At 45.7% G+C, this 143,111-nt stretch overlaps 2 protein-coding genes and 1 long non-coding RNA gene across 6 annotated transcripts; 1 reads left to right on the forward strand and 2 right to left on the reverse strand.

The window, feature by feature from the left end:
• Window positions 1-14,010: 14,010 nt before the first annotated feature.
• On the reverse strand, window positions 14,011-26,119 carry LOC121141301. The gene is made up of 3 exons (XR_005878177.1): window positions 25,908-26,119; window positions 17,108-19,093; window positions 14,011-14,132 (listed from the first exon to the last, which is right to left on the reverse strand). It is a non-coding gene; the product is annotated as an uncharacterized LOC121141301 (long non-coding RNA).
• Adam19 (ADAM metallopeptidase domain 19) lies at window positions 17,584-100,351 on the forward strand. 3 transcript variants are annotated; one of them, XM_005071903.4, is made up of 23 exons: window positions 17,584-17,716; window positions 21,567-21,652; window positions 25,788-25,858; window positions 51,849-51,927; window positions 57,604-57,680; window positions 66,765-66,957; window positions 67,597-67,662; window positions 72,083-72,154; window positions 74,802-74,968; window positions 76,586-76,670; window positions 77,956-78,095; window positions 80,897-81,074; window positions 82,446-82,535; window positions 85,631-85,826; window positions 87,651-87,759; window positions 89,357-89,570; window positions 90,224-90,301; window positions 90,410-90,518; window positions 91,794-91,932; window positions 92,611-92,695; window positions 92,962-93,186; window positions 96,001-96,153; window positions 96,619-100,351. In XM_005071903.4, exons 1-23 carry the CDS (start codon window positions 17,620-17,622, stop codon window positions 96,670-96,672), a joined length of 2,763 nt encoding a protein of 920 aa, XP_005071960.1. In that variant the 5' UTR covers window positions 17,584-17,619; the 3' UTR covers window positions 96,673-100,351. The 3 variants fall into 3 exon arrangements, 2 of the variants coding, with proteins under 2 accessions (XP_005071960.1, XP_021083947.1); XR_005878176.1 differs by lacking the exons at window positions 91,794-91,932; window positions 96,619-100,351 and having other exon boundaries at window positions 96,001-96,135; XM_021228288.2 differs by lacking the exons at window positions 17,584-17,716; window positions 21,567-21,652; window positions 25,788-25,858; ... (7 more) ...; window positions 77,956-78,095; window positions 80,897-81,074 and adding an exon at window positions 81,949-82,315.
• Nipal4 (NIPA like domain containing 4) lies at window positions 99,725-118,044 on the reverse strand. Of its 2 annotated transcripts, none has more exons than XM_005071902.4 (6): window positions 117,753-118,044; window positions 112,488-112,727; window positions 109,422-109,478; window positions 107,310-107,400; window positions 104,138-104,298; window positions 99,725-103,669 (listed from the first exon to the last, which is right to left on the reverse strand). In XM_005071902.4, the coding sequence occupies exons 1-6, from the start codon at window positions 117,793-117,795 to the stop codon at window positions 103,041-103,043; spliced, it is 1,221 nt and encodes a 406-aa protein (XP_005071959.1). In that variant the 5' UTR covers window positions 117,796-118,044; the 3' UTR covers window positions 99,725-103,040. The 2 variants fall into 2 exon arrangements, with proteins under 2 accessions (XP_005071959.1, XP_040604424.1); XM_040748490.1 differs by lacking the exon at window positions 117,753-118,044 and adding an exon at window positions 114,399-114,544.
• Window positions 118,045-143,111: the final 25,067 nt, after the last annotated feature.

Raw genomic sequence — 143,111 nt, forward strand, 5'->3', positions numbered from 1 at the left:
CATCATTGAAACTCAGACTGTCTTTTGCTATTGTTTGTCTTAGTTTCAGACAGATTCTCTTCTGATGTAGTGTCAAGAAGAACACTGCTAACCAAAAACTTACAAACCTAGCATTTGAGGTTGGGACATGATGGCTCAGTGGGTGAGAAAACTTGCTTCACCAGCATGAGAAACTGCCGTCAAATCCCCAGAACCCACATAAAAAGCTGGGTGTGGTGGCACAAGCACCTATAACCCTAGTGCTATGTGAGTGGGGTCAGGGCAGAGACAGGATGTTGTGGGGCTTGTTGGCTGTCAGCCTAACTCCAGGTTCAGTGAGAAACTATGCTTCAAGGTAAGAAGGTGGAAAGTAAACACAGCAGGACACTCAGTTTTTCCCCTGGCATTCATATATACATATACATGTATATATACATCCCATACATTTAACACATGCACACACACGCATACACACACATCCACACACAAATATCCACATAAAAATACACTCACATTCAATATTGCCAACATTCCAGGAGATAAGATGCTTACTGGTCCAGCTTGGGGGTAGCGTTCCCATCACCAAGACAAGCCCAGAGTGTAAGATGCAACTCTAGATCCAGGCCTTGGTTCCTTAACTATCTCTAAGCAGAAAGTTGGGTTGCGGAGAAGGATCCATTGGATTCATATCATGGGAGAAGATGTGAATAGGTACAATGCTATTTAGGTTGACTCATTTCTAAGCTTTACTCCTCAGTATCTACTCAGCTAGCTGCATGGCGGCAGTTCTCACTGAGTGTTTGCAGCCACCAACTGAAAACCAGGCAACTAAAAAAAAATGAACCAAGAATTGAACTATTTCCCACAAGTGCCGTCTGAAATTGAGTGCTTCCTTCAATGTTAACTGTCATTTTTAATGGGTGGAAAGCACATCAGGGTTAGGCTTTCCCTGTACACACACACCTTCACCCTTTGCAGCTTATGTGGGCATTATTATATGGAAGTCTGATAAATGGGTAGAGTTCATATATAATGGTTTCCTTTTCCCCATCATTCTCCTAAAAGAGGTCCCCTTCAGCAGTTTTCCAGATTTGTTCAAAGCTCACTTCCTATCCCCTACCACCCACATAGTCTTCCCGTTTTATCCTCTTCCTCCACTTCGGCCAGATGAACCACAGTTAGCTGAGTAACAAACAGAAGTCTCCACATCAGCATGCAGGGCCCTTCAGACTCATCTCACTGGTGGCCTCCGTGGTGACTGCTTTGCAGACTCATCACTTTGGATTTCCAATTTGGCTTCCGTTCCAGTGTTCGTCCATGACCCCAGGGGAAGTTAATTTCCTCTTTCTGGACTTTGGTGGACATAGTAATAAAAAGAAGTAATTATCCTGTTTGCAGAAAATGACAATTTTTGAATACTTCTTAAATCTGGTCCTGGAATTACACGTACACACATCCTCCATCGTGGTCTGCTTGTAAGAAGGTCACCTTCAAACACAGGTCCAGAGATTGGGAGTCCTGAATCAAAATGAAAACTCAGGACCTGTTGTCCTTGGATTTTTAAGAACTGGAGCCAGTGAGAGGTACTTAGAGTGGGGATGGGTAAGGGCTCTTGCTACTGAGCCCAAGGACCTGTGTTCAGTCTCCCTGAGCCCATCTGGTGCAACAGAGGAGTCAACTCCCTCAGGTTGTGCCCTGTTCTCCATGCACAGGCAGGGGTTTGTGCAGGACTCCCCTTACACACCCACACATGCATTTTTAAAAACCACATAGATGACTGTAAGAGAGAATAAAAATGACCAAGAAATTGGAGATGGGGTGAATGTAATCAAAGTACATTATATAAATATATGACAGTCTCAAAGAATTAATACATATGCTTGCTTAAAAACCGAATTATGATGACAATAGAGTATAAAACCAAGTGTCACTGAGGGTAGAATCCTGTCTAACTGCCTAGGTTATGCTTTTGGGCGACTGAATTAACCATGTAGGATGTGGAAATGGGAATTAACCAGCTGTCTCCATCATCCTTTGCAGAACTGTAAGAATCAAGTGCCCACAAAAGCAATGAGTGATGTGGTGTAGAGTAATGGTGTCTGTGACACAATTGCAGGCAAGTGTCCCACCTAAAAGGAAAAACTAGACCTGAGCCAGGCCAGTTATCACTAGAGGAGAATTCAGGCCTACTTCTACTGGATCTACTAATTTTTAAAATTATTTTTATTATTTTATTATGTGAATGGGTATTTTGCCTTCATGTTTGCCTATGCACCATGTGGCCTATAGAAGGCAGAAGAGAGATTCCCTGGGACTAGAATTACAGATGTTTGTATAACCATTGGGTGCTAGGAATTAAACCCGGGTCCTTTGGAAGAGCAGCCAGTGCTCTTAATCACTGAGCCATCTTTCCAGTTCCAGATCTAATAATTTTTAAGAGAGGCAAAAATCAGGCTTTTAAAAAGAACTCTGACGCAAAGGGGTCAAGATCATGATGGTGAAACCCACAAAGACAGCTGACCGGATAAGGGGGAGCTCTTGAATCCCAGACTGATGGCTGAGAGGCCAACAGGAGACTGATCCAGACTCCATGAATGTAGTACCAGGGAGGAGGCCACAGAAATCACTGGGGCCTTGGGTGGTAGATCAGTGTTCACCATGGTTTATGAATGAGCTTTGGGAGCCCATTCCAAATAGAGGGATGCTCTCTCAGCCTGGACACATGGGGAAGGGCCTAGATTCTGCCCAGTATGAAATGACAGACGTTAGAGATCCCCCCAAGGATCCTCCTTGGGGAATGATGTGGGGATTGGGTGGGGGACTGGAGGGCTGGTGGAGGGACAAGGGAGGAGGGCTGGGAGAGGGAGCTAGGACTGACATGTGAAACATTTACATTTCTAATTTAAATAAAAACATATTTTGAGGAAAAAAAAGAACTCTGACTTTTAACTCTTGGTGACTGTTAATAAATCAACTTGAACATAAAGCAAAAGGATGCATGCGATCCTTCTCAGTGGCATCCCGTCTAAGAAAAGAGATTCAAGTGTAGTGTTCACCAAGTCATAGCATCAGCACCAGCTGCCAATGCATTTGTTAGCATCTCTTCCTTGCAGGTGAAGTCTAACCCTCTGCAGGAGAAAGCTTTCCCAGTGATTTTGATTTAAGCTTAAGTTTGAGAGCCACCATCTGTTGTACTAGCTTTTCCCAGAGGGACATTGACAAACGTCCACTTCCCCCACATAGGACACTGATGGCAGAACAAAGCAAGATTCCACCAAAGTCCAACTTTGTGGACCAATGAGTTTATTGTCGTTCCTTCCAGAGTGTGGGTGAGGGATTACACTGCAGGAGGGAAGGTGGCCCCCAAACAGCTGCGGCACCCCCAAATCCCACCTCATCATAGAGGACAACTTAATGGAAGTTATAGTAATAAATTCCCATCTCAGTTGACCTCCTACTTGCTACATACTCTAGCATCTCCCCAAATAACAATGATCAATAATAAACATAAGCTGAGCAGCCTTGTAGTCCCCAGAGTCAGACAGCACTCTGGACAGGAAAGAGCGTGTTTGCAGGTGATGTTTCAGTGTACCCTTCTTGTCTAGTCGTAGCATAATCATCTCATCTCTAGCTTGGAGTAGAGATGACATTGGCCTCATAACCCAATGACATCAAATTGAACAGTAGTATGGAGATAGCCACATATAGGACATGGAGCTATTGACACCCCTTGTTGACAGAAGCACAGGACCCTTACTTGGGGTTCTAACCATTTCTCTCTTCACCTACCCTCCCCCCACCCTCTGCACCCCCTCCTTTCCTTACACAGTGCATTGTTTCTTAAGCTCAATGGTTGGTTGGTGTTTGTGTTGCAGGACACATGGGTTAACAAGAAGATGAATCTTGGGTGCTGGGATTTTGTTTGTCTGTTTGTTTGTTTTTGTTTTTTGAGACAGGGTTTCTCTGTATAACCCTGGCCATTCTGGAAGTCACTTTGTAGACCAGGCTGGCCTGGAACTCACAAAGATTTACCTGCCTCTGCCTCCCAAGTGCTGGGATTAAAGGCGTGTGCCCCCACCACATGGCTGGTCCCGGGATTTTTAACCTTGCTTAAGGGTTTTCTGACAATATATTGGTAGACATCATTTATTTTATTTTATTTTTTATTTTTTGGTTTTTCGAGACAGGGTTTCTCTGTATTGTTTTGGAGGCTGTCCTGGAACAGCCCAGGCTGGCCTCAAACTCATAGAGATCTGCCTGCCTCTGCCTCCTGAGTGCTGGGATTAAAGGCACCACCAATGCTCAGCTAGACTTCGTTTCTTTAGAGAAACTGAAAAGCTTTTGGATCCTGCTAGCTCTTATGGATCCAAACCACTAAAAACCAGTAGTATCTGTCAATCCAGGAACATCCCCCTCCCCCTCCCTCCTCCTCCCCCTCCCTCCCCAACGCCCTCCCTCTCCCTCAATACCCAAGTTGAAAACAGCCAAACTGGCGCCCACAATGCATCCTGAACAAACCTGTGCTTCCTCTAGCCACTTCTTCCTAGTCTATATGAGTGGTTTTCAATCTGTGGGTCATGACCCCTTTGGCAAACCTCTATCTCCAAAAATATTTACACTACAATTCATAACGGTAGCAAAATTACAGTTATGAAGTAGCAATGAAAACAAGTTTATAGTTGTGGGCTATCACAATATGAGGATCACAGCATTAAGACTGAGAACCACTGATCTCTATCAAGAACGCCTACAAGCCAGGGGTCTGGGTATGGGAGGGGAGGAGTGCTTTTATCCCAGCACTCGGGAGACAGAGGCAGAAGGATCTTCCAGGTCAAGGCCAGCCTGGTCTACAGATCGAGTTCCAGGACAGCCTCCAAAGCTACAGAGAAACCCTGTCTCAATGCCCTTCCCCCAAAAAAGTAAAAGGTTGAGGTCATCTGAAGATTTTTAGTAGGACTAGGGATGGGGTGGGGGGAGGCCTGAGGAGGGCAACTGCCAGCTTCAGAAGGGAAACAGCTGCCGGAAGCTGGCTCCTGAAATCCATTTTACATCATTGTCTGCTAACTTCCTGCCTCCAGGCTGGCATGCAAGAGTTTAGGAGTGGCCACGTTGACCTAATAAGTGACCAGCTTACTCAGGAACTCTTCTTCTGTCAATGAGAGCAGTGACAAACCATAGATTCACCAAGAAACAGGCAGATCTGATACACAGCGTCCCAATGTACTGGAGGAGAGATCTAGAGCAAGAGCTGGGGTTGGAGAATATGGACTGTAACTGATGAGTTCTGAGCTCTGCAGGTTATCTGTGAGAGCTGACAATTCCATGAGGGCCCAGGTCTTAGAGAGTCCCACACACCTGTGACCCTTACCTTCTAGGACTCCACAGTGAATGTCAGAGAAAATCCTCTTGCATCTTGGAAGGAGGAAAAGAACCAATTTTGGAATAGGCCCAAATATTTTGTAACGAGGGCTGCCCCCAGGAGAAATTACTATACCAGGGACTAACATGCCAGGGTGTTAGCCTAACCTATCCTACGTGAAAACAGGAGACATGAGTTCTTGTTCCCTCTTGCCGTACACACAGGTGAAGGGAAATACACAGCCCCAGACCCCTGTATCCATCCTGTCCTACCCACAGGTGAACCATGCTGGGAAGCACTGGCAAAGGTCACAGCCCAAGGGCACAGGCATCCATGAGACGGAGACCTGGAACAACAGAGTGCTTCCTGCCTGGCATCTCAGTATGACACGACTAAAGGTCTACTCATGGTATCCCCTCTGCTTAGCGCATCATGTCCTCCTTTCAGTAAGCAACTCAAGGTCAGGTGTGTTGGAGCACATATATGATGCTCACATGAGAGGGATGAAGATCAGGGGTTTAAGATCATCGGTGACTGTACATCAGCTTTGAGGCCAGTGGGGGGCTACATGGGACCTATCTCAAAAAAGTAAATAAATGAAATAAAAATATACTAAGGCAGAAAACACAGTCTGAAGAGACTAAACTCAAATAAGATAGGGATTTGAGTTTTTCCTATCAGAATCACAAAAATCTATTACAATGATAATGGGTTTAAGATAGACCATGTAAATGTAAATATAGAAATCCAAAAGAAATGCTGGAGATAAGAAAACTTCCACCAGCAGAGCTTGTTAACAGACCAGATGCAGTTGTGGGAAGACTCTCTCAGCCTCCTGATCTAACGACAGAAAGTTCCAGATGGGGCAAGGATGTGGCTCAGCTGATTCAGTGATTACCCGGTACGCACCACATAAACTGGGTGGGGTGGTTCACACCTGTAACCCCAGCGCTCAGGAAACAGAGGCAGGAGGATAAGGTCAAAGTCATCCTCAAATGACTGAGACCAGTGGCGGCCAGTGATAGACAGAACTCCAAAGCAGTACTGGAGAACTGTGGGACAGTGATAAAGGAGTAAATCAATGACTGAGGAGTGCGGGAAGAAAGGGGGAACTAAGGAAATATTTAAAGCCATGATGATGGGCAGTGTTCCACAAATGATGGCAGACAATAAACTACAGATCCAGGGAGCTCAGAGAATACCAAGAATGATACAAGCAGAAACAAAACCCAAACCACAGGGACTGTCTTCAGGGCTAGTAGCTCTGTGGTAGAGTTCCTGCCTAGCATGCCAAAGGTTGGGTCTTAGCTACCACATAGAAGAAAGGCATGGCAGTCAATTTCAGTTTACAGAACATTTCAATTCATTCTAAAAATTATACTCAAGTTTACAACATTCAAGTTTTGTTAAACCACTCAAAGAAAAAAGGTTTTGTTTTGTTTTGTTTTGCTTTGTTTTGTTTTTAATTTTTCCAGGGTTTCTCTGTGTAGCTCTGACTGTCCTATAGACCAGGCTGGTTTCAAGCTCAGAAATTCATCTGTTGGGATTAAAAGCATGTGCTAGCACACCTGGCAAGAAAAAATATTTAAAGAAGCCAGGTTTTTTTGGGGGGGGGAACGCAGGGGGCAGAGTAGAAAATGACGTCACTTTACTTAGAGAAAAGCAAAGAACAGCAGACAACTCCTCCTCAGAAACCAGTCAAGTTTCATAATAGTTGAGTGTACTATTTAAAGTGTTGAGAGAAAAATCCCAAGTTCTATAATTATTCTTCCGAAGTGAAGAGCAAATACTCTGGGGGTTGGTGTTGTGGCTCAGTGGTCACACACCTGTAATCCCAGCAGTTGGCACCAGTACTTCCTCAAAGAAAGACGAAGCAAATTCATTGCCAGTAGACCTGTTACCTGGGTTTTTAGGGTAATCTGGACCCTGACAACTCTAAAGAGCTAGGTCTTGCCACCTGTTCACAACAGGCTATTTAAAGAGACAAGTGGAGAAAGGAAATTCATGAAAAAAAAAGTTTCCAAGTTGGGAAATGGAACAAATAAAGAGGTCCAGGGCCGTCCTCATTGATAAGAGACCTTAGGTTTAAATAGAGGGCAAGGGGTGTGCCTCTCTAAGCAGCCCTTGCCCAGGGACAGTCTCCCCCGTTGCTGACCCATCACTGTCTAGAATCCAGTCTCCCCTGCTTGTCTGACAAGTAGTGAGAACTGCATGAAATCTCTTCCTAGGGGCCAGGTTCCTCCTCTGCCTGACACTGGGGCTTCAGTCCTTCCTTTCTCCCAGCCTTCCATTCCTGGGGAAATTCCAATTTCTTGGGAACCATTGTCTCAATAGTTGATAGCCAACAGTAGAGGCATAAGCGTCTGTCTTTGGAATATCTTCTCCCTTGACAGAAAATTTACAGACCTGCCTTCTAAGAAATGCTTGAAAGCCTATTACTACTACTACTACTACTACTACTACTACTACTACTACTACTACTACTACTACTACTACTGTTGCTGCTGCTGAAGGGACTCTAGTTAGCCCAAACATGGCAAACACAGCTCTGGCAGGCTTTGCCCTTCTCCTCCATTCCCTCTGCCTTGCTAAAAACCATTAGATTACATTCCTGAAGCTAGCCACCAAGGTCTTCCTGAGACTGACTACCAAGGTCCAGTTATCCGTGTACTAACGTCCACAATCAGAAGACCCCTTGGCTCACCTAATTTACCTGCCCAACTAAAGTTAAACACCTCACCCTAACACAGGGTTCCCATTTTACCTTGGGCGACTTCTGTTCCCTCTCTATCCAGATCAGTCCTTCTTTGTCCTCCCTCCAGGTCATATACTCCCCTCCCACGCTTCCTTGTTCCCTTCCCTTCTCCTAGTTCTGTATCTCCTATCTATGTCCCCATATTTCCTGCCCTCTGTCCCTATGGAGCAAACAAATTTCCTTTGTGCTGAGAACTTGGTCTTGGGGGTCCTGACCTGATACAGTTCCCTTTCAACTACTATTACTACTATTGTGGGAGGGGTCGTGTACACCACAGCACTTGTGTGGTGGTTGGGGATAGCATTGTAGAGTTAGTTCCAGGGATTGAAGTCAGCTTGTTTGCTTGCATGGCAAACACCTTATCCTGCTGAGAGCTATCTCACCAGACCCAATCTGGTTTAAAAAAGTTTATCAGAGAAAATAAAAATTATACACTTAGGAAATTCATATCCACGTAAAAATAAGGTAGAATCAGAGGGTAAGTAAATGAGATTAAAATAAATAAAAACCTTAAATCTGCTTATTCTTATTTTATGTGTATGAGTGTTTGCCTATGTGTGTGCATGTTCACTATTTGCAGTCAATACTTGCAAAGGCTAGAAGAAGGAATCATAATCCCATGGAGCTTGAGTGACAGACAATTGTGAGCTATCACATGAGGGCTGGGAGGCTGAACCTGAATCCTCTGTAAGAACAGCAAGTACTTTTAACTACTAAGTCATCTCTTCTGTCCACCTACTAAGTCATCTCATTGAGGCCAGGACTAAGGCGCCTCTCCATCCCCCATACCCCTGTGTCTAGGCTGGGCATGGTATCTCTCCATATAGAATGGGCTCCACTAAGTCAGTTTGTGCATTAGTGTTAGATCTTGGACCCACTACCAGTGGCCTCATATACTGTCCCAGTTACATCATTGTCACCTATATTAAGGGACTCTAGTTTGGTCTTATACAGGTTCTCTATTTGTCAGACCTGAGTCAGTGATCTTTCATTAGCTCAGGGTAGCTGATTCTGTGGATTTCCCCATCATTGCCTTGACTCTTTTGTTTGTATTTTCACTCTTCAATTGTATTCCAGGAGCTTGGCACAATGGTAAGTTGTGGATTTCTGCATCTGTTTCCATCTGTTTCTAGAAGAGGGTTCAAGCTTCTCTGGGGTTGTGAATTGTAGGCTGGGTATCTTTTGCTTTATGTCTGGTATCCACTTATGAGTGATTACATACTATATTTGTCTTTCTGGTTTTGGGTTACTGAGTAGTACTCCATTGTGTAAATGTACTACATTTTCTTTATCCATTCTTCAGAACAGGACCGTTTGTCAACATAACCCCTTGCAGCGGCCCTGCTCTTGCCACCACTGCTTTGACTTTGGCACCTCTCCTTTGGCGCCGTAGTGCAGATAAAGTCTGACTATAGCAAACCTGAATAATTAAAAAAAATCAGTAACTACATGGACTAGAACTGCCTTCTTGTTGCAGGCAGGATTTAGTGGCCCCCAGGAGGGAAGAGGTCCCAGAATTCAACTGGACCTTTAATGTCAAAGAAAAAAAGATCTATGGGCCAGCAGTTCCTCTGTAAGACACTGAGAGGGCAAACTGTAGGGGTTGAGGGAGAGCTGTGGAACAATCTTTTTGTATACTACGACTATGTATTCTCTCTAATGAAGAGCTAATGAAGAGCTGACTGGTCTATAGCTGGGCAGGAGGAGGTTAGGCGGGAGAGTCAGACAAAGAGGATGCTGGGAGGAAGAAGGGTGGACTCATGGGAATTAGAGGAGTGGCCAGCTAGATGCAGAGGGAGCAGGAGATGAATGTGTCAGGTTAATGTCAGTACCGCCATGTGGCAGAGCATGGATCAGGAATATGGGTTAATTTAAAATGTAAGAGCAGTTAGTAATAAGCCTAAGCTATTGGCTGAGCATTTATAATTAATATTAAGACTCTGTGTGGAAGGAGGCTGATAAGTCAGAAAAACTCTAACTACAAGGGAGAGAAAGAGGGCAGTAGTGGATAGATTGTGGGGACAAGGATATAGGCTGTGTGTGTGTGTGTGTGTGTGTGTGTGTGTGTGTGTGTGTGTGTGTAGAGGCAGTCTTGGAGGCAGGCAACCTCTGAGGAAGTTTGCTAGGGACAGGGCTCATCTGTTGAATGGAAATCTGAGAGAAAGTCTGGAAAATTCAGTTTAGAAGTAGAGCTAAAAAAATATCCCGATATAGCAGGGTGGTCATGGTGAAGCACACCTTTAACCCCAACACTTGGGAGGCAGAGGCAGCTGGATCTCTGTGAGCTCAAGGCCAGCCTGGTCTACAGAGTGAGTTCCAGGACAGCCAGGGCTACACTGAGAAACCTTGTTTCAGAAAAAAAAAATCCTGATATCTAAAACAAAAGGAACAAAGGGAAGGACATTAGTGAATGTGTTGGGACTGTCAGCTCCCCAGAAATGACACAGAAACTTACTAGTTATAAAACCTGATAGCTTAGGTTGTTACTAACTACCTCTTACAAAGTAACCCATTTTTGTCTCATGCTTTTTTTGTTTGTTTGTTTTTTTTGGTTTTTCCAGACAGAGTTTCTCTATGGCTTTGGAGGCTGTCTTGGAACTAGCTCCTGCAGATCAGGCTGGTTTTGAACTCACAGAGATCCGCCTGCCTCTGCCTCCCGAGTGCTGGGATTAAAGGCGTGCGCCACTGCCTCCCGGCTCTGTCTCATGGCTTTATTACCTTTACTCTTTGTACTGTCCATGCTGCTTCAGTCTTTCTTCTTCCCAGAGTTCTTCCTTTGCCCTGAAGTTCCACTTATACCTCCTGGCTAACTGTTGGCCTTGCAGCTCTTTATTATACCACTGGCAGCAATACTTTTTCACACAGTGTACAGGAATACTCCAAAACCCTTCAAGACGGAAACCTGGGACCATTTGTAATTTCATTGGAGGAATTTTGTCGAAGTCTCACAAGATTGTAAGTCCAACATTCCAAATTTACAACGGCAGTTTTTGTTGTTCAGGGCATATTAGGGACAGATCAGAGTCCAATTTTCAGGCCAATTGTTTAAATTTTTTGGAGGCAGGCCAAAAACCTCTCTTTTGGGATATAGTGCTATTGCCCATGTTGTAACTTTTAGATGGGTTGAGGCTAGCTTCTTACCTTGAAGTGTCCCTTGAAAAGTTTCTGAGAGTTTCTCAAAGGAGCTATCAGGAGGAGCGACAGACCCCTGGGATCTGAAATGAAGCTCAAGTCCCAGAACAGCACTGAGCCTCGATGGGTCCTTGTCTATTTCTGTGTCAGCAGGGAGAATAGCCCATGTGGTGTGTGATTCTGGAAACAGCCAAGATGTCCCTCTCAAGTGCCAGGGGTTGGGTTAGAACAGTGGTTCTCTACCTTCCCAATGTGGCAATCCTTTAATACAGTTCTCATGTTGTGATCACCCCAACCATAAAATTACTTTTATTACTACTTCATAATTGTAATTTTGCTACTGTTATGCTTCATAATATTAATATCTGTGTTTTCTAATGGTCTTAGGCGACCCTGGTGAAAGGGTCATTTGACCCCCTAGAGGGATCACAACCCACAAGTTGAGAACCACTGGGTTAGAAGATAAGAAAAAGGGTGGGTTTACCATTTATGCAAATAACAGAGGGTAAAGGTCTCTCAGAAAGATGGGAAAGTCAGGAAACAGGGGTTGGAGAAAGACAACTGGCCAGACTGGATGTTCTGGGAAACCCTTTGTGGGTTTCAGCACCAATTAATGTGAGAATCTGAGTTTATTGGATGCAATAAAGGATGAGCATTCTGGTCAACCTCAACAGGCAGCACACTTTTATTGGTCTGAGAGGCTGGCAAGTGCCCACCCCTGCAGCCTGGTATGGGAGGGTACAGGAGCATGCACCATGCAGGGTTTGAGAATCCTAGTCAAGGGTAGGATAGAAACTCTTTTGGTGAGGTTTTTGAAATCAGGGTGAGAGATTAATAAGATTGCAGGACAGCCCAGGAAGCATTAGCAACACCTACTCAGAGAGGCATGACCTCCCAGCCTTAGCTTAGGTGCCATGACAACCATGTGAATAAGACACGTACATCACCCTCCTTTGTAGATGAGGCAGCAGAGACACAGTTGGCTTCTCAGCCTAAGGCCACACAGCTTTTGTAGAGAAGGGATTCAATCCCTGGCAGGATGGCTTCTAATAATATGGTCTTTGAACCATAGTAGTACAATATCATTGGAGAAAAACAGGGATTGAGTGGCTGGAACTAGTTGGTCTACCCAGGATCAGTTTTCCCAACACGAGCATGAGAGAGTCAGCCATTCAGAGAAAGATGACGTGTGCAAAATTGCTGAAGACAGAGAGAAGCTGTGCATGCTGTGTAACTTGGAAAGTGGATGGAGAAAAGAGAACGAGGAGTCTGAGGTCATCCTTGGCTACATGGAGAATTTGAGGCTAGCCTGGCCTATGTGAGACCCTGTCCCCAAACAAGAACAAAAATCAAATGACAACTGAGAGATTAACCCTTTTCTTTCTTGTGTTTCTTTATATATTTACAACCTACCTATTCCCTAATCACTAAAGTTGTATTATTCAGGGAGGAGAAGAAGGACACACACACACACACACACACACACACACACACACACACACACACGGGGGCTGGGGGAGAGGGAGAGGGAGAGAGGGGAGAGGGAGAGAGGGAGAGAGAGAGAGAGAGAGAGAGAGAGAGAGAGAGAGAGAGAGAGAGAGAGAGAGAGAGAGAATGAGAGGTTAAAAGTCCAGAACAGAAGGTCCCACACTCTCTCCACATAGATGTGACTGCACTAACATCTCAGCACACTTCTTTCCAGGCTTTTAAAAAATGTCTTTCTTTTGTGTAGCTGAGGTTCTGCTTGCCTGTAATTTTGAATCTTGCATTTCCCTGAACATTAGAGCACAAACTCTTGACATTTTAAGCAACTGTATAAAAATCCATCATATGGAAATTATGTAATTTATGGCCAAGTCCTCCACAGTTGGATCTTTAAGTTGCTTCCAATATTTTTTGCTATTATAAATAACCCACTATGGGCATTTCAGCCCATAAATTTGTAAGTGAACCATAGAGTATATTGCTTTCAGGATAATTTCCCAGAAATATAATTACTAAGTTAAGTTTTACATGGGAAAGTGGTGTTTCTGATAAATAGCGCATACTTTCTTTTTTAAGATACAGATATCCAATTTTTAATTGTATTTTTTATGTGCATGAGATGTTTTGCCTGCATGCATATATGCATGTGTATCACTTACAGAAGCCAGAAGACAGTATAGGATCCCTTAGAATTGGAGTTGCAGACAATTGTGAGACATCATGAAGGGTGCCGGTAACCAAACCCAGGTCCTCTGCAAAACACTGAGTGTTCTTAACCTGTTTACCATCTCTCCAGCCCCAACACATACGTTCTTCACTAATAAATGGTAAGACTTTCAGGCTCAGAAGTTGCAAGTTGGCTTGTTCCTGTGTCAGCGTGGCACAGGGTGGCTCTAAACAACCTCACTTCTGGCTCCAAGGTTGTACATTGACCACTGCACCTTCTCTTATGAGCTACTTTTAAATTTAGTTCTTCTTTGTGAACTATTATGGTTCAAACATTTTTTAAATGAACAATTGATGTGTGTGCATGGTGGATACAGTGGTGTCTGTGGTACTATCATTTTGTTTATTTGTTTACTTATCTTCTAGTGTCTGTGTGTGTGTGTGTGCACATGCCCATGTGCCGACCAGAGGAGGGGGTCAACCATCTTCCTCTATTCCTTTAAACAGGATTTCTCACTGAACTGTGACTGTGCTGGCTAGTTAGTGAGCTTCAGGGGCCTACCCTGTCCCCACACTCCCCCCAACCCGAGCGCTGGGGTTACAGGCACGTGCAGGAATGCAGACTTTTTTTTTTAAGATTTATTTTCATTTATGTATTTGTTTTTGCGTGAGAAAATGGCAAGAATGTGCAGGTGCTCATGGAGGCCAGAAGAGGGCGTCAGATCCCCTGGAACTGGAGCCACAGACAGCACAAGCCTGTAGAACACAGAAATTCAACTCTGAAGAGCAACAAGGGTTCTTAACTATCAGACAGTCCTTCCAGTTCTCATGCCCAGGGACTTGAACTCGGGTCTTCATGCACACAGAGCAAGGGCTTTCCCCCACTTAGCCACTTCGCCAGCCCCTTAGTATACTTGTTCTGTTTTTCTGTTTTTTAAAAAGTTTTCGTAAGAAAGAGTTAAGGGGAAAACTAGGGATGGAGTTTAGCTGGTAGAGTGCTTGCCTGGCATACATAAAGGCCCCCAATGCTAAATGAACCCAGCAGTGGTGTTTACATGCCTATGATTACAGCACTTTTCAGGCACATGGCTGAGGATCGGAAGTTTACGACCATCTTAAGCAAGTCTGAGGCCAGCCTGGGCTAATGAGACCCTGCTTCAGGAAAAAAAAGTTTTCCTTTCTAGGAACGCTAGAATACTATGTATTTCTCCATATGTCTCATCTACTTTTTTGTATTTCTCAATACATTTAGTTGTATTTTTCTAAAAAAAAAACCCTCTTATTTTGTAAATGCTTTTTTTTTTCTTTTTTGCTTAATCATTTATTTTATGGACCTCAGAAACCACAGGGAAAGTTCTTCAGGGAAACTCTGAGGTCTGTCTTGTGACTCAAATTCTTTAATTTATGCTGCGTCCAACACACTGTGGGGAGAACTGCCTTCGATGTTGCAAAGGGAGAGAAAAAAATGACCTCACACTGTTCTAGGCTTCAGTCTTCCAAGCATGTATAATATGATCTTGGTTGACTTGGTATCAGTTACTATGTGAACCTGCCTCCTTGGCCAGTTCCTCATTGCCTCTTCCTCTCAACTTTTAATTCTTTTTTAAAATTATTTGTTTTTATTTTATGTGCATTGGTGTTTTGTCGGGGGTGTTGGGTTCCCTGGAATTGGAATTACAGACAGCTGAGAACTGCCACGTGGGCCCTGGGAATTGAACCTGGGTCCTCTGAAAAAGCAGTCAGTGCTCTCAACCACTGAGTCATCTCTCCAGCCCTCAATTTTCAATTCTTAGGAAATGACATTTTAAAAATTTATTATTCTCTCTGTGTGTGTATGCACATATGCCCGAGTGTATAAAGGACAACTCGACAGAGTTAGTTTTCTTCTTTTACCACGTGGATCCTGAATATCAAACTCAGATTGTCAGGCTTGGAGGTCAGTGCCTTAATCCACTGCACCATCTTGGCAGCCCCTCCTACTTTAAGTACCTAAGGGTACCTGCTCACTAAATATGCAGCAAATCAGCGTCAGCAAGTGGGATTTTCCCTATGTACGACAAGACTCTTCTAGTAAGACAAGAGAAGTCAGAGTGTCCTCCCCACTCCCATGAACGGGGGTGGGGGTGGGGGGAAGGATGAGGACATAACACAGAACATTGAGAGAAGGTGGCCATTTGCAGGCTGGCGACATCTTGCCAGAAAGCAGCCTCCATGGCACTCTGGTCAAGACAGTAAATTGTGCTACACAGGGCACCAAACAGCTAGCTATTCAATCTGTTATTTTGGGATAGCACTCTTACCGAAACAGTGCAGTTTTTGGAACTTCCTGTGACACTGTGAGGTGACTTTGGGGCTGGGGAATGGGTAGAGGCAGCAGAGCTCTGAGGAGCATGTTTGTAAAGCGCCAAGAATGCCTTGAAGAAGGCACAAATGCAGATGTCAGGTGATTCCACTAAGAGCTCAGTCAGAAAAGAGTGAGTTGAAAGACTCAGTCCCAGAGACTGCTTCTATCCGTGGCTCTCAACTTGGGGGCCGAATGACCCTATCACAGGGGTTGCATATCAGATATCCTGCATGTCAGATATTTACATCATGATTCATAACAGTATTGGTTAGGAAGTAGCAATGAAATAATTTTATGGTTGGGGTCACCACAACATGGGGAACTTGTGTTAAAGGGCTGCAGCATCAGGAAGGTTGAGGACCACTGTCTTATAATAGGAAATACAGAAATATGAATACTAGAGGTGATTTAAGGGTTTTAGGATGGGTCATGCCTGTAATCCCAGGACTCACTTGTCTAAGGAGTTTGGGGAAAGGAACTGACAAGTGTGGGCACCACACTCATCTTCCAGAGCACCCCTTGAAAGTCTGCTAAGCAATCTTACACAGACCACTTGTGCCTGTGGCTGTGTCTGTTCTTCAGATGAGGCATGTTCCATCAGGTGTTGTTAATAGTGTAGATGTGAACCGGAATGGAAGGCCTGACTTTAGCTGTGTGACCTTGGACCAAAGTCTCACTTTTCTGCAGGTTTGCTCCCCCACCCCACATTTAAAAGCAGAGATAATGCCAATACCTACCCCCTCCGTATGATGTATGATCAGGCTAATTATCATTGTTATTCTAGATAGTGTCTCAATAGTCCAGGTTGGCCTCGAACTCACCACATAGCAAAGGATAACCTTGAACTTTTGACGCTCAGGCTTCCACCACTAAGTGCTAGGATTTCAGGGGCACCACACTACTGGAATTATGAGGAACTGAGGGTGGAACCCAGGGCTTCTCCAGCGCTAGACAAACACTACCTCTAAGACACATTCCCAGTTCACAGCGGACTCATTTAAAGATCGTGTTGCTGAAGCTCTACTACCTAGGGAATGTCAATAAAAGGAAGTCCCAAGTGTTTGCTACAGTAACTTCTTTAGTGATAGTCATTATTTGCGGGTTTGATCTTCCATTCCATCCCAAACCCTAAACCCACACCGTTCCAAATGCTCCCTCTTGCTCCCCACCGTGCAGCCCCTGGCTTCCCTCCTCCAAGACAGTGTTGTCTAGGCTGTTTCTTAGGCCTGGTGTTCGGTTTCTGCTCTTCAGGAGCACAGATGTCCTGTCCTCTGGGATGCAGGATCCGAAACCACCCCTCCTCTTTACCCCTCCCCCCAATCAGAAGGAATGGACTAAAGGCCCAGATTGGAGTCCTGATAAGAAAACAACTCTTTTTAGCACTTACTTCTTTGCCTTGGAATTAACTCTTTCAGAGCCTGCCTCCAAGATTGGTCAACCCTGGTGACAGCGTTGGAAGGAGTAGCTTCAGTCACCTTAAGCACTTAACACAAAGCAGGACAGAGTAAACTAGTCTCGGTGCAGCTGAAGGGTCTGGATTAACCCTTTCAACTCCAGCCCTGTGTTCTCTCCAGGCCTCAAGCTTGGTGGATTTACTCCAGGATTCTGGCCATCCCTTCCCCAGGGTGCCCTTCACCTGAATCAGCGGGGCTCCCAGTAAGCTTCTGTCCCTCTCGCCTCCCACTTCTGTCCCTCCAGCCACCACCCCCAACCCTCGTGTGGCGCCTCCCCTCCTCCATCTCCAGGCTGAGCCCTGAGGGGCTGGGGGCGGAGCGTCTGGGCAGCGGACTTGGAGGCTTTTAGGCCAGCGGTTGCTTGAAAAGCGCCGCCACCGCTAGGCCCGGGACAGGCAATGGCAGGGGACGCGTAATCGCGGACAGTGAGAGGGCCACTGCTATCATGCCCGGGCGCGCGGGCGCCGCCCGGTTCTGCTTGCTGGCTCTCGCTCTGCAGCTACACTGGCCGCTGGCGGCGTGCGAGCCGGGATGGACCACAAGTAAGTGGCAGCGCATAGCAGGGTCGTGGGGTGGCTGGGGTATGTGGCCTGGGGGTCTGGGAGTTGCTCTTGCAGGCCTGGAGCTCCGTGACCGCTATCCCTGCGAGCTCTGCCACTCCCCGGGGCGTGAGTGCCGCCACCCCCAAACCTAGGAGTCCAGGCTTTGTTCTCATGCGGTGAGCCACGGGAGGTCGTGGATCTATCTGATGTGTGCACCGAGCAGTCAGAAAGCAGTGGGTCCTCTCGCTGCTTGCCTTCCTCTCTTCATCTCCTTCTTCTGTTTTCCTACTTTGGGCTTCTCTTTCCGCTGCTCTCCCGGTTTTTGCTCTGTTTTCTCAGGGTTGCTCATCTCCGCTCCGCCTCTCTCTCTCATGGCTATTTTGCCCTCTCGCAACCCCGGAGCATCCCCAGAGGAGCACCCCAAGCATCCTATGCACAATCGGTGGGGGAGCCACTCCCTGGGATCTTGCTGGGGGTCAAGTCAAATGCATGCTAGTTGGGCAGAAAATCAAAGGCTTCCAAGAGATTAGGGTAAGGTGGTTTACTGTGTGTCTCTGGCTGTACACTTCGCATCCCCACATTGGCAGTGACCCTACTCCAAGACCATTAAAGGGCCACGCACACCCATCATGAAGATTGTAAGCTGAAGTTCACTACCGAGAAAGTAGATATGTATAGGTATGCCCCTCATTGAAGACCCCCTGACACTGGAAACAAGATCTCTCTTTCCATTTCAACCAATGCCCGCTTTCTTTTGGCCTCAGTTTCCCCGTCTGTGAAAAAAGGGGGATGGGCTCTGCGCTTCCAGTTTGGAAGCTGGAAAAATGTCTGTTTCTCACAACTGTTTCCCCAGACACCGCTCCCTCCCGGGTCCCATCGCTCAGAGGCTCTCCTAGAATTTTGCGGAAGAGAGGGTCCCGAAGGGGCAATGCTTGGCTTCTGTCATTCTGATCCCGGAGAGCTTTAGCTCTGTAGCAGCTGGAGGGCTGGGCTGACTCCAGAGCGATGCTTACTGTACCAACTGTCAGCGTTTTTAAATCAAGCTAGCTGCGCCCGGGTACCGGTTGGACAGGCCACATGTCCCAGGCACGGAGAGCCTGACCCAAGGGTCCGCCCCACCCAGACCTGGTGCTCCAGTCCGCAGACGAAACCTGTTTTTCAAAGCTCTTATACCAAAAGGGAAACTGAGGCACAAGGGGCTTCACAGAGAAAGGAGAAGGGTCTTCCTTTCGTTGGAGCTTGGGGTTCCTTGAGGAAGAGGGAGCCAGGTACCCTTAGTCTGATTTTTCCATCCTAACACGTAAGCAGAAGGGAAAGGAAATCGAGCTTCATTGGATCTTGAGTCCCAGAGACCACTCAGGCACAGTCGCTGTAGACCTGGGAAGAAATAAAAATCTACGAGTAGTAAAATGACTTACGATCCCCGAACGAGCAGTTGCTGTTAATATTTTGCTTTCCCACTTCTTCCTATGACTATATACAGATGAATTGGGAAACGTACCACATACACACTTTAAAGGTACTTCCCAAACCATGACATCTTCCAAAACTATGATTTTAATGACTGTAAATTCTACCAAGAGACCGCAGAAATATAATTTCCCCCCAAAGTTAAACTCCTGGCTCTCGTACAAATGCAACAGAGATTTTTCTCCCCGTAGGACTTGGTCTGTGAGGTGGCAGAAGAGGTGGATTAAAGCTGGTTAAAAATCATTAGCTGAGCCCTAGTGATAAGGGGACTGATGTAGTGCAGTCCGAGGCTGAGACAGAGAATCACGTAATTGTTACTTATCTCTCCGCTATCCTGAAGGCACCTGCATCTTTGTTCAGCATAGGTGCACAGTTAATGATAGACTTCGCCGAGCACAGACCTTCCTTCCATAAAAAGCAAATGAAGCCATAGATAACCTTCTCTTAGGCAAGTCGCCCATCCTTTTGTTAGACAATGCTTCAGATCTGGTGCTGGAAAGATGATCCCACGTGCGTCTTCTTGCCTTATGTCCAAGCTGTGAGCCATTCTTTGCACGCTGTGTTGTGTTCTTAAACTGTACTCTTTGTTTAGACTTGACATTGTGTTTAGTACTTTTCATGATCCTGAGATCTTTAGACATTGTTCTAGACACCACACCGCTCCTTTTGTTTAAGAGTCAAGATTTATCAGTCACTATAGCAGGGGCTATGCCCGACTTGTTCTACCATGAACACTAAGCACCAAGCATAGTGGCATAGGGTTAATAACTCAGGATATACAGAATAAATATGTGAATGTATCATCCCTTCTGAAGTGGAAGCAACAAGTTCTTTGGATATATTTTGATTACAAATATATCACATTAGTCATTTGACAAGAAATTTAATCAATGATAATCCCACCACTCCATCCACCTTTAAAGGTTCTTCCCTGAGACAGGATGCTGTGTAGCCCTAGGAGGTCTTCAAACTCATAGCCAAGGGTGGTCTCTTGCTGGGATTACAGATGTGTGCCATAATGTCCAGCACAGTCATCTTTTATATCATTCATGTGATTGATGTGCTTGGACTAGCAGGAACAGAACATTGGTGTGCTCAGCTGCATCCCTGGGAGACTTTGCGTTTACCTCCTTTCAGAGACTTCACTTGCTTAGGATCCAGGAAATTCTCCATTTTAAAAAAGATGATCTGTAACTAGTGTTGATGTCTCCCATTCTTGAACATGGCTCTCGTGTGGTTCCCGCCTCTTTTCTTGGGAATTCACTGGCTACCTCCAAGGGTGGTGAGGAGAAGGGAGAAATGTGTGTGAGAAGATTTGGAGACAGGGACATGAAATGAATCCAACTGTGAACTTGCCAGTAAGATGGTTAAGGTTCATGATTTGCAAATTAACACTAATGGTTTGCAGGCTGGGTGGGGGTGGGGGGTGTCACATCACATTTTCTCACCTGTGACCCTGTAAGACCTCCCAGGGAGGTGACCATCACCTCCAAAGAGAAATAATTAAAGCTCAGTGGTAACCAGTGTGAGCCTTCTGATTCCACCCGGAATTTCCACCCGGAATTTCACCACTCATTACTCTCCAGGAAGTGGCTCCTGTGTTTCTCCAGAGTTGCCGCCTGCCTTCCTGCTTCTCCTCTATCCCTGTTCCCCTCCTCCACTCCCCACCCAGAGTCATCTTTGAAAGCAAAACAAAACTAATAGGGATCCTATTGCTCTTGTATTTGAAGACACCCAGAACTTTCTGAGTCTATTTATAATCATATCCAGACCCTCTTCATGCCTTTGTATCATTACACGAACAGCTGTCTTGCTTAGCACATTTCTTACCGACTTCCATTGATTTACTAGAGTATCTCCCCTGCATACATACTTACCAATGTCCCCTGACTTATAGGCTATATCCCCTTCCTCCTTGCTCCCTTTCATGACCAAGGCCATTTCTGCACTTGCTACTCTTTGCTCTTCCCCTGTTTTTTTTTTTTCTTTGTTTTTGTTTTTTACACATCTGTCTTCCTTTGGCTCCTGATGTCTCAATTAAACACCACCAGTACTGGCCATCCTGTTTAAAACAGGCCCCCTGCTAGGTGTCCCTTTATCCTGTGTGGCATGATATTATTTTTTCTCTAAGGCAATTACCATCACCTGAGAATGTCAGTTCATTTCCTGTCTCTTGGCAGATCTTGTTTGCCTTGTCTTTATCACTTTGTCACCAAGATGCAGTTGAGCCCAGCAGGTCTTCTGATACCCTTGGGCTGAGCACTTTTCAGGCAGCAATGATTGCCTCCCAAGAGGTCTGGAGCAGTGTGCCTGCCTGCTCCTGAGTGCCTGGGGTGTGGAGGTCTGGGATTCTCAGGGCTGTGCTGTCTTGTGTTGGCAGGAGGAAGTGAAGAAGGCAGCCCCCAGCTACAGCATGAACTCATAATACCTCAGTGGTGGACTTCTGAAAGCCCCGGGAAAGGACAGGTAAGCCTCCCAAGCCCTTCTGTTGGAGAAGCAGGAGTGAAGACTTGCTGAGGCATGGGACCACAAGCATCACCCCAGCTTCTGCTTCTGGTCCTAACCTTTCACTGTGTTAGTTTGGGACTTTCCTTCACTGTATGACACACTTGTAGACCATTCCTCAGCCCTTTTAGTTGAGGAAATGAAAATCCACAGTAATGGTGACACAGACTGGGGCTGGAGAGATGGCTCAGCCGCTAAAAGCATTTTCTGTCCTTGCAGGGGACAGGGGTGGGTCACAGCCATCTGTAACTCCAATTCAAGAAGACCCAAAGGTATCAGGTCTCTGAGAGGGTACCCGCCATGCACATGGTGCTCATACACATATGCAGGGAAAACAGTCATGTACAAACACACACACACACACACACACACACACACACACACACACACACACACAACCTTAAAACATACCGACACAGATTAAGTGCCAATGTGATTTTGTCACAGATCTTGACTGGAACTTTTGTTTTGTTTCTTTTTGTCTTTTTGTTGTCTGAGGAGAGATCTTCTGTAGCCCAGGTTACCTTCTAACTCATGATGTAGCTGAGAATGACTTCCCCTGGTTCTAGGATTATAGGCATATACCAGAGTGCCACCATGCCTTGCCCAGTTCTCTTTTGAGACGGTCTCAGTGGTAGTTGCAGTTTACAACCTGTAATTCCCTGCCTTCCCACCTCTATTTCTCCAATGCTGAGATTACAGACATGTGCCACTGTACTCAGCTAATTTAGTAAGAGTCAGGATAGGGAGCTCAGATTAGGTTATATATCTTTAAAAGGAATCCTGCAGGCTCCTTGAGCCAGAACACTAGCAAAATTCACAGGTGTTATCAAGGCAATTGGAATACGGTTAAGAACAGCGTCCTTGGCTCTGTTCAGATGACGAGTTAGGAATGACAAGAAAGGGAACTCTGTTGCGTGACAGTAGCCTGTTCCAGGGCCTTCTGCTTTACAGATGACTTGCACTTCCTCATTTGTAAAATCAGTTTTAGTGGGAATAAAGAGGAACAGAGGTATGGAAAAGGGCTGACTTTCTCTTTTTTGGTAGGGTCTCGATACATGCCCTACTCTGGCCCTCCTGCTTCATCTTCCCAGTGCAAGGATTATGTGGATAGACTACCATGCCCGGTTTGAAGGATTGGTTTCTGTGATCTCTGAGGGGGCCAAATGGCCTGTAATTCATTGGGCAACAGATAGGAACCAGATTAAAGCTGGGGGAAGAAGTGTCAGGAAAGACTTCAGACAATTGTGGCCTTGGAATCTGGAAAGATAAACAGATGAGAAACGCCCAGAATTCCTTAAGGTACTGCAGAGTCACACAGACATTTCCCCAGTCATGTCTCTGGCTTGAGTACAGTTAGGGGACTTACAGAGAAATTTCAGGGCAATAAAAGAAGGAAACATTTTTACCCTAAAAGCAAAGAAAAAAAATGCCTGAACTCATTCCATCCTAAAGTAGGAAAGGCTGAAAATAACCCCCGGAAACATTAGACAAATTACTAAATAGCCATCCTCGGGCAGATTATTCTTTTTAAATTTAAGGTTTTGAATATTTCACCCCTCACCATTATTGCCGAAGAATGGATATGATACTTTTTATAGAGGCTCCTTTGTTCCCTCCAGATGTTGGATCCTGGGCATCCTCAGGAAGGGCCTGAGAAACAAAGTGGAGGACCAGATCCTGTCTTTGTTCCCAGCCATTGTCTGCCCAGAGGGTGGCTCATTGTGTTCTGCAGGGGTAGTCAGCCCAGTGCCTGGCACCATAAATATTTGTTGAATAAGAGAGAGAGTGTGTGGGTTAGTTCACTATGACTCTTACTTGCATTTGAGGAATTCGCTGTCTTATTAGACATCACTTAAATGCTGCCCTGATCCAGATGTTTTAGGATGATGCATATGCACAGGATAGGCCTCTCAGATGGCATGGGGTTGGAGGTCTGTTTAATTTTGCCCTAAACAGAAAGGACGTTGGGTCTTTCTTTAGGGAAATACAAGCAGTGGGCACCTTCCAAGGCTTCCCAGGAGCAGTGATAATGTCCCTTATTCAGGCAGTTTTGGAATTCCAGGAGGAAGGCAGTCTGTAGTAGAGCTGGATGGGCAAGCTTCACAGAGCCGTGAAATGCGACTTCATTGTTTTGCTTGAACTGTTCCCTGGAAACAGGGAACATCTGATTTTCAGTCTCCTGTCTGAGTACCCTCCAGAAACAGAGAAGTATTTTTGGATTACCTACATAAAAATAAATATTAGTTCTCATGTGGCAGGTTGTGTCTCTGTGTGGGGCACATGGCACTGCTTGCACTGTGCCAACATTCTGTTTTTCTGTGGACTGTCACATGAGTGTCTGCCCCTTGGGTAAGGACTTGCTAGAGTTCTGTTGTCATGTATTCAAATGCCTACTGGGGCTGTGTGTTCTTGATTCTCAGTGCGACTGGCTAGGGCTCTTACTCCAGAAGTCCCCAGGGCAAATGGGCAGCAATCACAGTGGGCATTGGCCATGTGCTGAGTCGGCACCTCAGAATCTGGGAAGGGAGTCTCTAGTGAAAGTGCCTGGGCACTCATCTGTCTCCCTGCTTCCTGCCCTCATACCCTTCATAAGATGAGGCAACAGAATTAATTAGGTATTGCACAAGGTACTTGATCATCAGAGGCCTTGGTGATATTCAAGTCCGAAGCCCAGACCCCAGCTGGAAACGTGAGGAGCAGGAATTAAGAAAGGGACTGTGACTGGGCTGTGGATGTGACTCAGTTTGTAGCATGTTTGCTTGAGGTCCTGGGTTTCATCCCTAACACACACGTGTACACACACACACACACACACACACACACACACACACACACACACACACACACACACGAATGAATGTACACATGCACTCATGCCCTTGAATACAGTACACATGTACACAGCAAGGAAAAGAAAAAGAAAAAGCAAGTAGTGTCATTGGTTCCTGTCTGACAGTCTTATGCTGCTAAGTTAAGCCTTTAAAAACTTTTAGTCCATATTGTCAAATTACTTTCCAGACAGTTGGACTAAGTTCACATTCTCAGTTATTGGATTTGAGAGTGTCCATTGGGATTTACAGTTTTAAATGGTCTTTGTCCCTTTTTGATTTTGTGTAGGATGCCCTCTCTCCCCTAGTTCTTTTGTTTTTCAAGATAGGGTTTCTCTGGGTAGCTTTGGAGCCTGTCCTGGAACTGGCTCTGTAGACCAGGCTGGCCTCAACTCGATGATCTGCCTGCCTCTAGAGTTCTGGGATTAAAGGCATGTGCCACCACCCTCTGGCTACATACGGTATCCTATTGTTTTGAATGCCCCCCCCACCATGGGGAGAGGAGGGAGTTTCCCCATGATGTTCAGCATACTCTTCATGCTTGTTGTCCCTTTGCATATCTTAGGTGATCTGTACTGGGAGTATGGTGTGTTTGGCCACTGGCAAATTGCTTATGTTTGTTTAAAATGCTGGTGCTCTTTGTTGCCACCTCTGAGGTGCTTGGAGTTCCCAAATTGAGGGCTCACATAAAATCAAACAAAATATGAAAGAACTCACTTTGTAGAAGGCTCTTTGGTGGTTTTTAAGATGACAGCTAATATGGCATTGAGAACTTCCTTTGAACTAGGCACTGTGATACATTACTTACATTCATTTTCTCATCTGGTCCTTAATGATCCTTGTAAGGTTAGTTACTAGCACTCCAGGGCTGGAAAGAGGAAACAGAGGAGTAGGGTAACCTGGTAACATGTCCAGGTTCACACAACCACAGATGTCATACTGCACACCAACCTGTCTGACTGTCCAGGGAATTACCTCTGAGGATCAGGTCTCTCTGTGTGACCTTCACAAGACTGCATGCACCTGCTCAGCCTTGAGCCTCAGCCTGAATTTCTCCACTTTGCTTCTTAGGGGAAAGCAGATGGGGAAGCTTTGGATTGTTTTGAGACTTGGGTCACTTCAAGCTCAGGCTGGAAAGGCTAATGACCTTTCTTCGCTGGCTTCCGGAGGATCCCTGTGCAGGCACTGTGTCAGATCCGGTGCTAGGCCCTGGGAGCCTCAGTCCCTGCTTCCAGGAACTGACATCCTTTCATTGTTGTTTTTAGCATCCACTCACAGCGGAGCTCAGGGTCATGGCTGAAGGGCGAGAGCTGATCCTGGACCTGGAGAAGAATGAGTAAGTGGCTTTCTCCCTTCTTCTGTCTGACGCAAACCAGTTAACTCACCTTCAATGCCAAGTCTGATGCAGCTGTCACAGCTGGAAAGGAAGAAGTTTAGTGGTGTGGCCCCCAAGCTCTCCATCCTTGGTCCCTTTGTGGGGCATCCTGCCAGGACAGAGGTTTTCCTTGGTCTCTCTTGACCGCTGGGAGATGGCTGGGCTGCTTCACATCCTGCTTGGATTTCCTTAGGCTGTGTTTCCGGTGCTTCTTGGAGTTGACTGCAGGCGTGTGTGTGTGTGTGTGTGTGTGTGTGTGTGTCTAAGGGCGGGAAGGGACTGGAAGCAGCTGCCGACCTAGCTCCAGCTCAGTGTACGGCAGGAAGTGAAGGCGATTAGCAGGAGACAGGGAGAAGCAGCAGGCTGGGCAGGGATTTGGCACCTCTGACCCTGATTCTTTTATCTACCCAAGATTCTGCTGAGAAGTGCATTGCCTGAAGCCTCCTGGCTTCCACGAGTCTAGCTTTTCCCTAACCTCATTCATGCTGGGCGGTGGCCTAGTTCAGAAATATCCCCGCATTGATTTGCCTTCCGGCATAACTGTCTCGATTCATGGATGGTGGGGAAGAGCAGACGACACTGACTGGCTGCGTCCATCGATTGATTGCCCATTCTCCCTTCAGTCCCGCCCGCCTGGCCTCCTAGAGCTCCTCGTACTTGGCCAGGGACTCTTTTAAGGCCTTTATAATTTCCCCACCAATGGTCCCACTTGTGTTGTCCACATAGACGCTGTAGATAAGGATGCTTGACTTGGAGAGCTGCCTGTCTGCTCTTGGCAGCCTCCAAAACACCCTGGAAGCTGATGAGTAATGAAAGACTTGCTGCCAAGAAAGGGCTAGAGCAAGGCCTTCCCCATCCAAAAGGGTGGGAATGGCTGCTTGGCTTGGGTGGAAAGGGTGAAGAAGGATTTATTCCAAATTTGGTCTCTTTGGACACTTGGAGAAAAGGATCAGTGGAGTCCCCAGTGTGGCGACAGGGCAACAACATCCACTGAGACAGGGACAGGGTGTTTTGTGACACTACTCTTGGGGTCATGTGAGCAAGCATCTGCTTACCAGCGATAGGCCAAAGTAAGGGTGCCGCCAAAGCCCAACTTTGTGAACCAGTAATTTTTACTGGGTTACTTACAGTAACGGGGTGAGGGGTTACCAACAGGTACAGAAATGACTCAAAAGATAGCAGTTTCAGCAAGGCCTGCCAAACATGGGTAGCAGCTTATGAATGCCTGGAAGCCCAGAGCCCACTGCATGGCCTGCAGGCAGCTCAGGTGGTCTGAGCCTTGTCCAGGTGGCTGGGCTGAGCCTCGGGGAGGGAGGTAGTCCTCATACAGTTTATATACAGTTGCTTATATACTGCTTCTATACAGCTGAGGACAAGGGGTCTAGTGATTCTGGCCATTTTCAGGAACTTCCTTGAAGCCTTGAGTTGTTTACTTCCTGAATTTAATGAACTTCCCCAGCAGAATGGAGTGTTTTCACTCTCTCTAGAGTAGTGGTTTTCAATTCTAATGCTGCAACCCTTTAATACAGTTCTTTATGTTATGATGATCCCTAACCATAAAATTATTTTGTTGCTGCTTCATATCTGTGATTTTGCTACTGTTATGAATCATAATATAAATATCTGATATTCAGGTTATCTGATATGCAATCCCTAAAGGGTTCATGACCCACAGGTTGAGAATCACTGCTTTAGAGCAAACACCTTATGTCTTAAAGATCTGGGGTTTATTATCATGGAGGAAATTGCTACATAACCTAGGGCTCGCTCTGTCCCCCTCTTCCCTCTGCCTCTGGCACACTGGCTTTCAGCACACCAAGAAGATGAGCATCACCGCCATGTTGGCTCCTTTTTCCCTGAGCTAAACCAGCGTTCTACTGGTTTTTCAGAATGTTTCTTTCCTTCGACACCCTGGGTTGGTCTGACTGACCGGTATGGGAAGCGTGTCCTTGCTCAGGGCTTCTCTTTGATTTTGGTGCTATGATCCTATAAGCAAAGGCCCAGGGAGGGTTAGCTTGTGCTTGATCTGTCTCAGGGATCTGTTTTGGTGCCTTACTGGCTCTGCTGGGTAGCGTCGCTGTGCTCTGTTTGCCACCTGTGTCTGTCTTGTTTACCCCACATGGATATTGGGCTTAACCTTCCTCTGGCCTGTTGAATTGATGATGTAGTCAGGGGCATATCCTTAGCTGGGTCAGCCAAGCAGGGGCTTTCGATCCTTGCCCTTTCCTTCTGTGTTGGGACTCCTGCAGAAGATCTCAAAAAATTACAACAGGAAGATGTCTCAGAGACTATGGAATGCCGCAGTCTCATGCATAGCAACAGAAACCTCAGCTCGCCTAAAGCCTCAGCACGCATGTGAGGACGGTGAGTGGAAGGAAATAAGTTGTGTCACTGGCTTGGATCTGGAGTTGTTAACATGTGAGCCAGGGCAAGCTGCTGAAATCTGAGAGGACAGTAGTAAGGACCACCTCCTGGGGTGGGCCGTGTGGAATGGATGGAGTGGTCAAAGCAGATCATGTGAGCACATGGAATTGTCAGATATGGTGATTTTTTAAAATTAAGTTTTAATTGTGTGTGTGTGTGTGCCCTTGTCCATATGCCTGTATGCTCAGGTCAAGGGATTGATTACCTCAGATGTCACTCCTCAGGAATGTTGCCTACCTTATTTTGAAACAAGATCTCTCATTGTCTTGGAGTTCACTGCAGTCCTGCTGGCCAGAGAGCCCCAGGGATCTGCCTGGCTCCCCTTATCTCTAGGATTACAAGCACTCATTACCATGCCTGGCTTTTTTATGTGGGTTCTAGGACTGAACTAGGGAAGGCAAGGTTTTGCTGGGCAGGTCCTGTGTGGTTTTTAATACCCCTGCTAGGGATTTCCCACAGGTGCACCCTGTTGTGTACACCTGGCCAGCAACTCCCAGTAAGCCTGTGGGTCAAGATATGGTTCCTGGCCTCCTTGAGTTCTGGAGGCTGGAGACTGGTTCAGAATGGAAGCAGCAGAGCCAAGGCACGTGACCTCACCAGGTGGCCCTGGGGAAGGACTTCCTGCTGTTTTCATCCAGATTGGGCTTTTTGTTTTTGCACACATGTTACTGAGCTGAATCGACTCCAACTGCACACAACTTCCTGGTGTGTTTATTTCCCCAAGCCCTCTCATTCATAGTGCCCGGCAAGCCCAGATTCAAAACCACTCTGGCGTGAGGAGATGTTTTTTTCTGAGTTTTCAACTTACAGTGTTAACATTTCTTCCTTGCGGTATCTAGGGAATCTAAGCCCCGTACTCAGAAACATCCTGAGCTCTGCTCCCTTACCCTCCTGGTAGAATCCTTCGCTCTTTACCGTCTGTTGTCACCTGTGACGTTCCCAGAACCGCATAGGCACTGGGGGCTTGAACTGTGGGAACAAGTTCTGCTAGGGTGGAGCTCTTGTTACAGTGGGAGGGGAAACAAACAGTAAGCGGACAGTCAGTATACAGTGCATCAGATGATAAGAACTGTATGCAGGAAGCAAAACACTGGGCTCAGGAAGAGCAGGGGTGGAGGGAGCAGATGTTGATGAGCGGTATTCAGGAATGACCCTGGGGAATTTGAGTGGGGATGTGAAGGAGGGAGATGGGTTTCAAGGAGGCACGAGTCAAGCTTAGAGGTCCTGTAGGTGGTGAGGGTTTCAGGAGCCCCGTCTCACTTCCTTATGTCTCCTCAGCCATTGGATGCTCTGGCCTCCCAGGAGTCATGGGCAAGGGCTTCTGGGACAATGGTGAGGGAAGGATATTGAAATTTGTTTTTCATCACTCTGAGGTGTCTGGCTTTTTCCCATCAAATCAGAGTCCTCGTGCTAATGCACAGCCCGAAATAGCAATGAGCCGGCCTTTAATGGAATTCACACATGGAGAGATCATTGCCAAGAATGGTGAGGACAGAGGAGTAGGGGGAGGGGCCAGGAGATAGGAGGGAGCTTTAGCAGAGTCAGCAGCCTGGGCAACATTTTCTCCTCTTTGAAGCAGCTCAGGAGAAATTGGTGCCATCCCTGTGACTGGTCATAGCCCCCTTTTCTGTGGAGCAAAGCAAAAAAAAAAAAAAAAAAGAAAGAAAGAAAGAAAGAAATGACCCCTGTGAGTAAATGAGCACATGGCTTCATGTTGGGTCTTATATCCGATGCTGGCTCTGCCACTTAACAGCGACGAGGTGTCTTTTAGCGTCAGTCCGTTCACACAGCACTATAATCACAGTCCCCTATCACAGAGCCACGGGGAGGCTGAGATACTGTGGTAGGCATAAGGGACCTAACCCAGTTCCTATTGCACACTCAGTAAAGAACAACTGTTATTATTTCTTGCTCCACTGTTCGCACATTGCACAACGGGGGCATGTTCGTTGTAAAACACATAGCAGTGCCAAGTAAATAAAACGGGGAAGGTTTCCTGCCCACGAGGAGAGCTCATTGCTGCCTGGTGGGGCTCTTCTAGACCTCTCCTGTGTCTGTGAGAACATGGATCCTGTCACAGGGGTGCTGACACAATTTCTAGTGTAGCTGGGGAAGAAAAGAAAAAAGAAATTTAGAAAAATATTTTTATTTTATGTGCATAGATATTTTGCCTGCATATAAGCATGAGCACCATGTGTATGCCTGGTACCCTTAGTGCTGTCAGATCCCCTAGAATGGAGTTACAGACAGTTTGAACTGCCATGTGTGTGTGCTAGGATGTGAACCTGGGTCCTCTGGAAGAGCAGTCAGTGCCTTTAGCTTCTGAGACATGTTTCCAGCCCTGGGAAAGGAGATTTTACCACACAAACAGTTCTGTAGCATTTTTATGTATACCTGACTGTCATGAAAACTGTACTACTTTGTCTTGGGAAGCATTGTGATGTAATTTATGATAATATCTGGCATTACACTCTGCGTAATTTGGGAACATTGCATCGTTGTTAGGAGGCAGGCATCTGTTCTGGTGGACACAGCCCTGAGCTGAGAGGTGATGTGGAGTTGATGGATACACCCTCCTGAGCCTCAGCTTTTGTTTGTGTAAGATGGGATTTTTGTTTGAGTTGGGCTTCAAGACCCGTCTTTTATTACCTATTTAAAGGGCATTGTGTACATGCAAATAGGAATAGGAGGTTCCTGCTTCAGGAGACTCCCACAGAGGGCAGCAGGAAGATGAGAAACCATGTCTCATACCATGTCCTTGAAGTTGGGGTGAACTGTTAACTTAGGACTCACTGGTTCAGGCAGCAGAAAGAGCAGTAGGGGAATTACAGGGTAGAAATTACAGGCTGCTGTTCACAGCCTGTAATTTGGTGGCATGCATCCATAACATTTTTTCTCTGTGACTTGCCCCCTGTTCGAAGACTGCCATTAACCTAGGGACTGTGTTTGGCAAACCTTGGTGAGGTACAATTAGATGGACTCCACATGTGCTGAAGGTATCCTAGGAGATAAACTTCTCCAGGGAGCTGTGGGCCCTAGCTCTCTTCCCTCTTGGTTACTTTGTCCAAGAGAGGATCCACTGACCTGTTCAACCTAAGGCCAAGTAAGCCAGTGGGCAAAATCACTGTATTGCAAGGTCACCTTCAAGAACCAGTGAGGACTAGGGGGTGCTGGCCTAGCATGTGTGAGGCCCTGGGTTCCATTTCTAGCAGGATAGATAGAAATTGGTCATGGTGGTGCATGCCTGTAATCCCAACATTGCAGAGGTGGAGGAGGGAGGGTTGGCAGTTTAGGGTCATCTTGGCCTACACTCTGGTTTGAGGACATCTGAACTATAGGAGACCCTGTCTCAAAAAGAAACAAAACAAGTAAACGAGAAACTTCTTGCCAGCACAGGAGGACCTGTGGTAATGTCATTTTCTTCACTAGTCCCCTGAACACACCTAAGGACTCTTCTCTCCTGAATATATCCTCCTGCATTGAGTTCAAACCACAGTGACATTTAGATCTGGTCTAAGAAGGAGTGACAGTTGGGCAGTGGTGGTGCAGGCCTTTAATACTAGCACTCTGGAAGCATGGATCTCTGTGAGTTCGAGGCCAGCCTGGTCTACAGAGCTAGTTTCAGGATAGCCAGAGCTACATAGTGAAACCCTATCTCAAAAACAAACAAACAAACAAACAAAAAAGGAAAGCAATAGTGACATCCTTTTATCTCAAGGCTACAAGGCTCATCAAAAACAATGGATATTAGTGCTATTTTATGCTGTCGTTATTAATGAAGAACTTGGGCACTTAGAGCTTTGGGAGTTTAAATACCCATTACAGCTTTTGACATGTTAGAGGTTTTGGGTGTCTTGATATGCATTATGACTTTTGACAATAAGTTTTCTTCACAGTTCAGATATTGTAGGAAAGTATTGTCCTGAAACTTTAGAGTCACTCTAGAAAATGAAGTCATCTGTCATTGTTTTGTCTTCCTGTTTCTTTTCTTCCTTCCTTCCTTTCCTTTTTTTTTTTTTTAATATTGGGTCTTACTCGACAGCCAGGATGTCACCAAACTCATGGCAATCCTCTGGCCTCCACTTCCCAAGTAATGATATTAGAAGCATGAGCCATCACCACACCAGCTAACAGCCATTCCTTATCAGCTTTCTCGTTTTCTTCCTTTCCCCTTAGTCCTAGCTGAATTGTTTAGTGATAGAGGAACAGACTGGCGAATCATCAGGCAGAGGGCTTTCTTCAACAGACAACTGGAATTACTTACTGCCTCTCATTCCCACATTTTTCTCTCATGGAGTTCTTGTAGAAATATTCAGCTAATTTAAACAAGAGCCAAGCAGAGCGATGCTGCCACCATGCTCATCCCAGCATCTTCTCACAGTAGGGACAGACGCTAACATCTTGTGTAGAGTAGAGGACACCCCTCTTTGGCCCTCTGTGACAGAAATTTCATTTTTTGTTGGCAAAATTCAATTTCCTGGGCCAAAGAGACGCTGGGAAAGGCTTAGCTGGTGTCCTAGTGCCCTTAGCAGACCGGGTTTTGCCGAGTTGCATTTAAATGAATCACAGACATATGGATTACATTTCACTTAAAATACACATGGCCCAAGAAATTAAAGGATATCATACTTTAAGCAAGTATTTGGCAGATCTCAAGTATTCAAAATGTTTTTGCAAAGCCTGCATGCAGCTGGGCTCCCGGTTCCCTGCAGTTAATCCTGTGAGACTTGGTGCCAAGGAAGCAGCTGGATGGATGGGTGGGGAGGACAGAATCTGATGAGAGCTGCCTGTGGGTATCTGAGAATTTTCACAGACTTTTGTTTTGTTCACTGGTCTGGGAAATAAGAATGGAACCAGTCCTACCCCACTGAAGGCAATGAATGAATGCATGAGTACAAATGGATTCTAAGTGCTGTGTTAGCTGCCTTGCCCTAGAATGACCTGGAAGTTCTGCTTGAGATGTGGTTTCCCACTGCAGCTTGCAGACAGGTTTGTTGCACTTTACAGTTCCCATGTTGTGCAGAAGCCCTGGCATTGCAGAACAAGTGGGAGATCAGGGAATCTGATAGGATGTCTTCGCAAGTCAGAGTCTCAGATACACTTGTGCACAATCAGACTGTCTATTCCCCATGCGCTGGAGGGTTATGTCTCTTTCAAGTCTGTGTATTGAAATCCTGTCCCCTTAAGGTGATGCGTTTGGTAGGCATGGTTTTGTGGGGTGATTGGGTCAGGGAGTCTCTGCATTCATAACCTGAGTTAGGTGACCTTCTAAGAGTCCTCAGGGAGCTAAACGTTTGTGTGTGTGTGTGCGTGCGTGCGTGCGTGCGTGCGTGCGTGCGTGTGTGTGTGTGTGTGTGTGTGTGTGTGTGTGTGTGTGTTACTAGGAATTGAACTTAGAGTTTCACATGCCCTGCCAGTGTTCAGTCACTGAGCTGTGCCTTCAACATTTTGAGACAGGGCTTTGTACTCAGTTGTCCAGAATGTCCTTGGTTGACTGATGCCCTTCCATCAGCCTCTAGCTGGGCTTCCAGGCCTGTGCCTCTCACTTTCTTCTAGAACATACTTTCTGAGAACCTTGGTGATGCAAGGCATAACCAGCGAGAAAGTGACAAGAACAAAACATGTTGAGAAACCTGTGTGGTTTTTGCTTATCAGTCTTACCTAAGCTCCGTGACAACCACTCAGATGGCCACCCTGCCAGAGATCTTAGGGACGAGGATAACTAGGAATACTCCCTACAGTGCTATAACAGGTCTTTACATACCTGGTTAATGTCATCACCACAGTCACTGTATGAGATATAGGGAGGGACCTGTGTTAGTCTGTTTACAAAAGGGGTCCCTGAAACATTATAATTCTTTTCTTGGTCACCTGAAAGGCGACGAGATCAATGTGAGCCTTGGACTCCAAAGGGGATGAAACACCACCATGGAGGCAACTTATAAAAGGAGGCATTTAATTGGGAGCTTGCTTATAGCTTCAGAGGGGATTTGCATTGCCAGGCACTGGAGCAGTAGCTGAGAGTTCCCATCTGATCCCCAAGCATCAGACAGAGAGAGTGAACCAGAGCAACACAGGGCCTGGTGTGGGCTTTCGAAACCTCAAAGCCCACCCCTGTGGCACCCTTCTTCCAACAAGGCCACATCTCCTAATTCCAATAGTTCTAACTGGGGACCAAACATTCAATATATGAGGCTGTGGAGACCATTCCCATTCAAAACACCATGCCTTCTCTCTTCTCAAACCCTGATTAGAATTAGAAAGTGCAGACCTTTAATCCCAGTGCTTGGGAGGCAGAGGCAGGCAGATCTCTGTGAGTTTGAGGGCAGCCTGGTCTACAGAGCTAGGTCCAGAACAGCCATGGTTGTTAAGCAGAGGAACCCTATATTGGAAAAAAAAAAAAGAGTTAGAGAATGCCTGTGTAATTTAATGGGGGTAATCCAGGCTGTCATGGACCAGAGCCTGGCTCCTTCTAGTTGCTGTAGATGTGTGATGGTTCGTTTTGTCAGCTTGACTGAATCTAGAATCACCTAGGAGACAGGACTCTTTAGCATGCCTGTGGGGGATTATCTTGGTTGTATTGGGTTGGAAAGGCCCACACACCTTGGGTGGCACCATTCCCTGTGAACTGTGTTAGCAGAGGAAGTGCTGAGTGGCGACATGTATTCATTTCTCTTGGTTTTCTTGTGATGGAGACAATTCTTTTGTCTCCAGTTTATTTTCTCGAATGTGATGTAACTAGTGACCTCAAGCTCCCCATGTCTTGATTTCCCTACCACGATGGATGTCCCCTTGCACTGTGAATGAGAATAAAATCTTTTCTCCCTTCAGTTGCTTTTCCAAGGGTATTTTTATCCGAGTAACAGGAAGAGACGTTAAGACAAGGTGTAAGCTTTGCCGAGTCCCCTAACCTTTGCCAGCCTCACTTTCCTTATCTATATAGCAGTGGCCGTGCATAGAATTCAGTATCATGATGGACCTGAAGGAGCTTTCAGTGCCTGGCGGGCTGTGAGGGTGCAATAAATAGCCACTATTGTTTGTATTTTGCAGGGTCAGAAAAACAGTGAAGAATGATGTAAGAGGGAATTCCCCAGAGTTGATTCCCAAATGTAACAAGAGTTGACCTTAAAACCCACTGCCCCAGGGAGGAAATTCACTTCTGCTCCCCGGCCATGCCCAGTTTGACCTAACTGTATCTCAAACGTGCAGTGTAACAGTCGTGTCTTGTGTGGACTCAACCTTTTTCTGGGCGTGTGGAGTCAGTCCGCAGGACCTCATGGTGAAGTCTGAATGTGCTTGATAAGGTGGTTGGGACTGGCTTTCCAGTTCCCGCTCTGTCTCTTTCCTAGGCCTGCAGCCAGGGCTGCCTGCGAGGCCAGGAAGGATGTGCACCTCGTCTTTTGTCTCCGGCCTATTTCTTCTGGCTGCCCTTCATTGGGAGTCAGGGAGAAATGAATGGGAGGAAGCTGTCAACTGTCCGGTGACCTCACATGGACCCTTGCAGAGCTAAGGGAAACTGGGCACTTGGAAGAAGTTGGGGATTGTTATAGATGGTGAGGATCCCTTTATCACCAGGCTGTCGACCTTAGGATAGCAACAGTTCAAGGAATTGGCACTTAGCATGAACTTCATGTTTTACGCAGATGTGTTTAACTTTCAATATGTACCCAAACAGGGACCTATTGGGCCCTTGATTTTATGACCTATTATAAAAACAATGTTATTTTTAGGTCAAAACTATATACATATTAAAGTTTTAGAGTTTTTTAAAAATGAAATTATACTTAATATTATGATTTTCTACTTTAAAATGATTGTGCTGGCAAAAAAAAATATTGTGCTGGCTAGTTTTTTTTTTTTGTCAACTTAGTAAAATCTAGAATTACTCCGGAAGAGGGAGCATTAATTGAGAAATTACCTCCATCAGATTGACCTATGGAATATTTTATTGATTAATAATTGATGTGAGAGGACCCAGCCAATGATGGGCAATGCCACCCCCAGTAGGCAGTCCTGGGATGTATCAGAAATCAAACTGAGCCAGCCATGAAGAGCAAGGCATGATGAACATTCCTTCATGGTCTATGCTGCAGTTTGTGCCTCTGTGTTCCTGTTGGAGGTTCATTCCTTGACTTCCCTTTTGTTTATGGTCTTTATCACAACAGGAACCAAACTAAGACATTTGTCATCAGGATTTTCTACATTAGCCCATTGGTGGTGGTGGTGGTGGTGGTGGTGGTGTGTGTGTGTGTGTGCTCAAGCATGTGTGTTAGATGATTGGTATGTGTTGTTTGTGTAGTATGTACAGGTGAGTGTATAGGTGTACAAACTCATGTATACAAATGAGAAGGCCCAAGCAGGATGTTGAGTGCTTTCTTATATCTTACACTTTATAGGATGTCTTAGTTAGGGTGTCTTATTGCTGTGAAGAGACAGTATGACCACAGCAAATCCTATAAAGAAAACATTTAATTGTGCCAGGCTTACATTTTCAGAGGTTAAATTCATTATCATCATGGTAGGGCATGGTGGCGTATAGGCAGACATACTGCTGGAGTGGGAGCTGAGAGTTCTGTTATCTGGAACAGCAGGCAACAGGAAGTAAACTGTTGGGCATAGCTTGAGCATAGGAGACCTCAAAGATTGCCACCCACCCCAGTGACACACTTCCTCCAACAAGGTCACACCTACTCCAACGAAGTCATACCTTTTAATAGTGCCATTCCCTTTGGGGAGCCATTTTCTTTTAAACATAGGATCTTTCTTTCACTGACTGAGAAGGATGTTGGGTGTTATCTTTTATTATCTTAAACTTTCTAGGGTCTCTTACTGAACTGTGTTCAGGCTAGGCTGGCTGGCCAGAAAGCTCTTGGGATCCTACTGTCTTGTGCACACAATGTTGGACTTGCAGGCATGTATATCTCTGCCAGGTTTTGTACATGGGTGCTGGGGATTTGAACTCAGATCCTCATGCTTGCAGATAGCTAGTGCTGTAACCTACTAGCTACCTTCCCACTCTATTTTATTCTATAGAATGGAGACATAGGATTCCATAGTGATTATGATGGATCAAAACTTACTGTTTTTCTATTAAGGAAGAACCAAATTTCTGCTTTCTTGTTACAAATAATGCTACAGTAAAAGGTGTGTGCAAGTCTTTAAGTGTTTGGTAGGTATTTCTATAGGACTGATGTCAACAGAATTATAAGATTGTGTGGTGGTTAGCTTTAAAATTTCTTAAAATTTTGATAAATCATACTTTTTACTCCATAGGTATCTCCCCAGAGGCTGTACCATTTTACTTCTGTATGGCTGAATGTGAGAGTATGTGTTTTCATAAGCACTTATGATCATTTAAAATGTTTTTATATTATATTGACTAAATATATCACAATTATCTTGTCTTTTAAAATTTATTATTAGTTTTGAGAGTTTACTTATTTTTATTTTATTTATTTAGGTTTTTTGAAGCAGAGTGTCTCTGTATTGCTTTGGCGCCTGTCCTGGAACTGGCTATGTAGACCAGGCTGTCCTCAAACTCACAGAGATCCGCCTGCCTTTGCCTCCCGAGTGCTGGGTTTAAAGATGTGCACCACCAGTGCCTGGCCTACTCGTTTTTATTTTATGCATATGAGTGTTTACCTGAATGCATGTCTGTATGTCACATGTATGCAGTGCCCACAGAGGCAAGAAGAAGGTCATTAAGTTCCCTGGGACTGGAGTTATGAATGGTTGTAGGCTACTGGGTGCATGCTGGGAACTGAATCTGGGTCCTCCGGAAGAGCAGTTAGTGCTATTAACCACTGAGCCATCTCTCTAGCCCCTTAAACAGAAAAATGATCGAGTTCACAAAAAACGATTCAGCAAATCCCTAAATATCTGGTGGTTTCAATTGCTTTTCTCATTGCTGTGATGAAATATCTGGTAAGAAGCAAGTTGGGGGAGGAAGGGTTTGTTTTGGCTGTCAGTCAGTGGGATGTTATGAGGTGAGCATGAGGTGGTGACATTTGGGTCTGTAGTTAGGAAACAGAGAGAAATGAATGCCGATTGATGCTCAGCTGTCCTCCTCCTCCTCCTCCTCCTCCTCCTCCTCCTCCTCCACCTATTCCTCCTTTTTCCTTTTTGTTCAGTTGAGGACCCCGGGCCATCTTTCTTTCTTCCCCCAACTCTTAATTCAGAGTGGGACCCCAGTCCATGGGTGGCTCTTCCTTCCTTAGTTAAATATTCCTGGACACTTCTAGATTTGCCCAAAGATTTATCTCCTTGATGATTCCCAGTCCTGTCAAGTTGACAATGAAGAATAATGATCACGATCCAGATTCAGCAGTACCCAAGATTCCTGGGTTAATTTCATCTCTTCTTAGCAGCAGGCATTTAGGCTGTGCCTGCCTTTGCCCTCTCTATACATTTACATACCTTTTTCATACGTTCCCACCCATGGCATCTTTTGAAACCCAGGCTCACCTTCCTTTATTTTCAAATAGCTTCACATAATACCTATTGTATTTAAAGCAGCTAGTTTGGTGTTTTTTAGTTGGACAACTTCTACCATACTCTAACCCCAGGAAGAACCCATTAGCAGTGTTACAGATTGAATTGAGTTGTTATCTGCCCACATCCTTATATTGTAGCCTGGGTTTCCCAGTTACTCAGAGTAATCTTCTTTGGAAGTTGAGTCATAGATGTATTTTCTTAAGATGAATAAGGTGGACTCATAATGCAGTCTAACTGGATTCCTTGGAGAAAGGGGAATCAGGACACAGATGTGCCCATGGGAAAATGCCACGCAGAGAACTGAGTTTCAGGGTCATAAGGCAAGGACCAGGCTGGGAATGGCTCCCTTCCTTAATGCCTACAGCCATTAGAGGGAACATGGTTTTGCTAACACCAGACTATGGTAATAGACTTTTGGTTTATGGTAATAAACTTTGTGATGCTTTGCTGAGGCAGTACTTCACTCTTCTCCCCCTCACCAGTATATAAGTCACAGACCTCAAACTGCTGTTTCTAGATTTGCCTGGGTTATTCATATAAGATTATTAGGTAGTATGTGTTAGTATTTTAAAAATCACTATATATATGCATATAGTGTTCCACCCTATGTATGTATATACCACCTTATAATGACTCATTTATCTACCAGTTGATAAGACTTCCCCTTTGAGCTTCAGCTAACTTTCTGCTCTTCGATGACCTTGATTTAGGGGCTATTGATTGAGTACCTTGTGTATAGTCTTGTGCTAGGCACTGTGAGGGATGAGAAGAGGTAGTTTTACCCTGTTCTCAGGGGACAGCCACAAAGCAGAGCTGGTAAAGTGCTGAAGAGGAGAGAGAGCATCTTTGTCTGTGACAGGGTCCTAGGAAGCTTCCCTGAGAGGGTACTTGGAGCTCAGTCTTTGAGGATGAGGGGCTGCTTTGGATGACATAGGGAGAAGGGATGAATGGGAGAATGAGAGAGGAATTCAGACTGGGAAGATGCTATATAAATATTTGGTCTAGATCAAGGAGAACTCAACTCTTAGTCATCTGTTTGGAGCCCAGTATCCCCAAGTAGTCACATTGTTTGAGATAGCTCATTAACGATGTGTTGAGGTTGGAGAAAGGAAGGTTGGTTTCTCCTTCCAGATCTGGGCTTCCACAGGGTTCCAGGGATAGACAGCTCAGCACTTCATTCTTCCACTCTTGCCCTTGAGTTGGGTTCTCTTTCCTCAGCAAAACACACAGCTGAGGGAGCAGGCGGGGCTTCTAAAAAGATGCTTGAAGAATATTTGACAACTAGACTCTGCTTTGTGTTCGTTGAATGGGAAGTGTTTTTTTTTTTTCCCTCCACCTGAACCAAGGGGGTGGATGTGTAACTGTGGAGTCTGTGGATGACAAGTAGCTGAGCACAGGCTAAGATGGCATCCTCACAGCTTGGGTGGTGGGGTGCAGATGGAGGTATGGGTATACACTTGGGCAGAGCACTGAAAGTCCCACCATCTACTTTCTTTTCTCCCACCTCTAAGAACATGGCTAAACTCAAATAGCCAAGCTATGCTTTTTGGATAGTTGAGGATGTTTTCTCCCCTTTTGACTTTCTGCTTTGGCAATGGATCATGACTGTTCTGGGGGAAGATCCATGAGAGGTAGAACCAGCATTGGGACCACTGGACTGATATTATCCAGAAGGAATTTTGATTTAAGGAAGTAAACTTCACATTCTATTTAGTGCTCGTGTGTGTGTGTGTGTGTGTGTGTGTGTGTGTGTGTGTGTGTGTGATACAAAATGAACAGGTTCTGGGAAAGTTGGGGGGTGAGTTGCAGTTCCTGTCCAAGCTCAGCTAAGGGTGAGTGTTAGTAGCTTAGAGACCTGTTTTTTTCTAATGGGAGTTGCTAGGGTTCCAGGTGGAATTTAGACTACTCAATGAGAATTAATCAACCCCCCCCTCCGTGTGTGTGTGTGTGTGTGTGTGTGTGTGTGTGTGTGTGTGTGTGTGTGTATTTAAATGCCACCAACTTTTTAAAACTTTTTAATTGTTTTTGGACAGGGCATCTTATTGTCCCGGAGTTCCCCAGGTGGCTGGCCAGTGAGCTCCAGGGATCTGCCCATCTTTATTTCCCCAGTGCTGGGATTAAAACTGCACCACCACACCCAGATTTTTAAAAATGTCTCTTCTGGGGGTTGAACTCAGGTCTTTGTGCTTGCCTTGCAACACTTCCTCTGCAGAGCCATCTCCTCAGCCTTCATTCAGAATTCTTCACTTTGTCTTTCTTTCCTTCTCTCCTGTCATTCAACAAATGCTGTGAGGGCCAACTATGTGGTTGGGTGTCCTTGGGATAAGTAGTGGCAAGAACAGTCCCTGCCATCAGGGGCCTTCATGTCTAGTGGAGAAGACACCTAAACAATTATAGTGGAACAAGGTGGACTACTAGCATGGAGAAAGCAGAAAGCGCTGTTCGGAGAACTGTCCTAGATCAAGGTCTCGGAGGCTTCTGGGAACAGTAAATGAAGAGGGAGTATGGTGTGGTATGGTCTGCTCAGTGATGGTTAAATGTGTGCTGCTAGCCTTCTAAGGGAAACAAAGGCTCAGAGAATAGGTGGAAGATACAAAGACACTCTCTGTGGTTGGGACAGAGCCGTAGGAAGGAAATGAAGACACAGGCTCTGGGCTGGGGGTGGGGAAGACATAAGGTTGAGTCCCTGAAGGGCCTGGCTGGCTTTTATCTTGAGAGTAGTGGGAAGTGACAGAGAGGCAGTTAGAACAATTACAAGTAGTTTTAGGTCTGATAAGGGGACAAGGTGGCCCATATGGAGAGCGGATGGTGGGTTGCTGAGAGACATCTTGCGATCTTAAGCTTGAGTAATGAGTGGGACAGCAGTGTCATGTCCCTTGGCTTTGTCCTTAGCTTGTGGCAGGACCCTGAATAGGCCATGTCCTTCTTCAGATCTTGGTTTTCTCATTAGATGAAGGTAATGATCGCTAGTCGCCACCACATGTCCCTGCACATGTAGAGGCTAGAGATAGGTATGAATTATCTTTCTCTATTGCTCACTTTACCTTGCTTCTAAAGACAGTCTCACCAAGTTGGGAACTCACCAGTGGTCTAGACTGTCTGGCCCCCAGGTATCCATCTGTGTCTTCATCTTCCAGCAGTGAATGCTGGGATCTAAACTCAGGCCCTCACGCTTGCACAGCGAGCCCTTTAGCTACTGTGCCATCTCCCTTGACCCTTCCTACTCTAAAAGTCTAAGTATTTAATTTCTCAGGAGCAGAGGGGTCTCTGTCTCCACCTAGCCAGCAGTAGAGATTTCACTGGCTTTAGTTGCGAACAGTTATACCATTGAGTGGGTGGAGCTCGGCTAGGCACTCCTCAGCTTCTTGACCAAGCTGGGTCTTTTCAGGTCTCTATGACTCAAGGACTTAAGGCTCTTTTCCAGTCTCTTCCATGGTTTCCATGTGCCCCCATGGGTTCCCTCCCCTCCCCCAAGGGGGCATGTTTGTAGAAAACTGGCAGGGGCCTCATATTCTCCTCTTGCATCAGCCTCCCTTGAGAGAGGTCCAGTTGGGCCAAGTGGCTATAATGGCTGTATTATGTCAAGAGTGATTTCTTTTTTTTTCAAAACCTTCTTTCTGGAGAAGGGAATTCTGGGAAAAAGGATTCCTTTGGAGGGATAAAGAAAAGGGTGGTCTAAGCTTGGGAGGGCTAAACAGGGGCTCTGTTTCTGAAGCTCTTTATTGCTTGACTTAACCAAATCCTAGATTTAGGGCTTACATATGAATGCAAAGGTCAGGAGATTATTAGATATGAGGTCTACAAATGTGTCTGGGAAGAGTAGAGCAAGGGACTCTCTGCTCCCAGCATCCAGACCAGCCTTACCTTCAGCACCCACACAAACACACAGACATTTACACATGGGAATACATATACACATACATGCACTCTTCCCTAATACTTTTATAAACAGCTTATTAGAGGAAACTGGAGATTGGTTATCTTACCAGTTCTAAGAAGGAAGGAAGGTGGGTTGTGAAATGGTGACTGACCTGGGAACTTGCTGGTAAAACCTGCCTTCACATTGCCCTTCAGTTCAACTGCTTCCTGGTGCTTTCATGACTTAACCTCTAGTCTTCATCCTGGAAGAGGCAGGTCCCCACAGGATAGGAAATGCTACCTACCTTTGAGGGCTGAGTCTCAATCCCCTAGCACAGTGCCTGGCATGTGCCTGGCATGACTGGCATTAGTCAATATTTGTGGGATGAGTGGGGTTGCGGTTATAGAATCCGGTACTCAGAAGAGGTCCTGGAGTATAGCGAAGTACTTAAAAGTGTATGGTGAAATCAGGACACGAGGAACACAGGCTTTCGACACCCTCTTACGCCGCCTCTGATACACAACAGGAATGGGGTTGTGCGAACATCCTTCCTCTGTCCAATGCCTGGCTTAGCTACCACCAGAATTTCACATTCTCTTGGGTGTCAAGACTGCTGGGTTTGGAAAACATTAGAACTACCGTGTTGATACGTTGCCTTTATCCTTTGCAGATCCTTTATCTGTAAAAGGGGAAGACTTGAGCAGGGGTTTGGGCAGGATCAGTGATGATAGACCCTTTGGGAATCTATGTTGGGGTGGCCTGTGATGTGGATGCAGGTGTCACTTTCCTTGACATTTAGATGCCAGTCCTGACTTGCGACCCAGTCATTTGGCTAAGTAAGACCAAGTACTTTGACCCATTCACAGTATCCCAGTTAGTAGTGCAGTGACATGGTATTTCACTAAATGCCAATTAGGCCAGCGTCATTTCTAGAACTTGGCCCAGACAGGTAGAGACAGTAGTCTCCTGTGGTCCAGGAGGGCCCTTCAAGTTTTGGTGCTATTCACTTGTGTTTAGAGATGCTGATAATCATGGGGCAGGTTTAGAATAGTTCCTGTGTATTTAAGCAGAAGCACCCACCTTTGACACAGGTAAGTTTGCAGTCTTCAGGTACCGGCTTTGCTTTTTATCAGGGTCAGATACACCTGGTCCCCTTCTCTGCATGTCTCCAAAGGTCTGCTGATCTCTTGGAGATTGTTTTTCTCCATTCCCCTGGGGCTCATTCTTAAAGCCTGTCTTCACCGTATGGCCATCTAGCCCCCCTCCTCCATTGCACCCCCACACACACCCTGGTACTCCCCTCCAGGCCTCTGTGGTTTCTGCTAATCTGATGAACAACTACTGTGATTATTTACCCAATATTGGTTACCATAGAGGCTGCTGTCAGGGAATAGCTCTTGCTTTTTCAAGTTTTGTATTTCTGAGAAAATTTAATTTCCCTAACCGTTCTTAACCAACCAATTACAGTAAATGTCCAGGATTGGCTGTGTAGGGTGTCTTCTTGGTGAGCCATTTCCTGGGCCCCTCAGGCCTCTTGCCAGCTAAGTTTGCCTGATCCTGAGACTACAGTGGCCCTATTTTAACAGATGAATAATCATCCTCATAGCCGCAGCCGAGAGAGAGAGAGAGAGAGAGAGAGAGAGAGAGAGAGAGAGAGAGAGAGAGAGAGAGAGAGAGAGAGAGAGAGAGGATTAAATAAAGATCCTGCTGGATGAAGGATAAATAGTGCTCACCCAGACAGCCGTTGAGCACAACATAAAAATGACACACAGGACCAGGAGCTGGGGGAGTGGGGGTGTGAGGTCTTTAAAACCAGAAGATGCTATGGGAAGCTGCCAGTGAAGGGAAGCATTGCTTTAACACCTTGTTTAGAGATGTCCTTAATTGGAAGCTAAAGACAGCATACCCATAATTTTGAGTTTTTGAGAGCTGAGCTGTGAGTGGCACCATCTTGCTTCTGGGGTTGCTTTAGAAGTTGGTCCCCTAGCCAATGGGGCGCTTGCTCCAGGGAGTCAGTCCTTGGGTGGGAGGAGGCCTGGCTCTTTACTGTGGGAGCAACTTTCCAGGGCCCTTCTGCTGGCTCACAAAGGAATGCCTGTACTTGTGAGCCCCTGGACTTATCAGTGCCTTATTTGGCAGTGGGGCTGAGCCTTTTGCAAAACTGTTTCCATTCCTTTAGAGTCAGAGGAAGACCAAGCAGAGTGCTGGTTTGGAAAACTTGGTTCTGAAACAGCTCTAGCTGTCCTTTCCTCCTTAGTGTTACCCCTTGGAGAACCAAAATAAAAGAAAATACTACATAGGAAATTTTGGTTTTGTCCATACAAACTGTGAACTAGCAGAGTCCATTTCATTAGAATGACAATTCCTGATTTTCAGCAATACTCGCAGTGCCAAGGAGTCCTGGGCATTACCATGTTCATATAATGCAAGTCTAGAAGGCTGTGCTATAGCTTGACGGTAGAGTGCTTGCCCAACATCTGTGAAGCCTGGTCTTTCACCTCTAGCATCGCAATTGCTACCTGGAACACTTCAGTCCCAAACATTTTGGATTAGAGATACTTAATATGCAGTGAGAAAGTATTGTTACCTTCCAGTTGTTAAATTAGATACAAAACTGGTTAAACCCTAGGGGCAACAAAACAATAGCCCTTTAGTGTTATCTTTTCTATTGAATGGAAGTATTTGCCATTCTGTAGTGCCTTACTAAGCCTTTACATGTGAATATCTAATTTTACAGGGTTGTATACAAGCCACCCTAAATCGCTGTATTGTACTAAAGCTTTGATGGAGTCTAGAGGAACTTGGCGGGGCCTCATAGAGTCTGAGTCTTAGCAGTTCCTCAGAGTCCTGTGTGAGATGACTGTAGTCATCCTTGCCTTGTTTCATGTTCTGGAAGGACAGTGCAATGCAATTGGCACTCAGTCCAAAGCATTCAGGGTGTAGACCAGGTGTGTCCAATCATCAGCCTTCAGGCCACGTAGTTTTGAATACAGCTGGACACATTTGTAGAAAATGTCCTATTATAGTGTCAAAAGCAGGGACACCCTTGGTTCACTCTCTGGTGGGCTGGTATCATTGTTAGATTTTTTTTTGAACCCACACATAAAACAGCACATATTTCTAGGTTGTTTTTAGGGTTTCTTTGTGTAGCCTGGCTGTCTTGTAACTGTCTCTGCAGACTAGGCTGGCCTCAAACTCAGAGATTCACCTGCTTCTTCTTCCCAAGTGCTGGGATTAAAGGCGTGCACCACCACTACTGGCTTGTTTTTGGATTCTGTGTGTGTGTGTGTGTGTGTGTGTGTGTGTGTGTGTGTGTGTGTGTATGTGTGTATGTGTGTGTGTGTGTGTGTGTGTGTATGAATAGAAGACTAGCAAAGGAACTTAGAATGTTAAAAAGTTAAGACAAACCTAACAGGGCAGGGTAGTTCCCAGAGCATGAAAAAGCATCACCTGGAAAAACTATTAGAGATGAAGATTTCTTACTAGTCCCTTAGAGAATATAATTCTCAGCGGGGCTGGGTGGGTTCTGGGGTTTTGTATTTTCGTTCCCACAGTCTTTCCTGGTGGTGCAGAGTGATTGAATCAGACCTGTGACCTTAAGAGTGTAAGGGGAAAAAAAATGAAAGGCAGCCATGTGACTAGCTTGTACAGGGTAAGGGCCTGTCAACTAATAGGGGGAACCAAGTCTGGGACTCCTTACGTCCAGTCACTTGGATACTCTCAGAAGGACTAGATAGGCCATGGGGGAGGGGCGGCAGTAAAAATAGCCTGGGAAGGAGCAGAGAAACATTTGTTCATGCTGAGCACATGGGAAGAGGTCGTTTTTCAAGGTGTCTCGGAAATCGTTACCACTGTGCACCAGTTTGCTTATCTGATGCTGGAGGAGGGTGGCTGATCACTAGGAAGATGTTATGTGGTAGATTCATCTCAGCCTGTGTGCTCTTCGCTCCAGAGGGGGGGGGTTTTAGCTAAGAGAAATGTCTAAAACTTTTGTCAATAAATAGTTCTGCAAGAGTGCTGGGGGCCTTGAAGGTGGCAAGGCGAGCCTTAGGTAAGGCCCCTCAGAGCTGTTTGCAGGCTACATGCTTTGGGGCTTGGTTGCTCTAGGGGTTTTAGTTGCCACAGTGGATGGATTCTGTTCTTCCCAGGAGAGTGCCTGGGGTGGTGAGGAGGGTGCAGCTTAATTTCTTAGATTGGCTTCAGGAGATTCAGGGTGTTTTTAACTTTTTAAAAATCAATTCTCTGCAGACCTCACATTTTTTAAAAAAAGATTTATTTTCCTTTGTGTGTAAGAGTATTTGCCTGCATGTATTATACGTCCACAGTTTGCTTGCCTGGTGTCTGCAGGGGTCAAAGCAGGGTGCCTGATCCCCTGGAACCGTGAGCCACCATGTGGATACTGGAAACCCAACCTGGGTCTTCTGCAATAGCAGCAAGTGATTTGAAGCACAGAGCCATCTCTCTAGCCCCAAGAGGGAGAGGTTTTATTAGGGACTTTGGTCAAGTGACTAGGGTTTGACCCCTATCTAGGGCTGCGGTGTCATCTGCTATTACCACCATGGTGACTAAGACACGGCAGAGACCTTTCTGATATTCTTTGCTTGCCCATGGGCTCCTTAGTGCAGAATGGACAGGACTGGAGGCAAGAGAGTACAGCAGAAATGGTTGTTCTCGAAAAGCCAGTGGGGGAGGGTGGAGGGTGGGAAACTTGGACAGGCTCATCTTGGATCTCCATAACTCACAAGTCGTTTCCTGAAAGCCCCTACCACATGCCAGTGGTAAGACACAGCTCCCTGCCATCATGCTGAGCCAGACCCCTATCGGAGAGATGAGAGAAAGATGTAGTTAGAGAAGGTACAGCTGGACATTCAGCATCCATGTATGTGGTCTCCCCTCTGGGAAGATGACAGCAACTTCTGTACTCAGCTCAGTGCCAGGGTCCTCCTGCCTGGGCACATGGGCCTATTCAGCCTTCCCTTGGGGCCAGAGGAGAGTCTTTGAAAACAGTGCTTTACCCCCAGTGGTAAAATTGAACAGATGGTGATGAAACGTGACCTCTTTGTTTCTAGAAGGGGGGGACTTCCTGACCTACATCCACAGCCCTTGTAGGGTTATTTAGATAGAACTATCTCAATAGTTCTTGCTTATCTACCATCTCGTTCCTGTCCTGTGCTTAGCTTACCCCCATAGCTTTTCTCTGCAGACATTCATGTCCAAGTGGGCATACTTGCCTTGATCACAACACATTGTATAACCTCAGGGCCACTGTCATCATCACTTTGATACACAAGTTCCAGGCAATGGTTTGGTTTTATGTTTCCATCTCAGAGACTCAGAACAAATGGCTTAAAGAGTCTGGCTCACAGATGTGGGGTTGAAATCCTGCTCCAGCATCATTGTGCTCACTTATAGTTTCCTGGCCCCTTGTTGTCAAAGCAGAGCAATAGGAATCCCTACCTCCCAGTTGTGCTGTGAAGGTACAAAACCAGCATAACCTAGCGGTTAAGTGGGTGGGTAGTAAACCCATCGGTTTGCATCGGCCCAGGATGTGTGGAGGCAGGAAGGCCTTGAACTGTCAGACATGTACACACATTTCTGGAGTTTGTTCAGAAACTTGTGGTTTAGGGTGTTGGTTCTAGGTTTGCTCTTGTATCAGGGTTACCTGGAAGGAGGGTTGTTAAGACAGAAGGCTGGGCTCCAGCCTCAGTTTCTTTTTGATGCTGTACATTTGGGGTGTGGCCCCACACTTGGCGTTCTGTGTGTGGTGTACACTTGGGTGCCTGTTCATGTGATGGGCAGAGGGCAGGGGCCTTTCTCTATTGCTATCCACCTTGTTTTTTGAGACAGGATCTCTCACGGAGTCTGTAGCTCACTGATTTCTGTTAGATTGGCTGGCCTGCAAGTCCCAAGAATCCTCCTGCCTCTGCCTACCCAGTACTGGGTTTACAGACATTGGCTGCCATGCTGGGCTATTTTCATTTGATTGCCAGGAATGAGATCCTCACCCTTATGCAGGGAGCCTGTTAGCTCCTGAGCTATCCCCCTGCTTCTAACTTGCATTTTTTTTTTTTTTTTTGGTTTTACGAGACAGGGTTTCTCTGTATTGTTTTGGAGGCTGTCAGTCCAGCCTGGCCTCGAACTCACAGAGATCCGCCTGCCTCTGCCTCCCGAGTGTTGGGACTAAAGGTGTGTGCCACCACCGCCCGGCCGGCTTCTAACTTGCATTTTAAAGTAGACTTTATTTAGAAATGGTGGTTAGGTTAGCAAAGGGAGCAGGCTGTGCCCTCCAGATTTGGATTCTATGAACAGGAAGAAGCCAGTGGGTGCTGGATACAGCGAGGTCATTTTTAAATCAGGGTGAGAACTTTACCTATGGGAGGACATGAGGTCAGAAGTGGAGTGGTAGTTTCAGGATCTCAGGATCTCTGGAAGTTTCTCTTGCTGAATGGCTATCTAGTTGCTTCTTATACGAGGTAGGAGGGTCATTGGTTCATTAATTCACTCATCCACCTATTCCGGATAAGTGTGTATTGCCTGGTTTTGGAGTTAGTCAGAGCTTTTAAAGACAACACTGGTCTCTGCGCTAAAGGAAGTATGTAGTCCAGAGAGAAATCTATTTGATTTTCTAAGGTACCTTAAATGCTGAGGCTCCAAGAGTCCCATGCTGATGAGGACAAACCCCCAAGTAAGCTGCAAAAAAAGCTGTCTCCCAGGCGAGCATGGCCGAGAGCCCATAGGCAGTGGGCATAGCAGAGGCTTCCTTGGGATTATTCTCTTTGGCTCATCTCCCACCCTCACTCCTTCTGGCTCATTTTATTATTGCTGGGTAAGTGATCCCCCCCCCTATTAAGACATAGAATAAGCTTAGGGTGTATTTGCCTCAAGTGTATTTCCTGTGGGAAAATTTACATCTCTTCACTGGCACCTAGGATATGCCATTAAACTCTGAACTTCTGACCAGCCATCCATTATGGAGTCTGTGAAAACAACTCAGGAAATGGAGCATAGGAATGGGCTAATTGCTTTTCATCTTCTCTCTTAAGTGATGTATGGAGTGAATTAATAGCTGGGGAGAGTTAGAGAGAAACACAGGAAAATCCATTCATTTTTCTGGGTTCTTCCACATAAGCCTTGTTGAAAGCAATAGTGAGGAGCTAGGGAGTGTGACTTGGTGGCTGAGAATATTTGCCTGGCACTCACGCAGCGGTGGGCTCAATCCTTAGCATCTATAAAACAGGGCATGTTGTCACTCATCTGCATCTGTAATGCCAGCATTTGGGAGGCAGTGACAGGAGGCTCATATTCAGGACTCATCTTTGGTTACATAATGAGTTCATGGCCAGCTTGGGCTACATGAGACCCTGTTTCCACAAGTCAGAATCAAACAAAAGTGATGGTGATAATCATTAATTTCTACCCAGCTCCACTCTCCCGTGCTTTGTGTTCAGCTTGCTACCTGCATCATTCTATGGTTTGATTCGAGAGGTGTATTGCCCTCACTCACAGGAAGAGCAAACTGAGGAGAACGAAAGTAATCAACTAGTGCCTGATGAGGCAGCAATGGTCAAAGCGGGAATCAAGGCCTCTGTCTTTCAGATCCCAGGCCACGCCCCAAGCCCCTGGCATGCTGAGCTACTCAGTAATTTCCTCCACAGTTAACTGTGTCTTCCGCTTAGTAAACTTGCAGGTGCTGGAAGACACAGCATGCGTAGCTAGCTGTAGGGCCTCCATCCTTGTGTTAACTGACTGCTGAATTCCCTCCGACCCATGGATGACTCCTCTCTGGATCTTCTGGGTGCTGCATGGGAAATGGGCTTGAGGTTTCCTCTGGGCCAGCTGGACTTTGTGTTTTTCTGGTTTGACACATCCCTCTTGGGTTTCTCTGCTTCTTCTCAAGACTGAAAGCCAATTCTTGAGCCATCTGCCTTCTGACTGCATCCTGGGATGGGAAGAGTCCAGCCTCGACTTTGGAGCCATGTCCTTCCTCTGGGGAGAGTCACCTCTTCCAAAATCTAGTGTCCCTTAAGATTCCATTGACTGTTCTTTCTGGCCTGTGTTTTCTTCTAAAAGGAGTTTTGAATTAGTTTCCCATTTTTTCAAAATATTTGATAAGTATGTTTTTTTTAATTGCAACAATATGTAACTCGCCTTGTGAACATCTCCTCTCCCCCGAGATAGTCACCATTAACAAAGGACTCTTGGCCTTGCCAGTTGTTTTCAGTACATGCATTTGGGGTACGTTTAGGAGACTTGGGAAATACATATATTTCTGAAATGCCCTGTGACTTTTTAGATTTCCCACATTTATATATAAATATGCATTTCTTTCTGTCACACTTGAATTTCTGATGTTTTGTTCCATTAGGAATCAGAAATCACTTTGCTCCCAGACCTTGACCTTCTGGGGATCAGTTCTGTTAATTAAAACATCTGTTTGAGTCTTTTATTTTTTCATTTGGCTTTGAGAGAAATTCTAGGAAGCCTGATCTGTGTCTCTTTTGGTGAGGGATCCTTAGCCTCAGCTTCAAAGGGGCTGTGGCAAGAGAGAAAACAGTATCCACATTTGGAAAAGGAAAAGGGAATTTGTTGGAATGGTGACAAACAGAACTGCCAGGTCTTGGGAGACCTGACCCACAGAAGGGATGAGCAGTGGCATCAGCAGCTCCATGAATAATGAATACTCCTCTCATCTGTTCAGAACTTGGGGTATCACTCTATTGGCTTTGCCTAAAGCATAGGCCAGGGCCAGGTAGGACCCCTTGATTGACAACACCACCAAAAGCATTTAGTAGAGGTTATTCTCATAAAGAAAAAGTTGAGGCACCCATGGTAAAAGTCGTCCTTTACAGTATTGGAAGGATCAGTTGAATTTTACAATAGGGTTCCCTGACCCTGGGGTATTGTGGATGTGTTTGCCTGTACATTTTCTCAGGACCCAGAAAAACAAATCAAGATAGTTGGTTTAGTATTGTCTACTCCATCTGGCTGGAGTGATGATCTCTGAATACTAAATCAGAGACAAATTTCCTTCTGGTTTTCTTGTTCCTTGGTTTCTTAATGGCCACCCAGTTTCTTATAGTTGGGGTGTCTTTCCTGGTTCAGTTAAAGGCACTGGCACCATCACGAGGAAGATGGAATCTGTCAATAAAGATGTCTGCTCTTTTATTTTTTCAGGCACCTTTTTGCTCCAGCCTACACAGAAACCTGCTACACTGCAAGTGGCAACCCTCAAACCACCACGCTGAAATCTGAGGTGAGTCAGGTAGACATGTGTCCATCCCACTGCCTTGAATGGGTACTGCTTTTAGAGGTGGAGGAAATAAGCGTTCCAGGGGCCCCTTCTCTGAAGGGCTTATTCACCTGACTGAAGACTTAGGGGACAACCAGAAGCTAAGTCTCTTGTCTCCTAGTTGTTCCCTGTCCTTTGCTGGCAAAAATGGTGATGCAAACAGATGGAACATTTGAGGGTAACTACCTTGATTAAAATATGTATAAATCATTATGAAGTACACATACTATTAGGCCTATGTTAACTAACCATATATTAAGAATCTTTAAAAAGAATGAATAATTTACTCATTGTCCTGTCATCTCACCCAATTTGATGCTGATTAATGCTTTTTTTAAGAAAATGAAGGTTTGCAGAGTTTTCATCACTGTGCATACACATTTATATTAACATCATACCATTTTAATGCAATTGTTGACATGGGGTCTATTTAGACCAGGCTGGCTTTGAGTTCATAGATCTCCTCCCTCTGCCTCCTTAGTGTTGGGATTAAAGGCGTTCACCACCATTCCCTGCTCTATTGAGCCTTTTAAAATTTTGCTGTTGTCTTAATATTAGACATGTCCCCCTTCAGAGTTGTTTTTAGCAGGAAACTTTTGCACATTGTCAAGGAGTCATCATTTTGAAAATGGTTTTACATCTTAATTTATTTCACCGTGCCCTGCTGGTTGGTAATTAAGATAGTAAATTCGACCTGTCGTATGATTTGTTGGCTGTTCCATGGTGATTTATGTTAAAATTCAGGGGCCCAGAGTAGTGGATCTCAAGCAGAAGGAGAGATTCTTTTTCCCCCTGCAAGGCACGTTTAACGCATGCTTGCTGAGTGTCAGGTGTTGTTGGCATCTTATGGGCAGAAGCCAGGGACTGAAGCATCCTACTGAACCCAGAGCTGAGCCTCACAATAGATTTATCCAGCCATAGTCCAGCCAGTAATGCCTCAGTTGGAGAAGACCAGAACGAGGCTTCTGAGCCTGGGCTCATGAGATGTGACAGGAGGGGAAGCGCCCGAACTACATTGACTTTTGTGTTGGGGCTTCTGAGCAGTACGAGATCTGAGGTATGACGTGTAGAGAGCAGGAGAGGTTCCTCTGCTCTGTATCCACACTGTTAGGTTCCTCTAACAGTATCTGTGGAAATAGATTCCCATGTGACTCGTTCTTCAAATTTCTCTGCCGGTGGGCAGATGTCTAACAAGACAGCCACTGTCAGTTACTAGCAGGTGAGCTTAGTTTATTGGATGCCCTGGAATGAGAAAAGGATGAACCCCTTAAGTTTAGACCCCATCTAAAAGGTCTACAGTAGAGGAGCTGGATAGCCAGAGGGAGGTGTGAAGGTCAGTGGGACTTCTTCCCAAGACTTTTCCTGGGTGGGAAAAGCCAATGACAGCAGTGGGCAGACTGGGCTGTATCAGGGGAACTATCCAACTGTGACCCACACCTCTTCAAAGCCCCTTAGTCCAAGCTTTTCCCTGCTTCAGACTTCTATTCTCTGCTTCCAGGAATAGGAACGGGTGAGGGGTTGGGTAAGTGCCCTGTAGAGAAAGCCCAAAGCCATTACAGTTTCACAAAAATACCGTCCTATGAGTTCAGCCCCTCCCACTTCCATACCCTCAACTCAAGAATGGGTCTCAGTGCACAACTTTGCTATGAGCTCATGCTTCCTGCTGTGAAAGCCCCCTGGGGTGGCCCCCTCAGCCCGAGGAGCTGCGGAATGCAATGACTTCATGGCTGATCTGACTCGCTCTTTGTGCTCTCTCTCGGCTGTGCACCAAGCCGAGATGTGTTAAGGGCCTTTCAGAGAAGAGCAGTGGGAGAGGATGTCCCCTGGTCCCCTGAATGCCCCTCCTTCCTGAGGGCCTTGCTGGCTGAAGCACATCCTTGCTGAACCATGGGCCAACATCACTGTTTTCTTCCATTCACCACTGTTGGATTCTTGCAAAGTCCCCACCCAGGCCCAGGGGGCTCCCAGGCAGCCTTCTCATTAGGAAACTAAGGAGAAATGGGAATGCAATAAACCATAGCTGCTTTTGGCCTAAATGCTGAGGACTGTACTCTGCCTTCAAACTTAACAGGCATTCTGGGAATCTTATCAAGACTCATTAGCTAGCCCTGTAGGTTACAGCCCTAATCTAGGTCAGGTTACTGGGGGAACAGGTCTGGGGATGTGTTCCAGGAGCAAGACAAGGTTTGGGATCTGAAGCCAGGGCTGCGGTCTTGGCTTTCACTAGCTGTATGGCCTTAATCAACCCTTTGGACTGTACAGAGTTCTTTGTTTGTTTGTTTGTTTGTTTTAATCTCAAAAAATAATTGTGCTGGTAACTGACTTGGTGCTATGGAAGGGTAAGACAAGTCTCTGATTTTGATGGGAATTTCTAAATATCTTTTCTAATCCCATATTTCACCGGTGAGGGAATTGAGAGAGGAAAAGTTATTTGGCTATATTTAAAAGTGGCAAGACTCAGACTAGAGCATGTCCACTTGGTTGTTGGACGGCAGAAGAGCTTTGAAAAGAGAATTCAGCCAGGTGCTGATTCTGCCTCAGTTGGGAATGGTAGCGGGCTGGGTTCAGGGCCAAATTCAGAGGTTCATGTTTCTACATCACTGTGTCACTAAAGCTCTTTAAATCTATATCTGATTTTAGCCAGAAAGCAGAGCTCCCCCAAACTAAGCTGTAGTTTCCCCTTCAAACTTGAGGGAATATCATCTGCCTCGCAAGCTGTGGTCAGAATTGAAGTACAAATTACCAACTGTTGTCAAGTAGTAGGAGCCTAAGGGCAAGTGACAGGTGACTTGGTCGCATGTGCTCATTTCCTCTGTAAATTATAGAGCATGTGACAGTTGTAGAACGTGCATTGCAGAGAGCGCAGGGGATGTGTACGCTGCAGTCAGTCATCAGCCAGAGAGCCGAGGAGGTCTAATTCTTTATTAGCTACTTCTGGATCAAAGTTCTCGCTACTTGTGAAGGAACCGGCATCTTGAAACCGTGTTCCACCTTCATTTCTGAATGCATGACTCTCAGTCAGTCCACTGTCCACCAGCCCCACTTTCCCTGGGATGGCCTGGCCCCCCTCTCCCAGGGAGAACTGGCCATTCTTCTCATTGTTAGTGCTCTACATGGCAGGGTTGTGGCCTCACTGTTGGGTTCCAAGGACCAGGTCCAGAACTTGATTGTTGACAGTCTGCCTCCAGTTCCCCTGTCCCAGGGACAGACAGAGAAGCTACATGACAGGTTGGCCTTCGAAGGCAGTGGGATCCTTGACAAGAAGCCAGACTGTGCGTATGTGCATACATCACCTGCCCTCCTTGGTGCTGGGGGATGACAAAGAAAAGCCCAATGCAGTGGTTTTCCTTTGTGCTCACATAAATGTCAGAATCTGACGTGTTTAGAGTTTTGATGCCAAGAAGAGGCTGTTGCTGTCCCTCCTGACTGTGTGGCGTATGAATGGGTAGATGACCCATGCTGCTGGCTAATGAATCATTGAGGACAGGGAACCTGCAATCCAGAGAAGGCACCCAAGAAGAGTGTGGGCTTGGCTTGCACTTCCTAACGTAGCTGTATGGCTCAGGTGAATAGGATGTAGACTAGAAGCGTAAAGGTTGTGGATTTGGGTCAGCCCTTGGTGGTCTCTTGGGTCCCCTGAGGCTATGATTTATCTTTAATGAAAGAATTCAATGAAAATATGACTACTAATGTTTGATGTCTATCTTTAGGCTAGGGAGCAGTCCAGCTAGCTTCTTTGTAGAGAGGACTCTCATGACCTGAGTCTCTGAGGTTGGAGGCTAAAGATGTAGAAGGCCAGAGAAATCATATGCACTGCTGGCACATGTGGGAGCCTGGATTTAAGGCTGGCTTGGCTATGCCAGAGTGTTTCAGTTTAATTTTGGGTCTCTATTCAGGACTAGAGGTGGGAGGGGAGTGAACCTAGGTATGTGGGCTTGCCTTTTGGATTTCCCACAACACACACACACACACACACACACACACACACACACACACACACACACGGGAACAACTGCAAATAGCATAGTCTGGAGATGGGACCTTTATGTTGTCTGTCATGCAGGGATAGCCTGAGAATCTGTGTTGCTGCCTACTCCCGTTTCACCCTCTGTTCTGGATGATGCATCAGTTCTGACCTCTTTGGGAAGAGTGTTTTATCCCTACTGCTAACCATCTGTTTGGGGAAGGGGAGTGTTTGGCGTAGCACATAGGTACTCTCAGAAGTGCTGTTTCCTGCTTGCGATGATTAGCCTAGAGAGCAAACCCTTCTCTGCTACCACAAGTGTTTATTTGCAGCTGTATGTGTTTGACCTCTGCATCAGTTACTTTTTTGTTACTGGGATAAAACACCATGACTAGAAGCAACTTACAGAAGGGAGGGTTCATTTGGTTTTAAGGTTCCAGAGGGTTAGGCCATAGTGGTGGGAGAGGCATGGCAGCGGGCAGCCAGGGGAGGAGGCTGAGAGATCACATCTTCAGCCACAAACATGAAGCAGAGAGCAAACCAGAGGTGGGTGAGGCTATGAAATCTCAAATCCTGTCCTCCAGTGACACATTTCCTCCATCGAGGTTGTACTACCTGCCCAAGTAGCATCACCAAGTGCTCAAATACTTGAGCTGGGAGGGAGGCACATTTCTCACTCAAATCACTGCCGCTTCTTAATTATTAATGACGAGCTTTCACAGGACTATAAACCCCAGGGACTAGAGCTGTGTGTCCATCTGTGTCTCTGAAGCCTGGCCCAGGGCCTGCATATGAAGATGGAGATGTTTATAAAGATGCAGAACTCTAGCCGGGTTTGGCGGACCAGATGTCTGTGAGGCATCAGGACTAGAGAATAGCATCAGGCTTCATGGACCTAGGTACCGAGGAAGAAGGGTTCAGGTGTAGAGGGACTCAAGGGAGGAAGGACATCCTGAGCTGTGTTCATATCTTGAGGCTGTTCTAACAAAGCACTATGAACCTGGAGGTTAAAACAAGAGAAACTGATTCTCTCTTCATTTTGGAGGCTAATGGTCCAAAACGGTTGTTGGAAGGGCTGTGCTCTATGTAAAGCCTCCAGGGAAGAGTTCCCCTTCTTTCTCTAACTCCTCAGTGCTCCTGACTTGTGTTATATCACCTCAGTCTTTTCCTCTGTCTTCAGGTGACTTCTATCTTTTGTGTCCATTCATCCAGTAAGTAGATGAAGCGTTAGACTTACAGACTTACTCTAATTCATTGTGACCATATCGTAATTTAATGACATGATCAAAACCCTGTTTACAAATGAAGTCATATTCTGAGCTTCTGAGTGGACATAAGAGTTTTAGGAGGACACTATTCAACCCATGACAGTGAGTTATAGAGGTGACATCAATGAGAACTGGTTCCTTCACAAGATTGTTTTCTAAGAAAGTTAACATGTCAGATCTGAAACTGGATTCTCCAACCTAACATGATCTGCAACATCTTCATCTGTTTGTAGGACTGGTGATATCTGCTCTGCGCTATCTCTTGTGTTACTAAAGAACCAAACAGAGAGGTGGCTTGGGAGCTTTTTGCAGGTTATAAGATGACTAACCCGTCATCTGTCACTCATGAGACATTAACATGATCATGTTTATTGGTGCCATTTGACACGAGCACTTTCTGCTTGCCAGGATCACTGCTTTTACCACGGAACTGTGAGAGAAGTGGAGGATTCCAGCGTCACGCTCAGCACCTGCCGGGGAATCAGGTAAGAGATCCTGAAGCTGCTGGTTCTATCTCCAGGAAGATATACAGGGCTAACCCAAGGCAAGGGCCTTGGACAGGAGGCCACTGGGCATGTGTCTACTCTGACAGGAGCCAAACTTGTGAGATGCCACAGAAGTCCCAGATAATCCATACAGACTCTGGGTTTGGGTTTACCTTTCAGGATGAATTTGATATGTGAAGATCTGAGTTCTATTCTTTAGGAATGGTAAGGCTAACTAATCAAGAGACAGCCATTACTGGAAGGTTAGCATCAATAAAAAGCTGTCAGATGTAGCTGCCAGGCAGTGAGTCACAGTAGAAAGAGGCATGTTAATCCATGTGTGGGAAAGCACAGGCATGAGAAGAGGTAGGAAGGGGGGGACATATGGGTTGGTGCAGAGAAGGAGTACATGAGTTTGGTGAGCAGTCTGAGGAGTGGCTAGTATGAGTAACTTCAGTGAACTCTGAGACATGGGGTCCATGAAGTCATTTGGTACTTATTTCTCCATGGGTAGATGGACAGTGAGTCAGAGGGTGAGAAACCAAGACAATTGGTAGCTGGACCTGGGCTATTGGTTGACTTGTACTGAAAGGCACTCTAGGTGGCAAGATGTATCTCTAGGAGTTGGGTAACCATGAGGGGATCTTCTCTCCAGGGTCAGTGAGATTCTAAAAGTGAAACCTGGAGAGGGAAAACAAGTGACATGTCAGTAGACTCCAAGCTGTTTCAGCATCCCTCCCACACCTTCTCTCTGTGACAGAAGGACTTTCAGGATGGGTAGCAGGAAATAAGATGTACTGAGAGAGGAGAGGATAACTTTTGAGACAGAAAATCAACCGGAGAATTCCAACTGGATGATGCTTGGGAAAGGGATGACGCTTCCGTCCCTAAACCAAACTACCTGGGTTTGAGGGAGGAGCAGCACACGTCTGGTGGGAGGTGGGAGAAGGCATCAGATCCCGTAGAGCTAGACTTACAAATGGTTGTGATCCATGTGGATGCTGGGAACCAAACCTGGGTTTCTGCAAGTGCATCAAGTGCTCCTAACTGCTGAGCCGTCTCTACAGGCCCGTGCTATAGCCCCATTACTTATTTGAAAAACCTGAGCTTTTATTAACACAATTTACCTGAGTTTTGGGCACCCGTACTTCATGGCTCGAGCTCAGGGTGCTGACTGACTTTAGGAATAACAGCAAAAGTCCTTGGTTGGCCATAGCCAACTATGCGCTGGGGACAAGACTCTCACTGCTGCTGCTGCTAAACTACCCGCTCAGTGTTATCAAAGGCAGAACTGGGAATGCAGGTCCACTGTGGCTCTCATGAGCTTGTAGGAGGTGGTTCCTTCCCCTCTCCTTTTTTAAAATCAGTGGCTGCTTCTGTCATTTGTTAATATATGCCCATGTCCTGCACTGGCGGATAGCAAGCATTTTAATTTTTGTATCCTCAGGGCACCCATGATAGGTATGGTGGAGATTAAGTGTTTCATTAATTCTGTAGCACTTTAGCAGCATACAAGGTTTGTTCCAAGACTGAACTAGCTTAGTCCCGCCCCCAGATATAACTGAGGGCTCTGCTGATTGCAGGTCTCACGTCTGTTTATGAGTTGGTTCACATCGCTCAAACGCTGTGGCTAGTTGCCTGAGGGAATTAGGCAGGAAATCGGTTTTGGCTGGAAGGTGATTAACAGTGGTCTCATATCCTCCACTCAAGTGGCCTCCTCCAGTCCAGCCAACTGGCTTCTCAGTGGTGTTTATAGGCTCAGCCTCTGCCACCTGCAGCCAGCAAGTAAACAAAGGCTGTCCCAGGAAGGAGGAAAGGGAACCAGCAGGTGTGACCTGCTTCTCTCTGCCTCGTCCTTTGTCCCTTCTGGGTCTGGAGCAATGGGAACACACTTGGCTTGGCCTCTTGTACGTCATCCCAGCAGTCGGGCTGATGGGGACTCTCACCAAGCTGCCCATGTGTTTCTGTTTTGCATGCTTCCATCTGGAGGGGTCCACATGCCTTTCTTTCCCAGCCCTCTCCTCCCTCCACATGCTAACAAAATGAGGTTGTGGCCAGGCTGAATTAAGAGCTGAAAACTTGCAAGACAGACACATTGGGTCCCAGGAGCAGAGGCAGGAATGACAGCAGTGTTCAAACCCAAATAGCTCCCCAAGGCCCCAGAAGCCTGATATTTCCATGGAAAGTCTCCATAGCAACCATTCATCTCTCCTGGTAATGTACTCTTGTGCTTGGAGAAAATGGATAGGATGTATGCTAGGCAGGCTCTTCAGGCTGACTCCTTTCTAGGAGTCAATAGAGCCTCTAGACCAAAGGTTCTCTACCTTCCTAATGCCGTGACCCTTTAATACGGTTCCTCATGCGGTGGTGACCCCCAATCGTAAAATTATTTTCTTTGTTACTTCATAACTGTAATTTTGTTATAGTTATTAATAATAATGTAAATATCTGATATGCCTGATATCTGATATGGCACAACCCCCAAAGGGTTCCAGACCCACAGGTTGAAAACCAGTGCTCTGGGTGGTTACCAGGGCCTGGTGTCTCCAGAGTACTGTGTAAGTCAGTTTATCATTAAACAAATAATACCCGATCAACTTAAAACAAATCCAAATGTTAAGGAACATTGAAGGGTACGATGAGAGACAGCTCACTGAGGATGCGGGTATCCACACACTCTAGCCTGCCTCCCACTACAAACCTGTCTTGCAAATGTTACCACAATGCCCCGTCTGCCAGAGGCATCTTCACATCTAACCAACAGACTAACGTTAAAGTCTGTGGTCATTTATGGAAATGTTTAGCCAGTGCTGGACTGTGATGTCCTTGACAAAACCTGTGTGTGTGTCCCATCCATTGTCGGTAAGGTGTTTTTGTTTGTTTTTAATTATAAGACAATACTCATTGAAAATTTCCATTATGCAATCAACATAGTTTTAGAGTTAAACATCCAGACCACATAGGAGTATAAACTAAAATCTAGTGGAAGTTCTGTCCTCTTATCCTTCCACCCAAGCCCATTTCTCCTCGGGTGGCTGTGAGGGTATACACAATCTAGATGCATTGTCTGTGATGTACACGTGAGACCGTCCCATGCATACAGTTCTGTTTTGTGATGTGTTTCCGGCTTATAACTAAGTCTTAGGTGCACACCAATCTGCCAAATCACTTCAGGATGTCCTTGAACTCTGATGTCCTAAAGTCTGGTAAACTGAATTATAGAGACAGTCTCTCATGGTAAGCAATAAATAATCCTCCCAGATCCGCTTGACGGATCAGCATTCTGTCACAGCAGTTCTCTCGTCCAGCATCTGGGGCTCATACAGCAATTCTGCTTTGACAGGCTGGCTGGCTCCTGGACTCCCAGTCTACGCTCCAGGGAGAGAGTCTGAGAGTGGGTCCTGGAGAATGTGTCTCAGTGTGCACCCCACGGGCTGGAATGAGTTCAGAACTGCCCTTCTAGGGCCCTGCGTTTGCTCAGACTCTACACTTCATGGCCATGTGATCCCCGTGACTCAGTTCTCCACACTTACTGTTGCCCTTGTCTTCACCTTGGCCAGACTGGCCCTTCCCCTGGGCCTCACTCAGCCCTATAGCTAGCTAAGTGCTTGGGAAGGGTGTGAATAGTGGGTTTGGTGAAGTGCTCATTCCAGAACCATGACTCTGGAATGAGCAACCTAGAATCTGCGTCAGGCTTCATGCTAACTCACTCAGTGAGTTCGCCATCCAGCCTGGATTTCTTCTTATCTAAAACCTGAGTAGACTAGATCATAAAAAGTACCTTTAGCTTGGGAAGTCCTAGGCTCCACGGAGAAGGAGCAGAGGCTCGGGGCAGGAGGGGATCGTTCCCTGAAGCCATGCTTTTCCTCTACAGGCTTGATAATAAATCCCACCTGTCATGTCCTGGGCCGAATAAGCCCTTGGATGGATGGCAGGACCATTAGACTGTGATTCTAGAGGCAGACCATTTCTGCTCTAAAAGCTGGAGACTAGGGCTGGGAAGATAGCTCAGTCACACAAACCTGAAGATCCAAGTTCACTTCCCAGCCCTTTCCCCCTTTAAAAAGTTGGGTATGATGATGCACACTTAGAATCTTTGCTGATCCACTAGCCTAGCTTAATTGGTGAGCACCAGGTCATTAAGAGACTTAGTCTTAAAAATCCAAGATGGACAACAATAAACAACACCGAGGGCTGTGCTGACTTCCATATGCTCCCCACATGCAGATACACCTGCCAACTAACACAGTCCTTTGAAAATGACTTTATTGCTATTGTGTATGTATAAGTGTGTGGGGGTGGCTGTGTGTGATTGTGGGGAAGCACTCATGTTGAGGTCAGAGGATGACTTCATGAAGTCAATTCTCTCCTTCCATCTTAACATGGGTTCCAAGGATCAAACCCAGGTTTGTGTAGCTAGAGCCTTCACCCGCTTAGTCATTTCACTGGCCCCAGATGGTCTGATACACTCCCGAAGTCTCAGTAAGAAGGAAGCAGTGGTGTTTATGCCATTGGTGGGGTCACATTAGGTGATCAGCCCCATCTCCTTGACAGCAAGCTCTTTAGTTGGATCCTGCTGTGTTCCCAGGGGCTAGAACAGTCCTGCCTCTTGGCAGGTGCTCTGTGCAGATGTGTTGAATGGCTCCCCAACGAAATGCTTTGTATCTCCTTTGTCCAGCCTGCTTCCATGACTGCTAGCTTTCTTGGAGATTGCTCCCTGGTTGTCAGTGAGCACTGCCTGATTATGTTAACACAGCTGCTCTGGGAGAGGACTGTGTCAGGAGACAGCAGAGCCAAGGTTCTCATGCAGGATGTCTCTCCTTCCTGAACCTGTGTTCTCTGCTTGTACTCTGCCTCTGTCCCAGCAGGAACTCAGGACCATGTGCCTCTCTTCCCTCTGTGCTGTCTTGGAAGTTCCTTGTGGCTTGTTAGTGTGGGTGTAGGTTGGGAGAGTGGCGGGGAGAAGGAATGCAGGGCTGCTAACTCTTAGGATGTCTCCTTAGGGATGGTGGATGTGCAGTTGTGTGTTTAATGGACATCTCCTCCTGGAGTGGCTTCTCTCTCATGTCTTGAAGGATGCATTTGAATAAGTCTTCAGTCATTTGTGGGTTAAGTGTGAACCTCTTGCTTCCTGATTGACCGACCTGCCCGTGTTCCTCTATATGATCTTATTTTATGATTTATTTTTTCTCATTCTCTTAATGATGAGGAATAGGCTGGAGAGTAGCATCCTGGCCCTCTGCCTCCTGGGTTCTCTGTCCCCACTTCTGATCTCTGCCTCTGCCAGAGCTAACATTTAGCAAATTGAATCAGCCGAGGCTCTTAGGTTAAATGATGGCTGAGTGTGGGGATTAGGGAGAAGTCTAGGTGACTTGTGAGTTGATGGCAGGGGAGAGAGCCCACAGAATGTCATTCTCAGAAAGTGCCCATCAACAAATCTGGGGTCCACTGTAAAGTATTAGGTTTGTGTCACCTCTTTATACATCTGTAAGTAGTCCTACAGGAGGGTCCCTGCTCCCTGGGACTGGAGTAATTCTCTCAGGGCTATAGTGGAGGGTGGAGAGAGGGAAAGGGGTCACTGAATCCTGTTGCTGGAAGGGATAACCTCAGTGCTTGTCCCAAGTTTGAGATTTTCAGACTGCCTAACTCTTGAGACAACTGCTCAAGCGCCATGGAAACCCAGGCAAGAGCATGGACTCCTGCCTGAAGTCCTGAGTGTCACAGAGCATTACCTGTGGGACTAAGTGCAGATCCTGGGCCTGCAGATCCTGAGTCTCCTGGGATAGCCTGGGTACCTTCTGGAGGTTGATGAATAGTTTGGAAACTCTGGTCCTGGGATCTCTGGGCACAGGCGGAGAGCTAACCAGTGGAGGCTGATGCACAGAGCACAAGGGAACAAAGAAGGTTTCCATGAAATCCTTGGCCACAGGTGAAAACCTCTGATTCTAATTTCCCTGAGCCTCAGTTTCCTCATTGATAAAGTGAGGTCCATGATGCTGGCAGCCTTGGAATGTGGTGTGGAATGAAGAGAGAGTAAAATCTGCAGTCTGGTTGCAAGTGGTTAGTTAGCTCACAGCAAACAGTGTCTGAGGAGGAGGGAGGACAGCTGTCTCCTGTTGTCTCTGAGGGAACTAGGATTCCACAGCCAGGCCAGTTGTATTCTGCCTGGCCTCACTTCAGAGGGGAGTGGCTGGCACCATCACCTATAGCCATATGCACATAGGGCATGTGTGTCTTTCTGATCCAATGTCCAGGGCACCTATGAAAGATGGCAGAACATCAGGGTGAAGGTTGTGGGATGTGGAACCAGAATGCTGAGTTCACCCCCATTTTAACTCTTTACTACGTGTGCGTGTGGATGGGTCAGTTCATCTTGAACATAAATTTTTTTTTCATTTGTACCATGGGAAAAATATTTGTAAGGCTCAGAAAAGTTGGTATGAGAGATAAAATGCTTATCAGCTTGGTGCCTGGTCCATGGAAAAGCTAAAAATTTATAGTTACTATGATGATTATTATCCACCCTGCTGCCAGGTTCCTGTTGACCTCTGACCTGTTTGGCCAAGGGCTTGTTCATATCCCAGCAAGTCAATCATATGCCTTGTGGCTCTGTGTTCAGACTTTCGCAGATTTCTACGGGTAACTTTCCATTCACTGGTATAATATTGGTGCACGCAGGATCACCAGCTGGTTTGTGGTCCTCCTCATTGTGTGGCCAGCATTGTAGCCGTTTAGAGGAAACTGGGATGATGCGAGAGGCCCTGGGCAGCTGGGATGAGAAGATAGCTTGGGAACAGGATGTGCAGTTTACCCTTTGGTTCCTGTGTGGAGTTAGGGAAATGGCTGTGACCCCCCCCCCGCTCTTTGCCCTCCACCCTAGCTGTTAAGGGAACGCCTTAGGTGTCTCACCAGGCCAGGTGGCTGCTGCTGTGTCAGCCAGAAGGCAGCCAGGAAGTTGATAGGCTTCCTGGTAGTGGGATGAGGTCAGCTAGGGATGGGGTCAGGAAAGGTCTACTACCCACCTGAGTCTGTGATATCATTCCTGAGAGTGTCATGGGCTCTTACTAAAGGACAAAACTTGGGTGGGCATCTCCATGCATCCCAAGAGGACAGTGGTATGTGGGCATTAAGCAGCCCAAGAGAGAAGTCCTGCTGCTCATGTGCCAGAGGCTGAGCAGAGGATGCCTTTGTTTTGGAGTGCTCAAAGGGATGAGATCCTAGGTGACTTGCTTCCAGTATCCTGGTGATTTGGTCATCTTTCCGAGAGTCGGGAACCCACGGCCTGGTTGTCTTGCTTATCTCTCTGTATGGAGGATGGTGGTTTGGAGAGTGGGTCCAAAGGACATACCACATTTACTCTTGACCACAGTTGATGATGCCAAGAACACTCTTCAGAAGTGTGACTGTTGACAATCCGATGGGCCTGACTGTGGCAGGGTACCCGTTCCCTAGGAGATACGATGACAGAGGAGACCTAGTCATCTGACACACAGTTTACAGACCATCACTCTGTTTTCGTCCCCACATCGCAGTGGAAGGTTGGCACGTCATAGATGCCAATGGATGAGATAGCAGAGCTGCCCTATGGGCATCTCCCCACCTCCATTGGTCGTTGTGAAGCCATGGACTGTAAGTGCTCACTGAATGCATACAGCTCCAGAGACTTCCTTAGTGCAGCGCTTGCTCCAAGCAGCTGCATCTAATCCGAGGGTGTCTGCCAGGGCCGATGACAGGCCATGAGTCACAGTGACTCCTCCCTGCTCAGATGCTGTTCTTCAGCAGGGCAGGCACCTCGGCTTGTTCATGTCTCCATCCTCAACAAGTACCACGGTGGCCAGAGTGGCTGTCTTTCTGCCAGCCATGAGTGCCGTTGTTTCTCTGAGCTCGTACATTCCACTTCTGCAGATGCAACCGGCTGTGAATCCAATATTTTGACCAAAAAAAATGTTTTCCTGAACACACATATTTTTCTCTTGTCTTTATAAGGCACATGTAACAAATTTTTACATTTTAAAAGTTTTATTTATTTAATGTATATGTGTGTGTGTGCCTGAGTGAGGAGGGCCCGCTGAAGCCAAGAGAGAGCATCGGATCCCCTGGAGCTGGAGTAAGAGGCAACTTGTGTGCTGTCTGACAGGGGTGCTGGGACCAAACCCAGAGTCTCTGAAAGAGAAGCATGTGCTCTTAACTGCTGAGCCTTCTCTCCAGCCTCAGCATTTACATTTCGCTTGGCATTATAAATAATCTAGCAGTAATACAAAAATACACAGGAAGACACGCATAGGTTATAAACTAATAGCACACCATTTTATATACAGTCTGGAATGTCTGTGATTATTGTTTCCTTGGGAGTCTGGACCCTGTGGAGACCAACAGTCAAAATTATATGTGCTTAGATGATATCTAGAACACAGTGAAATCTCAGTGAGTGAGGAAATTAAGTACCTCAGCACATACCTTTGAGTTGAATACTGGGTGGAAGATTGTCACTTAAGCCTAGTTATGGTTATCACCTCACCAGTGAGTGATAGCTGCCTCATTAGCATGGGACAGTTGGGATGGGTAGGAATACTGGCCATTGAATACCACTTGGCTCCCAGGCACAAGGACACTCATCTTCCTTTGGTTGCTTCAGAGCCATGATGAATTAGTAATTTATCATTTTTATTTTAGGGTTGAGGAGATTGAGTCTCAGAGGGACACAAGATGTTTCTTGCGGGAGTGTGACCACTGAGTGGTAGTTAAATCTAGAGCCTACAGGCCAGTGTGCTTTCTCTGATCACTGTTATGCTTCTGGGTCTATAAAGTTTTAATGTATGGTTGTCATATGCCATGCTTGATTTTGAGGCCTGTAGGGGTCCCAGTCTAAAGCCTCATAAGGAGGTCAGGGAAGTCCAAGTGCTCTGAGATCATACAAGTGCATGTATTTCTCTTTAGAGACTCTGAGCATGCATCAGGTCTTCCTTCACAGAGGAGCTCCTGCCCTTTATAAGGTGAAGAAGTATTGAGCATATGAACCTATGTGGTGGACTTTTCCAGAACCCTCTCAGCACTGATCAGAGATTCCATTTCTCTTTTCCGCAGAGGACTGATTACAGTGACAAGTAACCTCAGCTACATCATCGAGCCTGTCCCTGACAGCGGCAGCCAACACCGTATTTACAGATCTGAACATCTCAAGCTGCCCCCGGGAAACTGTGGGTTCGAGCACTCCAAGCCCACCGCTAAGGACTGGGCCCTTCAGTTTACACAGCAGACCCAAAAACAACCTCGCAGAGTGAGTTTTTAGGATCCCAGTGGAGTTATCAGGCTGATCTGAGCTTGTCCCCTCTAGGCACCCTTACTTTGATTCCAGAAGTACTTCTAAATTGAAGGAGAATTGGTAAGAAAGGGGAAACACCCCCTCCCCTTCTTCCTTTCTTGGGATTGTTGAAGTGAGTCTCTGTCATAAGAGAACCACTGTATTTAGAATGCTCTGAGACACTGATTTCCGAAGCTGTATAAGGTTTAAAAAAAAAACAAAGTCCACCTCCCCTCTTGGAAGAGCCACCTCATCCAATGTACAAAATGTTTTTTGTTCACACTGAAAACAGAGGTCTGTGGTCTCAAGGCCATTTGAGAACTAAGCTGTCAACATGTTCCCTCATGGGCTGCTGGCTCCAATTTTGCCTGGACTAGCCAGTTTGGCTTCTTGTTTTTTTGAGAAAAAGGGATTAGATCCCATGGCTCAGAAAGGCCTCTAACAATAACCAGTTGCAGATGGAGGTGGTGGGCTGCAGCCAGGACTGTCTCTAACACCTAGATTTAAAAGGAGTAAGGTCACAGCTTGTTAACCAGCACAGCTTCTCAGCAGCTTTTTGGATGAGCTGGAGCCAACTGTTCCTACTGCACTGATCTGCTTCTGTGTCTTCCCTAGATGAAACGGGAAGATTTACAGTCCATGAAGTATGTGGAGCTGTACCTGGTGGCCGATTATGCAGAGGTAAGGGATCAGCGATGGATCTCAGCAGAAAAAAATCCTCTCCTGAGAGGGTGCCCATTCTGCCTTCCGCTGCTTAGCGGAGATGTGGACACAGTCATAGTTTTGTTCTAGTTTGTCATATAAATTTGACCTTAAATCTGGCCAAGGGCTCTTTTAGCCATTTTAAATAGTCAGGAGAAAAATAAATCAACAATAACCAAAAGCCAAGGAAAGTTCTTAGTGTGAACATAAGCACAGCGTTACTTGGACAGGGTCCCAAGCTCCTAAGGTTCTGATATTTGTTCTTAGGACAGTCTACAGTTCTTTAGAGTCTTTTAGACCTCCTTCTTACAAAGGTAGCAAGGTCTTCAGTGTCTGATCAGATACCATTTCCTCATATGCATCTATTTTTAGATCCATGTTGGTGTCCCCAAATGTCCCCAGAGAAGCAGCGTATGTGGCACCTAGGAACTGTGAAAAATGCAAATCTCTGAGCCTTGCTCCAGATCTCTTATACCCCAACTTCTCAGGGTGGGGTCCCACAATCCATGTTTTAATAAGACATTGGGGGTAGTTTTAATACATAGTAGGTGATCTTGGGAACCCCTAGCCTAATAGAGCAGGGTCACCCCTTAATTCATAGTCTTCAGATTGGACAAGCCCTAAGATTTCACAAACATCCACTCACCTGGCTAGATCATTTGGTTCACTTTCTTGGGTGACTTCACAATTTTTCTATGGCGTGCTAGCATAGTGCTGGGCATTAGGATGCAGCCCTGAGCCAGAGCCACTCCTTACTCTGGACTTTACAGCAGAACCATAAATCCCTTGTAGTTCTAGAGCATGATAGCCACTGAAATGGTCCCTTGGCGATGTCTAGAATGCACAGAGAGGATCTGATGTGTTTGGGGACTTGAGAAATCCTCTCTGAGGTGGCAATGTTGAAGGTGGCAGCTCACAACATAGCGCCAGTGGAGAATTATCCTAGAGTCAACGGAGTCCTGCTTTCTTCCAGGAGCTGACCTAACATGATACAAGGACCACGTACCCACCACCCACGTTTCCATTAACCAGGTGTTTCCTTTAAGTCCCACATCATGCAGCGACACAGCCACAGCCAAGCACACTTCTGTGCTCTGGCTTAACACTGAACCAAAACTCTGTCCTCCGTGAAGGTGGAGCTCCTCAGTCTGTCTCACACCTGCTCTACTTGGGCCTACAGCTTCCCCCAGAGGTCTCTTTTCCACAGCCCCACAGTGTGGATCGGGGGAGTGCCGGGGTGGGGTAGGAGGGTTCAAGCCCAGGTTTGAGAGCTGCCGTTGAGTGCTAGAGGCAGGAAGAGATGGCCCTTGAGCTCCTTAGAGGAAGGGGGAGCTTACTGGGCAGCGGAGTGGGTGATGGACTTTCTAGGGAGAGAACATTGTGTTTGCTCTCAGATGAGCTTAGCTTTTTAACTGATGTTGGCATTGGTTTCTTTTTTCCCCAGCAGCTGGTGGTGGTTGGGTTTTGGTTTTTTTTTCTTCCTCTCTGTAGACTGATGTGCAGATGTGGGGAGCAGTATCAAAGGTTGATTTTAAAGCCAGCCAGGCTCCCAATCAACCTGTCCCACAGTGTCACCCTTACCACCACACTGTACTGGGAAGGTTGCTGGGAGAAAGCGTAGCCCCTTCCTCTAGAATAGTTCTCCATTTAAGCCTTGCATCTAGTGTCATCTGATTCAAAGGTCTTGGACCGTTGTTTTCCCAAGCCACAAGATCATTTGATCAGATAAATGGCCCTGTGACCAGGCACCTAGAAACCCCACTGCTCTGGTTAAAAGGGGGAGGAGGATTACTCCTTTTGCCCAGTGGTGCAGGGCTTTAAAAGCCACTGTATGTGAGTCTCCAGCAGGTGCCGAAGAGGAAGTAGGTGAAGATGGAGAGCCTTCAGCCTCCTGATGTCTAGACTCACAGCAAAGCAGGGAGGGAAAGTGTCTGCAGGAGACACCTTCATGACTGTGGGGCCAACCCGAGAATCTCACTGTTGCACAGGGGCAACTTTAAGCACCAGTAGAATAGGCACCTACACCCCCTTTTCTACAGTGCCGTGACTCTCACTTCCTGGTAGGTGAAGGGCTCTCTCGGTTCTCAGGGTCATGAACCTCCCTCAGGTCTAGGCTCGGATTCGTGTTGTAGTGGAATAGGCCAGGCAAGATTTGCAAGGCCCGGAACCTGCAGGTGGAAATGTATTCCTCGCAGTTAATCTGAGACTATGGGAAGATAAATGAAGGGAAAGCTGTGGTATTTGCAGTTCAGACTCAGCAGCCTTCTCCTCTGGGCTCTGAACTCAGAGCAGTGAGCAGGCGTCTCTGGGTGGGAAAGCAAGTGCTGGGAAGTGAGGCCATGGTACTACCATCTAGAGATCTGTCGGAGTGAAAGTGAACAATCAGCATCTCTCTGCCTAGTTCTAAGTGCGAGCTTGTGAGCATGTCCATTCCATAGGTGATGTGGAGCATAAGAGGGGCCTTTTGGGTGGTTCTGGACATGTTGATTCATTCATTAAGTGAAACAAAATGTAAGGGAGCAAAGAGTAAGATTCACATTGGAGACAGAAGCCTGTAAAGGACTTTGATGGTACCAGCAGGATGTGAGGGATCTGGGCATGGTTGACATACCTTGTTATACTTCCAGGGTCATCCCAGAATGTATAGCATTGAGACACATTTTTCTTATGACCAGGGGTTGTAAACTACAGCCCACAGCCATGTGGACCTAACACATGCTCCTATGAATAGTATACTGGAGCCAAGCACATCCTTTGGTTTATGGTATCCGGGAAGCTTCTCGGTCACCAAAGCAGAATTGGGTAGTTGGTCCACCAAGCATAACTGAGTAGTTGTGATCCACAACCATGTAGTCCACCAAGCCTAAAAATGTTTACTCTGTGGTGCATTTCAGAGTAAGCCTATCAATCCCTGCTCCAGAATCTTCTGGAAACATGATACGCTGCTTCAACAATGGTGGCCTTTCTGGGCCTTACTGTTTGAGGACAGGATTAATATATTTGGAAGCCCAAAATCTCATCCCTATGCTCTAATAAATATTTACTAAATGAGTGGAAATACTCTGCCACAGAGATAGTTTAGAAGCCAGGAATCGTCCTAATGGAGACTTCTAGATTAAACACTCTGCAAAGGTCTACGCAGCAGGGTACTAGAATTTAGCTCTGTAGGAGGTAAGGATAGCAGTGGGGTTCTCTTCTGGTGAGAGACAGTTACATTGAAGTCAACGAATGTTCTAGATTCTACAAGAGAAATTGGTACCCTTCTCTGTACCAGAGCTGGGACACAGACCTTGCCAAATATTTCAGGGTATTTTATTCAGCTGTTTATTCTTTTTCTTCTGTTGGAGTGGGAGGGAGGAAACATGTGACAGCTTGAAATTGAGTGGACATAGTACCCACCTAACAGTAAATTCCATTATGTCCTGTGTAAAAATGGCAGCAGACAAGGCATGTCCATCATTTGGGTTGGGAAAGGTTACAGTTCTAAATTTTTTTTTTATCTTTACTTCCTGATGATGTCCTTACTTCATTATTGAAGGTAAAAGAAAGAGGTCTGCCCCTTTCAGACAGAAGCAGTAAATATGAGACTGCCTCTTGGGACTCTAGGCAGACATTCTAATTGAATACAGCACCATCTTCTCTCCTATGCTTGATCAGCAATGTCTGACTTCACAATGGTGAAGTTTCAGAATCTTTTTCACTGCAGAAGGCACTGCCAGTTGGAATGGAGTGCAAGGCAAAACCTGTTTGCTGGTGCCACGTGGTCCCGTTGAGGGCACCCTCTATGTGACATTTGCATGGCCCTTCTCTGCAGTGGATTTTTGTAGCTCTTTTAAACCATGTACCTCCTAAGTAGAGGATCTGTCATTGTAGTTATATCTAGCTCTCTCACCATTGTAGTTGAAGCTCCGTAGTCTGGGGTCAGCATGTAGCATTTGTACCCCACCCCCACCTTTGCACTAAGCACAACAGCTTGTCTGTAGACTGATTCAGCAACCATTAGATCAGGGTTAACTGACCACATGCAGGCAAGCTTTGTAAGATGTGAGGCAGTGGTTTCTTACTGGGGGTGATGAGCAAAGTAAAGAGACCTGTCCGTCTTCTAACTCACCAGTGACTTAACCAGAGGCATTGTAACTTAACGCACAGGAAAATAAGATCACTTGAAGGGCCAGAGAAGATAACTGTGCCTGCTCCATCCTGCCTTGAGTTGGGAGATGGAGGTGCCAAGCGGGGGTCTTACTCTTGCTGAACTGTGGGAAGGATCATTGCCTAAAAGGGACTGCACACCAAAACCAGGAGAGTGAGAGCACATTCACTGACAAGAAATCAGGCACCAGAAAGGCCCTTGGATGAGAGCTGTCAGAGGATCTTACCTGGCTCTGTTTGTCCCATTTAGTTTCAGAAGAATCGGCACGACCAGGATGCCACCAAACACAAACTTATGGAGATCGCCAACTATGTTGATAAGGTGAGACCAGGTATGCTTTCTGGGGGAGGCGGTGACACCTGAGTTGGTCTTCAAGACAGGAGGTCGTACCTACCTGAGCTCTTGTTGCTGAATTGGGCATGGCCAGCAGGTCCTTGAAGGACTATTCCGTGCCATAGATGCTAGGGAGGGGAGGATGACAAAACCCCGACGTTAAACCAGAGGCAAGAAGCCCTTAGGGTTGAGTTTTTTGTTGTTTTGGTTTTTTTGTTGTGGTGGTGGTGGTGGTGGGGTATTTTGGGGCCTTGTTTTAATTTGTAAAGTCCAAGCATTGGCTTCAAACAGCGGCTTTCAGCTATTTTTATAGTTTTCTGATGGACTCTGTAAGAATGAGATCTTGTGCCCTTGCCCATAGAGAAATCAGATGGAAGCAGATGGCTGGAAACAGCAGCGGTACCCACAGCTCTGTCCCTCTGACCTTTCTCACATCTGAAGTGGCTGTTGAGGTACTTTGGGCAAGGAAGAGCCTAATTTAAGAACCCTTTGAGGATGTGTTTAAGAGTTCCTTCCAGGTGAAAGCCCAGCGATCCTGTTGAAGTGGATCAGGACCAGAATGAATGTACACAGAAAATCAGGGTTCTGTCCATCTCTCTGGAGCTGATATGTGAAATTGTCTGAGGAGCCCCTCTTCTAGGAGATTAGCAGAGGTTTGTGCTGAGCTATATAACCAGGGCATTCTGAGACCCAGAAGTAGTCTCATGAAATGCAGAGAAGGTAACTTTGCAATGGGAGCTCCTCTTCACAGGCTAATAGTGTGGACTTTAGCAAGTAAGCCTTGGTATGCTCTGGTCACGTGCCTCCTTTTGAGGGTTGGCAAAGGGGCAGTATTGGTGACTGAACCCAAGACTTTTTGCATGCAAGGCAAGTGCTCAGCCCTCCCTGCACAGGTCTCTTTGGGGCTCTGATAGCCGTTTCAGGAAACTGTAGAACTTTGAAGGCTTACCTCTTGGCCTGCTAGAGGTTCATGGGTTCTAGCTCTTGGGCCGGAAAGATGGCTCTGCTGTTGACACATAAACGTTTTAAACTTTCAGGGTTTAAAATTGGTTGCTGTGAAATCGTTAGACAGGAAGTTCTTGGCCTTGTATTTTTTTTTTCCACATCTGTCCTTAACAGCTGTGGAAATAGGTCAGTGGCATGTAACAGGTGAAAGTCAAACACTCGCCTTTCCTGGAGGGACACAGAGTCCTGTCTCCAGCTCCTACCTCAGCAACAATGGAGTCTCAATGATCATATAAGCAAACACTCAACATCTGGGAAAATGTGCTGGGGGCATGGGGGTGGATACAGGAAGCTGTTCCTACTGCCACCTGTGTGGAAACCCTTGTCCTGGAGGCCGGGGAGGTGGAGGGCTTGGCTGGCTGGCTTTAGGAATTTTCCTCCTGTACTGGGTGATAAGAACTCACCTTTAGGCACTGATGAAAAAAATGGAAGTGGCAATAAACACATCAAACAAACAAACAAACGAAAAACAAAAACTAAAGTGATCAGATGCACACAAGAAGGAAGCCACAGACCCGCAGGGGAAGCCTTGCTGGATGTCCTTTCTTTGTAGCCTCTACTTTCCTCCCAGCACAGGAGGTTAATCACTCCCCGGGGGTGAGATGCAAGAGCTCTTCTGAAACTTGCTGAGCCAGCTACTTGGCTTGAACATTTTAACACTAAAACTGGAAGGAGTCCACCCATGTGCTGAATCAGGAGCCCAATCCACAGTATTTTTCCTAGACTGTTAAAAAAAAAAGCCAAGCTCACTTCCTTAAAATAGTGAAGTGAGTTCAAGTTCAGAAGCTCTGGGCTTTTTGTGATGATGAATGTGTCACAAGCAGGAATCTCAGTGTCTTAGGGGCAAGTGAGGGATCTGAATATGTACCCGTGTTCATGTGTGGGTATGTGTGTAGTGTATTATAGTATATAATATGGAGGTGTATATCTGTCACCTATTATATGATCCCAACTCTCCAGCGGCTGATTGTCACAAGGGCCTGACCATATAATCTGGAGTTCTTCCTGGTTCCAGAGTCTTCCTGCTGAGACCCTGGGCAAATTTCTTAACCTCCATGAGCCTCAGTCAGTACTTGTCTTGTTCATGAAAAGTTAACCACAAACAGTGGTGCCCCACTTACCATTTTTATCTGGGATGGAAACCCCTGTCCCATTTTTTGACTGATGTAATCTATCCCTTTGTGGCCTCTGTGTCCATGAGAGGCTTTTTGTTTTATTTATTATTTTATTTTTGCCTGGCGTGTAAAGTACCAGCTCCCATGTAAAAGCCAGGCATGGTGGCATGTGCTTGTAACTGAGGCTGGTGGGGGGTTGGGGAGACGTGTAGAGGACAGAGATAGGTCCATCCCTGGACCTCATAAGCCAGACAGAGTCAGACTGAATCAATGAGCTCCTAGTTTAGTGAGAGTCCATGTCTCAAAAAAAAATGTGGGGAGTAATGGAGGAAGGCCCAACACTGAATTCGGCTCCACGTGTACATGTGCACACACAGGACACATGTACATATAACATCCACAGCCACTGACTCAGTAGCGTCGAGGTCAGATTCGTTAGAGAGTGCTCCCAGCAGCTGTGCTCTGAGTGTACAGACTGGGTGGTAGGAGGAGCTGGCCTTTCTGTGTCTTTTCAGTTTTACCGACCCCTGAACATCCGGATTGCTCTCGTGGGCTTGGAGGTGTGGACACATGGAGACAAGTGTGAAGTTTCAGAGAATCCCTACTCTACCCTTTGGTCCTTTCTTAGTTGGAGGCGCAAGCTGCTTGTCAAGAAGAGCCATGACAACGCGCAGCTAATCACGTAAGTCGCCCTTTTCTGGTAGTGTTGCATCAGCTCTGGCTGCAGAAGGGGTACTCTGCCTGCCATAGGGGTACTAAGTTCACCCATTCTTTCCCCAGGGGCAAATATTGGTTGTGCAAGAGCTCCACTGCTCCCTGGCCAGATACCCGGGCATTTTTCAGACCTATCACACTTTGAAAAAAATGTTAAAAAGTCTAAGAATGGTAATAGTCCTGTGACGTGTTTCCCATCTATGTGAGGAAAAGGGCCTCACCCGTAATCAGATGAGCAGCTGAGGCACTTGAGTGTCTGTTAGGGGAGCAGATGACTCTTGGTCACAGCTGACAGCCTGAAACACGTCCATCTAGCACGTCAGCTGTCCTCCCATCACGCGGTGCAGGCCCTCAGGTCCTTCACGTGCCTCTCCAAGCATCTCAGGGCTGAGTGCCTGGGGAGGTCAAAAAGGCAGATTGTAGGACCTTGATGAGAAGGCTTGGCCAGAGGAAGTGCCAGCCAAGGACTATGCTGAGTTTCAGCTGCCTCAGAGAGAAAAGAATACTGACAGAGTCGAGGTGGTAGGTGGCAGCCCCCCAAGGGGGATTGGTGTATATCAGTGTTGGCCTTCCCAGGTAACTGGGTAATTTGAGGTGGTTACAATAAAAGGTACATAGATAATAAACTTTTACTTCTTTCTCTTGAACACAGCCAATACCTTAATCTACCCTCTCATAGCAACTGGTGTTTCCCATATTTCCTTGTCCCTGAAACCTGAGTGGTCACGCAAGGGCCATCCACTGACTGAGCAAGTCTTTGTTTCCTGAAATGTTTGGCCTGAACAATTGGATGGAACACCTTGAATCTGTTTGCAGTAGGGCTTCTCTAAGCCAAGTGCAAGTTTGTAAACTAACAACAAGTTATCATACAGTTTGGCAGATACTGAATTTATTAAGGGGACATTTATCAGACATCCATCTATTCCCTCTTGCTTACTCTGCTTGGGTGCAACAGAGAGAGGGGTATGTTAAACTGGGGGGAACAAAGCTGGCTGTTGACGTGTTAGGTGCATCATTGCAGAGCAGAGGCGAAAACAGCTCACCCTGCACCCAGCTGTGCTTCGTGAGGCTCCCAAAGAGATGCAGCTGTTTGCTTGGTCCCTGTGTGATTTGAGGATGAAACGTCAACCCCACAGCTGCTACCCAGCATCCCCACTTTTACCCTTAAGACACATGCCACTGGTGGTTAGGCCTGGGCCCCTGGCCACTGGTGGAAGAGGACATGACTCATTTGGGCCCGTAGCCTGTGTCACACCCTTTGCCCCTCCTCCTGCCTCTGACCACTCTCCACGAATCAGGAATGGGGCGCAGCTTTTCAAACCCTGCCTTCTTCCTTTCAGAGTCTTTGGTTGCATTGTGAGGGCAAAGTGACCTTTCCTCTATGCTACTGAGGGAGTAAGTGAGAGGAAATCAGAGGTGTGGTATCCTGAAAGTTGTCCAGTTGCCTGGGTTACCTGGCTCGCCCCCTTAGGAATAATCTGGGAATGGGGTTAGTGCATAGCATGGTAGCCATTCACTCTTGTCCCAGGGGAGCGGCTCTCTCAGCCTCCCAGCTGAATTACTTATCTTTTTTTCCTTCCTGCAGGGGCAGGTCCTTTCAAGGTACCACCATTGGCCTGGCCCCACTCATGGCTATGTGCTCCGTGTACCAGTCTGGAGGTGTCAGCATGGTGAGTTTCAGACCATACTGCATAAAGGGACAGTGACTCCGGAGAGAGGAGGCCGGCTTTGAAAAACCAAATTGATACTTATAGTTGCAGAAGAAAAACACATTAAAAAGAGCAAATATTTCAAATGAAGTTACTAGGGCCTAAGGATGCTAAATTTTCCTTCATCCTAGTTTATTTTGGTTTTTAGGCAACTTTATAAACAGATCTCTAGATTTCTCGTGTATGATTCCAAACCAGAGACTGAGGGAGTAAAAACAGGAACTCGAGGTAGAAAAAAGATGCGGAGGTATTGAATCCTTAGGAATCATTACATTGTGAAACGAGAACCTATATCAAGAGTCACAATGAGGACATTCCTGTCTTTTGAAATTCTGACTTGGCAAGAGTACGTTTTCTGTTTTGCTTGCCTGGTTATGTAGCTGTGGCTGGCCTAGAACTCACTGTGTAGACCATGCTGGCCTCAGACTTGCTATCTAGCTGACAATGACCTTGAAGTTCTGTTCTTCCTAATTCCATCTCGTGTGTGCTGGGACTAAAGATGTACACCACCATGCCTGGTATAAATACCCTTTTTTTTCTGCTTTTGTTCTCCTGTTTGGTGCTTTTGAGATGAGTCTCACTATATTTATGACCCAGGCTGGTTCCAAACATCTGGGTGTGAATCACTCCCCTGCCTGAGCCTCTCCACTACCAGGGACTATGGGTTTGCATCCTTGCTACAGCTCTATTTGTTCTTTCTCTTTGCTTTCTTTTGAAAGGTTTTGTTCTGGTTTTTTGTTTGCTTTGTTTTTGATGGTTCACAGCACACACTACGCCAGGTTGTGCATGTGGTGCTTTCAGAAAACAGTCAGCCAAGTGTGGCAACTGCTCAACTCGAGGGGATACTCAAGGCCATTCACAGTCTGGGTCTTTTTAAGAGCACAGGAAACACAGTGTGCTGAGCACGTGATTTCCTCATGAGGACAGTGGCTTTAGACTCCTTAATAGCAAGTTATATAGACAGAGTCAATGTACTCAGTCTTAGGGGAATCAGAGGAGAGCTATCAGGCTCAGGTAACAAAAAGGCCTGTAAGCCAGGCGGTGGTGGCACATGCCTTTAATCCCAGCATGTGGGAGGCAGAGGCAGGAGGAACTTGAGTTCAAGGCCAGCCTGGTCTACAGAGTGAGTTCCAGGACAGCCAGTGCTACATGGAGGAACCCTGTCTCAAAACAAAACCAAAGTGGGCCAGGGCGTGCAAATCAGAAATGAAACCTTGACCTTGAACTGAAACTCTTCTCTGAACAGGACCACTCTGAGAACGCCATTGGCGTGGCTTCCACAGTGGCCCATGAGATTGGGCATAACTTTGGCATGAGCCATGATTCCGCACATTGCTGTTCGGCCAGCCCAGCTGATGGCGGGTGCATCATGGCAGCTGCCACTGGGTGAGTCAACCGGAAGGGTGAAGGTGGGGAGAAGAGCGACCCAAGCAGTCCTTCTAGATGGCCCCAGTGAAAACTTTAAACGATTGATTGTGACGGGAAATGAGTCACACCGAGGATGCCGGGCAAAGGTAGTTGGATATTTAGTAAGATAGAGATAAGTAACTTACATGAGAACTGGGTCAGTGTTCTATGATCTCCGAACCTCGGCTGGGATCCAAGAGAGAGCTTTCCTTTCTTTTCCTCTTTTATCTCTCCCCTTTCCCATGTCCCTCTGTCCACGCCCAAACGGGCGTGGTCAGTACCTCAGGTGTGTGAGATCTTCCCTACAATTCCCCTTTTAGTCTAAATAAAAGGTTTAGATGAGGTAGACAGATGTATTGTGGGATACTGAGTTCCTTGAAGCAGGCTGGGGCTGGTAGAGCACTAGATGGAGTTACAGCTGGTAGTTTTCAGCAATAAAAACATTTTTTTTGAAAATATACATAAGAAAGTGTCTGGCCTAGTCTAATTTTGAACTTGGGAATTTCAGCTCTCTGCCCACCTCAGTCATCCAAGTACCTGGGGCTTTAAGTATGTGCCACCACACCCATATGCCCACAGTTCTTCATCAGGAAGTGTCTTATCATTGCTGTGAAGAGACACCAGCACCAGCAACTCTTATAAAGAAAACATTTAATTGGGGTGGCTCGTTTATAGTTTCAGAGGTTCAGTCCATTATTATGACAGAAAGCACAGTGGTGGCATGCAGGTAGATGGTGGAACTGAGAGTCCTGCTTCTGGCAGGCAACAGGAAGTGGACTGACAGTTACACTAAGGGAAGCTTGAGCAAAGGAGACCTCAAAGACTGCCCTCACAGTGACATACTTCCTCCAACAAGGCCACACTTCCTAATAGTGCCACTCCTTTGGGGGTCATTTTCTTTCAAACCACCACAGGAAGCTTTGTGAGGCCCTGTTTTGATCAGAACCACAACCCACAACCAACGTGGTCAGTGCTGCTGTATCCCAGGCCTCTTTGGGAGCTCTGTAGTTTATAGAACAAGGGGAGAAGGGGGACATCCACCCACTCCTCAGGGAAGCCATGATATAAGCAAGACTACTGAGTCTCCAGTGGATTTTCTGAACCAGAGCTTTTGAAAGCAGAGAGCTTATCTCGGCATACATCATGGCAGGTTTGAGACTCGAGCCACTCCTCAGTAGAATTTTTATTATACTCCTCCATTCAAACCATTGGGGCCTGCTTTTGCTTCCTAGAGAAGGGTGGTTCAATGCAGCTTTGCTTGTAACACTAGTGTTTGCTCACCACTCCCTGACTACTGTGACACCAAAAGGGTGCTGGTGACATGTGGGATACAACTCCATGGGCATAGCTCATAGTTCATAGTTTAAGTCCACCCCTTTCATTGCCAATCCCAACAGAGCGATGGTTTTCAACCTTCCTAATGGCAGGCCCCTTGGATACAGTTCCTCATGTTGTGGTGGCCCCAACCATAAAATTATTTTGTTGCTACTTCATAGCTGTAATAGTAATGTAAATAACTGATATGCACAATACCTGATATGTGACCCTAAAGGGATCACAACCCATGGGTTGAGAACTGCTGCAGTAGAGTATCTGTAGACCAGTGGGTGACCGTGATATTCATTACTACTCTAATCTGCTTTTAAGTTATTCACACACTAATGACTAGTAGCAAATTCCTTGGGGGCATACTGTCATGCTGGAGGAATCCTTCAGTGTTTAACTTTTAATTGGTGAGAATTAAGGGCCAGGCCTTACCTGGGCCTCTTTACAGACCCACGTTGTAATATAGCAGTTTCCCTGTATTTAAAGCTTGTGCTGTGCAGCTGTGTGACTTTCCTCCACGTGCCTGTGATGAATTTTGTTTATAAAGTAGGTCCAATAAGAGGTTAAAAACAGTAACTCGAAATAAACTAGAACGTTTAAAACAGTGATGATAATAGATGTTACTTCACACTTAGAAACTTCTAGAAATGGACAGATCCTCTTTAATATTTTCAGATCTCTGTTGACTATGAGTAACCAAAACTATGGACAGCAAAGCTGCAGATAAGGGAACTGCCTCTCTTTTGGTTGGTTTCCATAGCAGCAGGCAACTTGGGAGCTTTTTGTACACACTCTTATGATAGAGACCACACATTTGTGTATTGGCCAATGGAGTTTGCTTATCAGGAGAAAGAGATCAGCCCTTTAGCCCATGAGTAAATTAAACCCATGATCCCAGGCTCTCTGGTTCTGGTTTTGTCAAGAGAAAATAGATACCCATCTGGCATTGAGTTGGCTGGTGTTCTGTTCAGCTCTCAGTATGGAAACTTGTGTTAATATACTCACTGTCCATACTGTAGCTCTATCATGGAAAGGGCAGAAACTGCTGTTCTATTTCTCATCTGCCTTTTTCATTTTGGGGAGGGAGTTGGGGTTCAAGACATGGTTTCTCTGTGACTTTGGAGGCTGTCCTGGAACTAGCTTTTGTAGACCAGGCTGGTCTCAAACTCAGAGGTCTGTCTGCCTCTGCCGCCCAAGTGCTGGGATTAAAGGCGTGCACCACCACCTGGTGCCTTTTTCATTTTTAATAAGAGAAATGTAACCATATGGCATGCTTATCCTTTCATGATTTAGGATAGAAGAATTCTAAGTTCATGTATCAATGAATGTCCTGGTGTAGGTCAAAGGGCATGTGTAGGGGTTTCATTCAGGTCAAGTTAGCCTCCTGGGTGGCAGGACAGCAAGTTATATGGTGTGCTTAAACTCTCTACTAATGTCTCCCTGTTCTCTGACAGGCACCCTTTCCCCAAAGTGTTCAGTTGGTGCAACAGGAGGGAGCTGGACAGGTACCTGCGGTCAGGAGGTGGGATGTGTCTCTCGAACATGCCGGATACTAGGACGCTGTATGGAGGCCGGCGCTGTGGCAACGGGTACCTGGAAGATGGTGAAGAATGTGACTGTGGGGAGGAAGAGGTAAGTGTCAGGGCCATGCTAGGGAGAGGGGAGACTCTGCATAGGTTTTCAGAGCTTAAGGACATCGAAAGGACACCGTGACAGATCATTTCTTAGTTGCCAGCATTTCTTACACATGACCGCCACAGACCCTTTGTGTGTAAGATGTAGATAGCGAGTCTGCCAGCAGGACCGTTTCGATGGCCTCTGCAGCTGTGATCAGCACTGTCATATCCAAGATCAGGGTGGAGCCCCTGTGGGCAACTGCTCTAGCCACAGACCATGATCCCAGGGCTCGTAGGCCCCTCCTCCTCTCCCGGAGGAGCCCCAGATGGTGTCTTTAGCCCTCCAGCTGCGCTGAGTTTACTCAGGAGGCCACACAGCCAACGGAATAAGCTCATGAACAGGATCGTGGTGCGAGCCTGGTGCAGAGCCTTGAGATAACGAGCTGTTGAGCCTGGAGAAGAGAGGATTCACAGGGAGTGCCGCAAGTGTGGGAAGGCCGCTGAGGAAGGAGAAGCAGGGCTCCCGTGGATAGGCCTTTCCTCCTTCGCAGCTTCGGAATGAGTGTGGAGGGCATACACCCTCAGCTGTCGTTTTCATCAGGAACATGTTTTTCTGCCCCCCAAAAAGAAAAAAGCAGAACTAGATTGTTTCGTCTCTATTTTTTGAAGGATGAGAAAGTGTATGTTAACCCATGCTTGACAGTTGGTGAACAGCAGGTGATGTTTGGGCTGTGAGTCTGGAGGTGTCAGAATGATCTCTATGCCAAGATGTCCTTCTGGTGTTTTACATTAATATTGCGCGCACGCGTGTGTGTGTGTGTGTGTGTGTGTGTGTGTGTGTGTGTGTGTGTGTGTGTGTGTGTGTGTGCGCGTGTCAGAAAATAATGGCAGAGTTTTTTTCCCCCTTTCCTTTCACCATGTGGAAACCAGGGACCAAACTCAGGTTGTCAGGCTTGGCAGCAAGTGTCTTCACCCGCTGAGCCACCTTCTGGTCTTGTTCTTAAATAGAACCCTGGAACTATCAGAATGAAAGAACCGTGAACTGAAAGCAAGGGTTAGCCCTGGTCCTTTGGCAAAGAGGGAGCTGAATGGTAGGATTTTGCAAGTTCAGTATGACCTCGTAATTCCGGGATAATACCTACCCAGAATTACCACATAGTCCCACTTAAGTTGCGGCTTCTACAAAGATGGTGCACCTGTGTCTTTTCTCTGGCTAATATGCATTACCTTAATGAAGAGCTTCCAAGTGATGGCCTAGTGAGTTCTGGGGAGCAGAAAGCAGGACACACCAGGCAGGTGGGGAATGGAGGGGCCAAGGCGCCCCCTGCTGGGCTCTGACTCTTGCCCTGCTGTTGCAGAGGCCAAAACCTATGTGTTGCCTTCGCAGGAGTGTAATAACCCTTGCTGCAATGCCTCCAACTGCACTCTGAAGGAAGGGGCTGAGTGTGCCCATGGTTCCTGCTGTCACCAGTGTAAGGTGAGTGCCCTTTCCCCCTGCCTCAGGCTTTGAGATGACAGGCTAGTGGGTGATGACTGTGTTTCAGCATGCATCGAAAGTTGTAGACGCAGGGCTTGGGAGTGTGGCCCATAGTAGAGCCTGTGCTGCTGTTTGTGTTTTTTGGCTCTTTGGGGAGTCTGCCACCCAGCTCCCAAATAAATACACACAGAGACTTATTATTACTTATAATAATTATATATTATATATATATATCAGTTTGCCTTTTTTCTTGCCAGCTTTTCTTAAATTATCCTGTCTGCCATTTGCCTCAGGCCTTTTACCTTTCTCTATTTCTGTATATCTTCTTTCCTTATTTCATGTCTGGCTGTGTGGGTGGGTGGCTGGCCCCTTATTTCTCATTCCTCCATCCTCTCTTCCCAAATTTCTCCTCCTCCTTATCTCTGCCTGCCAGTCCCGCCTATCCTTTCTTCTGCCTAGCTACTGGGTGTCAGCTCTTTATTAGACTAATCAGGTGTTTTAGACAGGCAAAATAACACAGCTTCACAGAGTTAAACAAATGCAACATAAAAGAATGCAGCACGCCTTTGCATCGTTAAGCAAATGTTGCACGGCATAAACAAATTAATACATCTTAAAATAATAATCCACAACACTGCTTTCATGCTCAAAGCTCTGGATTCAACCCCAGCACTGGGAGGATGGGAAAGGAAAGAGGATGGGTGTGTGTGTGTGTGTGTGTGTGTGTGTTAGATATTTGGAAGGAGAATGTCTCTTCAACTAAGCCTACAGTTTTTCCACCCTGGGCCTCCTTGTGTTCAAAGCACCCCAAGGAGTATACATGCATGCATACATACATACATAAATTCACATACATATACATACATATGTATACACACATATACATATATATATGTGTGTATATATATGCTCTATATACGATTAAGATATATATTTAAGATATATATCTTTTTATTTTGAGACAAGAGCTCACCAAATTATTCAGAGTGGCCTTGTACTTACTCTGGAGTCCAGACAAGTTCTGAAATCACTACCCCCCACCCCGAGGGATTGTCAGCCTCAGTTACCAGACCCAGCTTGGCCTCATTTTTACTTGAACACATTAAAACGATGTCGTGATTTTGACTAACATCATTGACTACCTTGGTAGATGTCAAGCACCAGGCTGAGAATTTTATATAGGTTATCTTATTCAGTCTTCGAAAAGCCCCGTGGAGTACATATTACTGCCTTTGCTTTTAAGGGAAGGAAACCAGGGTCATTAGGACATGGGTGATGTATTCTAGATTCCATCAGGGCCTGAACCCAGTTCTTCTCGACTTTGGAGCCCGCATTCCTAATATCAACACAGGAAATAATTTATTACTATTAGTGACCACATAGCACTGAAAAGAAAACCTTTCAAGTCTAAATCTGATAATTCAGGAAGTTCCAAAACGAAAGATGAAAATTTTGGTAATAAAATCTGTCCAAATGGATATGAGACTAATTATAGTCTTTATGGAAAAAATCGCATAAAGTAAATAATTTCATTTTAATATTGATTATAAAGTGTATTTTAGGTATTACTGGGTTATATAATACACATATATAGTGGCAAGTATATACTTGTGATTATACACATCTAATCATAAGGATTTCTACATATACATTGTTGGACTTATATGTGTACACATGCACATACACACTATTAATGATATTTGAACTTTTGAGTTACCTTATTAACCTGGAATCTGAATTCTATAGGCGTTTTAGGACGGAGCAGGGGCCTGTCCTGCCCTCAGATTGCCAAGTGCACACTGTGTAGTTAAGTGTGCGTATATACCGAGGGTTCTGCCTCTGCACACTGACTGGCCTTACTCGAAAAGGGACCTGGCTGCTCTTTCTCCTGAGAAGATGTGGTGGGCCTGAGAAGATCATGGCCTCCTGGAATTGAGGGAGTGCCTTACTCTTTGAGTCGTAGGTGTCCTTTCCTGGCTCAGGGGAACTTGGACACCATCTGGTTTGACCTGGAAGCCCCAGAGAGGCTGTGCTGGGTTGAGTCCTTCAAGTCTCAAAGGCTAAAGAATAAGCATGGAGTGACCTTTCCCTCAGCTCCCAGACTTCAGCTTGTGCCTCACAAAGGATCCCTTGACTTCAAGTCCTGCTGTGTGAATCTGGAGAGCCACCTGAGCTCGAGCTGTCTGTCTACAGACTGGCATGAGTTCTAGACACACTGTCGGGGGAAGCTGAAGGCGAAGGTTTTAAGTCGGTTTTTACTGCTTTCCCAAATGTGCTGTTGATTGGTTCTTTAATCTGAAAACTGGGATAAGTAGTTGTATCTGTTTCATGGATATTTTGAGATTGGACGAGATAAGTATTTGGATGACACTCAGCCCCATGCTTGGCCTAAAAGTTGGGATGTATTGTTCCTGAAGTGTTTGGAGTCACAAGCTTCATGTGGTGAGGCATGTTCTAATTCTGGCACTCCAGAGGTTAAGGCAGGAGGATTGCCATGAGTTCAAGGCCAGGCTGTGCTAAATAATGAGTTTGAGGGTAGTTTCAAGAACAAAACAAGAAATCTTGTAAATTGAAAATTTACACAAATGCCGTGTGTGTGTGTGTGTGTGTGTGTGTGTGTGTGTGTGTGTGTGTGTGTGTGTGTGTTATGTGCACATATCAGGGCATTAATCTGTCACACACCATGAGACTTCAAATATATTGTGTTTCAATTCTTTATATAGGACTGTCATACAAACTAAATGAAGTCCCAATGACACTTAAGTGAAGCTGCATAAAGGCAGCTATAATTGCCAAGACACAGAGTAAACTATAAATTGTTACATAAATATTGCTTCTTGCCCGCTTCCTAAGCCTGCTGTGAAAAGGAAGTGAGTTGCATTTGTTTTTGTGGATACAACTTTGAAGGTGCCCGGTAACTGTTCATATCAGAAGCTCATGATGGCTTGAGCTGAGGAAGTCATGTGATAAGTGCTGTGTGATATCAAGGCAACGGAGAATTGCCTTCCAAGGATGCGATGCTAGTGAGCTCTCGGCTGGAAGGGTTGAGGGGCAGGAAGAAGTGACTACTTTTCTTTTCTTGTTCTACAACTCAGCTGGTGGCTCCTGGAACCCTGTGTCGTGAGCAGGTGCGGCAGTGTGACCTCCCCGAGTTCTGCACCGGCAAGTCTCCCCACTGCCCCACCAACTTCTACCAGATGGATGGCACCCCCTGTGAGGGTGGCCAGGCCTACTGCTACAATGGCATGTGCCTCACTTACCAGGAGCAGTGCCAGCAGCTGTGGGGACCCGGTAAGGACCCTCCTGGAGAGCATGTTCTCTTCCAGCCATCACTTCTGAGCCAGCCTCCCCGCTGGCCACTTAGCATGGCCTAGCATCTTGGCTTTAGAGCATTCTCAAATACCATCTCTGGTCCTCTTAGTTCAAGGGAGACATCCAGGGGCAGCCAGGTGACAGCGCTCTTCCCAGTCCTTTGAGGCTTTTACTCCTAACAGTTCTAACAGGATACTGGATAGCAATAACCCCCCCCACACCAATGAAGCAGAAATGGAGATTAAAACAAAAGTCAAAACACCCTTAAGCTATAAAAGATGTTTAACCTCAGTCTTATTGAGGGAAAGCAAATTGTAACTACCATGAAGTGGAGTTTTTTTGTGTATCAGGTTACAAAGACAGCAAGTGATATAATAATAGCAACAACTATCATAACATGGTCTTGTGGAGAGTGTGAGGAAACAGATAGACCCCTGTAGAAAGGTTTAGAGATAGCAAAAATTTTAATGCACTTTCTGGTCCCATTAATTACACTAGGCTTAAACTTTTTTCACTCATCCTTTTTTTCTGAGTTTTTACATCATATGGAATACATGAGAATATAAAAAAGGTTTATGCTTCTTCCTTTAATAAATGGGGTCTTGTTTATTTTTACATAAATAATTAAATCTTGGCTAAGTAGTTGATGGTGCAGGACATAGAGCACCTTCAGTGGTTTTTAGAGTTGATTGATATTGTGATTTTATAGTTGTCAATGATTGAAACACCATGTGGTACAAAAATTACAGAAGCATGTTTAGGGTTTTACCAGATTATTGGAAATTCTCTTTTAACCCCCAAATCATGATTCATTTAGTGATTTTTATTTTTTGAGACAGGGTCTCACTGTGTTTAATAGCCTACTGGCCTAAAATGTACTATGTAGTCTAGGCTGCCTCTGCCTCTCAAGTGTTGGGATTAAAGGGTGGCACCATACCCAACTAAGTGGTTTTGTTTGCTTGTTTGTTTGTTTTTAAAGAAACCCAAGTCTGCAACTCAAGCAGCAATTTTATAAACCAAACCTTCTGTTTTTAATTAGTGGTCATTGCACATTCAGAAACTCTATGGTTGTTCCCTCCCCCATGTTTGGGTATGGGACTCCGTCTGTCACCATTTCCAGAAGATGAGAATTAGCTGGCACATGCCTTTAATCTCAGCACTTAGGAGGCAGAGGCAGGCAGATCTCTGTGAGTTCATGGCCAGCCTGGTCTACAAAACTACACGGCACCCTGTAGTATGAGCCAATTAAATTTAACCCACTGAAGTCATGCAACTGAATGCCATGCTGCCGAATTCTGTACACTGAATATTACCACCCCCTGCAGCAAACTAAGTCAAAACACAGCGTGCAGGACAGAAAGGGAGACGATGCTTCCACTCCGTATTGCATTCTCTCACGATGATGCCCGGAATCGGATATAAAGGGTGCAAAAGATAGAGAAGACAGTTGTTTTTAATAGAAAACACAGTTAAAGATTGTTGGTTTTCTATGACATAGGAGAGAGAAAACAGGGTAGCTATGAAGAAAAAAATCCAAAGATACGTTTCAGCTCTTTAGTGTTTGGGACATGGATTACTAATCTTTTGCAGACCAGGAACAGGACAGCCCTTCTTCATTAGCAAGCAGGGTTAGCATGCAGCTGACATAAGTACACATCTTCAATGAAGTGTTAAAACCCCTCTAAAATGTTTTGACTCAATTAGTGTTGGGGAATATGGAAGTGTCACACTGCCCGAGGCTAGCCCTGCTCTTGGGAGCCTCTGGCAGGCTGGCGCACTGACAGGTGTTTCTTGTATACCTAGGAGCTCGGCCCGCCCTGGATCTCTGCTTTGAGAGGGTGAACGCAGCTGGAGACACCTATGGAAACTGTGGCAAGGGCTTGAACGGCAAATACAGGAAGTGCAGCCCCAGGTGAGGACCACAGCACTGCCCCCACGGGCAGAAGAGTGACCAAGTGGTCCCAGCTCTGTCCTCTTTGCTCCCACCTGTCTTGGTGTGACTGGCCCCAGTTTGCTTTTAAAGAAGCCAGTGAAAGCCTGTATCTATCTGTTCTCTGTTGTTTGATAATGCTCTGTTCAGTTGATTCTACGTGAAGTCAAAAGAGGAGTGGGCAGCATTGCTTCCTAGGAAGTGGATCACGGTGCTTTGGGGACTATCTCAGAGCAGGGCAAGATAGCTGGGCGTGTTGGCACGGCCTTTTAATGCCAGTATTCAGAGGCAGGTGCAGGCAGATCTCTCTGAGTTTGAGGCCAGCTTGATGTACAAAGTGAGTCCAGGACAGCTAAGGCTGTTATACAGAGAAACTCTGTCTTAAAAAAAAAAGAAAGAAAGAAACAAAGGAGGGCAGGAGATGGCCCTTTTAGACTTTTTTTTTTTTGCAGAGTGCTAAAATTATGCCCTATTCTAAGAGCCATGTCTAAATCATTCATCGTAGCCACCCACTGACTCATGTATTTATTCACCTACTCACCTTCCCACCCCTGCAGCAGATACGCTACATGCATGATGCTATATTGAGTATCTAGAGCAGTGGTTCTCCATCTTCCCAATGCTGCGACATTTTAATACAGTTCCTCATGTCGTGGTGACCCCCGATCATAAAATTATTTTCATTGCTACTTCATAACCCTCAATCATAAAATTATTTTCATTGCTACTTCATAGCTGTAGATTTGCTATGAGTTGTAATGTAAATATTTGTTTTCTGATGGTCTTAGGTGTGCCATGTGAAAGGGTCATTCAACCCCCAAAGGGGACACGACCCACAGCTTGAGAAATGCTAGTCTAGAGCAATGTGATAATCAATGTAATGGTTAATGGCTTGGAGCATTTTCCCCAAGAAGTTCTTTGGTTGAGTTCTGTAGCAGTCATCTACATGAACAGGGTAGGGAGTCACACTGGGGTGTAAAAAGGAGTGTTTAAGGCACCAAGGTTACAGAAAAACTGGCAGTTGACAAACTGATAGAGTAAGCTACAATTTGTGGGGAATTGAAGAGAGGGGGCCATGAGAAAAGAGCATGGCAAGAGGAAAACGGGATGGATCCCGAGGCTGTAAGAGTTTGGTCTCCTCCCGTGGACACTACAGTCAGTGGCTTTGGTATCAGGCAGGTCAGGATAGAAAAGGAGGTAGTAACATGAGTCAGGGAAACTGTGTAGGAAGAAGGATTGACGGGCTGAAGTGCTCAACCCAGGAGCAATGAAGAGGAGGGAGTCACTGAGACCCAACTCCTAGTTGGAGTGTCTGGGTGGATAGTTGTGAGATGAGCATAAGGTGACAGACACGACTCGGGTCATGCAGGCATCCTTGAAGTTAGGGCATCTTAAGTTTAGCTCTTAGCCTAGGTCAGAGACCCCTTTCTGGCTCTACCTCAGGTCTCTACGCTGCGGTCCAGCCCGCTCTCTGGTCCTTTGCCCTACTTTACCTAAGTCTGCTGATTTGGTAACACTGAAGCTCTCTGAAGCCCCAGCTCTTCCCCAGCCTTTGACACTGTCTTCTCTCCTGGCCCAGGGATGCCAAGTGTGGGAAGATCCAGTGTCAGAGCACCCAGGCCCGGCCCCTGGAATCCAACGCGGTATCAATTGACACCACCATCACCTTGAATGGGAGGCGGATCCACTGTCGGGGCACCCATGTCTACCGGGGTCCCGAGGAGGAGGAAGGGGAAGGTGACATGCTGGATCCAGGCCTGGTGATGACTGGGACCAAGTGTGGTCACAACCATGTGAGTCCCTCCCCCAGCCTCTCTCAGAAACTGAGATATAGAGACAGAAATTGAGAAGTGTGGGCTTCGGAGGAAGGTGCTTGGCTTTCAGAGTGATAGCATCCCACCCATAGATGCCCACGCATAGACTATGAATTAGCCATGTAAATGGACTCAACACTATCATCTGTATCATTAGCTATCACACGGAACAGAAATAGTCCAAGGGTCAGGGAAACCCAAGGAAAATAATGCCACCCATCTCATATATTCAGTTGTATAGTGAAGTTATAAAAACATCGGAAACCCGTGGTACAATGCCCAGCACAGTAAGCTGCTGCCACAATCATTATTTTTCAGGCAGAATACTAAAACTTAGTACATATTTATTCTTGGCTACTGTGTAAGCAAGATAATACTAGACTATAAACATTTCCTGATTACTGAATGTAACATTTTAGCAGTGTTTGCTGTGTCTTCCCTAATCACAGAGGTGATAGAATAATTACTCGCTGTCCTGCCTTTTGAGGTTGTTTGTGTTCCTCACTATAATAATATATAAGTCGAAGAGGTACCTTTTGGGGTTCCTATGTATCCTGAGTACAAAACTCCAATACCCTAAGCCTCCCCCAAGTTCCTGATGCTCTACTGATGGCTGCTGTCCCTGTCTGCAGATTTGCTTCGAGGGACAGTGCAGGAACACCTCCTTCTTTGAGACTGAAGGCTGTGGGAAAAAGTGCAATGGTCACGGGGTACGTGTGCAGAGGTGTGGGTTCCTGGGTGTTGGTGTCATGGGGGCGTGTCCTGTGGGAGGTCACAGCTCTGCTGGGTGCTGACGTATCTGTGGTCCTTCACTCTAGGTCTGCAACAACAACAAGAACTGTCATTGCTTCCATGGCTGGGCTCCACCTTTCTGTAACACCCCAGGAGATGGCGGCAGCATTGACAGTGGTCCTTTGCCCCCCAAGAGTAAGTGTTCTGCCTTTGTAAGAGCAATGGAGACTATGGGATGTGTGATTGGTTGGCAGGCACCTCCAACCTGTTGACAATGCAATACGGCATTGTTGTCTACAAATGTGTTAGGTTGTGGTCATAGGTATACAGGAATACATGGAGCCTGTGGGTCATAGGTTGGATTTGCCTGTTGCAGAGTTCAAGTTAAGTTGGCCATACTCTCCTGATTCTGCAGGGAGGAAACCGAGAAAAAGAGGCCTAGTCTGGTCGGAGGAAGCCATTTCCTCCTACTGAGACTTGGGCTTAGTTGCCTTTCTGTAATTTTACTAGCAAAGAGAGAGATCAAGGGAGTCTCTAGGTCATTGGATAGTCACATGTATTTGTGGGAGTAACTAGTAACTAGTCCTTTTAGGGGCACTTGAAAGAATCACAGTCCTGGGATGCCTTGCATTGGGGTTATTCTGCTTTTTGCTAAACAAAGGCTAAGAAATGGGAAAGCGGGCATGTTTTATAGTTTCAGAGAAAGTCTTGGGGCCTCTACTTCTGTGGTTTCCAAACTTTGTCTTTGAATAACTGCAAAAGTAGTTAAAAAATACAAGGCTAAAAACTGGGCATGGTAGTTCCTGCCTGTAATCCCAGCTCTCATGAGGTTGACACAGGGGTATTGCTGCAATTTTGAGGCCAATCTGTGCCACACAGTGAGTTCCAGGCCAATCTGGGCTACACAGTGACACCCTGTCTTAAAAGACAAACAAAATAATAACAGACAAGAAGGAAGAACCCCAATATGTAGAATAGAGCAAAGTGGAGCTTCATTGCCGCAAGCGTACTTTGCATATTTAAATTTATGATTCATGGGACTGTTGAGGTGGCTTAGGAACCAACTGTGAGGTTAAGGCTTGAGGGTGAGAGTTCTAGTACTAAGGTATCTGAGCCAGTATTTTTTGGCTACTAGTCTGCATCCAGGAAAATCGTGATGCAGGCTGATTTTCTGAAAATCCATTAACTGGAAGCTAATGACAAATAGCATTGAAGAGAATCTCTGCAAGTTGAAAGAAATGGCTGTGGGACTTTTCTAGGAAAGCTGGTGGGCCTGACTTCTTAAGCTAGTATTAGTGCCCCAATAGTATATAATATGTGTGTGTGTGTGTGTGTGTGTGTGTGTGTGTGTGTTTAAAATCAGTTGGACAAATAAGACGATAATCAAATATCGGAAGAAGAGTCAAGGCTGTGTCATTTTATTGTAGCCAGAATAGCTTCTAATTCTCTCATTGTGCTGTCTTCTGGCAGGTATGGGTCCTATGATAGCCGGGGTGTTTTCAGCCTTCTTCGTGCTAGCTGTCCTGGTGCTGTTATTCCACTGCTATAGACAGAGCCACAAACTGGGCAAGCCTTCAGCTCTCCCTTTCAAGCTGCGGCAGCAGTTCAGGTGGGACAGGGCACTATGCCCACAAGGACTTGGGGGTCCCTTCTAGATCACAGAATCCTTGTGGAAAAGTCAGTGGTGATGAGTCTAATTCTGGAAGATGAATGCAGGGGACATGCCACCTTCATCCAGTCTATGTCACTTCTGTCACCTTGGTAGGCATTGTTAGGTAATGGCTGTAAGTGATTTCTACTGAGTGTGGTTATTACTTGTGAATTCCTCTCCCTAGAAAGTACTTAGCCAATTCAAATTGGGGCATGACACAAAACCTATTTATCTTCCTCCACCTGGTTAATTTATACCTTATTGTTTTAAGAGTAGCAAACTGAGGCAACAGAGAAGGGTTGACAAGCTAAAGTCTGTCACAGGGATAGCTAGACATTAGCCCGAGAAGACAAATGATTAATTCATTTAGATATTGACAGCATATTCTCAAGAGTTCTGTTAAATGTCCGTGTGTTCTTGCGCTGGAAGGGTTTTTGTTTTGTTTTGTTTCTTTTTTTTTTTTTTCTGTCCTGAATCCTTCTGGGTCCATGCCTGGGGGATAATGGATTTGAAAGGGTCATCTCCTCTGGAGAGAGGAGGGTTAATTAGATTTGTCAGTTGGCCTGGGCCGAAGGAGCTCAGTGCACAAGGCCCTGAATATCTCCCTCCTTCCTGTCCCCCATTCCTTGTTTCTAGTTGTCCCTTCAGGGTGTCTCAGAGTGGTGGAACTGGCCATGCCAACCCAACTTTCAAGTTGCAGACTCCCCAGGGCAAGCGAAAGGTAAGGGCTTTGCACTATCGAATTTCACTGATTTTTCTTTGATCTCTGTTAGGCTTCCTAAGAGCTTGTGGGTGTCCGTGGGGTTTGTAATGAAAGTTATTTTATTGGCCAGGGAGACACATCAGTTGGTTCTGAAGCCTGGGATCTGAAGGGCTGAGTAGGTTAGCTTTTCTGCCCTTCCTTCAAATGAGGCTGTGGTCACCTCATTGAGACCCACGCATAAACAGGATTCCCCATCTCAGCCGTTCCTTGTCTCCTACATACAGGTGGCCAACACCCCTGAAACTCTCCGGAAGCCCTCCCACCCTCCTCCCCGGCCACCTCCAGACTACATGCAAGTTGAAACCCCATCTGAACCACTGCCAGCACATCTGAACAAGGCTGCCAGGAGCTCCCCAGAAACGGGGGCTCAGGTAGAAAGAAAGGAGTCAGCCAGGAGGCCTCCCCCAAGCCGGCCCATCCCCCCTGCACCTACCTGCCTACTGTCCCAGGTAAATGGGGACATTATCCGTAGTAGGGCACCTGCAATGAGGGACAATGGAGGACAGGGTGATGCACTGGCTGGGTTTGGCCATCTTCTTTGTTCTGGTGAATCCAATGGGTTCCCAGAAGTTTAGCAGTAAGAGGAAGAAGCACATCCCCTGGGCAGTTCCTAAGCCACACAACGCTTTGTTCCTGTTTGATTTCCACCTACTTTTTCCCCCAAATGAAGTTCTTTCAGTTCCCTGACCTCTTGTCCCCTCCAGGCCATTGCAGATGCCTTTGCCTTATGGGTACCCACATCTCTTTGCTTGCCCACATCCTCAGTTAGTTAGCTTGCCCAGACTCATTCCTACCTAATCTCTTTAAGCACTACTCCCCGACACTGAGCTAGGCATACCCCTAAATGTCCCAGCTCTGATTGTTTTTGTTAACTATGGCCTTAAACTGAGTGTGTTCAGGGATGTACACCTTGTAAATGTGAATGGACTCTCTGGATAAAGTTGCCTTGCTGCCTTTAGAGGGCGTAGTTTAGCGGATCCTCACCATGTTCTCCCAGCTTGCAGCAGGTTATTCTCCTCTGCTCTGTTAAGTCTTGGCTATGCTTATTCATGTGCCAAGAATGAGGGTATGGTATCGAACTGGATGCTTGTGCCGGGGGGCCCAGGGCAGGCGTCCTGATAAGGCTCCTATGCAGATAACAACCAGCAAGGGCTCACTTTGCAGTTTCCCTGGCTGTCTTTCCCTGGAAGGCCTGAGTTTTCTGGTGAAATCTAGGTTCCACCATGTACCGTCCACCCCCAAGATCGGCACCCCTTGGAAAGGGGAGAGCTGACATATGTGGCTTTTTGGTCTCAGGCATTTTTTACTTCTCTGAGCTTCAGTGTCTGCTCTGAGAAGTTATTCTTGTAGGAAAACCACCTCTGTAATGTTTCTGCCTCCTGCACACTTGCCCCAAGCCCACCCTGGAGGTCACTGGTGCCCCTCTCAGGCGGGCTAAGGAACTGGCTTTCCTCAAATCTCATCAGCTTGGAGATAGACTATGATTACCCCTTAAAATTTTGTTTTTCCAATCACAAAAGAAGCACATATTTGTTTAAAGAAACTGAGTAGTGGAATTGGAGAGATGGCTCTGTGGTTAAGAGCATTTGTTGCTCTTGTAGAGGACCTGGGTTCTGTTCCCAGCACCCACATCAGTGAATTCCAAGGGCACCTGAACACAGAGGGCATAAACTCACACACACACATAATCAAAAGTAATGCGAATAGTCAGGTATGGTGGTGCACACCTTTAATCCCAGCACTTGGCTAAGACAGGTGGATCGTTGTGACTTCAAGGCAGTGAAACAGGACAGCCAGGGCTATGTAGAAAGATCTTGACACAAAGCAACAACAACAAAAACAATGATTCTTTATAGTTAAACAATTGGAGTAGCACGGAAATATGTATCTATTTTAGGGAGTTTGAATAGCTCGTTTATTTATGTGTTTGTTGTTGAGCTGAGGGTTTCCTGTGTGTTAACCGCCCAGAAAGTCCTGTAATGACCCCATGAACCACACAGAAAAGGTACCCTGCCCCCCTGTGTTCCAGTTCTAGTCAGAGGTGGCTAGAGAGAGAAAATAAAAGACTGGCAAATTATTTAGGTTGGTAGGGATAAAGAATATTAAAAGAAAGAAATAGATTAACATACAATGACTTAGGGGAACCACATGCTAGGCATATGGTTAGGTAATAGCAAGGGAAATTTGCCTTATTGAGAAGGTGAGAAATAATCATTGTGCCATGTATAGACAGAAGAGAAACTAATCCAAACAAAGTAGCAACACCAAAAGCCATGGTTTCTGAAAGTTTTAATTTGTCCAGGTACTGCTTGTGGGTATGTGTGTGCACATGTGCACACAAGCCTCACGCACAGGCACATGCACAGGCACACGTACACACACATGCACACGCACACACACACACACATACACACACACACACATACACACACACACACACACACACACACACACACACACACACACACACAAACTCTTTCTGTTTTCCTGGCCCACACCCACCCACTTAGAACCCATCCCAAGTAGCCCTCTGTTATCAGTTTGCTCCGGCCCCTTCCTGGCTGTCTGCTGTTTATCTCTGTTGACCGTAGGCAGGGACACGGTGGTCTGTGTTGAATACACTCCTCCGTCAGGTTCATTTCAACTTCTCTTGCAGCTGACTGTCCTCATTAGCTCATATCCACCTGTTTTGTTCTTTTTACCTGCTGGAGCCCGTGCCACTGTATAATTTTACATTCTTTTCTCTCACTGTGGAAACTTCAGAAGTTTCTAAGTTCTCTGGTGTTGTAAACAGGGGACAGAGAACATCCTTGTAGAGTATCCTTGTGCACCTGTGCAAACAGTCTCTAACATGGCCAACAAGAAGTTTCACATTGGAAAATGATCATTTCCATTTATTTATTTAAGTTTTGAGGCACGGTCTTACTGTATAGCCTGGCAGGCCCGGAACTTACTATGTAGAGCAGGCTGGCCTTGAATTCACAGAAATCCACCTGCTTCTACATCCTGAGTACTGGAATTAAAAGTGTGCCCATCATTCCAAACCCCATCTCTAATTTTAATAGACATAGCCAACTCGTTTTTTCAAAAAGTTCTTATTTTTTCTTAGCATGTAAATATATTATACCCCCTCCCACACACACATGTGAGTTCTTTAAAAATGAGACATCTGGTATGTATATTATTTGGTTTTGATTCATAAGATGTTAGGCATATTTTCTTTTGAAAGAAGCCCCTCAAATGAGACTTTTTGCTTCCTCCAGGATTTCTCTAGGCCGCGGCCACCTCAGAAGGCACTTCCAGCAAACCCTGTGCCAGGCCACAGGAGCGTTCCCAGGCCAGGAGGTGCCTCCCTGCTGCAGTCACCTACTGTTAGTCCTCAGCCTCCCCGGGCTCCCACAGGATCTGTTCCAAAGGTGAGTCCACAGAAGGATGCAGAAACACCAGCAGGGGAAGTGTGCAGCTGAGAATCAGCATAAGAAGCAGTAGGGACCAGCTTCATAGTGGCACTATGAAGGTAGTCATTAGTTCACATACGCCTGTCAGCTTCTGTCCCTTTCCTTAATGCTTCTCTCTGGCTGCCATGTTCTTAGCTTAGTTTGGGGAGTTGGGTCAGAAGGAGTGAGAAAAAGAGGCCAGTTGTCATCTTCATATTCCCATAAATCATGGGGAAACTGTTGTACTGAACCTCGACTCTCCAGCTTTGGGGGTCGGCACACAACTTTCTCTCACTGCGCGGGCTGCCGGTCTTGGAAATCAGCCACAGGGACAGACTTCTGGAGACTATGCTTCTGTTCTTGACTGTGAAAAGCCAAAGGACAGTTGCCCGGTCCTGCTGACCAGCACTGAGGTCACATCTTTCCCTTCCTATTTCCTTCCAGCTTCCCCAATACAGATCACAGAGGGCTGCAGGGGTAACTAGCTCCAAGATCTAGAACTGTCTAGAAGTTTCTTGTTTCCCTTGAAGACTCTGGATGCCATGTAAGGTCCAGAAGAAAGAAGTCTGCTCGGCCACCTTGAAGCTTCTCCAACCTCCTGGAAGCCCATCATCTCCAGAATCTCCTTCCTTGTCCCAATGCCTGTTTTCTCTGAGGCCCAGAGAAACTTCCATCTGACGGCTTCTGCATGTTGTCCTGTGCAATATACAGCTCTGGTAGGAAAGGGAAGCAGATGGAGGAAGATGGGGAAGATTCTCCCTTGGCCGCCTAGCTCAGAGCTGCCAGTGATGGTCAGGGAAGTCTCGAACTGGGGGGTCCTCCTCCTGTGCCAAGCTTGGAGAAGGCATTCACTCAGGTCCCATTCTGGCAGGTACACATGAGGGCTTCTGTTGACTGACCTCTCTCTGGGATCCCCAGGCTACACAGAGGTTGGGTCTTACCTGTCTCTTAGCTTTTAGGGACCGAGGAAGCCACTGCTGCCTCCTGGCCCCAGGACTTGGCTAAGGTGCCTGTTCCTGGTTATATGGCTGCATGTGACAAGCCATGCTCCCCTCCCTTGTCACCCCCCACATTCCCGTATTTACATGGTCACTCTCTGACTCAGACAGGTACTATTTGTAGGCAGTGTAGACAGCAGTGGGGAGTGGTCAGCCTGTGTCCCCTCTGAGCCGTGATGCCAAAGGTTGCTAGACTCTCAGAATCCCCCGTTGTGCATCCCCATTGTTCCGTGTGTCACCTCCTCCTCTCTTCCAACCTCTCTGTCCTATGGTGCTTTGATGGTGCACCACAGCACTCCTGACTTGCTGGTGACCATACGCCTGTGACCAACAAATCAGGATCCTGCCTCACGGGGTGGCCACTGGGCTTCCTGCACTGGATCTCAAGAACATTGAGCGGAGTGAGCTTGGGTGTGTGTGTGTGTGTGTGTGTGTGTGTGTGTGTGTGTGTGTGTGTATGAGAGAGAGAGAGAGAGAGAGAGAGAGAGAGAGAGAGAGAGAGAGAGAGAGAGAGAGAGAGAGAGCACTTTGCATGTACTTGTGGTTTTTTTGGTTTTTGGTTTTTTTTGGCTTTAAGCAGGAAAAGGGGCATCCTCCTTTTTTCTGACCTACATTCTAGGTGAAGTTCTCCAGGTATACTGAGGGGACAGACATGTTTGGAAGCCCAGTTATTGGGAAAGTATACACAGGGGCACCAGCCCTTCTCTAGTGGTCAGCTCTGAGGTGGGACAGTTGACTCTGGACAGATAGGCAGCCTCTTTGGAACATGGCTCAGAGCCATGGTAAATCAAATCAGGGCAGGGGGCCCCCAGCTCTCTTCAACCAGGGTCTTACCGCACACCTCCATTGGTTCTCTCCTGTTACTGCCTGTACATGATCCTCATGGGAAGAGCTCTGGGAAGGTGAGGGTGGGACTTGGGTGGACCCCATCTTGCCTGGGGCTCAGGAGGGCAGTTACTACATAATTGCTGGGGTTGGCCTCTGAGAGGCCATTTTCCATCCCCAAAAAGGTGCTGACAAGCATGTCAGAAGGTCCTCTAGGGGCCTTCCCGCCACTACAGCAAGCAGTTGTTAGCTCTTGGAAACCTCCCTGAGGAGGAGGCAGGCTTTTGACTCCCATTTGCTGCCTCAAGGCCTCCTGACCGTTCTTTGCAGAGTAAGCTCTAGCCTCGTGCTCTTGGGACTGTAGACAGTGGGAGGTGCATGTCTGGGAGGTAGAAAGATCTCAGGAAACCACGTTTCTCCACATTTCTCCTTGGGGTGACCGTGCTGTTCACACTCTGTCTCCCTGAGCTGTGATGCAGAAGGTCACTTGGGCCTAGGTCCCTTTTCTGCAGTCTTACAGTTTTTTCATTTATGTGCTACACCGAACGCCCAGTGATTACAGGCTGGATCCTAAAAACACCCGACTTTTGACACAAAGTTAGAAACACACCACTTCCCTTAAACCCAACCCTGTACTTCCTAGATGTTCTTGTGGGCTGTGCAGGCTCTCTCCCTCAACTCAGGAGGCAGGTGGCCTTGAGTGACAGTGCCACAGCAACATTAACGTCATGAGTCTTGTGAGCCTTTTGTCCCTTGACCCATACCGGAAGAAGACCCATTACTTTGCTCTTTGGTAATCACTTCCTTTTCCCCCTTCTCATTGCTTTGGTACCACCTCCATCCCATCAAACTATACTGTGAATAGCAAGATGGCAAAATTTTGTTTAGTTTGGTAGAGATGTTGGCAGCTGCTCTATTTGCATCTTCATTCCTGCCTGTCATCCAAAAGTTGGGGAGGCTGCCACAGGTAGGAGCCCCTTCCCTTCTGCACCATGAAGTGACCCATGCATACATGTAGACTTCAAGGATAGAGTTTGTCCCAAAGGATTGTTTACTACTTAGGAGGGGAAAGAGAATATTACCACAGGGAGAGGAGGGGGTGGTTACAACAGAACACTTCAGTCAACCTACCCCGTCTGTGGGTATCCAAGGCTCTAAAGGCTTTTTGTTGTGCCTAGAAAGTGAACAGGACTGGAAATAGCTGCTCTGTGCCCAGCCACTGTAGAGATATTTGTGAACACTGGGGTTGGTCTGAACCAAGGCTCTGTTGGGCTGAGGGAAGTTCAGAGTTCAGTTTGTAGCTGAGTGTGATGGTGCACGCTTTTAGTCCCAACAGAGGCAGACAGATCTCTGACTTCAAGGCCAGCCTGGTCTACAAAGTGAGTTCCAGGACAGCTAGGGTCACACAGAGAAACCCTGTCTCCAAAACCAAAGTTGTTTGAGACAGGATCTCATGTATCCCAGGTTGGCCTTCAACTCTCCTCTTCCCAAGTGCTAAGACTACACTGCATGTATGTGACACCACACTTGGTTTATGTGGTCCTGGGTTCAAACCCGGATCTTCATGCATGTCAATGCAAACACTCTACCAACTGAGATACATCCCCAGCCCAGGCTATAAGTGTTCTGAGAAACTAAATTAGCTGCCTGCCAAGTTTAGAACCCTAAAGCCATTTCTGACCTGTGAACCTCAAGTCTCTAATCCCTTCCAAGTTGCAACTTTCTGCTTGCTTTCTGTTTCTTTTATCCTTGGTGACTTCCACCTGTAAGAGAAAAGCTCTTTCCTATCCCTGTTTTAAGACATTGTAGATTTTAGGGTCTGAATATCCTCTGCCATGCAACAGTCCCTCACTCTGCAGTAACCCTTTTCCACAGTGTCTCCCCTAGGTTCAGTTAATTTGCTTATTTGACAAAGCAGGTGTGAGACTTGCATTCTTAAAATTGGAGGCACATTCTAAAGCTAGTCATTTTGTCAAATGCATGTAATGAAAGCCCCCAAAGGACTCTACACACAAGCCAGGGAACACGAACTGGAAAGGTAACCCTTCTCTAGGGACGCCAACTAGAGGCTCTCCAAGCCCAATACCCCAAAATCATGCTCCCAGTGTCCGCTTGTATGAGTGTATGTATGCCTGTGTCTGGGATCCAGGGCAAATGTGAATTTTCTTTTTATTTGGGAGATTGTTCACAGGAAATAGTCCTCTCCTCTCTTGTCCTCCTATTGATTGTTTACAATATTTGTACATCTATGCAAAATACTTGAATGGGCCGTGGTGCCTTGTTTTGTTACTTTTTGTTTTTGTTTTTTTCTCCTTTGTTTGTATTTAATTAAAACAAATTGTCATTTGAAAACAGTCGCTGTTTGGACAGTTCTTTGTGTGTGTGCTGTTTCAGTATTACACTGCTTGGACCACTTACGACACATGGCGTATACTTCTCAGAAAGAGGTCCCCCAGAGGCCACAGGTTTTTCCCATGAGACAATGACCTGAGCCATAGTGAAACCCCAGATTTCCCCATGGCCAGGAGAGAGGGTTGCTTGCTGTTCCTGTGCAGAAGATGCTCTGACTTCATTACATCTTGGGTCACCGAAGGCTTTAATGATCTTGAGATTCTAGTACATTCTTCTACACTATTGCCTTTACAAGGCAGCTGAGACACTCTGCTGTCCTCTCTCCTTACTAGGGGGAGTGTTTGAATGAAACGGGGAGACTTAGTGAGGGTCTCTTGGGCTGCGTGGGCAGGCTCAGGAGGGCCAGTTTGTGTGCACTTTAGATTCCCAGGGCTTGTGTGAAAACAGCACATACTGCTGGTGCCTCCCACCATCATACAGGAAGAAGGGATATTCACTGAGGGATTAGCCCATGTAAGATATTTTGTACTATTTTTCTTCATATGGGTTGCTGTGGTGGTCTGAATGAAAATGGCCCCCATAAACTCAGGGACTGGCATTATTGGAGGTGTGGCCTTATTGGAATAGGTGTGGCCTTCTTGGAGGAAGTGCGTCACTGGGGACAGACTTTGAGGTTTCAGGCCCAGTGGCTCACTCTCTTCCTGCTGCCTATGGATCCAGATGTTGAGCTGTTGCCTCCGTCTCCAGCACCATGTCTGTCTGCAGGCCACCATGCTTCCCACCCTGACAAGAATGGACTGAGCCCCTGAACTATAAGCCAGCCCAATGAAATGTTTTCCTTATAGAAGTTGCCGTGGTCATGGTGTCTCTTCACAGCAATAGAAACCATTAACTAAGGTGTGGTCATCAAAAGCATCCATTCCAACAGCAACCTTCCCTACTTGAGTGAAGGCAGATAAGTGAAAGACATGGGAAGGCTTTGCTTGGAATTTCAGAGATCAGAGACTGCCCTCCCAGCATATTAGAGGGACCCAGTGGTGTGAATTTGCTCCTCGTTCAAGGAAGATCAAGACATTTGTCAAGTAAACACACTCTGAAGTCTTTATTCTTGACCCCAGAGCCCAGGCTCTCAGAACCCTCAGCTTACTGCCACACCCAAGATCCAATGTGTTGCATTGATTTCAGTTACAGTCAGAAATCCACATTCATTAAAGTACTGAGGATTGGCCATGGATGGTCCAGGGGGCCATAGTGTTGATCTGCCCTAAGAGCTTGCCCAAGGCTAGAAAGGGTTTGATGTGGGTGTGGTTGCACTTAGGGGATCAGATGTGAAGACAGCAAAGGCAGGGAGATTGACAGGACTCTACCCACACTACAGATCACTTTCCTATGGACTGGCTCTTAATTTCACTCTCTTGTGGTCCTTCCTTTCACAGCCGGAAGAAGCTGGGAAGAAAAGGATCCCAATTCTCTCCTCATCTACTGTCACATGCATGCCTCTGACCAAATGTGAGGTCATCAAAGATGACCCCCAGGGCAAGTGATGGTGGAGGAGTCCTGGCATGCTGCTTCCAGTTTGGGCAGCGAGTATGTCAGTGGAGACAAACTCGGTCCTAGTTGGGCCAACAAGGCTGTGCCAATCCCACACTCTCAATGAGATTCAAAGCCAATCCGACTAGCTATGGCTCAGAAATTGTCTCACACCTTTTTGGGCCTGGGTTCTTGTCTGGGTCTTAGAGTCAGCCCAAAAGTTACTTCCAGGTTTCCAGAGAGCCCATGAATCCATACTGCCAATCTTGACATTGTACCTCACACTCTCCTCTACCTTCTCAAGCCGTATTATGGTCAACTTCTTGATGCAATGGAAATCACATTCTGCTATATTCCAGAGTAACAGCACAATGATGTTCTCTTCCTAGAGAAGGCTAGGAGTTTGGCCATCAGGTCTGGGCTAAGAGGCATCCCCTGTGGTTGCTGAATTCTAAGGTTACAGCGTGCATGTGTCAATGACTGGTGCCTTGGAATGGACAGAGAGAGGGAAGGATGGTGGTGCTGCTTGGGACATGGACAGCAAGAAATGACCTCCAGGCTGGAGTGCTTGGAGAATGGACTAGTTGAAACTTCCCTGAGACATCAGGTGGCTTTCACAGTAAGAAGGTCAGCTGGGATCTTGCTTCTATCTCCGGGAAACACCAGGCTACCTGGCACCTACTGTGCACCTTGGGATGGTGAGGGGCCCAGATTGCTCTGCAGTCCTCCACAAGCTCCATTCTTGGACTGAGGGCTGAGAAGTTCAGCTTGACAGGCCAATTGGTCTGAAGGATTTCCTGATGACCAATATCTGAGGGCAGTTCTTGAACTGGGCTACATTCAGCAGGTCAAATTCTGTCTTCTCCCCCAACAACACAGAGATGGTGCTGAAGGAAGCAGAAGGAAGAGGCTCTGGGGTCTTGCTGGCTCCAACAGATACTAGTGGAGTTAGTCACCAAGGCTGTATCCCTAGAAAGTCCTGCCAGCCACCTTACTGGGTAGGGATTTTTTCTTCTAGGAACAGCAGTGAGGTATAAATGAATATCTCAAAAAAAAAGGATAGCCCTTGGCAACAGATGTACTGAAAGTAACCTGGTAGTCTTGAACTTGAGAGGTCAGGCTGGACATTGGGCACCTCCTCTTACTTGTGCATTCCAGGCTTTAAGAATGGATCATAAATACTTTGGGCTTCTGTTGTGGTGATGGTGTGCTAGAAAGTTCTATGTTGTCCACAAGGACATTCTTATCTTCTAGTTTAATGACGGTGGGCTCTGGGGCAGGAGCTGGAGCTGTGTTTTTGTGTGTGTGTGGCAAGCTGATTTGGTTGATGTCCAAATCTTTGAAAGCATGAAGCATGAAAACACCCAAGATGATGGTGACAAAGCCAGACAGGGTGCCCACAATGTCCACAGCAGACATGGTATACCACTCCTTGAAGAGGACGATGGAGGAGATCACTACCACCGTGGTGAAGAAAACGTAGTAGATGGGGAAGACCAGGGAGGTGTTAAAAATATCCAGTGCCCTGTTGAGGAAATTGACCTGAATGATGATGGAAAGTCCCAGGATGAGGGACAGGATGTAGGGCAGGGGGTGGCGAACAACTGGTAAGCCCTGGAAGAAGTTCCTGATAGTGACACCCAGACCCTTGACGGCAGTCACGGAGAAGGATCCAATCACAGAGCAGATGATGATGTAAATGAGAATATTCCTTTGCCCATAACGTGGAGCAACAATGAAGATGAGGATGAGGCAGGACACCACTAGAAGGACCGCAAATATGATGAACCCTTCAGGAAGGAGGGACATAAACCATTCAGTGAAGGATTCACACAGTATCTAGGAGCCCAGATTTACACTCTCACATGTGGGTTCTAGTCTCAGCTTCAGACTTCTTAAGAACTCATGCAAGTTATTAAACTCTAAGACCCTAGTTTACTCGCTTGTTAAAAAAAAAAGGGTCAAAAATGGGATGTTTTTCCTTGTAGAGCTGTTTTATGAAATAATGCATATTATTACACAAAATTTTTATAATAAAAATGTGTGCATTTAGAGAAATGCTCCACACACAATGAACAATAAATTGTCTATGTTTTACATTGATCCAGGAAGCCTGGCTAAAGGGTACTGCCTAACTTCCTTCCTGTTGTTCACCTTTTCCTCAAGGGGGCAGCACAGAGATGGACAGAGCTCAGTTAGGTGGTCTACACACAATTCATGCTGGAGTGTTTTCTGCAAGCCCAGTGCTTGAAGCCTACCTGTGTCTTTCATCTTAGAAGCCATCTCCACAACAGTCGTGACCTTCTCCTCCTTGGGGGCATGTATGACCATCACCGTGCTGCCAGCCACACAGATGATACAGCCCAGCTTCCCCAGCAGATTCAGGCTCTCGCCCAGGCAATATGAGGAGAAGATGGCACTGTACCGGGGCACGGGAGAAAGGGATTGAGTGAAGGCGCCTATTCCAGCCCCCGCAAAAGACACATGAGTAAACACTTAGGGGGGACAACAGTTCAAAACTCACCCCTCTCTGTAGAAGCCTTCCTAGATTCCTTCCATCCAACCCCAAACTTTCAAAAGTAGAAACGTATTTCTAGGGGGGTTGGAATGTGTGCTGGAGAAGCAGAAATACACGTGGATCTCTTTTATTTTTGAAATGGAAACCATTTACACACCAAAGGGTTGCAGCCTGCTTGGTTTATTGTCAACTTGACAAATGTAGGGTCATCTGTGAAGTGATCTCAGCTGAGCAAATGCCTCCATCAGACTGGTCTGTTGACAAGCCTGTGGGGTGTTTCCTTGACTGATGATGAATGTGGGTGATCAGAGACCACTGTGGGTGGTACCATTCTTGAGCAGGTGGTCCTGAGATGTATAAGAAAGCAAACTGATGAAGCCAGGAAGAGCAAGCTCCCATGTGGCTCCTGCTTCAGTTTCTGTCTCTAAGTTCCTGGCTTGAGTTCCTGCCTTGGCTTTCCCCCATGATGGACTGCAATTTGTGAGCCCAATAAACCCTTTCCTCCCTAAATTGCTTTTGGTCACGGTGTCTCAGCACAGCAATAGAAAGCAAACTAAGACAGGTTATTTGAGCCTTTCAAACCACTCTTGCCTGACTCCCTACCAACTGAATGTCCTGTAGTATTGCTACGAGACTTTTTCAACCATGGCTTGTATGCATCTGGCAGTAGAGAACAAGCCAAGTTAGTCCATTGCAGGGCCACACTTATTCACCCGAAATGCATTTTCTGGTACTTTCTATTCCTTGCCACATTTCTGTTCCTAGGGTCATAGAGAATGAATCTATTCCTCTTTCACTTGCATATGCCAATATAAACCACCACAATGATAATTACAGATGTCTTGGGGCACGTATTTCCTAACAGGTACTGCGTCAGAGTTAATCTGACAACTCTGTGAATTAACATATACTGCTCCCAATTTACAGATGATAAAACTGAGCTTGTAGAAGTTAAAATGACTCAGCAAGTCCTTTAACTGGTAAATGACAACAGCAGGTTTTGAACGGGACTTTGATCTTATTGCAAAGCTGATGGGTTTTCCTCTACATTAAAGAAAGCCTTTATACTTCTCAGAGTTTTTACTGAACAAGATCCTTCTGGCTCCTTGGTGACATGATTTCTGTTCCCTTCTGATCCTCTAGATGAGGGAAGAAAAAGGGGCCTGGGCTGGCTAGGAATGAACCATGAGCTCACTTGCTTTAGGAAGGCGGCATTAGTTCACATTAAAAATGTATTGGCTGCCTGGGGACCTAGGTAGTGTCCAAAAGTCTTGGCCTGTGGGCAAGCTTGTGGGCCATTTTCTTGACTGATGATAGATGAGGAACAGCTCAGGTCACAGTGAGCAGGGCCATACCTGGATAGGTGGTCCTGGGGCACATGGGAAGCAAATTGAGCAAGCCATGAGATGCAAGCCCCAACTGTTTTACCTACGGTGTTCTATTTGAGAGACTCTTATGGCATTTACACAGGCAGGACCAAACAGTGGAGAATGCCATCCCTCTCAGAACATCCGGGGAGTGGGGATTTGTAAACACATAAGATTTGGGAAGCATGTCTACTCAGCAGTAATAGCAGCAAGGCCAGTTGTGCACTGAGAGAGAGGATTCTACTTGTCTCACAGCTGTAAACATTGCAAAATTGTCATCAAGCAGAAAACAATACAGAAGAGATTATAGGTGCTATCTGTGGTTGACTAGGATTTGTCAGAGCTCCTAAGAAGATGGGGGTGATAAGAGGTGCAAATGATTAGCATCAATTATTTTACTGTATTATTGTTTCTGGTTGTTCTGGGATGTTAGGAGTCAAACCCAGGCATACCAGGTGAGTGTCCTGCTCTCAGCTACATCACCGGCTCTAAGATCCCTAATTTTTAAAACCAGTGTTTGCAAAGTCTTTACTGAGAGGCAACATAGCACAGCACGGCTGTTAACTCCTGGGTCCTGGGATTACACTGCATTGGGTGGATCCTGACTTGACAACAGGATCTTCATGCTGACATATACAAGTGGAAGAAGGGGGTTTGTCTACCACCTAATAGATCATAAAGTAGAAATTGTTGGAAAGTTACCTTGGCCAAAGTACTTAACCTCTCTGAGTCTTAGGAACAAATGTAAGAATGAAGTAAGTTAGTACACAGATTACATTCAGATGGCTTTATCATAGTTTTCCTCTGTCTATTGTAGCCATGGTTACTTGCAGCTATTTTGTTCCACATCCATTCTTCCTGTTATCTCATTTAGTTCTCTGGGTGTGTATCATTAGTATTCTGTTTTACATATGGATGAATTACACCTTGGCTAAGAGGCTTGCCTCTTGTTTCATCACTACTGAGGTTTGAGTATAGATCAGTACTCGGGTAGTGTTGTGACTCAGTTGGTAATGTGCCTGCCCTGCAAGCATGAGGGGCTGAGTTCAAATCCTCTGCACCTACCTAAAAGCCAGGTATATGTGCCTATAATCCTAACCCTGGAGAGTCCAGAGATTGGAGCATTCCTGACCTTATTGGGCAGTCAGCCTAACCAATCGATGAGCTCCAAGCAGTGAGAGACATTGTCTAAAAAAAATAAGGTAGAGACTAATTAAGAAAGACAATGAACTCTGATCTCTGTCCTCCATGTACATGTATACATATGTACATGCGTCTGTATATACAACTATACATGTTGTGTATACATGACATACACACTATAGACAAAAGAACACTGAGGCTCATGTTCTTAATTCATCGAGGAGAATTGAGGCCCATGGCAGCCATAGTCCTGGGGTCTAATGCTTTTGACAGCATGTCCCTTTTTCCAGAGCTTGGGCTGTTTGGGGTCCTAGGTAGCTGCTCCCCATTTGGCAAATCCAGGTCTCAACAAAACAAAAAAAACAGGAAAGAACCAGAGGCAGCAAAAGAGGGGACAGTGACCTTATAAGGACGCTCAGTGCTCCCAGCGGTGTGACAACTGTAGCGGGTGCAAATGCATAGGCCCCAAAGTTGGCAACTTCTCCAGCGGACACTAGGAAATCAGAGGAGAAAAGAGGCCAGTGTGACTCCAAGGCACCACATCCATTTCAGATGAATCTGGGCAGAGATGGTTTCTGTCAGTGCTCAACTGTACCTAAAATCCAAGACCAGCAATCCTTAAGATCCACCCATATGCTGTCTGCCTGGAAATAAGGTCAGACCCAGACTCTTGAGTTCTCCCACTGTAAAGGTGGTAAGGCCAAAATCCTGAGCTCACAGTGACCTGTGCAGCTGCCATAGTTTTTTTTTTTTATGTCCTTTTGCTTTTAGTCCACACTGAAGTGTGTCTCACAGGCTTTCATGTTTTCATCTCTATCTTTAAGGGAAGTTCTAGAAAGCGAGTTATCAAATAAAGAAACAATTACAGTTATGGATTCTCTGGGTACTGCTTGGTTCAAGGACTACTCTTTCATAAGGGAACTGTGGACAGTTGTGTGGGCTAGGTTTTTGTTTTGTTTTGCCAACTTGACACAAGCTAGAGTCCTGTGAGCAAAGGAACCTCAGTTGAAAAAATGTCCCCTGTCAAACTGGCCCAAAGTTCCTGTCTGACGACTGATGTGCAAGAGCCCATGCTATTGTGGGCCGTGCCACCCCTGGGCAAGTGGTCCTGGGGCTTATAAGAAAGCAAACTGAGCATACTAGGAGAAGCAAGCCAGTAAGCAGCACTCCTCTGTGGCTTCTGCCTCAGTTCCTGCCCCTAAGTTCCTGTATTGTCTTCTGCCTATGATGGACAATAACCACATAAACCCTTTCCTTCTTGAGTTGCTTTGGGTCAGTGTTTTATCACAGGGGAAGAATATCTGGGACAACAGTCTGAACCAACAGGAGGTCTAGAAAAGGCTGAATCAGCAGGCAGCCAGACACCCTTTCCATCCGAGTTTCCAGTCTGCCCTTGTCTACAAGAGCCTTCCCCATCTCTTTTCTGTAGGGAGCAGCCACGGCCTCCTGTGTGAAGGCAAATGGTCAGCAGGAGAGCTCTGCCCAAGGTAAGGACCGACCTAACTGGAAGATTATTGACAGGAAGTGTTAATTTCTACCTAAAAGAATTAGACTTTGGACTAGGGAGATAGTTTGGTGGGTAAGAGCACTTGCTGTACAAGCAAGAGGACCTGAGTTCAAGTCCTCAGAATGGGCATAAAATCCAGGCATTGCTGAGTGTGCCTGTAGCTGCAGTGTGGTGGGGTGGAGATATACAGATCCTGCAAGCTTACTGGCCAACTGGCCTAGCAGAAATGGTGAACTGAACTTCAGGTTCAGTAAGAGAACCTGATTCAAAAACCAAGGATGAAAGCCTTAGAGGAAGATGCCTGACATCCTCCGCATACACACACTGGTGATGATGATGATGATAGCAGTGATAATAATACTTTAAAAGTTAAGCTTTGATAGCCATAAAGGGTAGGTGCACAGTGGGGACAATATGCGAGTGTACATATCTAGGCAAAGCTTCAGAAGAGCCATGTTCAAGTGGGTCACACTCTTAATTGTCACGATATAGGTAAGTTGCTCTAAGTTCCCAAAGCCTACCAGATAGAGGCCAAGGCTGTGGCCAAAAAGCAGTGTTACCAGGGCCCTGTATTTCAGTGGCCATTCAAAAATATAAGGAAACAGGATTTTCTATATCCCAGTCTGGCCTTGAACTTGTTGTGTAACTGAGGGTGGCCTTGAGCTTCTGCTTCTGCTTCCACCTCTGGAGTGCTGTGATTATAGGCATGTTCTACCACCTCTGTTATGTGGTGCTTGGGACTGAACCCAGGGTTTTGTGCATGCTAGGCAAGTGTTACATCCCAAGCTGTGCCCCTGCATCATTATCTTCATAGAAGAGGCCTTCTTTGGGCTTAGAAAGTGATCTCTCAACATAAGATGTCTGCAGGGACAAGGTTTTCCCAAGGAAGTTGGCCTTGGGCTCTCAGTGTCTATAATGGAGATATAACTGCTCCATCTGCCCTTCCCTTCACCTCCATCCCAGCTGTCAGTAGATCCCTCTTCTTAATAGTAAAAGAAGCTACTTACTGGTAGCAAATCCAGCCCACCACATCGGGTCCTTCAGGTAGCCATAGCCTCCATTCACTATAGAAGGAAATAGACACGAAGTTAGAAGTTAGTGACACTTTGTGGGGTTCTGCTTTTTTCCCTTAACTGTCCCCCAGGACTTGCTTCTTAGCATCTATATACAGTTGCCCTCTTTTGTGTCTGTGGCTTGACTTGTCTTCTGAGTTCAGCTGTGCATCAAAACTACTCACTTGGCATCTCTGATTTTTTACGGATACTCCGATATCTGCCCTAAATGTGACTCTTGACATTCATTATACCCCTGCAACTTGTTAAATGAAACTCTGGAAATGACACTTCCAGAAACCAGAGGCCCTTCTCTCCTCTTCTTCTGAATCTAGTCTGCATGGATAATTCTGTCACCAAAAAGTACAGCAATGTCAACCTCCTACTCCATCATGTCTGGCCAGAAGAAAGCAATGGCTTTGTTACGGAGTTACTGTGACTCCACACTAATCCCCATAGCAAATTGTTTCCTTTATGACAGTCAGTGGTTTTGAAAAATACAAATCAGATTATATGGCTTTTCTATGTACAGCTGCCCAGTGTCTTCCACTTACTCTTGAGATAATGCCCCAATCCTTATGGAAACAGGCTTGACCCTGCCCACCTCTGCAAACACCCCTGCTGCACTCTTCATATTCTTTAAGAATGATTAGCTCTTTCCTGCCCCAAGTTTCTCCCTGAGTGCAGAATCTCTCCTTTAGTGTTTGCTTGAATTCATACCCAATCTGTAGGTCTCTACTGCTTCCCCTAGGTGCCTAGTCTGGCCTCTGATTTCTATTATTTCTCCCTTGAAATAATTCTTCATGATTCTTATCACTTGTAATTGCAGATGATCTGCTTAGTTTTTGGCATTAAAGAGGGATCTCACTAAGTAAGTTGGAGATATCCCATTTGGAATTGACTATGTAACCTAAACTGGCTTTGACCTCATGATCCTTCTGTCTCCATCCCTGCTGGGATGGTATGCTGGTTAGTGTTTTGCCAACTTGATAGACTAGAGGAGTCTGGGAAGAGGGACCTTCAGGAATAGAATTGCTTCCACAAGATTGGCCTGTAGGCAAGTCTATGGAGCATTTTCCTTACTGGTATTGTATGTGGGGATCTGACCCACTGTAGCTGATACTGCCCCTGGGAAGGTAGTCCTGGGTTGTATAAAAAAAAAGCAGACTGGACCAGTCTAGTCTACAAAGCTAGTTCCATGATGGCCAGGGCTACTACATAGAGAAATCCTATCTCAGAAAAACAAACAGACAAACAAATAACACCCCTCTCCCAAAATCAGGCTGAGCTAGCCATGAGGAACAAGCCAGTAAGCAACCAGTCACCATGGCCTCTGTTTCTGTTCCTGCTTCCAGGTTCCTGCCCCAACTTCCCTTCACAATGGACTCTTTCCTCCTAAAGTTGCTTTGCCCATAGTGTTTTATCACAGAAATAGATGAAAACTAGGACAGACAACAGTTAAGAAACCAGAATTGTAATTGTAATGGTCTGTCTCCAAAGCACAGAGTCTCCTGGGAGAGCCAGGCAATGAACAGGTCCAAACTTGAACACGCCATCTTCCCAAAACCAGTTTTTCTCTCTGTATTCATTGCAGAACATGGCACCATCCACCTCTTCCCAGTTGCTCAGTCAGAAACCTGAGTCATCGTTGACTTTCCTCTGCCTTCCCCTGGGAGCCAGGACACATCAAAAACATCAAAGCCGGTGAGTTCCACCTTCCCAAACTATCTCTGGAATCTACCATGTGTCTCTGTCTCCAGCGCCCTACTTTCTCCTCTCACTCAATTCAGTGGTTCATCTCTGAGGCTCTAATCCGCTCTCTACCTAGCAACACGGACCCTTTTCAAATCATAAATGGGATTGTCACTCCCCTGCCTAAAACACCAGTGAGTAACTTAATACTCACACTCAAACTCTGCAGTGCAGTTTCCATGACCCTTGGTGAGCTGTCTTTGTTGAGCTCACCTGCCTCTGCACTCTCTGCTCATCCTGCATGGGGCTCAGGCTCACCTCTTAGCCTTGGTACTCTCTGCTCCTGACACTGAATCGTCCTCTTCTCCTTTCCCTACTACCGCCTTATCATTCAGGCCTCAGTATAAGAATCGAGTTTTATAGAAAACTTCCCTTCTGCACTGGATCTGAGCTTTACATACTTCTACATATTCCTGTAGCCACCTGCAGAAAATACTCTTGTAGCAACCTGTATATTCCCCGTGAAGGCACTCAGCACACCGTGGAAGGATTTTTGTGTTGGCTGTCTGTCTCTCCCACTTGACGGTTGTACTGCAGGGACCCTGTGTCCCCAGGTTTTACACTGCATCTGGCACATGGCAGGCAAGCAATCAATGATGTGAATTCCTTTACATGTGATGTCATTTCCTGAGGACTATTTCGGTGTATCACATTCAGTCTTCCAAACCAGCAAGACTCAGTGCCCGTGCCTCAGTTCGGTGCCATGTGTAGGGCACCTGAGGGTATGACATGGTGTGGAATGAGGCTTTTCTGGTCCAATTTCACAGGAGAAGTTGTGACTTTTTCTGCGGGACAGGCTGGTAAGAATCCAAGCTGAGCTGGGCGGTGGTGGTGCACATCTTTAATTCCAACACATGGGAGGCAGAGTCAGAGAGAGCTCTGTGAGTTTGAGGCCAGCCTGGTCTACAGAGCTGGTTTCAGGACAGCTAGGGCTGTTACACAGAGAAACTCTGTCTCAAAAAACAAAAATAAACACAAACAAACAAAAGAATCCAAGCTGAGTTAAGTTTGGAGTGCCTGATTCTCCATCTTGAGGCTTTGCTGTGTTTTTATTCTAATGTGTACATCATGGGATTCTCAGGAAATACTGGATTGTAAAGGAAGGCTTCCAGATACTGGCAGTAGTAATTCTTAGTAGGGTTGACAATGAGCCTCTGGTGCCCACCTGAGGCCCCATTCTCAGCTTGTAGCCTGGGTCCCTGTGAACGGAAGTCATCCACAAAGGACTTAGCTGCCCCTTGTCGATCCCCTCCTGCCCAAGGAGCCTACCTGCCCTGGTGGCCCCTGTGGCCACAAGTCGTATGAGACCTTTCTTCTTAAGGATGACACTGCTGCCGATGAGGAGGCAGGAGAGGAAGGCGAGGCCCACACCGATGTAGAAGCCATACCTCTTCCTGACCCTCTCTTGCCAGGTGATCAAGGTGGCATTGTTGGGCTCTTCAGGGCTGATGCCTCTGACAATCTGACAGAGGACCTCTTGGGAGGCACAGTAGAGGCTGACTATGGAACCTAGAGGGAGAAGTATGCTGAGAGTCAGGCTGAGGACGTGGGCGTGGTTCCAATATGCTGGACCGCAGTTCAGATATGCTGGAATTGACGCTGACCTTGATTTCATGTTTCTATTGCTCCATGGCTCCACCCACACACCAAACCTCAGCCAAAACCAGACTACTTCCAATTCTCTATGCTGTTAGCTGTTTTCTCACTAAGGACTTCATCTGCATGGACCTATCAAATTGTTGGACCTCCTGTCAAATAGGCAACTTCTCTAACTCCCATTCCACAGACAAGGAAATGGAGTCCATGAGGGTGCAGTACTTGTTCAAGGATGTGCAGACTGTGAGGTTGGTTTGAATGTCAGCTTGCTGTGAATCCCCATCACCTGAGCAGGGAAACTCATCTGAGGGCTTGTCCTGATTGTCTTAACTGATGTAAGAAACCCACACCAAATGTGGGCGGCACCCTCAGGTGGAAAGGGTACAACAGCGGGAAGACTATTCCCCTTTTGCTCACTCTTCCTTCCCTCTCGTCTGGGGTTAATTTACTGTTTCCTTTCCTGTAGGAGGAAACAGTACTCCGCCATTAGCCATGTGACTTATTAGAGGTGCATATAGATGGGGTAATAAAAGGGCGTTTACCACACTGCTAACCACACCCACTTTAGGCATGACTAAAGATGTAAACGGATGTAGGCAGTGAACTACGTCACTAGCCAGGCCTAATTCCACGCCCCCTCTCCCTACTATTGATATTATAAGATAGTTTACACCTGTTAGTGTTAGTTTTCAATTATTTTAGAGTTGGGATTGGAAGGAGGTGTTCAGACTTGGGTGTTTCTTTCAGATAAGTTTAGGTTTAGATGGGATAGATGTTTGATACATTTTGTTCATTGACACAAGTTAGTTGTTTTAAGTTTAAATATCCTTTTTAGACTAAAAGGGGAATTGTAGGAGGAAACAGTACTCCACCATTAGCCATGTGACTTATTAGAGGCGCATACAGATGAGGTAATAAAAGGGTGGTTTACCACACGGCTAACCACACCCACTTTAGGCATAACTAAAGACGTATACAGACATAGACGCTTTCCTGATGACAGAATGCTCATGTATAGGACTCTGCCATCCACTGAGAACCAGCTGTCCTCCAGGAACCTCTGGGATTTTAGCAGCAGATAGAGACTGCTAAGCCCCCCAGCCTCATGGACGGAGCAGCTAGCAGATTCGTGGGCTCTCCAGTGTGGGACTACCCCAAATTCTGAGTTACCCAGCCTTGAGGACCAAGGAAATATTCTGTTTTCAACTGTTGTTACTACTGCAACATATGCTGATTTAACACACTCTTTTAATATGTACTCATTCTGTAAGAACTGTCCCTCTAGGAAGCCTTGACTAACACACGGATGGTCTGGGTTTCAGAATTCCACCCTTTGGTACTGGCACCTCCCACACTGGGGAGGGCCCCACCACTGCATCCATTCAGTATCCATCCCCTCTCAGCCCCTGGGATTGTGACTCTCCAATAACTCATAAAGCTCACTTGGGGCCTCTTCACTTTAAAACCAACACTAGGTAGAGGAGGGACGTCACCAGGCAGATAGTCCACCCAGACTTGGGTCAGCCTCGGGGCAACTGAGGAGTGAGCTTTCTGTGGATGGGACCTCATCATCCTAGGACTTACTTCTGAGATGTGCGGTGTTTGGGTCAGTGGCTGGGGACTCTTTCTGGGCATAACTGGATTGGTGCTCTGCCATCCCATGAAGAACTGTCTGCCATTTGCTTTTCTTGTCTGATTCTTTCCTTAAGGCCCAGAGCCAGGCCCCGAATTGTCTGTCCTCCTAGCACAAACACCAAGGACAGTTTGGGGAACAAAGGGCAGACCCTCAGTGAAACACAAAGCTACACAAATCCAGTGAAACATAAGAAAGCATAACCAAGACTGTACCAGTGCTACCATGTACATGGCTCCTGTTCTAGAGTTTTCCTTGAGGACTCTTAACAACCACTCAGTTAAACAGTCACAACGACCATTTCTAGGCCCTCAGTAGGAGAATTTGCGTTCAACTACCTTCCTAAAGGGTTATCTGTAATAAAGATGTGTCTAGGACCATTCCATCCTGAACACACCTGATCTCATCTGACCTGTAATAAGGTGAAGCCAGAAGTAGATCCATCCACACCTGATGACTGAGTCTCTGCTCAGGACCACTCCACCCTCTCTGATAAACAGCCTTCCCCATGGGGCAGGAATGTGCGGGATCCACCTTCATTGTGTCCTCTGTGTTAACACAAAAACCTGATGCAAACAGTCAAAAATGGGGAGCTTTCCCAGGAACATTCAGAGTGGGGGTTGCACTTGAAGCTCAGAAGATGAGTTTATCTATCTGGTTATGCCAGCCTTGGAGGCAGCAGCTGGGTCGGTCTCAGAAGACATGCCCCTGAGATTCCTCAGTTTACCCTGCTCCCACAATTCTTGCTTGCTATTGCCCTTTGTAGGTGTTTTAGCTTCTGATCTCTCCAGAAAAGGCCTAGACCCTAGTGCCAAGGACCTAAGCCCAGGCCAGACCTCTCTTAGACCAAGCTGACCCCAGATCTAAGGCCAGGGAGCTTGAAATTTGGCACACATGCATCAGAATAGCATCTGGGTTGAGCAGAATAAGGACAAAATTGACCTTTTGAACTTGACCCAGAGCAGTGGAGAATGCGTAGAAGAGCCCTTTAGAAAACCCAGGGAGGCCGGGCAGTGGTGTCGCAGGCCTTTAATTCTAGCACTGGCAGGGCAATCTCTGTGAGATCGAGACCAACCTGGTCTACAAGAACTAGTTCCAGGACAGCCTCCAAAGCCACATAGAAACCCTTCCTCTAAAAACAAAAACAAAAAAGAAAAGAAAATCCAGGGGGTCTATGTAGCTCAGTAGCAGGTGTATCTCAAAGGTAGAGTAGTTGCCTGGGAGATGCAAGTCTGTAGGTTCCAACCCAGGTACCAGATGGGGAAAAGGAGTCATTCATTAAAAAATAGTGAGAGGTAGGAAGGGCAGCAGAAAGTTGAGGGGGAGCAAATATGAGTAAGACACAATTATGTATGTGCATCAAATTGTCTTAGCAAAACCCACTATTTTGTGTGCTAAGTAAAAAAGTAATAGAGCAGAAAACAACAAAAACCCCAAGCAGCTGACCTAATCCATTTGTATTCTTGGGGGAAACTGAGGTCCCATGAAGAGAATAGATTTGCTGGATTGGGGACTGAAGTCTCCCAGGGGATATCTGGGTGTCTTTCGCTGTGACACATCTGTCTTTCCACCATGGGATGGTGAGACAAGAAGTCATCATCTTGAGGCCTAGCCAGACTGGTTCTGCACAGCTCCCTCCTGTTCCACCAGCTCGGTGCATCCTTGCCCAAGAGCCCAGGAAATGCAGGCAGAAAGCCAGAGTCTGCTTCTCACCTTTCCCCTGCTTCTTCAGGTCTCAGCTAGTGGGTGGAGCCAGAGGGCTCGCTTCAGCGCAGAAAGCCCCCACCCCGCCCCCCAGCTCTGCAGCTCCCACTAAGTCAAATTCTCCCAGTACAGTGACGGGATAGAGAGAGCTGTCGATCAAAGGGAACCCAATTTAGAGGGGATGCAATCTGGAAAAGGGGTGCCAAGCTGATGATCTTTATCTTTTTCAGTAGAATGTTCTAGAACTAAGGAAGCCTGCTACCTTGGATTAAGAGGTGAAGTTTAAAATGGCCTGCCTGGTTGCTGAGGAGATTAAGGTCAGTCAACACCTCAGAGCTGGCTTTGCTGAAGAAGGGACCTCATTAGGGACCTCGGAACACCACACAGGCTGCACTCCCCTAGACAGGAGTTCCAGATGGAACAGAGAACAATAGCAGTGTAGGTTCAGGAGTCTGAATCAGAGAGGTGATTCACATTCCCCACTATGCTACCTGGAGCAAATTATTAGCCCTGACAGAGCCTCTGTTTCCCTATCTCTAGAATAGACAGTGAAATTGTAACCTCACACCCTGGGGATGAAGGCCAGTGTTACATTGTTTTCCCAGCATGTATAAGATCCTGAATTTAATTTCCAACATTGCAAAAAAGAAAGGAGAAAGAGAAAAGAATTCAAAGGAAAAGAACAGAAAAGGAAAATGACAAAAGTTTTACAAGCCTAGGCTTAGGGCTGGGGAGATGGTGCCTTGGGTGAAGCCCTTTGATCTTGAGTCCTGGAATTTACATGAAGGTAAGAGGAGAGAACTCACATCACAAAGTTGTCCTGTACCCCCCACATCCTCAATACAGCACTCACGTCCATAAATACACATCATGCACATCACACACACACACACACTCGTGTGTGCCCATTCATACTCAGACACACACAGGCATGCACATACACATGCACAGTAGTAATAAATAAATTTTGAAATAAAATCTAGACCCGGTGCCACACACTTGTACTCCCTGGCAGAGATGGACCTGAGGCAGGAGGATCATACATTTGAAACTGTTCGGGACAATTTAGCAAGACTTTGTCCAAGTACAACAACAACAAAAAAATTGCCTGCTTATTAGAGTTTGCTTCTGGGATTAAATGGGACAGTTTAGGGAAGTTAAGAATGCTCCAGAAAACCAAGGGTCTTTTCTGAGCATTTCTCTTCCTTTCCAAAGAGTGTCGTGTGGATTTGGGGATGGGGAACTTCTCTGCTCCTCTATTCTTTGCTTTGGGTGATGGAAAGACACGTGGGCAGGTACCTGCAGCGACCCAACACTACCCCTGAGCCCTCTGCGCTACCCCTTAGGCAAGCCACCTGTCCCAGTGCGCTCTGTTTTCCCCCTCTCAGTCAGTCTTCCTCAGTCCCCTGCAGCTGCCGCTGGGGAGGTGACATCTCCACCAGACCCGAATCTTCAGGACAGTTTGGGAACCGGGTAGGAAACTGATGCTGACCACCACCCCCTAGCTTGTGCCCCCATCAAGTGAGGCGAAGTTGCTGAGAGTGGTGGGAACAAGGTAAGAAGCGCAGCGCCCACCCAGGTCCCCTTACCGCCACACGCACCGTTCTCGCAGCTGCCGTAGGCGTTGGCGACCCGCAACTCCATGGAGACCTGGGCAGACCTCGCCCGAGGTCCGCGGCTCCCCAGCAGGTGGCCGCTACTTGTCCCAGCTTGGCTCGGGCGGGCGAGGGAAGCAGTTGGGGTCCGGACCCAGGGGTGGGGAGAGTGACAGAGTGACGCGCCCCAGAGGGGAGGGTCCCCGGGGAGGAGTCACCCTGCGCCTTGGGCAACACCAGGCGCTGGGGAATCAACACTGGGGCAGGAGCCCGTGCCCTTCCAGGGTGCGACTGCAGCTGGGTGCCAGCCACGGAGTCGCCGGCCGGTGCCAGGGGAAGGAGAGAGAGAGGGGGCGGGTCCCCCGGGCGCGCCTTTCCGGGATGCCAGCACCCACATCTAGTTCCCTCAGTTGCAGAGTCAATGCTCTCCCGGATGGCGCAGAGGAAGCCACTTTGGGAGTAGAAGTGTCAAGGAAAGGTCTGAGAACCTGGTTCTTCCCTCTTTCCTTTACCCTCATCACATAACTTACAGGTCTGATCGGTGCTGGGCACTGTGGGTGATGGGAGCAGAGTAGATGCCCTTAAATGTTCAATACATATTTGTGTCTCGTGAATGGATGGCCAGGGACTGGTAGGATGAATGGAGCCGGGGAAATGAAGTGATTGGCGGTCCAAATGAATCAGGCTATTCTTTTCTTATATAGTTCTGGGAGACATTAATTAAGACCAATCATTTAGAAGCAGATGCTTTCCAAAATCATTATTTATAAATTTTATAGTATACAATCAAATTACATAAATATACATGTTTACATAATAAAAGTTGTGATTACATAATATGTGAGAGTGGTGGAGTGTATATATATACATACATAAAATTATTATGGAATGTATATGTGTGTACTAATACATATATATGGAATGCATGTGTATATTAGCTTGTTTATGGTGCTCATTTCGTAACATATGTACATATAAAATCATCGTATTTGTATACCTTAAATATTTAAGTATGTGTGTGCGTTTGTGTGAGTGTGTGTGTGTGTGTGTGTGTGTGTGAGTGAGTGTACGTGCCCCGACACTCATGGGAAAGTTAGAGGACAGACAGCTCTTGAGAGATCTTTATTTTTCTACCATGTCCCTGGGATCCAGTTCATGATACCAGACTTGTGCTCTTACTCACTGAGCCATCTCGCCAGCCCGGCAGAATACCGCAACACGACTATTATAATGGTGATGATGATGGTGGTGATGATTATAAAGACAAGACCACAAATGAGACTGATTCTGTGGGTCACAGTGAAACCCTGACCTGAATAATGAAGACATTGTGAAGTGCTTGCCGCAAGGCCGAGTTCTAAGTCTCTTGATCCCCATGATGACCCTATGGGGTACATACCTTTATTATCTACAGAGAGCACACCGAGGCAAGGTGAGCAAGTGACTTGTCCTGGAACTCAGGTGGCCCTCGAGACGGAAATGAACATCTACACATGAATGGGACAAAAGGTCAGCTCTGGCTGTGGGATCATCTCTGGACACAGTGTCTACAGGCTTTACCTCATCAAGTTTCTGATGAGGTAGGCTCCCTTTCTAGTCCATGTGAAGTGTGAGATGACTACAGAGCCTACTGGGCTCTCAAGCCTGGTCCTTATAGGCACCCCTCCCCTGCTCATCTTGCTTCTGGCTTGGCATCTGGGCACTGAGGGGTGGTTTCTCTCAGCACCTGGCTTCCTCTAGTGTTTTGGGTTAGTCACTTGCTTTGTGGTTCAGTCACTCAGCTTCGTGTTTGTGCTTTCTCTGTGTGTGAATTGCCATGGGATGGACAGGCAGAGGTTGGGGGAGAAGGGGTACTCTCAGGCGTTGCAGAAAGAACAGCACACGGAAGCCCGTGCGCTGCCTCTCACCGCATGTGTGTGAGACCACAGTCCAAAGGAGCCGAGCAGCTTTACGACTAAATGTGAATCAGAGCACTGAACAAGAAACTGGAATAACTGGCTAGGTGGAAAACTATCAATTGATCTGATCGTGCTACCCCAGAGGGAGGAACTGACACGAGAATGCCTCTTACCTTGTACTTCGGCATTTCTGCAGTACACAAGGGCAGGAACTCTGGCCATGGCACAGCCCCAAACCCTCCTCACGTTCGGACTCAATCACCTGTGTTCTAAGGACAGAGGCAAGCGTGTGCAAATGGTTTCCCTCTGGCTAGACTTTGAAATTTCTTCCAGTTGTGTTGAGGCATTACTGACAAACGAGAACTTCATGTGTGTACATGTACAGAGCGTAAGTGTGTGTACATTTGTGTGTGGATGCTCTCACTCATTCAGGAGGCTGGAGGTCAGCTTGGGGTGTCTTCTTCGATCAGTCCCCAACCTATCTTACTTCTTTTAGCCGGAGTTGCTCCCTGGACCTGGAGCTCACTGTTTCTGTTGAAACTGACTAGCCAGTAGGCTCCCAGGAATCCGCCCATCTCTGCTCTTCCCTCCTCCCACCAGTGCCAGGCTTGGGACATAGCATTTGTATGTGGGTGCTGTGGATACTCACTCAAGTGCTCATGCTTGACTAGCAAACTTTACCCACCCAGACAGACCCAAATTGCACATATTTAAGGAATGCAGTGTGATGATTTGAGATGTGCATACATTATGAAGATTACCACAACCAAACTAATTAATATGCCCACTCCACACTGGTGTGTGTGTGTTGGGAAATTTATACTAAGAAAACAAGATCTGGTGACTTTTCTTAGTAGCCTTGTGAAAGCACAACAGAGTATATTTAAATTATTCTTGCCATAGCTGTACCCAGATGTGAAGACGGGGGGGGGAGGGAGGAAGGGAGGGAGAGAGAGGGGAAGAGAGGGAGGAAGGGAGGGAGGGAGGGAGAGAGAGAGAGAGAGAGGGAGAGAGAGAGGTATTCTCCAATACATTTATTTTTATCTGGATTTGTCATCCGAGGAGCTACTATGTCTGAGGGTCCTGGCTAGATGTCCTTTTCCTGGGGTAGCAGGCATACTGAGTCTGTCCTGAGCTGGGTCAGGGATTCCCAGAATTGGTAAAGTTTGTCTTTTAAGCTGCACTTGGAAGGAGAGAGGACTAAGACCTATAGCAGGGCCTTCCATACCCTGTCAGGGCCTCAGGCTCCCCATCTGCTCCAGGAGGGGGCAGGGCCTCTCAAGCCTGGCATCAGGGCATCTTATCGGGGCACACATAAAAGGCCCTATTGAACTGTGGGCTCCTCGGCTGCCATCCTGACAAAGCCCTTTTCTGCTGGAGCCACAATGGCTCTGTCAGGCAGGTAGCAGGGCCTGCAGCATTGTCTCCCCCGCCAAGAACAACAAGGCTCACTGTTTGACCCAGGCTTGGTCTCCTTGGGGCGGGTGGGTGCTTTGAAAGGGTCTAACCAGCCAGGGACAGATGGGCTCTGTTCTTAGGCAGCCATGGTGAACTAGCCAGAAATCTTTTGGCCAGCTATTTAAGGATGGGCAGGAAACCAATTTGTTAAAACTACATCTTCTAAATCCTTGACTTTTTAAAGCTCAAGCCCAAGTGTTGACACTAAAGATCTGCACAGACAAATGTGGTAGCCACAGGCCACGTGTGCCTAATGAGCCCTTGACAAGCTTCCAATCCAAACAGGGATTTGTTACAAGTATCAACCAGCGTCTTCTGTTTAGTGTTTGGACAAGACAATCCTCTGATGTAGGGGTCTTTCCTGTGTTGTTTAGCAAGATCTGGCCTCGACTGTCAGGTTACCAAGAACATGCTTCACGTTGCCCCCTCCTGCCCCTGGTTTTGATAACCCCAAACATCCCCAGATAAACTGCCAAAATTACCTTGTAATTAAGAACCACAAGGATTTCAAAGAACAAATGAAATGATAACGTGGGGGATACATTGAAATGAGAATAATAAGTATTCAATTCATTTTCCTATTTCCGTATTTCTTTTGATGTTTTATAAAAAGTGACACCTACAACCATTTACAGTTGATTTGGTGGCTTATATTGTGTTTCTATTGGACAGCGCTGTTATAGATGAGAAAACTCTGGATTATAGAGTGATAGTGATCAGTGGAAGGTCACAGAGGTAGAGCCAGGGATCAAGTCAGATTTCCAGACTGGCCCCTAGACCACCTCTACTACTTCACACATGTCACAGTTAAAGGACATTTCTAAATGCCCTTTGTTGGGCTGTTTCCAGTGTCAAATAACACCCACAAAGGAAGAGAGACAAGAATACAGTTAATGCTATTTGCATGCCTGCTATGTGTCATGTGTGTGCTCCTTTAATCTTTGCAATGACCTTGGGAAGAGGGTTCTGTGATTAACTCCATTTTCCAGGTAAGGAAATGGAAGTCTGTCTTGGACACATCACTTAATTGTCTTTTTCAGTCCAATGCATAGTGCTCTAAAGTTCTAGGTTCAGTAACACTACATGAAATATGGGAAGATCCCTTCTTTTTACATTCTATCTTGGGTAAGAAGTAGTCTTCAGTCCTTCCCAGCTCTGTAAAACTGGTCTTCATGGAAAGGGCTGCTGTCACCTCCTTCAGGCTGATTAGGAACCATGGGAATGAAGACTATTGGTATGCAGACACTGACCTATAATTTTCCAGGTGTGTCTGTGACATGGTTGCTGCTTTGGTAAAGAACTTTATTGTCATTGGAAATACTACCTGGAATGGACACATATGTGTGCAGTCCTGTTATAAGAAGGGGTATGTCTAACAATAGGGTCTGCGTGCAATGCAACTGGCAACCAATAATGATTAACAAAACAATAACTGTTTCTGAGTGCTGTCTGTGAACTGATACTAGCCTAGGTGACTATGACAAGCTGAGTACCCTTTGAAGTTCCATTTAGAAGAAACTGAGGTTCTGAAAGGTAACGTGACTTTCCCAGGTTACACAGTGATGGATATGGCTGGGATATTTGTCTCTCTTACAATCGTTATCTTAATTAAGGCACTGTTTTGATGAGGCTAGTGCCTTCTTTCCCATCCCCTACCTGGTCCTTTTCTCTGGATGGCTGGGGAGGTAGGACCTACACGGAAACCATAGTGGGGGAACCTATGTCTTTTAATCAAACCTTATTTAGGTACCTGGGAGTGCTCATCAAATCAAACTTCCTCATTTTTCAAATAGAGAAACTGAGGCAGAGAGTAAAGCATGGTCATGATAAACATCACATAGGTAACTGGTAACACAATCTACATTTTATCCTAAACTTGAAAGCCATCCCAGGCACTTTTGCTGCCCTCTATTCTTTCCTTTTGGATCTGAGGGTAAATCATGAGCTAATGTTTTGGGGCCATTTTCTAAGGATGAGTCAGTGTGTTGAGTTTTTTTATGTCAATTATCCCATTTAATTGTTATAGGCTTATGCACTGGACACTGCTATTAGTGCCAATTTAAAAAAACCAGAAAACCGAGGCTCAGGAAGTTAAGTAACTTTTCTGCAGTAACACGGTGACTCTGTGATGAAACCCAGCAGACTGGTCCTAGAACACATTTCTCGGTCACTGCTCTCAGCCTGAGCACACTCTTTTTCTGGCACCACCTGTGGAAGGCACGCTTTGATATCACTGTCCAGGGCAGGGCTCACTCCCAGGCGTGCAGGTGGAAGTTTGGCATTGCTTGGCCTTGGTATGGGTGTGCGGAGAGTCAAATACACTTAAGATTGTAAGATTATCAGGTCTTATGGGAAACCAGTTACATTGCAGCCACAAACGTGTGTTATTGCTGCATGACTAGTATGTGACTGGCTTCTTCTGTGCACCATTCTAATCCTATGTAATCTCACAGTAAAGTAATATCAATGCACGCAGACTTCATGGAGAGTATAAGCAGGCAGGAGAGCCAGGTTTCTGCACCAGATACAAACAAGTGAGGGTGTTACAGCTCTGGGGCTGCAAAGGTGTCCTGACTTATCAGGAAGCCAGGCCACGTAGGATAGCTCTGAAGGCTGGAGCTGCAACAGGACAGCTCGGCCCTGGAAAAAGGTGTCTTGATTTATCGGGAAGCCAGGCTACCTGAAGCTGGGGTGTGGTGGGTGATGGTCTCTCCATGGGATATAGCAACCCTGCTCCTCTCCTGGAGCAGGCCATTACAGCTGAGCTTGGCTCTGTTCCCATAAGGGAACATCCTAGCAGAGCTAACAGCTTCTTCTTCCTCTTCTTCCTCTTCTTCCTCTTCCTCTTCCTCTTCTTCTTCTTCTTCTTCTTCTTCTTCTTCTTCTTCTTCTTCTTCTTCTTCTTCTTCTTCTCCTCCTCCTCCTCCTCCTCCTCCTCCTTCTCTTTCTCCTCCTCCTTCTTCTTCTTCCACCCAAGATGTTCAGTCTGCTAAAGGGGAAGCCCTTGTAGAAATGTGGCTCCTGCAAAAAGTTGCTACTTTTCACTGCTACGGCCTTTCTCAGTCCCCCTAAGGGAATGCCTCAGTAAGTTCTAGTTTGCTCCAGGTAATGAAGATTGTCACCCAAGTCTCTTTTGAGAAAGCGATTTATCTGGGAAAGAGTCCAGGAGTGTGTTTCCTCCTGCCAAGATGGGAAAGGACAATCAACAGCTGGACAGGCAGGCGGGCTTATATAGGGCTTCTTGGGGGCAGAGTTTCCCCAGGAAGAGGTTTTCTGCTCAGGCATTGGTTAGTTTTCCTGCTCAGGGATTGGTTAGTTTAGTGGCCCAGGGGCAGAGATGGCTCTGATTTCAGGGCAAACCTTGTTTCTTTCACTGGTCCTTTTTAGCCTTTTGGTTCTATTTTTAGGTCCATTGCCTATTTCTTTCACTGGATCTGATTCTAGGGACAAAGTGTGGTTTTTTTTGGCACTGGTTTCAAAGTCAGGGTGTTTTTTTCTGTTTCTGGGCTCAGGGTTCTGGGTTCAGGGATAAAGTGTTTCCTTTCACTGGAGGTTTTATTGAGAGCATATATGTATATACATATATATCCATATAAGCTTGTGAGTAGGCAACCTCCTGAGCATGCTCAGTTTAAGAAGGAAAGATGGCAGCCATATTTGGGGGTACTCTTAGCTCAATGTCGCAGAGCCCATGTTCCAAAGGATAAAATGATGGACAGGAGCACCCTGGTGGCATGATCAGTGTGCATCATAAAGATGATGAATAGTGACAACTCTGAGTATACTCAGTTTTCTTCCAAATGTTTTAACTGAAAGGAAAATGACTCTTTGAAGACATATTTATAGAAATTTCCTTCTAAAAGGGTCTGCCTCAATTGGTGCCTAGTGACAGCTGTGTGACCTTAAGCAAGTCATTTGTCCTTTCCAGGCTCCATCTGGATAGTGAGACTGATGGTGATAATTTAATAGTAATTTTAATTATCATAAAAGTATATCCTATTGAGTATTAACAATGTATAGATTTTTTGTGTTGCCCCTGAACTAATAACAGCAGCCCCTTACAGTAACCCTTTGAGGTTGGTGTTGTTGTCCCCACACTGAACCCCAAAATCACCAAGAGGCCCATTTCAATGCAAAAGCAAAGAGCCTTTTATCAAAGTTATTTAACAAGCTAACCCATTAGCTCAGGCCCCTCACCCCGCCACCATGGGGGATGGCTGGAGAAAGACCCCGAGCAACCTCAAGGCAGGGATTTTAAAGGGCAGCGTAAGGGGAGTGTCTAGGGATATGAAACAGTCTCAGGATTGGTGCACTTCCAGGTTTGGGTGACCCGCCCGGTGTTGATTGGTCAACTGGTTATTATGGCCATAGGCCCTCCCAGGGCGGTTGCTATGCTCTGCATGCCACTGTTGTGCACTTGTCTGTAAAGCACAGCCAGAGCCATAAAGCACAGCCCCACCAGCTAACTTCTGATTGGTTCCTTGCCACGAGGAGGGCATCTGACCTCCTAGTGACCAGGACAGGAGCTGCAAGGTCATGCAAGCACATGTTAGTCTGTCATGGCTGCTAAAATGGGGAGGCTGGTCACTACAGTGTCACATTTTTAACCTAACAAAAGGGGAAACTGAGGCATGGAGCAATTAGTCAGCATGTCCATGCTTCCAAAGCTATAGCTATCAAAGGGCAAGCTGAATTGCTAACTTGGCTCTGAAGGCAACATTTTCCTCTGTAACATTATAGAGAGTTCTGACAGTGAAAATTGACTCAAAGGCTGACCTGAGATTCTTGAACGAAAATCAAAGACAACCAAAACCATAAGCACATGCACCAGTAGCTGCTCAGCCAGTGAGTTCCTCTTCCTCCCCTCCATGCTAAAAGCACCAGAGGGCTCTAATAGGCCTGAAGGAGTCCACGAGTGTCTACAAACTCCCCTATTCCCAGCAGGCAAAAACAGAGAAAAGAAAACTGTCTCATCTCCAGGGGTGGGGGAAGATGGGATCTCGTGTATTCAAGGCTAGCACTGAACTCACTATGTAACCAAGAATGACATTGAATTTCTAGGGTAGAGGAAGAAAAGCTTGTCCTCTCTTTCTTTACAGTTTCCCCAGCCATGTACTCCCGGGCTGTCTCTTTAGCATACCTGGACTTCCATTTGCTCATCAGGCACATGCAGATATTATGATATAAACTTAGTATGGTTTATGCAGAGGTTAAGCAAGTGAAGAAATGAAATATGTAAAACAGTACCAGACACTGAGTAAGAAGTTAATTGCTGCCATGCATCCTGGAGTTTTGTTTACCGTGTAGTTGATCTGCATGTCCATGGCACTGGAGACCAGGGCTACTGTTTGGTTGCAAGGCTCACTGGAGCTTTATTGGGGGGAGACCAGAGACCACAGGGCAGCTCTGGGGAGGCCTGTTCTGAGGTCACAGACTCAGACTGGAATTCACCTGTGCATCTTTCTGAACTGTGTGTCTTCTCCCCAGCCCTCTTCTAAGTGTTTAGGAACCTGTGCTGAAGTTGTCAGTGTAGGAGACTAGACGCATTTGGGAGGAGGAACAGGGATAGGCAAGATTGCATAATACAAGGCTATTAGCTTTTGAACCAGAAGGTCTCAGCAACAAACTCAGGCCATCATCACTCTTCTTGATCGCCTGATTCTGACCCAGTCACTTAATTCCTTTTAGTCTGTGTTTCTCATTTGTTACATGAAGGTAATCATAGCCCTCACTTCTGAAGCTTGCCAGGACATGCAAAGTAACATTAGCTAATTATTTAGTAGTCACTCAGTCCATTGTGGGCCCTCTTCTACCAGCCAGGGACTGTTCATGTCACAACAGAGACGGTTCATGCTCTCCTGGATCTTATATTCTAGAAAGGGTAGATATACCACACAAATAAACAGAAAAACTAACAGAAAACAGAGCAAAATGTAATAATGGGACATAAAGTAAGATATGGCTAGGGAGAGGCTGAATCCAAATCTCTGGGAAAGCTGTGCTTAACCTGAGATCTGATTGCTGTTCTGGAAATATGCGCTCTTCTCCAGGCTTCTATTTCCGCCTACCATGTTCCAAGCAGAGAGACAGCGTGGGGCAGATAGGAATAGTGCCAGGCTGACTGACATCATCATACTGGAAACTCAGGTTTGCATGACAGACCTGCATGACAGACCCCACAGGAATCCAGAATGTGGGTGGAGGTTTCCTCAGGACTCCTCGGGGTGAGGCAATGGGTTAGCATCTCCTTTAAGGAGCAGGACTTGCCTCCTCCCATCAGCTTGGGGATGCCAAGAGCACAGAGTTATCCCACAAGGGCAGAGGCACAGACCTTCCCATCTTAGGGTTGGCTACAGACCAAGGCTAAGGACCAATCAGAAACCACACTTTTTCTCCCTAGCCCAGTGCAGCTCAACTAGTGATAATTACCTGCATTTTGCTCTTCAGAGAATGTAACTGTTTCTTTGCTACTGTCCCATTAAATACTAGTGCTTCCGTGTCAGTTGCTTTCCACTCCAGACATGTCCTGTGGAGAGGCTGACCTTTAGTCAAATCCTGGAAGATCCAGAGACAAAAGTTCTTCACTTGGGGGAGGTCACACTCTTAACGTTTAGGATTTTGGAGCTCCCCAGATCTCTATAAGATGGACAGAAATCATCACAGCTGCCCCGGAAAGATACACATATCACTTTGCACACGGGGGAACATGGGCTCATTTGACCTGTTTGGCTTTTGGAGAAATAGATCTTATATTTTAAGATGTGCATTATGGAGGCAGACCTTCAGACAGCACTGGCAGGTGGTAAGGGGAAGGCTCCGTGGGTTTTCACAGGTGTGTGGAGTGTAACTGCTGAGCAGATAAAACTCCCCGAGAGCCCTTACGTGACCTCACAAAGAACATTTGATTTCTTTCATCTGTTGGTATGAGACACGGCATCATTTTACTCAGGCCGTCATTGGTCTCACTATGTAGCTGAGGATGACCTTGAATTCCTGATTCTCCTGCCTTCACCTCCTAAGTGCCAGGATTGCAAGGCAAATGAATTTTATTTTTGGTTTGGTTTGGTTTTTGTTTTCAAGACAGGGTTTCTCTGTGTAGCTTTGGCTGTCCTGGAATGGAACTTGCTCTGTAAACCAGACTGACCTAGAACTGAGAGATCCTCTACTTGCCTAATGCTGGGATTGGAGGAGTGTGTCACCACTGTCTAGCTGTGAATCCTTTTTTAAATTTTATGTAAATTAGGAACAAGCTTGTTTAACATGTCAATCCCACTTCCCTCTCCCTCCTCTCCTTCCCTGCCCCCCACGGACTCCCTATCCCATCCCCTTTCTGATCCCCTGGGAGGGCGAGGCCTTCCTTGGGAGATCTCCAAAATCTGTCATATCATTTGGAGCAGGGCCTAGGCCCTTCCCTCTGTGTCTAGGCTGAGAGAGTATCCCTCTATGTGGAATGGGCTCCCAAAGTCCATTGGCACACTAGAGATAACTACTGATCCACTTCCAGGACTCCTAACTGACATCCATATTCAGGGGGTCTGAGTCAGTTCTATGCTGGTTTCGCAGCAGTCAGGGGTCCATGAATTCCCCCTTGTTCAGGTCAGCTGTTTCTAGGGGTTTCTCCAGCCTGGTCTTGACCCCTTTGCTCATCACTCCTCCTTCTCTACAATTAGATTCTGGGAGGTCCACTCAGTGTTTAGCTATGGGTGTCTGTTTCTGTTTTATCAGCTACTGGATGAAGGCTCTAGGATGGCATATATGGTAGTCATCAATCTCATTATTGGGGAAGGGCAATTAAGGTAGCCTCTCCACTATTGCTTAGCTTGGTAGTTGGAGTCATCCTTGTAGATCTCTGGACATTTCCCTAGGGCCAGATTTCTCTTTAAACCTATAATGGCTCCTTCTATTATATATCTCTTTTTTTGCTCTCTATTCTTCCCCTAACTTAATCTTCCTACTCCCTCATGCCCTCCTCTTCTCCCCTTCTCTTTCTCCCAACTCCCTCTCGCCTCCTCCCATGCTCCCAATTAACTCAGGAGATCTTTTCCCTTTCCCCTTCTCTGGTAGACCATGAATATATCTCTTAGGATCATCGTTGTTTCCTAGTTTCTCTGGTGGTGTGGACTGTAGGCTGGTAATTCTTTGCTCTATGTCTAAAATCCATATATGAGAGAGTACATACCATATACTGGGTTTGTGACTGGGTTACCTCACTCAGGATGGTTTCTTCTAGTTCCATCCATTTGCTTGTGAATTTCAAGATACCATTGTCCCCATCTCCGTCCCTGTTCCTGTCATCCCCCCACCCCGTCCCGCTGAGTAGTACTCCATTGTGTAAATGTACCACATCTTCCACATCTTCTTTATCCATTCTTCAGTTGAGAGGCATCTAGGCTGCTTCCAGGTTCTGGCTATTACAAATAGAGCTGCTATGAACATAGTAGAACAGATATCCTTGTTGTATGAATGTGCATCTTATGGGTATATGCCTAAGAGTGGAATTGCTGGATCTTGTGATAGACTGATTCCCATTTTCCTGAGGAACTGCCATACTGATTTCCAAAGTGGCTGTATTGAGTTAGCACTCCCACCAGCAGTGGAGGAGTGTTCACTTTTCTCCACATCCTCTCTAGCATAAACTGTCATTGGTGTTTTTGGTTTTTAGCTGTTCTGAAAGGAGCAAGTTGGTATCTCAGAATTGTTTTTTCATTTCCCTGATGGCTAAGGATGGTGAGCACTTTCTTAAGTGTCTTTCAGACATTTTAGACTCCTCTATTGAGAATTCTCTATTTAGTTTTGCATCCCAGTTTTTAGTTGGATTATTATGTGTTTTGGTGACTAACTTCTTGAATTCTTTGTATATTTTGGAAATCAGCCCTCTATCAGATATGGGGTTGGTGAATATGTTTTCCCATTCTGTGGGCTGCTTTTTTGTCTTGTTGATTGTGTCCTTTGCCTTGCAGAAGCTTCTCAGTTTCAGGAGGTCCCATTTATTGTCAATCTCAGTGTCTGTGCTACTGGTGTTATGTTCAGGAAGCAGTCTCCTGTACCAATTCTCTCGAGGGTACCTACTAATTTCTCTTCTAAGAGGTTCAGTGTGGCTGAATTTATGTTGAGGTCTTTGATCCATTTGGACTTAAGTTTTGTGTATGGCGATAGACATGGATCTATCTGCAGTCTTCTACATGCCAGCATCCAGTTCTGCCAGCGCCATTTGTTGAAAATGCTTTCTTTTATTCCATTGTGTAATTTTAGCTTCTTTGTCAAAAATTAGGTGTTTTTAGGTGTGTGGGTCCATACCAGGGTTTTCAATTCTATTCCATTGGTCTACCTGTCTACTTTTTGCCAATACCAAGCTATTTTCAGGACTACAGTTCTATAATAGAGCTTGAAGTCAGGGATGGAAATACCTCTGGAAGTTCCTCTAGTTTACAAGGTTGTTTTGGCTATCCTGGGTCTTTTGTTTTCCATATAAAGTTGAGTATTGTTCTTTCAAGGTCTGTGAAGAATTGTGCTGAGATTTTTGATGGGGATTGCGTTGAATCTGTAGATTATTTTTGGCAAGATTGCCATTTTTACTACATTGATCCTACCTATCCAAGATCATGGGAGATCTTTCCATCTTCTGGTATCTTCTTTAATTTCTTTCTTTAAAGATTCAAAGTTCTTGTTATAAAGGTCTTTCAATTGTTTGGTTAGTGCTATCACAAGGTATTTTATGTTGTTTGTGGCAATTGTAAAGGGTGGTGTTTCTCTGATTTCTTTCTCAGCACATTTATCGTCTGTATATAGTAGGGCTACTGATTTTTTTTTTTTTAGTTAATCTTGAATTCTGCCACTTTACTGAAGGTGTTTATCCTTGGTACAGTTTTTCGGGTCATATATGTAAACTATCATATCATCTGCAAATAGTGAAAGTTTGACTTCCTCTTTTGCAACTTGTATCTCCTTGATCTCCTTTTGTTTTATTGCTCTAGCTAGAGCTTCAAGTACAATATTGAAGAGATACAGAGAGAGTGGACAACCTTGTCTTGTTCCTGATTTTAGAGGAATCCTGTTGAGTTTCTCTCCATTTAGTTCTATGTTGGTTGTTGGTTTGCTGTATATTGCTTTTATTATGTTTAGGTATGTTCCTGTTATCCCTGATCTCTCCAAGACCTATATCATGAAGGGGTGATGGATTTTGTCAAAGGCTTTTTCAGCATCTAGTGAGATGATCATGTGATTTTTCTTTTTCAGTTTGTTTTATATGGTGGATTACATTGATGGATTTCTGTATGTTAAACCATCCCTGCATCCCTGGGATGAAGCCTACTTGATCATGGTGGATGAGTTTTCTGATGTGTTCTTGAATTCAATTTGCCAGTATTTTGAGTACTTTTGCATCAATGTTAATGAGGGAGATTGGTCTGTAGTTCTCTTTCTTAGTTGTGTCTTTTGTGTGACTTGGGTACCAAGGTAATTGAAGCCTTGTAAAGAGTTTGACAATGACCCTTCTGCTTCTATTGTGTGGAATAATTTGAGAAGAATTGGTATTAGCTGTTCTTTGAATTTCTGGTAGATTTCTGTACTGCAACCATCTGGCCCTGGGCTTTTTTTGGTTGGGAGACTTTTGGTGACTGCTTTTACTTCATTAGGGGCTATAGGTCTGTTTAAATTGCTTATCTGTTCTTGATTTAATTTTGTTAAGTGATATTTATTCAGAAAATTGTCAATTTCCTTTATATTTTCAAATTGTGTGGAGTACAGGTTTTCAAAGTATGACTGGATGATTCTCTGGATTTCCTCAGTGTCTGTTGTTATATCCCCCTTTTCTTTTCTGATTTTGTTAATTTGCATGCTCTCTCTCTGCCTTTTGGTTAGTTTGGATAAAGGTTTGTCTATCTTGTTGATAGAACCAACTCTTCATTACTTTTATTCTTTGTATTGTTTTCCTAGTTTCTACTTTATTGATTTCAGCCCTCAATTTTATTATTTCATGGCATCTGCTCCTCTGGGGTGAATTTGCTTCTTTTTTGTCCTAGAGCTTTCAGTTGTTTTGTTAATTTTCTAGTGTGACTATTCTCCAATTTCTTTATATGGACACTTAGTGCTATTAACTTTCCTCTTAGCACTGCTTTCAATGTGTTCCATAAGTTTGGGTATGTTGTGTCTTCATTCTCAATGAATTCTAGGAAGTCTTTAATCTCTCTCTCTCTTTTTTTTATTTATTCCCTGACCCAGGAATGGTGCAATTGCGCATTGTTCAATTTCCATGAGTTTGTAGGGTTTCTGCAATTTGTGTTGTTGTTGAATTCTTACTTTGAAGCATAGTGATATGACAAGCTACAGGGGGTTATTGCAATTTTTTTGTACCTGTTGAGGTTTGCTGTGTTGCTGAGTATGTGGTTGATTTTAGAGAAGGTTCCATGTGGCTCTGAAAAGAAGGTATATCCTTTTGTGTTTGGATGGAGTGTTCTATAGATATTTGTTTAACCCAATTGGGTCATAATGTCTATTAATTCCTTAGTTTCTTTGTTAAGTTTCTGTCTGGTGGTCCTGTCAAGTAGTGAGGGTGGGGTGCTGAAGTCCCCCACTGTAAGTGTGTGAGGTTTTGTGTGAGTTGAGTTTTAATAATGTTTCTTTTATGAATGTGGGTGCCTTTGTATTTGGGGCATAGATGTTCATAATTGAGACTTCATCCTGATGAATTTCTCCTGTGATGAATATGAAATGACTTCCTTCATCTCTTTTGATTTTTAGTTTAAAGTCTAATTTTTTAGGTATTAGGATTGCTACACCCACTTGTTTTTTGGGTCCATTTGATTGGAAAATCTTTTCCCAACCCTTAACTCTGAAGTACTGTTTGTCTTTGAAGTTTAGGTGTGTTTCTTGTATGCAGCAGTGTATGTATATATGCACTAACGATCTGAACTCTGGTCCTCATAGTTGCTCATCAAATCTTTTATTCTCTGAGCCATCTCTGCAGCCCCCAGGTAGTCTATCTTTATATATGTCTACAGTTATATCTGTAGGATAAATTCTAGAAGTGGAATTGTTAGGTTGAAAGCTATGACTGTCTGAAAAGTGGATTATTGCCAAAGGCCTTGTGATTCAGTGGAATGTTAACATTACTCTCTCTCATGTCCAAACCTGTTACCTTACCCTGTGAATAAGACTTTGTGTGATGATGTTGAGTATCTTTAAAATATACATATTTATTATTTGATATTGTAATATAAATAGATCACTTCCTCTTTTCCTCTCAACTTTCCCATGTTACCTATCCCCTCTCAGTTCTCTTTCAAATTCATGTCCCCTCCCCCATCACCAACACCCCCAACTCCCTCCAGACAGGGTTTCTCTGTGGAAGCTTTGGCTGTCCTAGAAACCACTCTGTAGACTGGCTGGCTTCCATCTCAGAGATCTGCCTGTCTCAGCCCACCTAATGCTGGGATTAAAGGCATGTGCCGCCACCACCTAGCTCTCATGGCTTCTTTTTTTAAAAATGTTATATGTGTATGTTGCAATATATTTGTGTGTGTGTTTTATACATCCTTAAATACATAAATTCAGCCTTCTTAGCCTATATAATGGCACTTGCATGCATAGGTTTTTAGGCGCTGGGTAACCGGTTGGTATACTTTTCTCTTCAGAAGACTCTTCCATTCTCAGCATTTCCTAGCTACATATAGTTCCTTGTCTAGGGTTGAAGTATTTTGAGCTTTCCTTCTCCCACATTAACATGTCTATTGGTGTCATCCTTGTTTAGTGAGACTTACATTGAATATCATGAGATGGGCCAGTAGCCTGAGTTTTCTAGGTGGCCCCAATACAGGGGCCCTTGTAAGAAGATGCAGAAGGGTCAAAGTCATAGAAGGCCAGGGAAGATGGGAGCCTACACCAAAGTGATGTGGTCACAGCCATGTAGCCTCTATAAGCAAGAATAAACCAGGTACAGATTTTTTGCCCTGATGTGTCTAGAGGAAAGCAGGCTTCCTAATGTCCTGATATCAGCCCAGCGGCCATGTCAGATGATGTTTATTTATTTGTTTTTCTCTCCATAAGATTGCTTCAAGAGACTCCATTGGAAGAAACTTGACAATCAGTGGTGGGGGTTGTTGTGCCTTTTCTGATTTCCCAGGAGACTAGGTGAATGTTGTTTCCTCAGGTCTTCCAAGCACTCTAGGCATTTCCTCGGAGAATCTGAGGCTGACTGTGATTGTGTAAAGAAGACGTGGGCTTACTGTTTCTGAATGTTCATACATCTTGGAGGCTTGCTCGGGGCCTCCTGAGGCGAGAGATTTCCTTCAGGACTTCTCACCACATCCCCCAGGGCATACACAGTCTCTGCTTGGGAAATCTTGGAATGTCTGTGAGAGATCCTTAGAGAGCATCTGGGGTACTGGTGTCCTTTAGGAGATGAAGAAAATGAAGGTTGAGATAAGGAAGCTAGGAGCCAAAAGTCACCTGTCTCCCGGGGCTGTTGACTACCTTGTCTGCACATTCTCCTCTGGAAGACAGGAAGTGTGGGAAAGCCAGGCCTGGGTTGAGTTGGAGTTTGAGAAATGCCTCAAGTTACAGGTGAGTCCATTTTTCTTAACAAATCATCCCCAAGCAGTAAAGGCCTCCCTCGTTCTTGTCTTACCTGTTGCTCAGAGAATGCACACACAAGAGGTCCAAGGAGGGAACAGTGGCCCTGGATCTCAAGGACAAATTGTGGGTTATTTGCATGCTAAGGAGAGGCTGGGATGGGGAAACTTCCCTCTTGTCTTCTATTTCTTGGAATAACCTTCTCTGAGGCCATCTCTTGTGGTTAGCCAATTTCCTCTCCAACTGCTTCCTTCTGTTTTCCTTCTTTCCTTCCTTCCTTCCTTGTTTCCTTCCTCCCTTTCTTCCTTCCTCTTTCTCTCCCTTCCTTCCCCTCCCTCCCCCTCTTTCTTTCTTTCTTTCTTTCTTTCTTTCTTTCTTTCTTTCTTTCTTTCTTTCTTTCTTTCTTTCTTTTTTACACATATTGGTGTTTTTCCTGCATGTATGTCTGCATGGTGGTGTTAGATCCAAGAATTACAGACAGTTGTGAGCCGCCATGTGGGTGCTGGGAATTGAACCCAAGTCTTCTGGGAGAGCACTGAGCCACCTCTCCAGCTGGTTTCTTTTTGACAGGTTTTTGAATCTATTGGGAAAGTTTCAGATTTATTGAAGTCTAGAGTGAGAGCTTTTGAGATAAACTTTAACCTTCCCAGGATTGTCCTGAGTGACAACTGGCTGGAGAGAAGAAGACAGGCCATTAAGACCTTGCTTCAAAGAAAAGAGGGACTTCAGGATCAGGAGGCTGACTGTCTATCATGTCTGTGCCATTGAAGTCTTGTAACAACCCACAGATAAGTGTTACCACTTTGCCACTCTTTGTTGATAAGAAATTAGATACTCATTAGGATTAAGAAGTTGGTAATTGCCAGGTGGTGGTAGTATATGCTTTTCATCCCAGCATTTGGAAGGCAGAGGCAGATGGGTCTCTGTGAGTTGGAGACCAGCCTGGTCTACAAAGTGAGTTCCAGGACAGTTAGCGCTGTTATACAGAGAAACCCTGCCTGGTAGGGAGTGGTGGGGTGAGGAGAGAAGTTGCTAATTACATTTTCTGTTATGTTAGCTTTTTAAGTTTTCCATAAATGTGCTGCAATCCAAAAGCAGAGGATGGCTAGATAGATCTCTAGTAAGGGACACGGAGGAAGGAAAGAATCCCCAAAGGAAGGGGAAATAGAATGTAGTGTTATAGAGAGACAAAGGAGAAATTGAAATGGAGGAGGATTAAATGGGGAGGGGATTGGAGAGCCAGGTAAAGGAGGATATGGGGAGGAACAACTAACATTAAAGGCCTTTTGAAAAAAAAACATGAAAACCTGCTATAGTAGAAGTTTCCTGAAATACACACATCTATGAAAGGAATTTGTATAGTGGTGCCACCATACAGTGGAGGAGAGAGCAATCCAACTAGACATCCTGTGCCCCCAAGTAAAACCTTCAGTGCTAGGAATGGTCATATCTTGTTCAGTCATTGCCTAAAGGGGACCCATGGATGCTACAGAACATAACACATTATTGCCAAGGCTAGGTTGCTTTCCATAACCTGATATCACTGCCCTGTTGCTGAAGACAACACTTACGTATGTCATCAAACAGGGAGAAGGCAAACTGGTGCCCATCTAGAAGCCTCACACTGACTGACCAGCATTCATGATGCTGGCAGGTGTCTGCATGCTACCAAGAGGAGAAATCTCAACCAGCTACAAACCCTACAACATACAACAGTAACTTTCCTGAAAGATATACTGGTGTAATAGTGGCACGAATGCTATGGAAATAACCAACCACTGTTTTAACCCATACCTGACGTGCTAAAGTGGCCAAGAACCTGAGACTGGATAGACTATGGGCCTTAGGGGAAAACCTAGCACTATGATTATGTTAAAGAACATAGCAATAAAATGACTCCTAATGACATACTGCTATGGCAGTGGATCAGTGCCTTGTTCCGCTCTCATTAGAGAAGCTTCTTATTGAAGTAGGTGGAAACTAACACAGAGATCTGCAACTGGACAAGAGACAGAGGTTTTGGAGTACTCAATCCCAAATGGGATGTCTTCATCAAAGCCTCAAGGCTCAGAGATATACAGAAAAGGTGGAAAGATTGTGAGAGCTAGAGGTGGTGACAGACTCCAAGGAAACTGTCAAGACACAGTAGGAATGACATACACACAGAGACTGTGGCATCACATGTTAAGTTCTAGTCAGGGGGAATCCAGTACTGAGATGGGGAAGTGGACATGGAGTGTTACTCTAACCAAGAAACTATTTGCAAGATACCTTTTGGCAAAGGGAAATCAATTTTTTCAAATGGAATGTCATGTCAGAGCAGGTCCCATTCCCAGGAGTAGTTGGCCAACACAAAATGAATTCTTTTTTTTCTTGTTTTGTTTTGATATTTTTTTGTTGTTTCTTGTTTTGATTTTTGGTTTTAGTTGTAGTTATAGAAAAAAAAACATGAAGTTTGGTGTGTACGGAGGTAGGGAGGATCTTGGAGGAGCTGAGAGAGGGAGAAAAACATGATCAAAATATACTGTATGAAAATGTTTTCTAATTTAAAAATCTTACTAATTTCTGATGACCTAGCTTGTTGCTCTTTATTGCTTGTATTCTTGGCTGAGAGGTATCCTCAAGAGAAAGAAATGTGGTCATCAGTAAACCTCATTTTCAGACATGACTCTGTTCCATTTTTCCCATTTCTGTCTGTCCGTCTGTCTATCTATCTGTGGGTGGGTCTCATCATATAGACCCAGCTGGCCTTTAACTCAACTAGGTAGATTACTTGCCTCTACCTCCCAAGTGCTGGGATTAAAAGCATGTGACACCATACCTGCATGGTTTCTTTTCTTGGTTGTGTCTGTCCATCCTGCCTCCATCTTCCTCCCCTCAGACTCTGCTTTCTGCATCCCATAGTTCATACCAGATAACCCTCTCTGCTCTTCCCTTTCCTGCCTACTGCCATTCTAGGCAGGGTCCCCATTGATATCAAGCTCAAGGCAAACTTTCAATTAGGGGTGGGTAGGAGAGGATGCTAAGGGAAACTGATTCATCAGACACAAGTGTAACATTTATACTATGTCACCCACTGTCCAAGCCATGGGGATGATGATGGTGGTGAGGACAGGGGTAGATGGTACTTTGGGATCTCTATTTATTAAATGGTTGAAAATCCACACTAAAAAAGCCAAGGATAGAGAGCTTGGAGACACTGCTCCCCTGGAGCAGAAGGAAGGGACATTATTACAGGATGACAGAAGATATCGGTGTCTCTAGACTAGGAGGGGTGAAGTGACATTTGTGGTAGGCTGGGGTACGTATGAGGGTCCAAGGGGCAAGGAGCAATCCTGGGCCCGAGGAAGAACTGAGAAAGGCCAGTGGTGAGCTTGCCAAGCTTCTATTGTGTTTTGAGTTTGGGTATAAAATGGAGTGGTGGTTTTTGGCATTGTAGAGAAGGGCTTAAATGAGAATGTATGGTAGGGAGTGGTGGATGCACTCTCTCTTACTTTGTCATCCCTAGCCTTAAGTTGCACACCATTGAACTGGTTCGATTCCTTGAGCTTACCCCATGTCTTGGCGCCCTGCCAGAAAGTGTTTTAAGACCTATACAACTGGTTCTCTTTGATTTCTCTTTCCTGTCCTTTGGAAACCACACAAGGCAGAAACGCCTGGTTTTATTCAGACTAATGAGGGTGGAGTTTGCAGGCTGCCTGGGTTTTGCTCTGATAGCACTCTGCAGCGTGTTTTCCCAGGGAAGTCTGACCCCCCTCACCCCAGTCTGCAGGAAGCCTGGGCCAGCCAGACAGCAGAGCATCTGGGACCCAGTGGGAATCCCACAGGAGGGAGCTTGGGTGGAGAAACCAGAATAAATCAAACCATATGGAAGAGTGGGGGTTGGCTGTGGGAGTTGGTGACTTGCCTCCTACGTGGATCAAGTTGAATGTCTTTATCTCTTTCCCACCATAGACTATTCTATTTAATATGGCAGCGTCTGGGGCAAAGGTAGCACATACCATATGTCTCTAAGCAATTAAAAGTTCCATATAGCTAATAAACTTATAAAACATGCTGTCATCCAGACTTGACACTTTATTACACTAAATTCAGTAGATGTAAAATCATGAATTTTAATATGACAAATAGGAAAAAATCTAAGCTAATTAAATACAATAGTTTTTAGAAATTTGAGTTGCTGGATTTAAAATATATACTCTATGTTCTCCCATGCATGTATTTTGTTTTCTTTCTTAATTTTAGCAATAGTACTGGTTTTAAAAAAGATTTATTCTATTATATGTATGTGTATGTGCATGTGTAAGTGTGGGTATATATATATTTGTGCATGTGAGTGACTTTGAGACCAGAAAAGGGTGTCAGATCCCCGGGAGCTGGTGTTAGGAGAGGTTGTGAGTCATTTGATATGGGTGCTGGGAACTGAACTTGGGTCTGTTGAAGGAATTGCTAGTGCTCTCAACCACTGAACCTGCGCTCCAGCCCCTTTTATATTTTCATAAGTTATATTTTAAAATAGTCTATGGGCAACTTAGAGTCACTGTATCCCTTGGAAGACTTTAAAATATTAGTTTCAGTTCCAAGAAACTCTGCTCTGATAGGGGACCATTCAGTAAGAATTTTAAAAGATGCTCAGCTTCACAAGTCAATCACGCATGTGACATATGACATTTGAGTGCAATGACATGGCCAATGTAACTATTGCTACCACAGAAACATGGCAAAATACTTCTATTGCATTCCACAAAAAGCCCATGTAATCTTCAGTATTTCTGAAGTATCTAAATTATAGATATTTCTTGATTCAGTCTTTCAAATGGTTATTTCTAGAATAGACATTGTAATGTATTCTGGAAGGAAGCATTGCTAAGGCTAGTCTGTAGAGTAGTGACCTGAAGGTGAATCTTAGCTGTGTAGAACATTTTCATTTCATTGTCTTAATCTATTTATTATTTCACTTCAATATAGAATCTCCCTTCATCTACACCTTTTTGGAAATTTCACGTTGTTTCACTAGGAGAAGGTGTTTTTACGTTTATGTAAAAAATGTTTAAATCCCTTCAAAGTAAATTTTATACATTTTGATGCCCTTGGGTTTTGTGCTAGCAATAGTAAATGAGAGTTATATTAAATAATTGGTACCCAACACCTTACTCTCTTTGAAGACCACTCTCTTCTACGTAGTTGAGAGTGTCTGTTTTACTTAATTCTTCTGGTGCATTTTTCATCTTTTTAAACTTAATCCCATTAACATTTTGTCAGCAGTAGCATTTAGCATCGGAAAGTGAAAATTGATGTTTCACTAAATGTTTGATGTTGAACAGACCCAAAACATACTCTTTTTGTTGCCTTTTTTTTACCCTGATGCCCCAAGGCAAAAAAAAAAAAAAAAGAAAAGAAAAGAAAAAGAAAAAGAAAAAGAAAAAAGAGACATGGAGGTGCAGTTATGACTATGTCTCTTAGTAACTTTGAACTGTGTGATGTCTGTGGGCAAAAAGTGTTCCTGGGCTTCAGGTTGAAGTCAGTGCCATTGTTATAGCTTTATCAAGATCATCTTGATAACATTATCCAGATAATGTTCACAGATGAAAGCTATTTCCTTTAAACTCTTTAAGCAGTCAAGGATGACCTTGGAATTCTGATCCTTCTGCTTTCTTCCTCCATTTTCCATGACTAGGATTACAGGTTTGGTTGAGTGTTGGGGTTCAATCTTGGGGGCTTTATGCACACTAGGTAAGCATCCTACATCTGTGCTACATCACCATATATGTATCTGTTTGGATACCCACCCCCCATGCCCCAGCTTTGTGACAGCAGTTTCAAGTCCAGAGGACAAAAGAGCTGCAGAGAGCAGATGAGTACTGGCTGTTTGCAGAGTAGATAGTACAGCAAAAACAAAAAGAACCCCACTTCTATTCCCTTATTCCCACCCATCCTACCAGGGAAGCAGCAGCCAGACTGCAAAGGTGGTGGTGACAGCTGACCAGACACTCTCTTACAAGTTTCATTACCTCTGTAGAGACATAGACCTTTTAGTCACTTTCAGCACCTCGGGATTCTTCCCCTCCTCTACAGGTTTGGCAGCTCTTTCTCGATTGGTTGCATTTTTCACCTTATTTACATACACTCAGCTATTCAGGGCCCGCTGGCACCATCTGAATTCCTGTTTATCTAAGGCTGAAAGAATTTTGAAAAGATATGTTTGGGGGATTTGTACTGCTGGTCAGTGATGGCGTTTCTTTTCTCAGATGAGCACATTTAACTTTTGCTGGGTGTTTTTAAAGTATTGCCTAATTCCAGTATTTCCTTCTTTATTTTCTTTGTGGATCTAAACGTTAAAAGTGGGTTATTGCAAACCTTTACGAATACCACATTGTAGTCTTTTTCTCCCTCAGATGCTTTAATATTTGTCTTCTATATTTATGGCTGCTAGGTTGGATGAAAGCATATTTACAATTGGCATATCCTCCTGACTAGTTAACATCTCTTCAAATAATGTGAACATTAATTTTGTCAGATACAGTTACCTTGATCTCTCTAGTTCCCGTTTATGTGGCATGTTTCTTCACACTTTGTGACTGTCTATAAAAGCAAAGAGAATCTTTTGTATACATACATCTTTGTACAATCCTTTAACAGTCCATTTACCCGAGCTGGTCATGGCCTGCCTTTAATACCAGCTCTGTGGAGGTAGAGGCAAACAGATCCTTTCGAGTTCAAGGCAAGCTAGGAAAACACAGTAATGCTCTGTCTCAACAAACAAACAAAAACAAAATAATATTCCATTCGTTCATTGGGTTTTTATTGGATTTAATCCATGTATATTCAAGACAATTATTGTTAGGGTTAAATATTTCCTACTGAAACTTTAACTGTTTTTTGGTTCTTTTGTAAATACTTTATTTCTCTTTCTTTTGTGGTTAGATGCATTTTGTAGCTTTGAATTCTTTTGATTTTTCTTCTGTTTCTGGTATACATTTTTGCTTTGTGGTTATTGTTTTGTGGGAATTAGTCCAAGCTGATAACAGCCTAACATTAATTGCTTACATCTGTATACTTTTATCTCCCATTCCTACATTGTAGGCTTTGTTGTCAGAATTCCTATCACTCTGTGATAGGTACCCCTTGATAACTTTAGCTGAGCCATTATTAATTTTTCCCCTCTTTTAGACCTCAGAATAGGGTTGAAATTGCTTTATACACCCCAATGTACCCCATAGTCTGAACATGGTTCTGAATGAGTCATGCCATTGTCTTGTGCTTTTGTTGGACTTTATGAGTTAACAGGAATAATCCTTTATCAGTTTCTGTAAGCCTGGGGTGGTAATAAACTCCTCAGCTACAAGTTACCTGGAAGCATTCTCTCATTTTAGAAAGACTTTTTTTTTTTTTTTTTTTTTTTTTGGTTTTACGAGACAGGGTTTCTCTGTATTGTTTTGGAGGTGGTTGGTTCAGCCCGGCCTCAAACTCACCGAGATCCGCATGCCTCTGCCTCCCGAGTGCTGGGATTAATGGCGTGCGCCACCACCGCCCGGCTTAGAAAGACAATTTTTATTGGTAAAAATTTATGGTTAGAAGGATTATATTTTTGTTTCAGCACATTGAAGATATTCTTTTGTGTCTGGCATTCAGAGTTTCTGATGAAAAACTTGTTGATAATTAAACTGTTGACTTTTTATGTGATTTTTTTCTTATCTCCTGTCCACAGAAATCAATCAATCTCTCTGTCTCTCTCTGTCTCTCTCTGTCTCTGTGTGTGTGTGTGTGTGTGTGTGCGCGCACACTCGCACATGTGCTTGCATGTGTGCACCCACTCAAGCATAAGAAAATCAGAAATCAGTATGAGGTATCTTCACCAGTCATATTCCACCTTAGTTTTTTTTTTTTTTCTTGTTTTGGAACAGGGTTTCACTGTGTAGCTCTGGCTGTTTTGGAACTTGTTGGGTATACCAGACTGGCCTCAAACTCACGGAGACCCACCTGTCTCTGCCTCCCAAGTGCTGGGATTAACAGTGTATGCCACCATGCCCAGCCATGTTAGCTTTTGTAAAAAGTCTCAGTGAGCTTGGAGCTTTCCGGCTTTGTCAGATCAGCCAGTCCACAGGCTCTAGAGGTCCTCTTGTTCCCTTTTCCCCAGCACATGTATCACAGATGTTTGCCATCATGCTTGGCTTTTACACGGGTGCTTGAGATCTTAGGGAAGTTTGGGTCCTTTGTGTCTTTCTTTTCTAATGTTTATTGAACAGTCTCACTCATTCTCCCTCCTCCTCTCCCCTTCCCTCTCTTACTTCATCCCTCCCTGCTTTAGTTCCTCCCTACCTCCTCCTCCCTTCCCTCTCCCCTTCCCTCCCTCTCCCAACATGTGTTTTACTGTTTATGTTTTCCTATAGTTCACTGAACTTCTTAAAGAGAATTTTCTGAATTCTTTGTATCACAGACC

This window comes from Mesocricetus auratus, unplaced genomic scaffold, assembly GCF_017639785.1.
Source record: "Mesocricetus auratus isolate SY011 unplaced genomic scaffold, BCM_Maur_2.0 Super-Scaffold_100007, whole genome shotgun sequence".
Classification (NCBI taxonomy): Eukaryota; Metazoa; Chordata; class Mammalia; order Rodentia; family Cricetidae; genus Mesocricetus; species Mesocricetus auratus.

Excerpts from the sequence above, each read along its gene's own strand:
- Nipal4 (XM_040748490.1), bottom strand. The coding sequence starts at position 114,471 with ATGGCAGAGCACCAATCCAGTTATGCCCAGAAAGAGTCCCCAGCCACT. Across the intron at positions 107,401-109,421 it reads GTGGGCTGGATTTGCTACCA|TGTCCGCTGGAGAAGTTGCC; the intron begins GTAAGTAGCTTC and ends CTGATTTCCTAG. Across the intron at positions 103,670-104,137 it reads TTCTAAGATGAAAGACACAG|GGTTCATCATATTTGCGGTC; the intron begins GTAGGCTTCAAG and ends TCCTTCCTGAAG.
- Adam19 (XM_005071903.4), top strand. The coding sequence starts at position 17,620 with ATGCCCGGGCGCGCGGGCGCCGCCCGGTTCTGCTTGCTGGCTCTCGCT. Across the intron at positions 85,827-87,650 it reads CCAGCAGCTGTGGGGACCCG|GAGCTCGGCCCGCCCTGGAT; the intron begins GTAAGGACCCTC and ends TTGTATACCTAG. Across the intron at positions 90,302-90,409 it reads AAAAGTGCAATGGTCACGGG|GTCTGCAACAACAACAAGAA; the intron begins GTACGTGTGCAG and ends CCTTCACTCTAG.